Here is a 120,415-nt window from a genome sequence, read left to right as displayed (position 1 = left end):
AATAGCACCTATTTCACTAGCAAATAGGAATATTGTACTGTAAACAGCCATCAAAACAACACTGAACCAATATGAAAATTAAAGTACAATGAACCAGTGTTGGCAGGACAGTGGCATATCTTACATGTTTGCCATCTAGTGCCCTTAATACACAAATGGAAAATCTCCACTTCTCCCAAATTCTTTTTTTTTTCCACATCTTCCCATTCGTTTGTTGTTGAAGGACATTGGACATAGATAGGAGATAGTGCCTTCCATATTGCTAAACATGTCTCTGGGACAATCTTGTTGACTGTAGAATGCCCCAACCGATAACTAAAAGATATGGTTTGATGAGAATCCCAGTTGCAAGATATCTTAGGGTTACTGATAGCCGTTCTTGGCGAAATGGCTTCCCGTTTCTGGTTGGACTTAATAATCAATGGGGCAACTAACTGCAACAATTTCTCAAATACAATCGGTGACATACGAAAATATTTAAAGAAACTTTCGTGGTCTCCTAGTTGCATTTCTCTGACCAGATTGGCATACTCTGCTCTTTTCTTTTTGGAATATGTCGGACCAAAATCGTTTTCTGTATTTTGCCTTCCCTTTTGATACCTTTTCTCGTAATAACAATAATATTAAAGTTTTCTTCTGCAAAAACTGCCATGTTTTTTTATTTAACCAAAATTTGCCATACAAAATAATTTCATTTTATTGGTCAATTAAACAATAGAAAATTGTGCGAACAGCGTTGATGATCGTGATAAGTGTGTATTGAATTCGCATGTGACAGCACGTCATAATCCGCAAATCGCATGCGATTTGCGAATTGCGAATGAAGTGGAAATGGGCCTTAACTCTCACCAATTTATTCAGGTCACGAACCTGACCACCATTATAGCGCTTTCTTAAATAGTAACATAGGGACTTTGTCGTGGGGACAAATTTGAAAATAATTCCAAAGATAGAGAACATCCTAGTGAACGGTAAAAGTATTATAATAAGTTGATAGTTCTTAAAAGAACTGTTTTAAGTAAAGCAATAACCCAATAGTTCTAAATTAAACGACACGATGCATTTCGGCAGACTACTCCTCAGGTGTCAACGTCTGCTGGTAAATTACAATCTACCGATATTTATAATGCCAAGAAAGGGTGTAATCTCCAAAGGGGAGATGACGCTCAAAACACGGATAAATTAAAGACATAAACCTTTTGTCGGCAGAGGACGGGATTGGTTAACAATTAAATCAGCCTCCATGATGCGTAACTGAAAGAATGAACGGCATTTTGTAATTATTCTAAAATTGTCGTCTGAATAAGAATCAGCACAATGGGAGTTATTCAAGAGATGTTTACCTATCGCGGAGTCACATGAAACTAAATTACTTTTCTTAATGACGTGTTGGTTGTTGTCTTGAGGGGACCGTTCCATTTCTGATTGAAGTTGTTACATGCTGTTCGATCCTATCACCCAACCTTATAGACGTTCTACTCTACATAGCGAGCATCACATATTCGTAAATTACATTGCTTAAAAGTGGTGCCGGTAGAGATTCTTTGTGGTAGGTGGTAGAATAGTTCTTTTCGAAAATAGAAAGATAGCATGGCTTGCAAAAAATAAATTCTCCGTAATATTCTTCTTTCCTCTTTCAATATCATCACATCCATAAAAGTTTGATAAACACAGGGCACTTAGCTGGTCCAAAAGGCCTGTTCTGCTCATTTTTTGTGGATGAAAAAAGTTTATCAAGCATTTTTTCCGGATATCCATTTGAGAGAAATATCTTTTTCAATAGTTGAGATCACCCTCAATGAGCTCCTTTGATGACAGTCTAAGCTTTCGCTTTATTAAACACTTTACTAAAGAAGTCTTTTCTCTATGTGAAGAAAAAGAGTTAAAGCGTGTGTACAAACCCGTAAAAGTTGCCTTGCGATGAATGCTTGTAAGGAATTGACCGTTGTGTATATGCACAAGAACATCCATAAACGCTAACTGACAATTTGATTCATGTTCAGACGTTTAATTTAAAGAAGGGTGAAAAGAACAGAGTTTATGTAAAATAATTGGCGATTTTGTTGTTACGAAAAAGGAAAAGGTGTCGTCAACGTAACGTTTGTACCACAGCACATCTGGAGGCCCAGAAGAGGCAAAAATCTTACATTCATAATAGCTTACGAAAATATTAGCAAATACTGGTCCAAGAGGGCAATGCCACCCCATCAATTTGTTTGTACATGATATCACTAAAACTAAATTTTACTCCTTTAGTAGCCGCTATCATTAATTCATTAAAAGCCTCCTTGGACATGTGTGGTATAGCCATGTCCTAGTGAAAAAGATTAGATTTCCATTCTTTTTCATTAATTTATATGCGTAATCTGCAATCTCCAAGTCTGCAATTAAAAAATGTTAATTCTTTAGTTTTACAATGATTTTTTTTTTCTTAGGAACTAATGTGGTGACATATTAAGCAGAACTTTGAACATTAAGACGACAGTGTGTCATAAAGAAAATTGGATAAATCAAGAGTTCAAAAAACAAAACTCAATGGCGGATGATCAATATAAATGCTTAGTCGTTGAAAACCATTCCAATGTTAAAATCACTGTAAACTATTACAAAAGTTGGTCTCCTTTTTGCAAGTTTCCGACTTCTTCAAAACACTCCAACCAAAGAGAATCATTGCTATCGTCATAAGGAATCATACAAGTTTGAAATTTTTGCGCATATAGACAATAAAAATAAAGAAAAGCTTCTTGGACCCGAGAATTGCAACGATATCGAGGGAATAACTATAAGTGAATCGTTAACTTGTCAACGAAATACTATACGAAAATGGCAGAAAAATAATCTGTCGTCACATAAATCGAGAAAACGAATTTCCCGTGAAGTATGGAGCATCTACAAAACCCCTGACACATGACTCTCAAACAGAGAGAAACTTTTCATCAACAGTAGAAATCGATTTCAATCAAAGTAATTCAACCTGCACAAATAATGAACGTTTTGCGTCAAAAACACAGCGACGCTCAATTGCTGATAAAAAAAAGCCAAGAACAATTGACCAAAAAATCTATTCAATATTACTCCGAAGGATCATGGATCTCAAGATGATCGTAACTTATTATTTAAACGAAAGAAAAGTCACAGAAGAAGTAAGTGGTAATGGAGAGAGTGAATATTTCTGCAAGCGCAACAAATGTCGAAGTGAGTTTCAAAGTTATGCGTCCATTTTGGGGTGATGTCATGACGTACGACCGTTTTAACAAGACCTGGTTAAAACCATATACACCCTCATCTTCCGATACCAAAAAGCAAAAAATCGCACATTTACTCTTAGTGGTAATCTTTGTTGGGAGGCAGTCATGGGAGTCAGTAATGAGTATGGAGAAACGAAAGAAATGGGTTTTTTATCAACTGACGAAATTTATTGCCCTCAAAGAAATTCAACCTGCTCAAATAATGAAAATTTTGCGTCAAAGACCCAACAACACTCAATTCTCGACGATATAAGCTAAGAGCAGTTGACCAGAAAAACCATTCAATATTACTCCAAAGGTCCGTGGATCTCAAAGATGATTGTAACCTATTATTTAAACGAAAGAAAAGTTACGGAAGTAGTAAGTGGTGATGGAGAGAGAGAGTGAATATTTCTGCAAGCGCAACAAATGTCGAAGTGAGATTTAAAGTTATGCGTCCATTTTGGGGCGACGTTATGAAGTACGACCGTTTTACAAATACCTGGTCGAAACCGTATACACCTCATATCTTCCGATACGAGAAAGCCACTGGTCGCACATTTACTCTTAATGGTAATCTTTGGTGGGAAGCAGTTATGAGAGTAACTGATGAATACCACGAGGAAACAAATGAAATGGGCGAAGTTTAGAAAGGTGAAGAACTTTCTATAATCGATTACTAATTTACAATACGTAACGTACGTAAGCTTGAAACATGTGTGCTATTGGCGTTTATCATTTGAATTCTAGCTAACAAATTCCCTGCAGATATCACTGAAAATAACATTTGTTGTGTTTTGAAGTATTGTACTTGCAGCCCCTAAATAATGTGGTAACTATATAATATAATATGAGTGTATTCTCCGATTGTGTACTGGCGATAACAATAAACTACTCGATCTTTATTATTTCTATTGCGTATTGTACTCCATTGTACTTGGAATCAATCATAAGCCGTAATGAAAAAGATACGTTCCTACACCTAGATAATCGTAAAGATAACACAGAATATAAAATAAGAATTAACCAAAATAGCTCAAATAGGGTTAACTGCAAAGTATTTTAAAATAGAGATATAACTGTTGTAACTGTTGTAACCGTCCTCTACTGAACGAAACTACATTTATATAGTTGAAATGACCTTGATTTTTCAACAAGTCTCATTAACGTTTTTTGAATTTTGCAGATATCGCCAGCGGAAGCAATGATTGGGAAACGTTCTGTTAACATAGAACAAATAAGTGATTACTGAAGTAAGTGATAATTGACCTCACCTGACATTGAGTATAACTGTAAATACAACGTATAAATCATCATTATTCAAATGATGTAGACAGCAATGACTCTCACATAATGATTTTTAACAAAATAGTTTTCTTTGGACAATTATCTTATACAAGTATTCTTTTGTGTATAATGTAATCATTAAATAGGAATTTTTGATTGCTCTTCGAAATTCTAATTTTTTATTATTCTTAGAAATTGTAATTTTTGATTGTTCTTAGAAATCATATGTTAAGGATATTTTACAGAAAAGCAAAAGTTGGGAAAATTGTATATTGGGCGGTTCATATTCATATATGCATGATTTGTTGTCTTGAATTCTTTTGAAATTCATTGTTTTTAACGAATTATATGACATGAATATGTGAAAATCATACGCACCTTTTGATTATCAATCTCTCTAAGCCCATGTCTTTAGCATGTATCATAATAAAATAATGAGAGTTTTACCCATAAAATTGCTTTGATGCAACCCTTTGTTGCATATTGTTTCCAATTGTAAACTTTATACCTCCCTGCATGCATTATAACCGTAAAAGGAGTAAATTATTTACAATTTGTTCAGGCCTAGTTGTGTTTGCGTTTATTGTGTAGATAGTTAACTTGTGCTAGAGGTATTTTCATCGTCTAAGATTGTCAAACACAAAGTGAGTGTTGGAATTTTCAGTTAGTATTTTGTAGGTGTTTGTAAATGGGAGAGTATTTTTCGAGGGTTGTGGTAGCTGTAGCAGGCTAAAAATGGTAAAAACAAAGGCTAAAAACTTGTATTCTACACTATACTAATTACAGGAACTAGCTATATGATAAATTAGACAATATATTTATGCTATGTTACAAGTGAAAATTTAGTATAGTATTATAAACATAGTTTAGGCATTCGATCTTGCCGAATACGAATGTTTTATCCCACCTGCATGCACCCCCCATCTTTAATCTTACGTCCCCAAACTCATGCGTGAGAAAGATGAAATCCTACAAAAAACAGCTTTAGTTTAAATTGAAACGCTCAGCTCAGCAGGTGTCAAATAAAACCAAGCGTTGACAAAAGATTAAAAAATAAAGTCACCAAAGTGAACGAACGATGTAAAATAAGACATAAATATACAGAAAGAGAAAAAAAAGATTAAATTTCCAATCTTTAATTAGCCTTAGTAAACGAAAAAAAGTTTTGCCGTTCATGCTTATTTTTACAGAATGAAGTTTAATACATAATCAACTTATTAGTGATTATTTCATTGACATTTTCAAATGTTGAACTTTATATGCGCCAAATGCATTAAAGACAAAAGAAAATGAGATAAAATTCCTCTAAAAGACTGCAAAAACCATAATTTGTATACGAACAAGATCATACATTAGTATTGCAATGACTTACATGCTAGCATTGGAGTCAAAGAATGGAATACAATACTTCATTGGTATTCTCCATTTCTCAAAGTAAGTATTTTTTACGTTATTAATTTTTGTCATTAATTTTGCTGGCAGTATATTGTAAGCTGACATTATCTTCTATTATCTTATTGTATAGAAATTCTTATCAAGAATAAATTATGTACTTGAATAAAGTCCTCCGAGCAATTAAAAAGAATGGGAAATAAGTCCTCAGAACAATGCTCAAGGATGGGACAGTATATACTTTAATGACGTTAGACAACACGAGACTTCTTTTGTCCATCAATCCGTCTACATCACATAATACAATCGCAAATAAAACATGTTGCTCTTAAGCAATGCTTCCATCAGCTCAACTTTTATGTCCATAAACAAGTCCCTGTCCTATTGGAATATGACCAAGGTTATTAGACTATTGGACTATGGCAGTTCAAAACGTTTCTATTCTGGGTATTATATCCAACTAAGATACGATTCCCTCTTGTCAATCCGAACCTAAAGACATATAAACTATATACGACGATATATTAATAATATCATAGTACGACCATTTATTTATCTACATTCATTGATTAGAAAATTTTCCAATAAAAACATGGAATTTTTTCAGCATGCAAAATAAAACCAAAAGTCCTAATTTTCGATCAAAAGTCCATCTGTCGATGTTTCCGCTTTCATGCCGTAGACAACATGCACAGTTGTAGAAATGGCCAATCTTGCTTCTGTGCGCCGTCGTCGACACGAAACCGAGGATGTTTGTCAGGTAGCAAGAAAGTTGGATACGATTGATGTACCATCAACGTCAAAAATTGTTTTTGGATTCTGAATGATTTCGCGTGCTCAGCATCCGTTGACTTCATGAAATAAAGGAAAGAAAGATTCATCGTCCTTTCCTTAAACTTGCAACGGATTCCTCCAAAACCATGATTTTACATTATGCTTTGTACGTAGTTTAGCCTGCTAACAGGCCATGTCTTTCTACAGAAAGGGCAAAAGCCACAACAAATCCTGGTGCGCAGTATATTCCACTATAGGGCTATTTTTTCAGTGCAGGTATAAAAGTAAATACACATTTTCATAATAGTTTTCAAAAATAGCCTTCATTAAGAGGTTTAAAAATGATTTGTGTTCGATGCTAATTAGTAAAATTTGTCTCTTAATTAGTAAACGTGAAGTTGCATCAGCGGTTATTAGCCTGTTATTGACATGCATTTGTGTCGGTTTTACTCGATTTATCTTCGTAAACCTCTTTGTGAATATACTGCTTTAGAAGCTACGTATGCTTTAGGTTTTACAGCATAAGCTACTCCCAGGCCCATAACATTCAAGACCAGACTTTTAAGCTGCGTGCTATATCGGATTCACTTTTCCTTTGCTGTAAAGGCTTTATTTGTTTTTTAATTGCCTTTGTTCAGTCTCTTCAGACAATAAATGCTTATTAAATTCAGAGCTTAAGTCTATTTAATTGTGCTTTTGGCATTAACCATTATCACTGCCTTTGAATACTTTGATAAACGGGACCTTGGTAATATTGTAATTCCAGAAATACAATTTACTATCGCATAAGAGTTTTATTATGCATTTTATAAAGTTGACTTTAAATGTCATACGTCTTCAACAAAAGCAATCGAGAATAAAATTTAAATAATCAGATATTATATCATTCAATAATGTAAGCTAGATGCAGAAATGTGATTATACATCATCCAAATACGTTGTGAAAAGTGTTTTGCTACTTTACATCTATAAAATAAATCCTTTAACTACCGTATCGTTGATTTCTTATTTGTTTTCCTGACAGTAAACTTTTCATTGTGGTTCGCTTTCATTAAAAACTGAAAAAGTTTTTAAGTTCTGGAATGTTTTTCAATTCGCCATTTGACCAGACAGCCGCACGTACCCGAACTGGGATTTCAAAAAGAACTCTTTAGGATCATCAACTTTATAAAATGGATGGTTTTAGTGCTGGTCGCAATCAATCGATCTGTCAATGAAAGCCAACAATCAAAATAATGATATACGCAAAAAATTTTTTTGTCTTTTCCAATCTGAGTAAATTTTATTTTACACGGTATATTTCATGTTCACTTGCCTTTTCTTAAACTGTTTTTACTGTTTAAAAACTGTTTATTCTTGATGTGGTTTCTTTTCACTGAAATTGAAAAAGTTCTTGAGATCTGGATTGTTTTTCAATTCTTCATTGGACCTCACAGTAGCATGCACTCGAACAGGGAGATTGGGGAATTTTTTGAGAATATACGCCTTGTGATCGCCAATCTTATAAAATGGTGCTGGTTGTGGTCTTGGCCGTGGTCGATCGTTCCAATGTTGGTTAATATTTCGAATAAGTCTTAAACATTCTGTCCATGAAGACTCATATGTAAAAGTTTTTCCTGTCACCACATCCGTTCTAAAATAATCATAAACATCACTGTCTATTTTACTTTTCCAATCTGAGGATTCACTATTCAATTGTTGAACGACACTACACAGGGGATCATTTTTCTTAATCTGCTGAAGATTTCCAACTTTACATAATAAGTCAAATTTCTCGTCATCCGACAAAAGAAATGGATGTTTTAACGCCACGTTAGCCGATGGTCTGTCTTCTGGTTGTCGATTTAACATCCACGACAGAAGGTCTTTCAATGTTTCATCCTTGATTTCCTCCAAGCCAACAGGTTTTCCGTTCAACATGTTGATCAGTCTATACGGTTTAGTTCCAAACGGGTGTTTTCCTTTTGTTGCAATATAATAAGTTACCATTCCTGCATTCTAAAAAGATTAACAAGGTAATGTTACAAATTGACTGTATACATGCATGTCGTACAAATGGTTATATTCCTACACCTACCATTACATCAGACTCTTTCTTGTACCGTCCTTTATCGACTGTATCTTTATCTTCACAATATGATTCAGGAGCAATCCAATACTCAGTTCCCGTGTTAGGCTTGCTTTCATACGTCGTACAATCATTATTCAATATTCGACTAATGCCAAAATCAGTTATTAGAAATTTGCCTTGTGAATCTCGAAGAACATTGGTGGGCTTTAAATCACGATGAAGAATAGGATTTGGGCCGCTATGAAGATCAGCTAATCCTTGCAAAATTTGTCTAAGAATTTCGGGAAGAGCTTTTTGAAGTATGTGTAAAGTAGAAGATTCTACGAAACTCTCCAATGACTCTTCACATAAGTCTAATATCAAATACACATATTCTGTTCCAGTCTCTTCCTCTAGGAAAGAATAATTCACAACATATTTCGAATTTCTTGCGTTGAATTTATTCAAAATTTTCTTTTCGTGCAGCGCAAGCTGGATGTAGCTATCTCGACGTATTTGTTTCACTGCTTTACCGTAACCATCCTTACCCAGTCCTAGAAAAACACGGGTTGCACCACTTCCTTTGCCAATGCAAAACTCTTCTGAGAAAATTACTCGTACATTGCCCACCACTTTAACCTCAACACTGGAATTGCGCCCATATTCAATCAATTTTAAAAACAATTCTCTATGTTTCGTCGATTCATCAATGTATTTCCACTCTTGCCAAACCAATTCTAAAAAAATTAGATAAAATATTTCATTCAAGGTTGAAGGAAACGAAATGAATACGTCAAAATAGCTTAAACTTTCCCAATCAGGAAAGAATATTATTAGCTACTGTACATTTTTGAAAAAACTTATCATCAACCATTAGACAAATCATAAGTTCTTTAATTGTACAATCAAATCTGGCAACATTTGAGGTTAGCTTATACAAGGTGCCTTTTGCCAAATAGAAAATGGTTTTGCAGTTTTCTTATTTTATATTAAGCTAATGATGATTTAATTACAAGAAACAATTTTTCTGTCATGTGTCTATTGTGTCAGGGTTTTGACGAATATTTTACTCAGGTAGAAAAGGAATCATGCAATTCAATTAATTTTAACACCTAACAAAGTAAGCGATTTAAATTTTATCATATCTTTCATTCTTTTCATAAAATTCTTGTCTTTTTAAAAAATGTGAAAGAAATCATGAGGTTATAGTGCTAAGGTATAATATCTATGACAAGACAAGCAACACGAACGATGCAAGCAAATGGCCGAACTTCCAGCTTCAAACGTTGTAACATCTTTTTTGTATTTTATGTGGGATGCAGAACATTTCAATTTTTTTGGCTACCACAATCACGTTTTATTATGTGGGATGCAGAACATTTCAATTGTTTTTGGCTACCACAATTACGTTTTACATCCAAATGATAGTTTGTTGAGAGGTTTTTATGATTAAACAAGCAGAATACAAATAAATTTACTTTAAAAAAATAGATTGCATGATGTCATTATCACCTCATGTCTCATCTTAATTTCAACTCACTGATAATGTGCTTCAAGTAAAAATTGTGAAGTGACAAGATTTTACTGTCATGGTTAAAACAGATTAAACCAACCTAAATGTTACCATTCAGTGTTGCTTAGACATGTGATGAAAAATTCATATATTTCATAACATTTGTTAATGTAAAAGGTTGATTGAAGACTGCATTTGAAGAAAATTTTTGTTAGAACTTGGACTTGTTAATGTTTTTTAAATGTATCAATACTCGATGCTGTAAACCAGTAGCAAAAAATTAATTTCTATCTGGAAAAAGTTATACTTCTACAATCTCCTGTATTCTAACAAAGAAAATAAAATTAACGTAATGAAACGACACTTTTTAAAACAGCTGGTCTAACCTGAACACTTTTAAAATGCAGGGTCCATGGTCTACATTACGTTAAGATTTATTTTAAAAGGTTTAGTGCAATTATTATAATTCTTTTCTTCAAAAATTATGAAATGTAGTCAATTTGAGCATTTTATAAAAAAAGTTGCCACTTTGCTGCTGCAGTATTTATTGAGATAAACAAATACTTGTCAAGTTGTGCTGAGCACTGCCGTCTGGTACAAAGTACATTTAAATTATTGTCGTTCACAAAGGAAAATTTAACCCATTGACACAGTATTGATCATACGTAATAAACGAACGTTTGGAATCAGAGTGCAACACTGTATACGTACATCATGCATATTATGAAATAATATAAAATCTTCATAAAATACATAAATACCAATCAAATGACTTGAATTGTGATACAATTTAAACAAATATGCTAGGTTATGCAATATATATAAAATAAAATAGAATTGAAAGGCATACCTTGTTTTGTATTTTTCAACACCAGGAGAATTTCCGACATCTTTAGCATTAGCATCATCAACACTTGTGATTCTACGAACAATAGTTTAAAAGCGTTATCCACACAAGCTGTGTATTTCTATTTTGAGAACAAATTACAGCTAGCTCGAAAAGAAATAACACAAATAAATCGAAAGTTGTTTTGGTAGTAGCTTTTAAATATATATTTCATTTCTTTTGCCCATTAGCTCCAAAATCTCATATACATATATTACGCACTGTTTTCAATGACTGACATTTTCAAGTAATAAAATGACCTTACAATTGGAAAGATTGAGGGGGCAGTATACATTTTCACGTAATGAACCAGCTTTCATCAGCCGTAAGTTTACCAATAAATGTAGATAAACAAACTTCATAAATTACGACTGCCAAAGAGTATTTTGGTAAAGTACAAGACAATAAACACTCTAAATATAGTAAACATTATTTATCTATATTAATTAATGTTTACTATATACTGAGTGTCTATTGTCTTGTGCAAAACTTTATGAAACAAACAGCAATGGTTTTGTAAAACGAAAGCAAAAATAAAACAAAACAAAAAACCATGGTATGAATGTAATAAAAGAACACTAGAAATGAGTTTTATCAAGAACACAGTTTCAAACTATATATTCTAATGGCAAAATCTAGGGGTGAAAGCCAGTCCTTGCAAAACAGCAAGAATAAACAAAGAAAAGAAAGCTTTGTTTTACGTGAAATAGTACCATATAGCTAATTGACTTTCTATTAACTTTGCCTGCTCGGTCTTTATTGAGAAATCTTGGACCTCTGATTTTAGCACAAACCTCTCCTAAGGGTCTCGGTCAGTACAAATGCTTCAGTCCGATATTTCTCCTAAAGACCTGCACTCAGTTATTAAGGGCGTTGTAGTGAATTCAGACATTGATTGAAGTGTTAACGAACTGTTTTCGCCAATCTGTCGAGTATCTAAGTACTTATAAGAAAACGTCGTTAAAGTCCGTTGCTGTTGACTGTCTGTTTTGAGGACAAAACTATTACAATTTTATGCAACTCCATGCAACCTGTCAAAGAAAATTGTAAGCAGACACAGACATTAACAACATTTTTAGCATTGTTGTTTAATTACTGATGGATTTAAAAAGTCTGGAATTATTTAAATCATACATTATTATCATATATATATATATATATTCAAAAGTTTCAAAAGAATACGCAAGCACTTGAAAGCAGAAAATCAACGAATTTTGTTCCTAAACAGAGCAAATGAATGGTTGCTTAATTAATAGCTTTTCAGAAGTTCGAATTCATTTCTCGTTGACGATTCTTTCCTTTATTATATGGAATCTTTGCCGAATCACGCAATTGGTTGAAAAGGCTACCTACCCTACAGAGGCAATTAAGACAGATCGGTCAAACATAGCAATTTTATCGCGATATGTGGCTTGTTTACTCCTACCTCGGCGTTATACTTTCATTAAACAATCAACTCGTCTTCGCAAGTTTTTATCAATTATGAAATGAAATTGAACTGTATTCCTGGAAAATAGATGAGCGTGAGGAATAAACAAGGGAAGAAGTAATCGCTATAATATTTTTCAAGTAGTAAACAAGAACTGCAAGGGTTCTAAGGATTGAAAAAATCATCTGCAACACCTTTATAAAGTTAGGGAAACATCCTAGGAAACATAATGACGGAATGGCTATAATAATGTTTGGTATCAATGTCAGTCGCTATGTCAATGTAGTTTCAATATAGTTTATTTGTATAAAATAGCAGTTAAACATTTCATACAGACCACGATTTGATAATATATAGACACATGTTTTGTCAAGCTTTTGCTATCTTTATTGCTCAAATCATTTATTTATGCTTATATTAAGCAACTTAATAAAACTAGATCTCAGCAAACAAATGCATTATAGGTCTAATTTTAACTTATAATAAAATGTCTCCTTTAACTCCTGTAATTTAATATCTGTGACATGTATATATAACATAATATTTTCTTGCTGTAAAAAATAATACACTGAAAATGGCATAAGCATGCTAAAATATGTCTGTTTTGAAATCATCCTGAATTATTTCCAATGTTTGTCAGTCTTTCAGTCTATGATTTTTTGATTACATAATTTTCACAGAGCTGGGTTTATGAAATAATAATTTTTCTAAGATATCAAAGACTCCAAGTGTGTTTAAATTTTGATACTATATATTCTAAGATGATATTTAAGTGTATGCTTTAATTCTATGAGTCACTTGAAATAGACACCAGGTATATGGAATATTATTTTTTCTAAATTGGTGCAATGTTGTATTTAATTCTTACAACTAACAATGAGTTTATAGCTGTTATATATCTTGTTCAATGTTAGTTTGATGAAAATGTTTTGTTTCCATCTCACTGTACTTTAGAGCGGGTTTTATGTATCTGTTTTTAGTTTATAGGAAGATTTTTGAGTTATTCTTTTGGTTGATTAATGTAAATATGAATCCAAACTGCGTTTTAATTATTGCTCTGGCTCATTTGTTTGTCTACAACCAAAATGAATCACCAGGTACTCATATGAAGCAATTTGTATGTTAATGAACCACTTAAATCTAGGACTTTAAATTCATTATGGCCAAATTTTCTTGTATTATACTATTTGTATGTATTCTTGCCGACTGAAACATTTTAAAGCTATTAATGGCTACGGATCTCAAATAGTTGAGTTAGACACAAAAAACATGATTTGTTTGTTGTATTAATAAGTTGACAGATGCAAGACTTTGTGCCAATAAACTTTCCTAAAGAGCTGATTCTTCAGTTCAATGGATATGTTTGTGGCTAAATACGGGCGTGAAATACAACAACACCTATTCGAGACATCAATGCAGAACTTCATGTCGGGGTTACAGAAGCTTATACAATCGAATGTCAACATTTATGCGTTTTGATTACAATTTATGATTCAATTGGCTGTCAGCGTTAACAAACTTCGTTGATGAACTTTATGACACAAATTGCGTCTTCCAAACATTTTATTAACCATTACTTGATAGTTATATTTTGATACTTTTGCCAAATAAACGCATTTTCGACACAAAATTGAACAATATTGATGCTCCAGGCTAGCATTTGTTTATAGTAATATAATAAACTAGCAAAGTGGGAACATCTTATGACGTCACGATCCATTTGTAAAATTGCAAAATGATGGCGAAATTTTACCTTTAAAATTAAACTATTTATACAAAACCAAAAACGCTCAAACATACACCAAAATGTTTTTCAGAATCTATATTTTTCATTTAAAAAAAAAGATGGGGTGAAATTTGGCTGGAATTGCTCTTTAACTAAATATCATTAACGCAATGGAGACCAACATTATGTTGTTCAAATACCTACAAACTTACCAAAATATTGATGATTGAGAAACATAGAGCATGACTTGATCTTGAAATTTAGCCAGAGTTTTTGGACTCATATTTTCGGTTTCTTTGTACACATCGTAGAAACGCCTCAAAGACGCAGTGACGTATGGTCTTACCTGGCACATTCGTTTTCGAACTTCGGAGATTTTGAAAACTTTGTAGCTGTTTCAGTTTTCCTGTATGTTGCAGAAAAACCGAGATTTTATGGAGATTTGGAACCTGGCTTTGATTCTTTTGGATTTCTGAGCTTTTCGTGAAGCTCTGGCTTGTCGTAATTTCCAGTTTTATCATAAATCATACGGTTGTGGACGCAGCTCTAACATGATTTGTACCTAACGATTTTTCGAACGAGACTTTCGGAGTTTCTTTAGCTTTGCCATTACTCCAACTTTTTAAAGACTAAACCAAGATTGTGTAAAGAATCAGCAACATCAACATGACTCGTACCTAACGATTGTTTTCGAATTTTCAGAGCTTTTTCGTGAGCCTCTTTAGCTTCGTCGTACTTTTCAGTTTTTTTCAAGACACACCAAAATTATTTAAAGACGCAGCGACTACAACATGACTTGGACCTAACAATCGTTTCAGATCTCGATTCTCCGTGAACCTTTTTAGCTTTGTTGTAGTTTCCAGTTTCAGTAAACAACAAACCAAGTTGTTTAAAGACTTAGCGACATCAACATGATTATACCTAACGATTGTTTTGAATTTCTAGAGCTTTTTCGTGAACCTCTTGAGCTTTGTCGTAGTTTCAGTTTTTTTCAAACACCAAACCAAGATTGTTTAAAGATCAGCAACATCAATGTGATTTGGACCTAACAATTGCTCGAATTTCCAGAGCTTTTTGAACCTCTTTAGCTTCGCCATACTTTCTAACTTTTTCAAGGACAAAACCAAGATTGTTTAAAGACGCAGCGACATCAACATGATTTGGACCAAACAATTGCTTTCGAATTGCCAGAGCCTTTTTATAAAACTCTAAACTTGTCGTACTTTCCAGTTTTATAATACACCAAACCAAGATTGTATAATAGGCGACATCAACCTGATTGGAAGCCTAACGATAGCTTTCGATTTTTAGAGCGTTTCATAACACGTAGCTTTGATGCACTTTCCATTATCATAATACAAAATACCAAGTTGTTTAAAGACTCAGCGACATCAATGTGTTTGGACCTAACTATCGTTTTCGAATTTCTAGAGCTTTTTCAAAAACATCTTTAGCTCTAAAGTAATTTCAGTTTTTAAACACCACACCAAGATTGTTTAAAGATGTGGCGACATTAACATGATTTGGACCTAACGATTGTTTGAATTTCTAGAGCTTTTTCGTAAAAACTCTATGGCTTAAATCGTACATTCCGGTATCATAATACACAGTACCAAGTTTGTTTAAAGATGTGGCGAAATCTACATGATTTGGACCTAACAATTGTTTTCGAATTTCTAGAGCTTTTTGTAAACCCTCTATAGCTTTGTCGTACTTTCCAATATCATAATGCACACAGTACCAAGATTGTTTAAAAGATGTATGCATGATTTGGACCTAACAATTGTTTCGAATTTCCAGAGCCTTTTCAAGATGATTTTAGCTTCGCTATACTTCCCAGTGTCAGGTATAAAAGACCGAGTATTTTAAAATACAAGCTTTGTCATAACTATATTCTTCTAATTTAAATTTATTCAATAGTTCAAGAGCAAGTTCGTATTTTCCAAAATGTCTTAATGTGTCAACAAAATATTGGAAAACTTGTAAAGTATTCATGTTGATTTTTGTCTTGTTGGTCTTTAATAATTGAACAATTTTTTCAAGATGTGGCCGTAATTTGATTGCGTCCTCTCTTTCTTTAAAAATGTAAAGTGCCTTAGATATTTGATCAACTTTAGTTTCCATTTTATGTTCTTCATTTAAGTATTCAGATTGATAAACAATGGTTGCTTCGTGAACAATGCGATGTAGACTAATGTCATTATTTTCTGAATGCAATAACAATGAGCAGTCCTTTAAACAAAGACATATATCTTCCTTTGAGTGTTTGGGATCAATTTCTTGAACATAAAAAACAAGAATTTCCCGTGGTATAGGATCAAACCATATCACGGAAAAAAAGTTAATAACATATGCCAATATTGAGGATTCTTCAGCATTTTGTCTGACAGCTAAAAATGAAGCTTGTAACATACTTCTAGGATATAGCGAGTTAAATGTAATAAAAGTGGCGTCCATGTTTTCTATTTCTTCTAAAGATATTTTCTTTAAATATTGACTCCAAGTAAATGAACAGTTGGCTTTTTACACTGACTGACATAATTACCAGCAGCAACCAAAGCCAGCGGTTGACGATCTAATGCATGCGATACACTTATTTGAATTGATCATCAGCATTTTCATCTTTGAGTGTAATTCAACAATTGACAACATTCTTTATCATTCATTCCACTTCTGATAGAAATATGTTTGTTAAACTCATCGTCTTGAGGTACGGCATCTGTGTTCTGGATAGTTTACTATGATTTGTCCATTTACCCACATGGGATGACCTACTTGGGGAAGTAATGAAAAACTTTTCTGAGCTGTTCCACGTTGTCAACAATGATCAACCAATTTTGCCAGAATTTTAATAATTATGGATACTAACGATCGCAAATTTTCACTTTGTCTGTGATGGAACAGTTTTCATCTTCAAATTTTTAATCATATTTTCTCACAGTTTAAACGGTATCCAAGTTCACAGTAAGTTTTCAAAGAGATTCCTCATTTTTCCATCGAGTCATTACAAACGAAGTTCTATTTTCCACTCACACGATATTTTTCACAAACCTGTCTTGCAGTTGTGATTTACCACTCCAGGATTACCAGTGATGTAAAATATGTCAGTTTATCATTGTTATCATTCCTTAATTTTTAAGATCTTTTATAATTTATCTCGTAATTCAGTGCGTTGAACGAGAAAATGATTGGGTTTAGAAGGAAGAACATGACACGAATTAAAATTTTTTCGATGATTTTTTATTTCAATGATTTCATCGAGGGAAAATTTCAAATCTTGAAATGATTTTTCAATGATAATGACTATTTTATCAAAATCATCATCTGAGCATTCCCTTTCATACCAATGTGCGTCATTTTTTCTTTCACCACGAAGTGCATGAAGAGCATCCTTTGTTTTTGTGTCAAGATGCTTTCCAATTGAATTTGAAAAAAGTATAGCATTAAATAATATCGTACAGTCCCAATTACTGGTGTCTCCATCCTGAAATTTTTGACGTGTAATTCTTTTTAAGCTTCTTCCTGATTCTAAATTGTAAAATTTATTACCACTTGTTGTGTATCATCCATTCTCCATCAGTTGATTTGTAATAGAGTTCCATTGTTTAATGAAAACTGAGCAAGTTTGTTTTGTACCACAATTATGTATTTGCTGAATGTAAGACAGATTTCTTGTTTCTCTGATTCCATCTGTACAAAAAATTCAACATGATCTACCAACATGATTAAAATCAAGAATTACAAAATTCTATACAACCTTATCAGTTTCTATTGAAGTCCAATTTACATGATGACAAATCAAACTTATTTTTATTTGATTGCTTCGGCAAAACGTACTAAAATTACAAAAGAACCTAAAAACTAATATTGACAGAGAGAATGTATGCTACAGGTTTTACCAACACTACAGGATGCATATCCTCAAACAAACTTTAGAAAATTAAAAACTTGATATTTTACCTTAAAGTTTACGTTACAAAACAGACATAAAATATATATTTCAATAATTTTCATAGTCATTTGTAGAATGTCATGCATCTGTAGCTAAGAATGTGTTATAATGTTGGCTAATGCCCTTTTTTAAATTTACTAAGGTTTATTTTCTTTAATTTCATGAGTCTAACGCATTTATTCAAACTTGACTTTAAATATATTTGTTTTACAACATGTTGTAACACAAGATCTTGTTTTCTTTGGCTATATACGATATTTGATTGGCAATGGTAAAATTTTTATTAATTTTAGACATGAACCACTATAATATTGCTTAAATCAAGTAAATAACTGACTATTTTGAATAAATTTTAATATGAAATAGAATTTAAACTATGTTGACAAAATAATGCGTTTTGAGGATCATTTACGTAAACTCAGATGTATAACGTGATTACAATGTCAAGTTAACCTCAACTCAGTATTTTTCCAGTGATGAGTAGAAACCTCTGTGCAACTTCCTAATTACAAACGCTGATTCCAGCATTAAGCATGTTATCAGTTTCACGATCCATGCCTTTATTCTGATATTTCTGCAGACGGCATCTTGTTTGTCACTCTTAGCAATAAGTTTTGGGTTTAAAATTGCTGGATGTTTGTGTTGATTTTTGTGCAATATATAAACATGAATGAATTATTTCAGTGTTGCAGGACCGTCGACATTTCTGCACATGCACAGTTTTCTAAATTACTGCAAAGTATTGTCGTTTACTAGAAATGCTGTTTAATTACGATTATTTCTAATCAGTTTTTGATTTCATGAATTTTATAAACAAAACTCATATTTCATTACGAGGACACTTTTGGTCAACTACTGTAGATGTGTCGTATCACTTTGTGTGACAACACGTCAAAAATAACAACATTTCTTTCAAGTGTTGCCAAACAGAAGACATGTTTGGTGATATAATGACGAAAACACTCTCAAAAATTTAATATCAAAACTTTACAAAGCTATTGGGAGTAGTTGAAGTCAAAGAATAATGATAAGTTATAAGTTTGTATCATGAAGATTTGTTAGTTTTGTTAATGTGACTATTAAGTGGGAGTGTTAAAAGAAATTATTAATTTGTAATATTCATATCTTAGGACACGTGACAAGAATGACGTCACATATGCATGCTTCCTTTTACACAGATGTGCAGGTTGTTTGATTGCCTAAACTTATAAGGTTATCAAGTTGATAGAAATCAGAGGTCTTCAGTATTTTAAATGTATTGTATTGTAAAATGCAGTTTGCTATATCAACCCTTAGTGTCAACAACAACTTATCGAAAGACAATTGCATGTCAGATAAACCAAAATTCTTTAGCCCCATTTAATGTGGACTTAAAAAAATTGAACAAGCGATACTATAGTTTACGACAAAGATAAACACCTTGCTGATCAATATTTCTACTTCTAAAACGACTTAAATATCTAAACTATTCAATGATGACATGTATGTGTCCATTTGCGATTTAAAGTAAATGTACTTCGTGGCATTCAAATAATTAAATATACTTTAAAAAGCCTTACCTTGTTTAAGATGGCAGTGATTTGTTTTGTTAAACTATTGTTCTTGTTTGGAATGCTTCGTTTGATTTATCTACAATTACAAATTTACAAGCTTCCATAGTCACATTTATACGTCGTAATCAAGCATGAAAATTCTTGTTTTGTAAAGCCTTATACTGGTTAACGGCGTGTAGCCTTGAACAGTTGAACTTTTAGAAAGATTTAAAATTATGAAATAACTTAAGATTCATATATTCTTCTTTCGAGTCGATGAGTGGAAAATTATTTTGTGCCACGAAATTTAAAACATCTTAAGAATAGATTGTTATGTAAAGCAAAGACATGGTTTTATGATTTTTATTGGTTTCTAAGTTTGATTTTAATTTTGGAACAAATTGATCAATAGAATAAAAGTATAAATTTACTAAAATACCTACGTTTTTAAGATATTTTGGAAGTATGACATAAAGTGGGAGTTGTTGTAAAATTGTAAATGTCAATATGTAGAGTGTGAACTTCATGTATAAGATTATAAAATATAACGGATATTAAATTCATGTACAATAAAAGTATAGTCATGTTAAGAGAACACTTCCTCCCCGCAATGCGTCATTTTAGGACGTAAAATCGTACTGGCACTTAAATATCTTAGTGAGTGTTCAAAATACAGTCCATCGTAGAGGTGGGGGTTTTAGAAAATGGAACCAGCACTTTTTAAGATTGTGCGAAACCACCTTTGGGATACCAGACAATGTGCTTTACGGTGGATGCAATTCACCGCGTGAACTGCGGCAGTTCCTGTATAATGGGAGTACCACCGCCTCGCATTCGTTGCATTCCACTTACTCAAATTGCGCTGGGTTGCTGTTTAAACTGTGAAACGTCTCATCACGAACAATGGCAGCCCCACAGCATAAACGCCTTACAGGTAACGAACAAAATATCGTAACACGCCCGATACCGATACTTTCTTCATCACGGCCCCAATGCGTCTTCATTAGACCATTAAAGATTTCATACCAATTTCCTGGTTATAGATACACACAACCTGGAGCAGAAACACTCGATGTCTATTGAAGAGGCTTTGAAACCAACCACCACATTGGAGAGGGGCTGGAACGTTGGTCAAGCACTTGAGAAGATTACCTCCTCTGTCCATTGGACATCACGTGAGAATACAGAACCAAAGAGACAAAGAAGATACACTAAAGAAAATTTCTCCGGCAATTTTACATTTGCAAAGGCAGTTACCCGAATGCTATTACGGACCTACTGCTGATACAAAAGAGTCAATGGAGAACCTTCCAACAAATTAACAGCAATAAAAGAAACCAACATCGTCATTACCACGTGTAGGACCGACAGACACAGACTGTTACCTCGAGACCAGCACCACTACCGAACATAGATACCGCCAGATGGAACCACCAAAGCGCAACCAAGATACCTGGGGATGCCAGAGAACCACACCAGCGACCTGGCCATGGCAAAGCACAACTAGCTCTACATAGATTTACTCGATTCAACAAGACAAGGATGTTAGAAAATTGAGAGGATGAACAAATATCAAAGAACAACTTTAAAGAAAAATATATAATTGCATGCTAGCAAGCAATTTAAATTCCTTAACAAGCAAGCACATTATGATAAACACGACTTCCTTTAGATGACAGTGATTTTTGATAAGCAAATTGTTTGTATTTGTAACTTTGTTTAATTAATTATTACAACTGGATCACAAAGCTGCTACGGGTATCTATGATGTATATTTTATAGTACTAGGTTGAGACTAATATTTATTAAAAGTGTATTAATTATATTTGACGAACAACTTTTATTTAAGATCTCATTTATACATTGTTAACACACGATAATTCTTCTTTTGTCTTACAAACCTTTTACTGGTTGATGGTTGAGGTTTTGAACATTCGATCTTTCAAATCACTTAACGTTCTGAAAAGTTAAGCGTCAAATGGTTCCTTTGAGTTGATACGTGGCAAATTATTTTGTGCAACTTAATTTAAAACATTAAAAGCTTATTGTTATTTAAAGCAAAGATACGGCCTTATGATTTTTATTGTTTTATTAACATGTTTGAATTTTATTTCCGTTTCCTTGGTATTTTGGTTGTTTGTTAAAAAAACCTTAGCTCTATAATTAAGAGTTTGTCTTATACATGAAAATTTACAATATCAGATTGTGGACTTTTGTTTCATTTGATTGTTTAAGTTGAATAAAACAAAATAGGCGTTCGTTGACTTAAATGTAGGGAAAAGTAAATCTCACACGCCTTGATAAGGAAACATTACATTATACTCTGATAAATTAAATGGAGGAAAGCTGATATAGAATTCTTATTGTAGAAACTACAAAGATTTGTTAAGATCATATCCGATGTTTGGTTGTATCATTTAGGTATATTTCAATATGTTTCTGGTAATCAGAATTGTCCGCAAGATGGCAAAAGTTAAGTTTATTAAAAGCACAATTCAAAACGACTTCACACAAGAATATAAAATGTCCATTGCTGTAATTGAATTAACTAATTAGTTTATAACTAGTTGATTGGCATAATTTTAACCCAAAAGCCTCAAACGTGGTCGAACTAAATTAGTCAAGAACTGTAAACTGAATAAATTTTTTTTTATATATAGACATACACCATCCATGTGGTCCAAAAGCTCTGTTTTTATAAACAATGTTATACTCAGATATCTCAAGATTACAAGTATCATGTAAGCTATGTTTCTGCGATGAACACTACATCGGGTTTCTTGGCGGCAGCAAAATCGCGAATTATTTTGAGCTTTGGTTTTTAAATGTGAAGCCTATTTATACATGCATAATGCACTTCCGGTTACCACCAGAGATACAACTTACTTTAAAAATGTATGGCGGATAACGTTTACAAACAAGGATTTTTGAATATTTAAGGCATTTCGCGACGTTTTACTTATCTCAAATATCTGTCATGCATAAATGAAGTTATTTAAATCAATGTGACATCAAAATTATTTCGATACCTGTAAAATATCGGCGTTTGTGTTCATTTGAAAATCGCTCAAAGAATCATGATTTGCCTAATAGTTGTCAAGACAAGATAATGCACAGCTCGCTTTCCAAGTTTAGAGGCAGTTATGATCTAGAATATGTTTCAATGCGTAAAATTGTGGTAAGTACCTTTATTTTATCATTCTTTATAATCTAGAGATTGTCGTATCTTACTTTTGCCGTGACTTTATGAGTCCGGGTATATTGGTGTAGGAACAAACAAATTTACTAAGCTTAGTTTATACTTAGTTTTAATTTCTATTTTTATTTTATAAAGATAATATTATCACTACACCTTGCTACAGCATTTGGATATGGTATTCATCAGTACGTATGTTGTGTTTGCAGGGGCGGATCTAGGGTTGTCAAATCATTCACGCGACTGATGTTTATAGTTCAAAATTACTTATCAAATTTAATGATTACAATTTTTGTGATCATTGAATTCTCGATGTATATCGTATGAATTTCATTGTCAAAATTCTGTTTTATATCTGAAATCTTACGTAAATATCACGTTTTAGCATATCTGGAATTATATTAACTGACTGACTGATAAGCGTGATGATTAATATTTTTAACATGGGGTTATGTGATTATGTGATTTACAAAATGTTTTGATTAAGAATCACGTAGCCTTAAACCTTAAAATAGTTGTACTTTCTATTGCAAATCACAGCAGTTTTAAACAGTGATATAATTTTACAAAGAGGTAATTGAATGTTTATTCATAACAATGCATGGTTGCTTTATAATACTAGTAAGTATCGTTTGTCCAGTTATTGCATTCAAGACAATATGTAGTTTACAACCCACTTTTTTATCTCTTAGATTGGTTTATTAACTTAGCCTATTTCTTTAGTAAGCTTGCAATGTCAGTTAAATTATTTTTATTTAGTTGCTTAGAACATTTTCCATTTGCTGTTTTTAGCAAGTAAACTATAATGTTATACTTAAAATTTTAGGGTTATGTATAAATTAGATATGATACATGCATGTAAAGAAGAGAATAAGTTACAAATGGTTGAGGAGACGTATAAGTTACCATGACCTGTGAATGAGACTTATTATTTTTTTATTCAAACATTTTCCTAAATGTTGTGATCACCAGCACTTAGGGAGAATGAGTTATAACATTAGGATATGTTTAAATCAATCAATAATAAATAGAGTGACAGTTACATTTTATTATTTATTTTAGTTCATATCATAATTAAACGTGACCAGGTGCAATACAGAAAAAACTGAACTGCTGCTAATAGAGCTTTAAGATGCAGTGTTGCAATGCCTAATGATGATGGCTGTAGTAATCTGTTCAATAATGTTTTTTATAATGACCATAAACATTCACAACCTTTACAAAAAATCAACTTGAACCATTGACAGTCCTAATCAAAGTTCTTTCTCTTTAAAAGTTGCTCTTAATGATTGTGATATTGGGGAAAATGACTGTGCTGTTTCTGGTGAAGTTGATATTTTAGATGTTTCTTTTTGCCATGGAAAAGCTGATTTTTTAGTGCATCTGAATGCAGACATTGGGGAAAGGCATTTTTCTGATTCTTCTGATTTTGAAGATGATAGTTTAAATGTTTCTTTTCAAGATAGGTTAGTTGATTGGGGGAATGAGTACTCAATTGAGCAAAATGCTGTTGATGGTTTGCTTGCTTTTCTTAAGGATAATGGTCATTTAAATTTGCCTAGTTGTGCTTGAACTTTGTTGCATACATCAAGATGTATTCCCATTCAGAAAAATTCTGGCATGGCATACGTGTACTTTTCTTTTGGTGAACAATTGTTAAAGCACTTTCACAAGCATCCTTGTGAAACAGTTAAGAACATTAATCATCTTGAAATCTCTTTAAATGTTGATGGGCTTTCTTTGTTTAAAAGTTCTGCAAAAAATGTATGGCCAGTGTTGTGTGCCATTTTGAATATCAAACCTGTTATAGTGTTTCCTATTGTCCTAACATGGTGACTTCAAGCCAAAAGACTTGGAGTTTTGGATGATTTTATAGAAAATTTGAGGGTATTCTAGAGGAGTCCAAGATGGGGAAAGGTTCTGACTGTTACAGTAAGGGCATTGTTTGTGATGCTCCTGCAAGACACTTGTTAAAGGTACAAAATTTTGTACTGGTTGTTTTGGTTGTGACAAGTGTACACAAAAAGGGAAGTTGCTTGGTCAAGTGACTTACTCTCAAAATAATCATATAGAATTGTGCTCTATCATTTCTTTTAGAAAGCAGATAGAAGAAGAACATCATCGCTTTGTTAGCCCTTTCTGTCACTTGCCTGTTGATATGGTAAAACAATTTCCATTTGACTACATGCATCAACTGTGTCTGCATGTTATGGGTAAATTGATTATGGTTTGGATGAGGGGAAATCGCACTGCTAAAATGTCTGTTGCCCATGTAGAGGCTGTTAGTAAAAAATTGGTTGAGCTTAAACCATTTATCCCCTCTACATTTGTGCGAAAACCTAGGAGTTTAATGAAGGTTGACAGATGGAAATCTACAGAATTCAGACAGTTTCTTTTGTATACAGGCAAAATTTCTTTCAGCCGTCAATGTAATCTTATCAACAAATTCTAGAAGTAAGTACTGTAGTTGCAATGCAATAGGCCATTGCTTTATTCAAAGGAGTGCAGTTTTTCACATATTGCTACGTTGCATTTAAATGTAATGAGTGATTTTGCTTTTTAGATTTGCCGGTGTACAGCAAGCTGATCTCCCTTGCAGAAAAAGGTATAAGCGCTATTATAATCCTTGTACAAGTGGACAATTTTTGACAGAAACATGCACGTATAAAATTTCTCTTTTCATACTAATATAATGTTGATCTAGATTTTCTATGACGGTGAACTAGCACCACAAATCCAAAACGCAAAGGATCATGCAATAACTTCCCCATCTACTAGTAGGACACCATTTCAGCGTAGTGTTAAGTTTTCTGTCATCAGAACTGACTAATCACCAACTTTCATCTAATATGTCGACTAAAATGCTGAAATAATTTTGATTGATTCTTTTTAAATAACTTTAACATTCGTATGGTACATTTACTGTTTTTCTACGTCCATCGTTGCATCATAGGGCTTATGTATGTTCTACAGGTGCTGTAGGCGTTGGTCCTTTAAAATGTTGTTGTAATTAGTTGAAAAAATGTTAGTTATAGTTAAAATTTCAGTTGTGTTCACCACGATTTAATCAAAATGCATTCGTTCAAATCTAATTCTCAGCGTTTGCTATGAAACTACCAAATGAAACTTTCTGGAGATTTTTGTTTTAGTCACCTTTCTGTTTCTGATTTTTGAAACTTGTAGTGCTTTAATTTAAATGACGTTCGTGCGTTCAATAAAGATATATGTTAAACCCAGTACGTGTCTTCTCTGTAAATACAAGCAACGTCTCTTCACAAGGAATTCCTACAACTGGCACAACAAGAGAAAGACATTCTCAACGAAACAGTGGTGTCGTAGGCAAGCTTTTCTTACACTTCATTATTGCATGTCTTGTTGTTACGTTTTTATTTACGTTCATTTCGTGTCGCTTGAAATGTTTTTTTCCCTTCACAACTGACTGCAACACGTGATTGCTTTGTAGATGCGCATGACCTTTCATCGCACGAAACGCCTTCGACAAGTTTTATGAACATAACACCTGCAGGAAGACGTTCTCAACCAAACATTAATGGTACCTTTTCTACAGTATATAGTTTTTGAAAAGCTTTTTTACTATGTATGCTTATTCAATTAGCAATTTGATGCGAGTTTTATTTGAATTTTCTTGTTAGCATGTTGTAAGGTTTTATATTTTTAAGATATTACGTAGGTTATACATAAGTTATTCTATTATTTTCTTATCTATCTTGTAGGCTTCCAAAGATCAGTTCTCACCAAACTGGAAGCATTAATTGATAAGCAAGAAGAAGCGTTTTCAATATTGGGTGCTCTGTTAAGCGCTAAGAAAGGTGTAGACGAGCACGAAATTTTGGAAGATATTGTACCTAATGCCTTAGATTCGGTTGAAGAACTTGAGGAGCAATCTTCTAGTCTTGATGAAAAAAAGTCCAAAAGAAAGTTGGTAAGTTTTGGAAAGTTAACCACCCATACGTATTCAGTAATATTTATTGGCACTGCCTATTTTTTATGCCTGACTCTTTCAAGTGTTACGTAAAAAAATGTGACAAAGGAAGGCATAGCCCTTCTCCTTTATTGGTTTGGAAACGTGAAAACGATAGTTTCATTTGCAATTACGTAACATAATATTGACTTTTTTTCTACCATTTGTGTTTGAAGCTTGAAAACAAGCACGTTTGTCAAAGTCTGAAACGTAATTTTAATGAAGATTTTCGTGACGTTAGGGGTCAGATTATCTGGTTAAACTATATGAATCTAGCATCGTGTTTTTCGTGAGAGCATTGTCATGTACTGATTGATTTAAATACGTTACATTACTTCAAACGGCTCTTAGGAGTGTGTCGTTTTATTTGTGCTGAAAAATTTTAACGAAGAAACTGGTCTTTCTAAAAGCTTTCACCATTCAATTTGGATGGTTTTGTTTTGCATTTCGAGATCAAAATGGTTATATATATATGTCTAAATTGAATTTTGCAATATAATTTATCTTTTACTCTCCTTACTAGCTGCAGTTTTTGGTAGCACTGTGTGCAAACACCTGTACAAACAGTGTTAGAAGAATTATGACAAAGCTGGGAACAAATAATCTATGGTCCCAATATAGTTTAAAAGGCAGAAAGTCAAAGCGACCATTTCAGCACATTGCCCTCTGCAAAGTTATAACAAGTAAGCACAATTAGACGATAATGATTGCTGCAGCAGTACCATGTTTTGTCTCTTTTTTTCTCGTTCATGAATTGGAAAATCAGCCATTTATGTTGCTCCTTGTCATAAGGAATATTGTTGCAAGTTTTAAAAGCTAATACATGAAACTGTTTTGCATATGTCACTTTAATGAATTGCTGTTTATCATTCATCTTGCAAAAATGATTGAGTTTTTTATCTATGCAATTTATTTAACGTATGTCTTTTCTGTTTCGTTTCACTTGTTAGAAGCCTGCCTCAGAGCTCATAAAGGATGCAGCGAGGCCAACGTTGAAGAGCAAATTGCCAAATTTTTAAAATACGATCCAGGCAAGCAAGGTGGTTCCAGATTTAAGGTAACATGTCATTATCATCATAGATTGCTGGGTAAAGTATATAGATGCCATTTTTTTGTTTGATTTTCTCAACTTAGACAGGAAGAACTCAACTTATTTTACTCCATAATCTCATAGTTAACTTATTTGTATTTTCTTGTCTGTGTAAGTTGAGAAAAATACACAATAACATTATTGGCATGTGCACTTAAAGAAAGTGAGCATGTGTCTTTCATTGTCCTTTAATGATAAGTGAAGCAAAATGGAATGGACACATATACATAATGCGTACCTTTAAAAACGTTCATTTTAGTGCAGGTATTAGATTTGTGCAAGTTTTAAATTTTGTTAACTCAAACTGCATGATTAGATTTATTGTATACAATTTTCTTAGCGTGATGCTAAACAATTATTGAATGAAATAGTATATGAATTAAGACTTATGAAGGCCAAGGTTTGTTCAATCTACCAACGCTGAGGCAGATAGAACACATTGATGCCTTGATAATTCTTTATATTACGTGAAAACCCAATTTAATAATTTTTTTATTATTTATATAAAAAAGACAGTGTTGGTTAAATGTAAAAAAGGTGTCATAACGATTAAAATTTTGTTCACTTGTTTTGTTTCTCGTGCGTATGAGATGACGTTGTAGAGCGAGATAATTTCTTATATCCGACGTACGTACGTAGTGGCATTCATATAAGTGGATTTATTCGATTGCTTTTAAGTGAATAAAACTAAAAAATACTTTGATCAATATGTTTATATAAATTAAATTAAGAAGATATACATACAGCAGACGATTCAGTTTTCCATTTAAATGACATCTTTACAGACAATATGTCAATGTTGTTGTAGAAGATATAAAAATGATATAGACTCATTTTAATAATCATATATGTTTTTTCTTAAGGTCCAAAAGGCAACATTGGAATCGCTTGAGTTAGCATTTTGTAAATATGTATATTAAACACACAACAAAACAGATGAATTAAAGTTGATTATAAGAAATTTAACTTTAGTTCGTATCATTGGAAAGGCTGTCTTATGATTTCAAATAATGCATCATTAAATGTATGTTAAATGAACGTCGGATAAACGTTGTATGAGCGTTGTATAAACGTCAGGTTTAGGTTGAAACTTCGTTACACCAACGTTCATCCTAACTTCGCCACCACGTTGCTACGAGTTCACAAAACGTTCACTCAACGTTGGTCCCCGACATTGAGTGAACCGACGACGATTTACAACGTTGAGACAACGTAATTTTGCTAGCTTGAAGTCCTCCGAACAATGATCAAGGATGGGACAGTATATATTTTAATGACGTTAGAAAACACGAGGACTTCTTTTGTCCATCAATCCGTCTACATCACATAATACAATCGCAAATAAAACATGTTGCTCTTAAGCAATGCTTCCATCAGCTCAACTTTTATGTCCATAAACAAGTCCCTGTTTTATTGGAATATGACCGAGGTTACTAGACTATTAGACTATGGCAGTTCAAAACGTTACTATCCTGGGTATTATATCTAACTAAGATACGATTCTCACTGGTCAATCTGCTAATCGTAAAGACATGTGAACTATATACGACGATATATCAATAATATTATGGTAAGAATAATATTCTTATTAAACTATTCACAACAGTAAAAAACCCTACAAATCATAAAGCCATAATTAATTATTTAATTAAACTGAATGAGTAATTTAACATAGTTTTTCTTCTTTTGCAGATGAATAAAACCACGCCACCAACGAACGAGCAGCCAGATATCGTGTGTCAGTGTAGGTAGTGATGAATGAACAACAAAGAACGAGAACAGTCTTTACACTACATAAAATATATAACGTCAGGACAAAACGTTTGATATTCTAGAGCAGTTAAGCTTTGTCGATGAATGTTTCATGTCATGAATTTAAAAATAAAATTTTTGAGGTGCAAGTGTAATGCAAAACTTTGCTCTGATGGTGTCATACTAATAAGATGGGTTCCAAAATTCAATAGCGTAGGCACCTTACAGATTTAATACTACTATGTAACCATTATCTATTTCTTCGGTCTCACATTTGTAAAGGAGATGAAAAGGTGGAAATGTACAAAAATCATCTACTTCAGTTCTCAAAGCACCCACTGTCACACAGCTATGGTCAGGACGCCAGAATGCTCAATACATATAAATCTAACTGGGGCTAGTTGCTTCATCTACAGGAATTTACAACGCTTATCAAAAATTATATTTCCTTAAACTATGACTAGCTTTATTCCATTGATTGACAGGTGTAAAGTGCACTTTTTTGCCTTCTCATAGACATAATCAATAAAAACCAACCACAGGTTTTAGTGTTGAACACAAAAATTTTTAACAGGGGTTATTTAATCAAAACATAGTCAAAATTCTTTCAAACATCTACATTGCGAATGAATTATCTAAAGAGTGAATATAAAATAAGGAAACAGAACACACGTAAGATGATTTATTGTAAATATTGTTCGTGCTATGAAATAAGTTGAGAAAGTAAACGCTTTAAATGTAGAAAATTCGATTTTAATGAAACAAAATGACAAAAGTACAAAACTGTACATATGATACAGTGTTGCCAGATAAAATTTCTAATTATTCATGTTCTCTGACGTCAAAAAGTTCAGAAAAATTACCAAAAGTTGATGTATCAACATTTTTAAAGTCGGAATGTGTCGAAATTTGCCGGAATAGCTCGGAGTTTGTGATTGTTGAGCACACTCATACCATAACCAGAAATCACCAAAAACGATAAATAATTGATTGAAATCCAGAACAGCTCTATCAAATCACATTGATTAGCAAATTAAATAAATTTAAAGAGCAAAAGTTACAATAAACAAATATGAAGAGCGAAACGAAATCATGCTTAAAGATATTTTCCCAGCCTAACCAATGAAGATGTGACCTGTATAAACTATATTGTGCTTTTGGGTAAATGCTTCATTCATCGATACTCGGCTCACTTTCAAGCCTTAAGTAAACTGTTAAGAGTCTATGTACCGTTTTTAATTGCTGTCAGTCGAGTACTCGTTGTTCTCGTCAGCATAAAGTCTGCTGCTTGATATCCTTTGTTTAGCTTCAAGTGGGGGTGAGAACTTTACGCAACCACCAGACAACTTGACACCACTTTTTACCTTTATCAACGCCGGACAGTTGCAGTTTGCAATCGATTTTTGCTCTTGGTCTCGATTGAGCTGACTGACGAAAACATTTTTTCCACATCGACATTTACATGAGGTAAGAAAAGCAGACTTTGCATGAAGTAAAACAAAAGATCAAACTTTGCATTTCCAATGCCATCGGTAATCTTTTCAAGGCAACCCTAAAATTCTTATGGTTCCATACCATCACTGTCGTAGAGTAATGTGACATGAGAAAGCATACACCACTGGTCATCAAGTGCTTGTTGTTGAGCCTCGGATATAATATTTGGAAAAGCCATCGCAAGAGGAGCAAGAGAAGAAAACTTTGCACAACTTACGCCAGGGTCTAAAACTTGAAGCATCTCAATGATCGGATCGCCTATTGGAAATTGACTCCTTATTTGAGAAGCAGCTTCAATGTAAAATTCTTGCACACACTTAAGAAAATGTTGCACGTCTGTTGGTCGTTGCTTGTACTCATCTTTTGTCAAACAAAGAGCAATCCGAGCTCCCATATACATTCTTGACAATGGCATGAAATTTAGTTTACTGGCTGGATCGATGTCTTTCAATGCTAACCCTTTCTAGTAGGCTTTGTTTAAGTAGCAGCTTTCTCTGTAAATCGCACTCAAAACATTGTGCAGTCAGTGGACAGAAGATTTCGAACTCTGGAACATGGCATTTAGCTCTGTGAACTTGGGAAGCACCAACTCCATAAAGCTGGATAAAGCTGACCATACGCAAATTAGCTTCCTGAACTTTTCCATCTATTAGGTCTGAACGAAGAGCAAACATGGAATTATTTTAATTATTTTTCTTGTGATGCGTGGTTTTGCCATGTTTTTTAAGGCAGTTATAACTGCTGTGAGCTCTCTTTTAAAAACATTGCAGTACGCTTTGCTCGGATTTTTGGCAACAGGGTGAAGCCAACCCTTAAACAAAGGATCTTTTTCGCAAGCATGACGGTATGTTTGCCCGTATTTAACAGTTTTCTTGCTTGTTGGTCTAGTGTAGACAATCTACAGAAGTAAGAATGTGATCATAAATTTCAACTTTTTTAGGATTTGGAACTTCACGTTTTTCATTATCATTTACGGATGAACAACCATCATCAGCATCGCTATCGCTTTCCAACATGTTCATAGCGACGTTGCTTTTTGATCCTTCGACATTTTTGTTAAATAAAAACTCAAAACAGAACAAAGTAGCGGGAAAAACACAGCAAATCAATTTTAGTTTAACATAATTTATGTAATATGTATAAATAGTTTAACTTTTGACATAATATTATGACATGTTACAAGAAGTAAACAATTTACTATTTTTATTACTGAATCATTGTACTTATTATTTTCTATCTTAAAGCAATGACAACACAAGGTTCATGAAATCCTACAGAGAATTTTGAAAAGTTCACAAAAAGTTCACAAATTTTTCATGTTCATGAAAAGTTCATGAAGAGATCATAAAGTTCACAAATCTATGAACTTTCTTCACAATCTGGCAACACTGATATGATATGACCAAACGTACATTTGAGCCGGTGTTACAAAGTTAACATGGGGACATACTTCATAACAATGCCACGGTATAGAGAACATAGAGCAGGGCCACTCTATTGAGTTTTTTCGTGCCACGCATATCTTACTACGCATGTCATTACCATATTGGCAGCCAGTAAATTGCATTTTATGATCAATAGGATTGACGATATGGCAAACGGCAGCCAGTAAACTAATTAAATATACAGCAGCCAATTGCACAGCGAAGTGGCCCTACTGTTGTATATTCCTTTACTGTGGATATGCTGACCAGAAGCAAACAAAAAGACTTATATAAACACTACTGAGAGCTTTACAACAAATAGCATTTGTATAGACAACTGAAAATTACGTAAAAGAGCTAGGAGAGTTGTTTGCAACATGTTTAGCTCGGTTGCGTTTGCCTAAGTGTAAAGCTAATTTTAGATTGATAAAGAATTGCGATAGTTTCAGTGTCTAAGATAGAGAAGTAGGAGCAAGTGTATTTAGATTTTTTGTTCATTCGACAATTAAATTAATGGACATTGTATCCTCTTTAATGAACAGAAGATTGCTTAAACTCTCTATCGGCCAAATTAGAAGTGGCAATCCAAATGGATTCAAATCAGACTCTGGTCGCTTAAATAAGGAACTTTGAGGATCTGAATGAAAAGCATCAATCATGTGATCACCATTTCCTTGAGCTATAAACATCATTGTGATCTATTTCTGAAATGGCCATGTTTGTAGAGCATCGTAATCACCTAGAAATAATATCATACACAATATAAATTTTTATAATAATATGATATAAGTCTTAATAAATACCAAGGCATACCTTTCCCTTCTATCGTCATTTATTTTCATACATGATAAAAAAAAACTAAATAGTATCGCATCTCACAAACAAACAATTGTAAGCTTTAGTCTGCTTTTTCGGTGAATTGAAAATAAAATCTTGGACGCTCGCATGGCGTCCATATAAATTACTAATAAATGCGCAAAATTAACCTTATACATATTGGCCATTTCTTTCAAAAATATTCTCAAACTCGTCCATTTTAATAGTTGAATTATTATTTGCGATTTTTATACACGTGAGTCCAATTTTGTGGTAATCAAAGCGGAAAGTTAAAGAAAACATTTGTTTTCTTTGAACAACTTGACCGTCGTTTGAGCGATGTTCTTGAGTTCGCAAACACGCACATGTCCACAGCAAAGTCAGCAAGTATCACGAGGAACTATTCGACGGCAAACTCTTATTAGTATTTCCAATTATTTGTAAAGTGACATTGCTATTTTTATTATTATGTATGGCGACTAAACAGCCAAGTATTCAAATACACACTGTTTGTCGATGGCAGGCCGGTGTGAAACCTTACATCATACTCTCTCGTCAACTGTTCAAATTCCAAAGGGACAAGGAAAATAATTTGAGCAAACTAAAGTACCTTGGGCACCAGGCTTTGGGTTAAAGTCATCGGCTCTGCTGTTTGCAATTGTTTTCGCCAAATTTCAGCAAGTGCTTGATCTTTGGGCCACTTATGAAAAACTAAATTTTCTACGTGAGACCTCTTAACTTGATAATAGGGATAGCGTTTATCATTATCGCAATATCCAACTGCACAACGCGCATTTTTTACCATTTCGGCTATGACTGCTCACGGCTACTCGGCCAGTTTAGGGCTTAGTTCGTTTGACTTGGCTTATGAGATCCGCACATTTGCGAACTCAAGAACATCGCTCAAACGACGGTCAAGTTGTTAAAAAAAAAAAATGTTTTCTTTAACTTTCCGCTTTTTGATTACCACAAAATTGGACTCACGTGTATAAAAAATCGCAAATAATAATTCGACTATTAAAATGGACGAGTTTGAGAAATATTTTTGAAAGAAATGGCCAATATGTATAAGGGTAATTTTTGCGCATTTATTAGTAATTTATATGGACGCCATGCGTGACCGCGCGCTCGGCCCAATATTTTTGCACCCCTTGCAATATGGTTGCGATAACCTTGAAAAGGTCTATTATAACGCAATTTTCGACATCATCTTGTACAGCCTATTTTATACCTTCAAAACTCCACTTAAAATTTCAGGCAGCTTAAGTAGAAACTGTTAAAATAGCTTTACCTTTCATGATAACAAAGAACAAAGATAAATGAGTTCCATTTCCCCGACTATCACCATTCATACAGATGTTAGCACACATCTTGTAACCATATTGAGAACTGTAAAATGGTGGACTGTACCAGGCATTCTTAACACCATTAATGGCGTCCTGTCGCTTTCGATTGAAGTTGTCTATTTTCCAAAGTAACGTACCATTGTAGCTTTGTATGGCCTGATTTGATCCCAGTGCGCTCTTCACGTTGTGCTTCGAGGTTCGTAATGTTCACCATGTTTCTCACTATTGATTCGTCTGTTTCTCACTATTGATTCGTCTACTTGATCTAAACGCTCACGAAACCGTTGTATAGTGGAAGAATCGTCTTTCGCTTGTCGCTCAAGTGTTGCAATTCTTTCACGCAACAAGGAAACCTCTGAGGACAACTGGGTGTTATAACTATTGCTACCACCACTACCCTCGAGACATTCAATTCTTCTTTCCAGACCTGTAATTTTGCCATCTAACATCACAAATTTTTCAAAGTAATATGCACGAAAAGCAGTGACTTGGTCAACAAGTCTTCGCAATGGAGTGGTAAACTCTGGACGTAGCACAAAGTTACCAAGCTGTATAACAAATGCCATAACATATCGTAACAAGAGGCTCACGTGATTAATTGGAGTGTCATTCATATGTTGTCTGATCTCCTGTCGTTTTAAAGTCTATGAAGTGAGAAAAAGATAATGCCTGCACATTCTTTTAACAAAATATTTGATGCTAGTTACTGGTTATTTCATTTCAATCTTTATGTATGACTAAGACATTATGTGTCATAATAAATCTTGTTTCTCAACTTATATTTTGTTTATATAAAAAGTAAACGAGAAATTTCTTTTTTTGCCACGTCTCAGCCTTTCCCAGTCCCCCCCAGTCTCCATACACGTGTAGAGTAAGGAGTACAAAGTACGTTAATACGGCAGATTGAATTATATTTACTGCAACCTGCTTATCGGGAAAGCTCTAGCTCATTAGCTTCGGTAAGCCATCAAGTATCTTAATAATTATATGTTCTGAATTTATAAAGTTGCAAATGGGTGAATTTCTCAATGTTTACTTTATCTAAACCTGATGTAGATGCATTTAACTACAAAGTCAACGTTTTTAACATTGTTTGTTTGAAATTTTAAACCTTCTAAGCAATTTTATACCATACTATCATCTCAAGGGTTTTTGACGTAAAATGTTTTTATGCAAAGAACAAATGCAAGATTGTCGGTGGGAGCTACTACGCACCTACTACTGCTGACATGAAATTATAAATCAGTACAAACATTCTTACTTTATCATGGTTGCAACTAATGGCTTGAAATTCACATTTAGTCGGCACTTCATCACAAGTCGTACTTTCATGATGTTCAATATCTTTCCTTGGTATCATTTGCATACAATACTTACAAACCACTCCATAATTTTCACACATTATTTCTTCGTGCTTCTATATGTTAAAAGAAAATAAAAACAACATTTTTGTGCATAAATTTGCGTCAAATGATTAACAAAGGAAAGTTCCATCTGATATATAAAATAGCGTTGGAGACAGATGTTTATGGTTCATAATGTGAGGTGAAAAGATTCAATTATTTTTCCGGTTCTTATGGTAAAAATGTTTTCTAGAAATATTCTGTCTTGAATATTTCTTTGTACTTAACTCAATGTTACTTTGATCAGTAAACGAATATTCCTCGTACCTTAAGTGAAGCATACGGGACATCTTTACCACAATATTCACATTTCACATTTCGATATTCACAATCATTATTCAAATGTTCATCAAGAAGAGAGAGAGGTAGCTGAATGTTACACTGCTTATGTACGCAGCTGATGAGCGCATGCTCACAAACTTGAGAATGACCCTGACAAAAAAGAAACTTTAATTAGTAAGTAGTAAGGTTAGGCTTTTTTGATAAACTTCTCAGCTCATCTCACTTCCAATTCTTCATAGGCACCAAACCATTTGCACTCTTCAGAGAGACAATGTAAACGAATATTTTTCAATTCACGTTCTGCGAAATTCTCCGGGAAAGCCTGCATAGGTTTAATAGAAAGTCAACACAGTTCTAAAAGTAAGTTTTACATTAGTAGATAAAGAGATGTATAGACTGGTTTCTTTCGTAATAAATGAAAGGCAAGTGAATTTTCGTTTAGAACCGTCCGAAGCAAAAATTGATACAGCTGTATGGAAATTTCCCGCGTCATAACTATGGAATATTTTCACCTACGTTTTTTTTCTTAATTTTTCTTGATCTTCGAGACATTTTGGATCAGGAACTCTGCAGATTGAGCAAATATGAAAGCCTTTATCGAATGAAAAGAACAAAAAATTTAGGGAAGGTGAAGAGACCTTAAAGTATGATTTTCGGTTAGCTGATGAACTTCGCCACAATGACGAAACAGAACACAACCCACATCTTTTACACAATAACTGGACTAACTTTTCTTAATGTGCCATAGTCAAAATAATGTGTTATTTGATTCAGATTCTCACGCATGTGCTTCTGTATTGATTTGTGGCAGTCTGTCACCTTGGTAGAAATATCGAGTCTACAGTTCAGCATGTAATCCATACATCTTTAAAAACCGATGTATTCCATGGCTGGACTACTTCCCGCCTCGTTTCTCTAAAATAAAAATTGTGATTTAAACAGAAAAATATTTACATGTGTACTAAATTAGAGTGAACAAAGTGATTCCCTGCCTTCCTGAGCTAGCTTTACACTGCATCTCTCAAAATATAGCAGAGACTATTGCCTCTAGACAATTTGTGTCTAAAAACATAGGTTGAAAATATAAGTAATTTGTATACTTCAGGCATATTTCCCATTACAAAAACCTCTGGAACAAAATCCCACCATCATACATTAGCCATAAAAAGTAAGGGGTGGGGTAAATACAGCCACCCTCAATGTGTCATACAAAGTAGGTGGTGGGGTAAATACAGCCACCCTCAATGTGTCATACAAAGTAGGTCAATAAGGCATACTTTAATTAGTTCAAAATGGAGAATCATGGGCACAGAACAACAAAATCTTGTGTAAGCATAATATTTTGCAGAATGGCCCATGCTGTCATGTCTGCCATCTCCACTGACCACTGTTTTCTTCTGCTTCTTAATTGCTTCCAACATGGCCAGCTTGTATTTCCTCCAATGGATCCTGACCATTGGGAAAAGCAATTCCTGATAAAGAAATAACAAATGAATATAAAAAACACAACTTCAAACCTTGGGAATCAGGAAAATCAAAACAATCCACTTACCCTTTGATGTTTGAAGAATGTGGTCAAAGATATGCCTTGAAGACCCATGTGTGTGAATACTCGAAGTACCTTGCTAGCAGAACCTCCAGACAATAAAATGGCAAATGAGAGGAGAAAGTTTCCCATTGGAATACAGGAACCTGGCAGAAATGATTGTAACTTCCAGTTGTGCTATCTATTTTTACAACTAAGGTTGCCACATGACATGTTTATATCAGCCATAGTACCAACTTTTGATACTTTAACTATTGGCTTATCAGTACCACATGATGGGCATACTTTAAACAGGAGCAACAGCTGTGGCAAGGTGACAATAAACTTTGGTTGCTTCCTGAGGTTGCTTTCTTCTTTGTTCACCTGGATTGTTAGAACAATACATGTATATATTATATTTTGTCTGTCGAGAGACACAAATAAAATGATCGATAACACTGGAAGACTAAATAATTCATATGTACAGCAGAATCATACTTTTTTGACTGGTTTGTCTCATCTTCAGATTCTAGCTCTTTACTTTGGGAAGAATCTGTTTCAATGTCATAGTTGATAGAACCTATGGACCATATTTATATGTTAATAAAATTTGTGGTATATAATTTCAGCTATTAGCATTTTAATCAAACTTCACCTTCATTTTCCATCTCACTACCAATGTCAATATCCATATCCATGTTATCATCATCACTACCATCCTGCTTTTCTTCCTCATTATGATTGTCCACCTTGACACATTTTACCACTGTTCCAACCAGTTTACGTAATTTCTTTTTTTTTCTATGAAATCATGATATACACAGGTGTTACAATACTCATATTTTAGTAATTTAATTGCAGCCATGTATTTATTTAAATGACATAGAGACACAACAAGAATATATGCTCTTGAAGAAACCAAATTGAATGTAATGAAACAATTTACCTTCAGTAAGTTGTTGGATAATAGCATTCTTGCTTTCTATTGTTCTCTTCAATTGCCTTATGTTTTCTTTGTATTGAACACATTGCCTACAATATTCTTCTTCAGTTTAGCAAAACCCATTCTGAACCTACAAAAAAAACATAGAATTTTAGATCTTACAATCTACATCAGTATCACTGTCTTCCAAAGAGGTACCATTTTCAGCTCCAAAAGTGTCTTGACTAGAAGAGCAAGGACCTCTTTCTGTGCTAGACAAAATATCTCTAACAACCTACAACAAAATACAATATGGTATCAACAGCATGCAAAACAAAACCAAAAGTCCTGCTTTTCTGACTAGCTGTCGATAATTCCGCTTTCATGCCGTAGACAACATGCACAGTTGTAAGAAATAGCCAATCTTTCTTCTGTGCTTGCCGTCCTCGGCACGAAACCGGGGATGTTTGTCAGGTAGCCGGAAAGTTGGATACGATGGATGTACCAACAACGACAAAAATTGTTTTTTGATTCTGAATGATTTCACGTGCTCAGCATCCGTTCACTTCATGGTAATAAAGGAAAGAAAGATTCATCGTCCTTTCCTTAAACTTGGCAACGGATTCCAAGAAAACCATGGGTTTACATTATGCTTTGTTCGTAGTTTAGCCTGCTAACAGGCCATGTCTTTTTACAGAAAGGGCAAAAGCCACAACAAATCCTGGTGCATAGTATATTCCACTATAGGGCTATTTTTTCAGTGCAGGTATAAAATGAAATAAACATTTTTATAGTAGTTTTTTCCCTGCAATTCAAAAATATCCTTCATTAAGAGGTTTTGATAGTTTTCAGTTTAACTCGAAAAATTATTTGTGTTCGGTGCTCATTAGTAAAATTTGTGTCTTAATTAGCAAACGTGAAGTTATATCAGTGGTTATTAGCCTGTTGTTGACATGCATTTGTGTCGGTTTTACTCGATTTATCTTCCGAAGCCTCTGTGTAAATATACGGCATTAAGAAGCTACGTATGCTTGCCGCGGACGTTGCCTCGCAGAAGGATAGATAGGACAATATGTAGCTTAGATCGGAAATGCAAGTGAAGTTTGACCAAAGGAAGACAACTTCTACTTGTTGTTAATGGATACAAATTGTACCTTAGCATAGAGGATGCAAATAGCATCTGTAAGAAGACCATAGGAGACTGGATCTAGCGAGCAAGACCTATTGAAGACAAAGGAAAGATGGTGGTTCTGGTGTAAAGAAAAATTATCTCTCCTTTAGTATGGTAAAAGCATGCAGTCCTTGTAGTTGGCCAATTTCATAAACGGTTTTCTACAGTGACTATTAAGGCACTTTTGGATCCGCTATAATGCATGAGTAGTACAACCCACCCCGGTTGGAGGTCACTCGTACTTGCGACGTGCAGTAGGTTAAGTTAAGGGCATGATGGGTTACCTCCTTCAGGAGCATTCTTTTTCAGGGCGGAATTCCAATGTTATGCGCAGGTAGAAAGTTTTGATAGTATAGGCATGCACTGTAGCTACGGCGAGTAGTTGCTACGCTCAGATGACGAACGTGGGACTGGTATCTTGATCAATTTTTAGGACGAGCCCACTTTCGACAGACATCACTAAAATCCCTAAAATACCTAGTGGTTTCTTCCTGTTAAGTATTCTCCAAATTCTCGTGACTTTGTGTTCGGTCTTGATTTATACCATTTAGGTTTTTCCATTAAGGATTTTTTATTTCGGTAAAGTCTAAAAAAAACAGTGTCCTTAGCAAGGGACCAAAGTTGTACTTTATGTTATATACAATCATAAAAACTAAAGACAGAATTCATTTTGTAAAAGAAATTGTTTAGAGTACGTGCTCCCGATAAAGTTAGCGTGAACACGAACCATTTTTGACCGTCTGAAAATCTTCGGAAGATAAATTTCTGAATTATTTAATAAATTTATGATCTGTTTAATTTATTTCAAACAGCTTTGATTTACCAAAATGTCACGCACATCTTTTAGGAGCGGTACAATTTAGTTTTTGGGTTCGATTCCCCAATACACTGTTCTTGTGTTAGAATTGCCCGTATGATAGTTAAAGTTTTTAAATAATTTTTGACGTAAACATCTCAAATTGTACATTGTAATAGGAAAGGGATTTATGGCTATTCGTATGTTCAAGATAAGTATGTCCTCAGTTGTAATTTTTTGAGAAATATATGTGGTCCAGTCTGAAAACGAATTTTTTTAAAAATCATCCATTTGAAAGAAGTCTTAAAAGTAAAGAAGATGATTTTTATGGCGTATAGTTTATGTGTAGAAGAGAATAGCAATTTTTTATGACATAATAGTACACTGTACATACCAATGCTTCAATTTAATTTAATTTAATTTTGCTTTCTGAAAATGTTCATATTTGTTTATTGACACTTCCCTTCGATTTTGGAAGTAAATGTTATTACGATATACGTTCGTTTGCCTCCAGTGAAAGATGGTGCTTTAGTGGATATCAAATTTCAGCAGGTGGTTTGTGTACCGTTGCATGAGTTATAAATCTAACATACTTACTAAGTCCATGCATATAGAGAATATCTCTTACAATTCAGTTTGATGTTATACTTAGATTTCTGTGCGACTACGTATGACATTTAAAAAAGAATGACGTGTGTTATGTAAACGAGTACCAAATAATTCATAGTCTTGTGAAAATTGATGAAGACTTGTTACCATTGCAAACCAATCCTTGCAGCAAAAGTAAAACACGGTTGTGCAATCTAGCTATCTTATGTTACAACTTACAGTAAAACAAGAACATTTCTAAAATCATACTTAAATAAAAGCAGGAGACTCTATATTAAGAGGCAATAATGTCTGCCTTGGTCAATTCATGAAAAATCTCTTGCACTATTATAAATTACATAAATCGTGTTGTTTTTAATGTTAGTAACGTTATGTTTAAAGGGCTGGTGAAAGCTGTAGCTTGTTCTTTATTACTTAGTAGTTTGCTACGTTCCTTTGTTATTATAGTATATGCTGTCTGCAAAGTTAACAAAAGCTAAATGATGCTATTGGTACAAAACTTTAAACTAAAACTGTCACACAATTATTACAGATACCTAGCAGATACCTAGCAAATGATCTGGGGTGTGAGATAATAGAATTTATAAATCTTGCGCATGCAACTTTCAACAACTCTACAACCTTTATCATCTACTAAAAGTAGATGGATGTAAATGACATCGTATGATGTGTTCACGGTAGTTTGAGAAGTTTTGTGTAGATGTTGATCAATTTGTTTGTAAGCCAACGTGGGTAATCATTCCATGAAGGAAACTTTTTGATAAATATCTCTATTCTCTTCAAATTAGACAGCGCAATCATATGTTCTTTTGTTAGAGAAAATTCTATGGAATGAACCTTACACTATGAAAAAATGTCCGCAAGGCTTCATAACCATACAAGTATGACTTAATGGTCTTCAATGCACTTGTGATCTCCATAATATTCATAGTTATACCATACAAGTATGACGTAATATTGTTCAATGAATTTGTGATCTCTATAATATTCAACGTCATACCATACAAGTATGATGTAATGGTCTTCAATGTAATTGTTGATGTCTATAATAATCATAAATATATCGTACAAGAAAAGAATATCACAAGTTGGTAGAACTGAAATGTCAATGACAGGGCCAAGCCTCGATCCCACATCATAGATTGCGTTGTTTTGACTGTTACAGTTACCAAACGGCTACACAAGCGTTCAATTGTCGTTAACGAAAAAAGTCGTAATATTTTATAAAATAGTGATGTTGGAATTGCTGTCTTAAAAACTGATGATTTCAAAAATCCTTAATTTTCTGCATGTTTGGACCCAAATGTTTCTTGAATTTCAAAAAATTTTCCATTGATACTACATCATTTGAATTGTTTTTTTTTCACGCCTTATCTTTGGTGAGAATATTGTAATTGCTCATATAAACTTTAATGACTGCCGTGTTAGGATGGCCCAATATTATTTTAATAGATGGCCTAATTCAAATACGTTGGAGTTGTTGCACTTATGAAATTTTACGAATGAAAATGTTTTATGCCCGAAATTTACAATTACAGGTTATATTTTGCCTCAGGAATAGACAAAGTTGAAACAGATGTCAAATAAGTGCTGAAACGCCGTGGCCTTCCTTAAACCTTAGGCAACAAGTTATTCTTTCAATTGACCATCCACTGCATGTTCGTGAAGTTGTCGAGAAAGTTATACACCAGTATTCTCGAAACTCACAAAAACTCTAACCCTTAATGTGTGCAACACAACAGTCTTGATCTTACTAATCAATGCAAACTCTTTATGTTAATACAAAGTGTTACATGTAAACGACACTGTCATCTTTATTCTTGCAAATTGTGAGACTCAAACATACTTTTCCTTTAAAGTATTTGATTGAGAAACTTATGTTTGTCCTAACCCTAATATTTAGATTTTATTACTTCCCTGACAAAAGCAAATAATTACCACACAGTGACCATATGTTGATGTTTTGTATTTACAATGATAGTGGAATTGTGTGACTAAAGAAGGTGGATATATAAAGAGTACCCGCAATTTTGGCTTCTTTTGTAAACGTTTATGATATGATTGCTAGATTTTTACAAGCACACCAATTTTTCAAATCAATGAATAGACATGAACACTGGCAAAAGTAGAAAGCTAATTGAGGGGAAGAGGGTAGAGCAGCGGTGTATGACCAAAGTTTTTACAAGGGAGCTTTGTGGCATAAAAAGCAGACGAACAAAAAACTTATGTTTGTTACTGCTTGTAATAAAAAAATTCTTCACAATTTGAAATTATAAAGTGTTGAAGAATTATAAAGAGGGGCTGAGCCTTCCTCCCGATACACCTCTCGGGTAGAGTGAGTGAATAATTCATACAATCAGCTTTGGCCAGCCGATTTCTGTTGAAATTAAAATTGCTTTCAGAAGATATCAATAGGCAGAGCTGAATATATGAATATTTTCACCCCTCTCCCCATTTTTGCGTTCTACTTTCGTTCATTGACATGATCCAGGAAAAAAATTAATAAAAGTATCTCGTGTCCAGGGTCGTCTCTACAATGTTAATCAAGATGGGCTTTACTCATACACTCAGTTGCGCCCATATCGTCAATTCACATTTAAAAAACTCAGAAGGGCACGTATACAGGGTGAACCCACAATATAATTATATATAAAAATGAAATTTGCATGAAATAACATGAAATACATATTTGCTCCGTCTGGTTAAATGCTAGTTTTTTCATATTCAATGCAACTTCTGGAAAATATGTTTACGTTTTATGGCAGTTATAACTCAGTTAATAACGCTTTATTGTTACAAAGCTTTTTCGAAATAAATTTGAGATGAAAATCAGTGTAGGACAGTACATTTAACTTGTTTTGCTTGAGTTAATACTGTACAAAGCACTAGGAAATCCCACAGGTGCAGAATTGTAAAGTACATAAACTGTCGCTGAATGTTGGTTACCTTATTATGCATAATAATTTTAGTGAATACTTAATTATTTTTATGCAGGCTCCGTTTTTCTTGAAACACCACTTACATCAATAAACACTACACTACTACCCCCTTTACGTTCTAGGAATGGCTTAATTCTCCTTCCAAGAGAACCAGTTGGATGATTATTCGATCTATTAACAATCATTCTAATGAAAAATTACCATGTATGTAAATGTAGATCGTCCAGGTTGGTAAAGTCCTGAGAAGAACTGTTTTTGTTGTTGTTGACTGACGTTTCGACAACCTTAGCGGTAGTCATCTTCAGAGTCAAATGAGGAGTAAACGTCGGGTTAGCCGTATTTGTTATCTGGTTCTTACTTCATTGTATTGTGTGTACAGGAAATGTGTGGGTGTCAATTGTGTATTGTCATTGTGAATTAGTGTGAAGTGAAATGTATTAGTTGATCGTTTGTTTGTATTGTGAATAAGTCGTTTGTAAAGTGCCGGTAATTGCTGTGATCTGTTCAAGGGGGTTTGTTCCAAGTTGGTATACCAACTTTCTAATGTAAGCTGTTACATTAGAAAGTTCGTATACCAACTTGGCTTACATTATTATAATTTCTGAAACACCATTTACTTTTATAAAAGAGTTTATACTGTTTGAAGGGCGAAGTGTACGTTTGGCAGTGAAATCAAACATATTTATATGAAAGTCATACGTCTTTAACCAAAGTAATTGAGAGTAAAAATCAAATAATCAGAAGTTGTATCAATGATAAATATAAGCTAGATTCACCATGCACAAATGTGTTTAGGTATGACCAAATGCGTCGTGAAAAGTGTTTTTACTTTACATCTATAAAATAACATCTTTAACTACAGTATCGTTGATTTCTAATTTGTTTTCCTGCCTATAAATTTTTCATTGATGTGGTCCGCTTTCAAAAAAGTTCTTAAGTTCTGGGTTGTTTTTCAATTCGTCATTTGACCTGACGGGGATTTCAGAAACAACTCCTTAGAATCATCCACTTTATACAATGGATGGTTTTAGTGTTGGTGGCAATCCATTTATCTAGCTGTTAAGGAAAGCCATCATTTAAATAATGATATACGTCAAAATGTGTTTGTCTTTTCCAATCTGAGGAAAGTATAATTTACAACGGTATCTCAAATTCTTCGTGGACGCTTGCCTTTTCACAAACTGTTCTTACTATTTAAAAACTGTTTATTTTTGATGTGATTTCTTTTCACTGAAATAGAAAAAGTTCTTGAGTTCTGAATTGTTTTTCAGTTCTTCATTGGACCTCACCGCAGCGTGCACCATAACAGGTAGAGTGGGAAATGTTTTCAGAAAATACGACTTGTGATCACCAATCTTATATAATGGTTCTGGTTGTGGTAGAGGTCGTTGTTCATCATACCAATGTTCACCAGTATTTCGAATAAGTCTCAAGCACTCTGTCTTTGAAGATCCATACCTAAAAATCCTTCCAGTCCTCACGTTCGTTCTAAAATAATCATATACATCACTATCCATTTGGCTTCTCCAATCTAAAGTTTCGCTATTCAGATGTTGAACGACCAGTGACTTGGAATCATTTGTCTTAATCTGTTGAAGATTTCCAACTTTCCATAATAAATCAAATTTCTCGTCATCCGACATAAGAAATGGGTGTTTAAACGCCTCAGTAGCTGATGGTCTATCTTCGGGTTGTCGATTTAACATCCACGACAGAAAGTCTTTTAATGTTTCATTCTTGATTTCTTTCAAACCAACAGGGTCTCCCTTCAGCATGTTGTCCAGTCTATACCGTTGAATTCCAAAAGGATGTTTTCCTTTTGTTGCAACATAATAAGCTACCATTCCTGCATTCTAAAAAGATTAGCAATGTAATGTCACAACTTGACTGTATGTATGCCTGAAGTAAAAATGGTTATATTCCTATATTGCTATAATAATGTAGTATATTGCTTGTAAAACCCTCAGGGACCTTAGGTTTCTAGAGCACCGCAGACAGCGGGCTCAACACACGTGTACTTATTATATTTAACGGACCACTATTAAATAGTTCACAAATCAAGAACCGTATTGCAACATACACTTACATATACATCAGACTCTTTCTTGTACCGTCCTTTATCAATAGAATCTACATCTTCACAATATGATTCAGGAGCAATCCAATACTCCGTTCCTGTGTTAGGACTGCTTTCATGTGTCGTAGAATCATTATTCAATATTCGACTAATGCCAAAGTCAGCTATCAGAAAGTTGTCTTGTGAGTCTCGGAGAACATTGGTAGGTTTTAAGTCCCGATGAATAATAGGATTTTCGCCACTATGAAGATCAGCTAATCCATTTAAAATTTGTCTAATAATTTTGGGAAGAGCGTTTTGAAGATCACTTAGAGAAGAAGATTTCACATAACTCTTCAACGATTCTTCACATAGGTCTAATATTAAATAGACTTACTCCGTTCCAGTATCTTCTTCTAAGAAGGAATAATTCACAACATATTTCGATTTCTTTGCGTTGAATTGATTTAAAATTTCTTTTTCTTTCTGTGCAAGCTTCATGCCGTTGTCTCGACGTATTCGTTTCACTGCTTTGCCGTAACCATCCTTTCTCAGTCCAAGAAAAACACGGGTCTCGTTATTTCCTTTACCGATGCAAAAATCGTCCGAAAAAATCACACGTACATCATTCACTTGTTCAACCTTGACACTGGGATTGCGTGCACGTTTAATCAGATTTGAAAACATTTCTTTATGCTTCTTTGATTTATCATTGTATTTCCACTCTTGCAACTTTGATTCTAAAAAAATTCGATAAAAGAATTAAATTCATGCATGGGAAAAAGAAACGCATATTAATATCAAACATTTTGAAAATACTTATCAACAACTACATATGATAGACATATCATAAATTTCTTAATTGTGCAATCAAATCTGTTAAGATTGAGGTTAGTTTATACCTAAAAATTAATTACAAAAAGTTCTTTTTCGAACTATGTTGTTGATTTTCGTCGAAAAATAACCTTATATTTTTCGAACATATTAAATTAAAATTTTGACAGCATGTTTTTTACATTTGTCTTTTAGGGGCTGATAGCATGAGCCGGTAGCCGAGATTCAGCAAAGTTTTAAATAACTCTGTCAAATGGAAATGATTCAATACTCATCAACAGATAAATCTTCTCGAGAATTTTCATAATATTCTGATTTAACAAATTTAATAATCACGCAAAACTTTTAAAATGAAAACAACTAAATTGGCTTAATTGGAAAATGTTAACGACAATGACTTGTGAAATGATTTCGAGGCATTGAAAGGGGGAAAAACTTCAAGCTTAAAAATTACAACTGTTTGTTAAAGGCCACAAGTCATTCCTGTTCAAATTCTTAAATTAGGCCAAACTGGTAGTTTCAATTTTAAATTTTTTGCTCACTTATTAAATCATAATGTTGTGAAATTCCTTGAGAAGATTTATCTGATGGTAAGAACTGACTTGTTTCCCTTTAGTCCAGTCAATCTACGACCAAAAACACTCTAAGCTTGAACAAATTTCCACAAAGAAATTCCAACTGATTTTGGTATATTTGATATCCCTTTACAACATATCGAAAGTCCCACAAAATCCTAGCACGGCAACATCGTGTAAATTACATTTTATTTGAGGCATTTCGATTGAAAATCTGAGCGACATGGAAACGAGGCTCAAAAATTAATGTTTTAGATTTTATCCTTTTAGAACACTTAGTAAAGCACAAATATAAATATTATAGATTAAAAACAAGTGGATAATGATATTTTGTAAATTAATTAATGTTTTGTCCTTTATTTACGTCAAAAATGCTCATATTGCTGTTTTGGGTACTAATTTTCGCTGACTTGGTAGTTTTTTAGACAAACGCATGTTTGAAGTACGTTTGTTTACGTATATTTTGCACGTGCTTAGATGGATGTTTATTATATTTAATGTGACTTCCCTTTCAATACTTCAAATTGAAGCTTTGGCTCATTATTGGCATCAAAATGTGACGTTTCTTTGTTCTCCTCAAGGTAAGCAAAATAGATAACTTGAAGACAATGAGTTAATGAATGTATTATTTAATTGCTATTACATTTTACAATGAATACGTCAATATTGTGGGTCACAATAATTTAAGTTAAAACTAACAAGAAGGGCTATAATTAGCGACCTAATTACCAAATACAATGTTTGCATTATAATACCGCGTTCAAAGCCATAGATACATTAGGGCTGTAAAATATCGCATAAACCAGTAAATAAAACCAGGCTTTTTTGTGTTGTCGAACACTATTTTGCTTGTGAATCATTATAGGATAGATCAAATTCTGCGTCAGTACTGTGCAATATGTAAAGAATCAATTGTGAACAACGGGATGGCTCTAACATCCAAAGGGATAGATGGTATAAACCGAGCTAGTAAAGAAAGAGGCGATACAGTTGACGTCCGTGAAAGTGACAGCGTTCACATAGCATGTAGGAAACGATACACAAATCCATCATATATTTCTAAATCGCTACGCTCAGCTATGCAAGACCTCATTGGCTTCATTTGTGAACACAGCGAACAAAACAAAGATATGTCCCAAAGTCGACAGAAAAGAGATATGGATGATACCATGCTCATACTTAAAACGCTTGCATCAGAAGGAAAGAATCCATTTATTCAAGAATCAGTTCTCAAGAATATAATGACAGGTGTAAACGCACATGATTCCGTTGATGTTGATGAAGCTCGAAGTAAAGGAGAAAACATATTGTCAAAGATGGCTGGTACAAAAGTATGCGACTACACATTTACACGTAAAGATCAGCCCATTACTCTTGCTGCAGGCTCATCAGTAAAGATAAACGGAGTAAAAGTACATGACGATCCACAGCTTCTGTTTCAGAGGTTAGTCTTTGCATGTAATACCGTTGATGATTTAGAAGAAGTATTTCAATACGAGCTTTGTAGTTATCCAGCAGCCTTGTTCGATTCCCCGCTAACGTTGCGACAGCCTCAGAAGTCTAATCTTGCAGACACATTGTGGGAAATGCTGTCAAGTGATGCTAAGGCCGGCCCGGTCGGCGAAACCAAATTCGTCATTGATGGAGGAGCTCTTCTTCATCGCGTACCATGGCCAAAGAAAGCAACCTTTCAAGAATTGTGCCAGAAGTACTGTCACTATGTAAAACAGAAATATGGGGCAGGAAATATTGTTTTTGACGGTTGTGATAACCCATCTACTAAGAACATGGCGCAACAACGAAGATCATCCGGAAAGGTTGGGGGAACAGTGTCATTCGAAGCTGACATGAAGATAACAATGAAAAGAGATGTATTCCTGGCTAATATACACAATAAGAAACGACTTATAACTACTCTTCGAAATTATCTGGATTTGAATGGCTGTACTACACTCCAAGCCGATGGTGACGCTGATCTTCTCATAGTAAAGTCAGCTGTTTCAAGTGCCATGAAATCTCCTACCGTTCTTGTTGGAGATGATACAGATCTTCTTGTTTTAATGTGCTATTACGTCAAAGTGGATGAGGGATGTGGTCTTTATTTTCGTCCAGAACCAAAGAAAACAACTAAACGTAGAACGGAAAGAGTATGGAACATGAGAATAGTGAGATCAGAGCTGGGTGAATCTCTGTGTAAAAACATTTTGTTTCTTCATGCTATTGCTGGTTGTGACACGACATCCCGGCCCTTTGGCCTTGGAAAATCGGCACCTCTTAAGAAATTCACACATTCAAACTATTTCCGTGAACAAGCATCAGCATTTGAAGTTTCAAACGTCAGCATGAATACGGTTATCCAGAGTGGTGAAAATGCCTTGGTCTGCATGTATGGAAGAAAAAAAGGCGAGACTCTAGACAGTTTGCGTCACAAGAAGTACTACGAGGTGTGCACTAAAGGCCGAATGGTAGAGCCCCAAAGTCTTCCCCCAACATCTAGTGCAGTCAAGTATCATTCATTGAGAGTCTTTCTTCAAGTTAAGCAATGGCAGAGTCAAGACGAAGGATTGTTGATTGATGCATTTGGTTGGAAAATGTGTGGTTATGTTATCGTACCTAGAGCAACTGATCTTCCAGCAGCTCCTGAAAACTTGCTTAATATGATACGATGCAACTGTACCACAAATTGTTCAACTGCAAGATGTACCTGTCGTAAAAATGGACTTCACTGCACAATGGCATGTGGTCAATGTAGAGGAACTGGTTGCACTAACAGTGGTGTTGATGTTGAAGATGATTAACAAAAGTATGAAATGACAGAAATGTCTTTGTAAATCAAAGTACACTATATCAACCATATGTAAATTTAGTGACATTCTTGTATTACTATGTAACCTAAAGGATTCCTTTTTTTCGGTCGTTGAAGACTTAACATGATTTTTAATAGCTACGCTGCAGATTTATATAATGAAATATGATATTCGTTAGGTCAAAGCAGTGTTATTTTGTAATTCTTGTTTATAGCCTCGTTTTTATGTCATAATTTCACAGAAAACATTATTTTACGAAGTTGCCGGCCTTAGATCATGTGGGACTTTTAATATGTTGTTCTGTACATGAAAGGAAAGATACTTTTGAAGAGTGAGCTTTTGTGGGAATTAGTTCAAGGTTCAACCATAAATCTACAGGACTAGAGGGGAAGTATATATTTTCACGTAATGAACCAGCTTTCATCAGGCGTAATTTTACAAATAAATGTAGATAAACAAACTTCATGAATTACGACTGCCAAGAGTATTTTGGTATAACACAAGACAATAGATTCTCTGTATATACTAAACATTATTTACCCTGGTTAGGAACGCCTCCAGCCTTCCATGACTGATGTTTAGAAAACCCTATATCCCCTCCTGGTTGTCTGATTTTCTTTTGTTTTAAAGTCTGTGAAGTGAAAAAAGATACTGCCAGCACATTCTTTTAACAAAATATTTGACGCTATTTAATGGTTGTTTCAATTCAATGTTTTCCTATGACTAAGACATTATGTATCATAATAAATCTTGTTTCTCAACTTATATTTCATCTGTATGAAAAGTGAACGAGTAATTTCTTTTTTTGGCACGTCTTAGCTTTTCCCAGTCCCCCCAGTCTCCATATACGTGTAAAGTAAGGAGTACAAAGTACGTTAATACGGCAGATTGAATTATATTTACTGCAACTTGCTTATCGGGAAAGCTCTAGCTCTTTAGCTTGGGTAAACCATCGAGTATCTTAATAATCATATGTTCTGATTTTATAAATTTGTAAATGAGTGAATTTATAAATGTGTACTTCATGTAAACCTGATGCAGCTGCATTTAACTACAAAGTCAACGTTTTTAACATTGCTTGTTTTAATTTTTAAAACTTCTAAGCATTTTTATATCATACTATCATTTCAAAGGTTTTTGACGTAAAGTTTTTTTGTGCAAAGAACAAATGCAAGATTGTCGGTGGGAGCTACTACACATCTACTACTGCTGACATGAAATTATAAATCAGTACAAACATTCTTACTTTATCATGGTTGCATACAATGGCTTGAAATTCACATTTCGTCGGCACTTCATCACAAGTCGTACTTTCATCATGTTCCATTTCTTTCCTTGGTATCAATTGAAAACAATACTTACAAACCACTCGATAATTTTCACACATTATTTCTTCGTGCTTCTATATGTTAAAAGAAAATAAAAGCAACATTTTTGTGCATAGATTTGCGTTAGATGATTTGGAGACAGATGTTTATGCATCATAATGTGAGATGAAAAGGTTCAATTATTTTTCCGGTTCGCATGGTAAAAATGTTTTCTAGAAATATTCTGTCTTGAAAATTGCTTTGTACTTAACTCAATGTTGCTTTGATCAGTGAACGAAAATTCCTCGTACCTTAAGTGAAGCATACGGGATATCTTTACCACAACATTCACATTTAACATTTCGATATTCACAATCATTCTTCAAATTTTCACCAAGGAGAGAGGGAGGTAACTTGTGCATATTCATCATGAGCGCATGCTCACAAACGTGAGAATGATCCTGACGAAAAAGAAACTTAATAAGTAAAAATGCCAAACTTTTTTCGATAAAATTCTCAGCTCAACTCACTTCCAATTTTTCATAGACACCAAACCATTTGCACTGTTCAGAGGGACAATGTAAATGAATCTTTTTCAGCTCACGTTTTATGAAATTGTCCGGGAAAGCCTACATAGGTTTCATAGAAAGTCAACGATTCAAAAAGTAAGTTTTACATTAGTAGATACAGTGATGTATAGAGCGGGTTTTGTCGTAATAAAGACAAGTCAAGTTTCTCGTGTAAAGCCTTCCGAAGCAATAATTGATATTAAAATTTTCCCGCGTCAAAACTATAGAATATTTTCACATACGTTTTTATTGCTTAATTTTTCTTGATCTTTAGGACATTTTGGATCAGGACCTCTACACATCGAGGAAATATGAAAGCATTTATCAAATGTAAAGAATAAAAAATTGAGGGTAGGTGAAGAGACCTCAAAGGATGATTTTCGGTTAGATGCTTGAACTTCGCTACAATGATGAACGGAAGTTTTAAGCTTTAAAATTTTCAGTGTCGCGTAAAATAATACATCCTTCTATTACAAGTCATCAACACGCTCTTATAATTGGTATGATAAGTATGTGAACAATTACAAGAACAATTACAATGACAGCACAACTCAAAGTACATGACATAGAGTTAATTTATATTTTTATCTGTAATACATGAGTTTCATGGGTTTGGTTTGCGATTGATTCCTTTCACAAACAATTTCGACGTTATATACATCATCGAATGGTAAACATATACAAAAGCAGAATTTCCTTGTTAGTTTGATATTTGAGTCTCCAGCATTAACACTGAGTATGTGAACAGAGCCCCTTTAGTAAAAACTTAGAGTGATCTATATATTCTTTATAAGCTCTCCACCATTTTTTTCTAAGTGTCCATCAACTTTGTAATTGTGCAGCAGGACAATAAAAGATGTTGCTTATTTCCGATTTCATTTATGGTTGAAAACCCTAGCTATCATTAAAAGTAGTATTGTTGTAACGCGACCATCAGTATCAAGTATCAACTGGTAATTTACGTAAGCGCTGAAATTTTTTGCTTTTATATTGATACGCCAAGTTGTGGTGCTTTCTAAATGCACTGGGTATATCATTGATAAACATGTTGAACGGCTAGAGACGAAGTCACATTCCAGTTTGACACCTATATGACACTTTAAACAAGGAGTACTTCCTGTTTGCGTTTGGTTGAAAAGTCAATGAGGCGTACATAATTAACATGAGGTGTATGATATGAGTTGACTGATGTTGGCAAAACATTGAATATATGATACCACTCTGAAATTTATCCTACGATATCGGAATATAGGAGACCACATTGGGATACGTGATAAAGCATTGATCGAGATATGTCACTCGGCATTAGGATAAGCAACAATAATGTTTCTGTGATAAGTGCAAATAAGCAGTCACAAAAAAGATTTGACTGGTCTCCAATCCCTATGGGCTTGGTAGCTCAACAGGTAGAGCGGCGGACTAGTATCCCGAAGGTGCGGGTTCAAATCTCGTCCAAGTCACATGTTTTTCATGTGCATATTAAAACCGTGTTAGGATTAATATATTAAAAAGGTTGTAAACTTAAACAATAAAATGTCTTACCCGAGCAGGATGTCAAAACAAGTTTGACAAAACAAGTGTCCACAAGAGGTTTGGATTGGATTCACCATGAGAAGATTACAGTAACCACAAATAAACCTTGAGTCAATTTTCTGTCGGTCCTCCTCACGAATTTTGATTCCTGGCATCTTGGATGAGGGTAAATCTTTTCACACTTTAGAGATAAATGAGTAATTATAGTTAAGAAGATCGTCAGTATTATGATGTCAGTATGTCCTTATTATGTCAGTATTCGATCAACTCATAACTACATCAATTTACCGTAGTTTCGAGAGTAATGTTTACAAACGAACTGTAGTCGCGGGGGATATTTTTTTACGCCTCAGTGCTATTAGATTATAATCATCGCTAGAGGAGTTAATAAACACAAAAAATTTGTTGATGTTATTTTGGACTGCGGTCTGCGTGAGCGAGCGTCATTGTCACAATTAGTTGCCTGTCAAAAGTTGATAACTTTTGAATCACCTAAAAATGCGTCGTATTTTCATCGTTTTATCAATATGATTATATTTGTTAGAAGTGAACCTGTTTTTGTCGGAGAAATTTTTTGACGGTTTAAACACAGAATAGATACATAATTATGTATCTATTCTGTGGTATAAAGCTCGGCAAATACTTGACAAGTTGATGATATTGTGATATTAACCTGATAATATGTGCTACACCAAAAACACGTGTTTGCACTTAGCACTCATTATAAATACAATTGTCGCGAGCAGCATACTTCGGCCTTAGAGGACATTGGCAACGAAAAATTTTTTTTCATACGTTTATCATAGATAGCTATGAAATACTTAATTTCGTGTTTTCGTGTCTCTTTTGAATTTTGCTGTTGAGAAAATTTGACATAAAGTTGAATCCTTATCCGCCATTTTGGAAAAAAGCCTTTGCTAAATGCTAAATTATGCCGGAATACATTACTGACGTCATTGGCTGGTATCCACTGAATGACACAATATAAAATAATAGTATTATAATAATATATAGCACATTTGTTCACTGGAATTTTAAAACAAAAACAACAGTCGGCGGTTGTTAAGATTAACAAAAGTTGTGTAGTTTATCACGCTTATATACTTTTCCAATATTTAGTCGTTATAAGACGTAGAAACGTTTATTTTAGCAGATCTTACAACTAGGCTTTGCCGACATACCAAATGCAAGCCCAGACAACAACAAGCGCGTTTTATAAACTGCACATTTTGTGCAATAGAAGTATTTCATTTTCCCATATTACAAACCTGTGACCAACAAAAGAGTTATACGTTTAATATATTATTTGTATACATAAGAGTCTTTGAAAGATTATGTAGTTTTATATAGGTGATAAGCTCTAAGCCGCTATGTCTTGTTCTTGACTGTAGAGTTTCGTTTATCCGTAATGTTTTACGTGCGTGTTTGCGTGCACAATGTACAAGTACAATTTTCGATTAACTTTATAACTTATGAATGAATACAAGTTTTGGGTGGATCACTCATGCATTTTGCTTTTGCGCAGTTCGTGACAATCCTTTCACAATGATATGGCATCGCAATTGCAGATCATAACAAAGAACATGAAAGAGCGTCTGTCTAAGACTAAATTGACGGTCTTTCTTGATAACATGCGTATTTAAAATGCGTATTAAAATGTGTATAAAGTCCGTCTGGTGACGCGAAGCGTTTTCGTATGCTAGCATAAACACAAGAAGGAAATGGTCTTCGATGTTTCTTCCCCAAAATTTGAAAAATCCACCTAGAACATCTTTGAAGTGCGACTAATCGATACAGCTTGTGTATTCTCTCCAGATCCTCATCAGACAGGGGCCAGTTTTCTTCAAGATGCCGACACACGTCTCTCTTTAACACACTTTCTGAGAGCATATTGTCCCTAAATTCTTGGTGTGTTGTAAAGCAATTTATCCTTGAGTTTCTGTTTGGCCTAGCAAAGCCTCATACTCATCGTATTCAAGTGCTTTTTCGTGGCAACAAAAACACTCGATTGCCTTTTTTGACAAAGTACGATGTCCACACTTACACCAACTAAGAGTTTGAAGGCGCCAAGAATTTGCTTTATCAAATTCAGCATGTATTTCATCCTCCGACGAGGACAAGTCGCTCTGATAACTCTCCTGTTCGGAACCGCTTTCTTCGCTTGTTTCGGCCTTCACTTCAGGTTCATATTGATAGGGCAGAACCTCACCCGGTTGATTTTCGTGTATGTCGTCCATTACAGCCAAAAAATCCCGTAAAATACGTTTTAAATGTGTTGTAACCATAGATATAGTAGGACTAGATTGCTGACGAGTGTGACGTAATATAAGACTTACTAAGACGGCAGCGTGACATTCATGATAAATCCAAGATGGCGCGGGAACCGGGCAAAAAACTGAGGGATACTATTAGGCAATTGTTGTTTTTTGCAGTTTACTTCGTTTCAGTGTTTTCAAACTCCTCCAATCAAGTTTTATTGGAAACAAAGCGCTATTAATAATTTTGAAGTCATATTGGACAATTGTTATTGGAATACGTGCGAAAATATCCCTTGCGAAGTGTTGGGTAAATTGGTCGTTTGGTTGTCTCGAGCCGTTTGTCTATGAAAATAAACGGATTTCGTCTGCTTTAGCTCCCATACTGGTTCGTCCACGTTGAAATACATCATATTGAATACATACAAAAAGATGGGAAAATTAATCTTCATATTTTTTACATAAATTTCACTTCAAGATGCTACTCGTTCTTTCAATCTTCAAATGTGTGTTGACACTTAACAGACAGAGTCTTAATCATTTCCAAAAAGGATGAGTTTTGTCAGCTTTTGCCGCTTAGATGGAGCTCCTTTACGAACGATTCTCTCGGAGTACACTTTGGAAAACTGGTGTACAAATATTTTACTGTACATGTATGCTATTTTTTTGATGAGGATGGTGATATGGTCGTCGCAAAAGCTCTCATCTAGTGCATGAGTTTCCTTAGAATGCTGCAATAGCGATTGAAATGCATTTGGCTTAGTTTCTTGCAGGACATCTCGTTGCATAACTTGGATTATTTTTTCTGACAACTGACTCCACTTGTTGACCATTTTTCGAAGGACGTTATCTGCTGCTTTTACTACTTTTACCAATGAGGAGGATGGACTTGTAAGCTTGCCATAGGTCTTGAAAGATGTTAAGCTTGACTTTAATGAACCTTCATGACAGTATGAGTGGTATTGAACAAAGAAATATCATTAGTTTACTTATCTTTGTACGTAAGTGTCATAAAATGAACCAACTGAGCAGTATGATACAATTTTTGTCAGAAGTCATTAGTTGCATGTTAATTATGTGATGCAATTTAGACATTTGTAGTTATAAAATTGTATTGCCATTGGAAACAACTGGTATCATAGATGGTGCTGTAGCTATAGCATAATAAAAACATATACTATAATTAAGTATGATAAGCATAAAAGTCACATATATTTTATTCACAGCTATATCTTATAATAATCTCAGCCATAGCCAGCATTTTTATTTGGTCATGCTATCCCAAAGTTGCTGTGTTCACTCACTGTAAAACAATAGATTTCTAATGAAATAAGCAATCATGCAGTGAAATTTACATAGCAAGTGTAAAACATTCATTCTGGATATGCCACCGATGACATCCATATCAAATATTTCATAAGATAATATATAAATTTAATGAACACCTTAGCTCTGGTAAAAAAATACTTTATACAGAGCTTTATAACTATCTCAAAAAATAGTATTGTAACAGTATCTTGGGTAATGTGTTTGAATGTTATTATGTCAGATTTTGAAATAACCACTGGTAATATAACAAGCTTCCGAACATAAGTTCCTTCTCTTTCGTTGAACCACTTAGCTGTAAGATCTTGTCAGTAGATAATAGTGCTGCAGTGTTATGTATCTCCTTGCTCCTCTTTTCATTCATTCAAAGTCGGATGGCCTTTCTAAACCGTGTTTGAATCTCACATATCTCACATATCAGTACGAGTACAGTGGGAGTGCTTTCTCGAATAAGTCACTTTTTTCACAGAAATATTCAGATTGATTCCCCAATCTTTCTGTAAATTGTCAATATGACATATTCCGATGCGCAACAAATCAGTATGGGAGTTAAAGCTGAAAAAATCTGTTTCTCTTAGTGGACAAACGACTTGAGACAACCAAACGACCAATTTACACAATATTTCGAATGCGATATTTTCACCCGTATTTCAATTATAACTGTCCAATATGGTTTCAAAACACTTGAAATAAAGATTTGTTTCCAATAAAACTTCATCGGAAGAGTTTGAAAACAATGAGAAGAAGTAAATTGCGAAAAACATCAATTGCCCTATAGTGACTCCATGTTTTTTGCCCGGTTCCCACGCCATCTTGGATTTATCATGGATGTCACGCAATATGGCGGCTCGTTAGCAATCTAGTCCTACTATATCTATGGTTGTAACGCAGTCAATCACAAAGTATATTGTATTGTTGTTTTGACTGCTCACCAGCCAATGACGTCACTACCGCTCGAGATAATTTTTTCAAAATTTTATTCAAGATGGCGCAATTTATAAAACTTTTGCTGCAAATATCTCAGCAACAAAATATTTTTGAGAAAAAATTTTTCTATTTTAGTTGTTAGACATCACAAAGGTTCAAAAATATGCCATAAAAATTTTCGTTGCCAATGTCCTTAAGTATATATAGCTTTACGATATCTTCTCTTGCCGCCATTGTACAAAAGGGAAGGAACAATGGGAATATTTGTACAGAGTGTTTAAAATATCAATGAATTGTTGTATGTTAAATGGTTTACTCAAATTAGTATGTATTAAAAACCATGACCAGAAGACAATTTAAAAAAGTATAGTATAAAACAAATTCCGAAAAAACAAGACTTCTTGAGAGAACAAAATATGATTCAGAACAAGACGAGAAGAGAACTGCAAATTTTTCGGAGTGGAAAATTTACAGTTCACTTCTCGCCTTGTTTTGATTCATATTTTGCAATCTCAAGATGTCTTGTTTTTTTTTCGGAAATTTGTTTTATACTATAATATGTATTATCATTGTAACATATTATCCCTATTATAATCTTGTATTGTACCCAATACATCATACTATGTTTAATTAATAGGGTTTAATAATCAAAATATAGTAATAAGGGCAATATAGCGGTGATAATACAAAGATTTTACCTGTAAATTTTGTATTTTATTATAAATCACACGTGGGCATGTTTCCCATAACAAAGAACTATAATCAAAAGCCACAAAGAACTATAAAAACACAGCATAAATAAAAATATAAATGTTTCAATTTTCAAGTCAACAGTGATAATGAGCTATACCCGCATGCTTTCATGCACTGTGAAAATCTATACAAACATTACTAACAATGTCGCTTTTCAAACGCTACATAAACAATATGAAAGCAGCAGCAAGAAATAAACTCTCACAAAACACAACAACCGGCTGAGTTGGTTTCAAAAGTCCATTTATTTCGTATACACGGTACACATTTCAAGACACAGCAGCAATGATATGTGTCTGTCCTAACATAACATTATATACCTCAAGTGAGTTTGCTAAGTTGTTAAAGGTTGCGTGATAACTTCCTTGATTGTGTGTACTAACTATAGCAATTGATATGGATAATCAACTGTTTTGTGTATATTCTCATTCTGTCCTGTGATTTTAAAAGATTAACAGCTTTCTTGTCTAGACGCTGAAGTTCATTGTTTGTGTTACAGTAGCGAAGCTGACCGCAACTTTTACTCGTACTATCCAAATTTTTTGACAAAATTATCGTTTACATTTTTAGAAAATAAATTCCACGCATTATTTTTCGCTTGAACGAACACAAAGAATTTACTTCGATGCACGCTCAATTCAACTAATTCGATAAGATAATGGTGCTAATCACAATATAGCAGAGATAAATACCGATGTACTTGTTTGTACGTAATTACAATTAACACATTGCCATGCTTTACCACAACAAATAAATAGTTAATCAAGGCCTCAAAAGAACCATTAAACTCAGCTTAGATAAACAATACAAACGTGATAAAGATAAAATCAACATGATTATTATGAGCTAAATCCTAATCCTTTCATTCACAGAACTAATCGATACAAACATTGGTAAAAATATCGCCTTATAAACGAACAACAAATAGTATGAACGCAGCGACAAGCAATATAAACACGCTTACCCTCTCACAAAACAACAGGCGGAGTAGATATCGATATTAATGAGATTTCAAAGTCCTTGTTTACTTCGTACATTTAAAGACGCAGCATGGTAAGTCGGTCGCGTGTAGACTTTTTTGATGCTATTAGTAATTGATACAGTTTAACCTTTCATTAAATGCTGCGGTTTATTTCTGCTGTTTATTGTATAAACATTAAAATATAAAAGCGCTCTCTGTGGGGCAGTCAAAGACTAAGTTGTTGCAATCAGTTGGATCCGCCCCTAAGTGCGCCCAATCACATTAAGTCGTGAATGCACATGATTATTTATGATCTTCCAATTGGTGTTCAGCTGGTTGCCCCTAGCATTTGTGACAATATTATTACGACTTAGGGGCTGTTTACATGAGCCCGGCAAGCCGGGCTAAAATCCGGGCTAAGAGATGTAGCCGAGGCGCCCGGCCTCATAAGAACTTCCTATATAAAATATAATTTAGTTTACATGAGCCCGGTTTGCCGAGATCCCGTTTGAGCTAGCCGGGGAGCCCGGATAAACGGGGTAATTTTTTCCATGTAAACACGTCAGCCCGGCTGACCGGGCTTAAAGTAGAATTACCATAGTAACTAGATACGTTCATTCTTCGTTCTTTTGTGTAATGGCGTCGGACACATGTGCTCAATCAAGGTCAGTAATTACAAAACAAGACCTTTCGATGGTCACATGAAATGATCGAACTTCTTATCAATAACATCGAAACATACAAAACAATGTGCGAGTACGAAGGTAAAGATTTCGATGCAGATCGCACGAAACAATACGAATGGATAAGAGGTAATACTGTACTTCGTAAAGACTGTAAAGCTTTGTTATTTTATGTACTTCTGGTTGAATTTTGCGCACAAGTATGCTTAATAAGCTTTTAAATTTGTAGTTTAATACCACTCTGAATGATTCTTTTATATTTTTTATCTTGACAGTGCAAATGTTAGAGATGTATAGTGATCACTTTGGTCCAGCAGAAGCCGATATACCACATGCCATGGAAATGTCAAAAGATGAAAAAGAAGCTTATGTTAAAGATTTAAAAGTTCAACGTGACTTTATCAAAAAGGGGTATTGTCGAATTCAAGAAAAAGTTAAAGAAATACGTCAAAATTTTAGCACTGCTGTAACCAATGGTAAAAGAAGTGGCAGCGGTAAAATCGTGTTTGAATTCTACGATAGGCTGGCCAAGATATATGGTGGCTCAGCATCAGCTTCACCTCTAAGCATTGGAGTAGACACTGATACATTTAGTACCATAAACCAAGAGCAATATGATGAAATTGGGCTAACTATAACAGATGAAAGCCATGATGGTTCAGATTTATCATCCAATGATTCACTGGATACCAGCTCTGGAGGTGTATCTTTGGGTGATAAGCGGGGTGCAGAAGATGCATGTGTTAAGTTAATCGACAATAAAAGAAAGCATATGGAGCGCACCCTCAGTGCAGCTCAACGAGATCGAATTCTCCTTAAAGAAAGCAAACGGGTCATTCCATGTGAAATCAACAAATGCATGTCACCCACCCATCCCAGATTTCAACCAAAATTGCACCAATTGGAGGTATAAGTGAGATATGAAATCACACCAAATTTGAGCTCAATATCTCTTTTTGTTCCTGAGATATCGGTTTTTCAATTTTCCACCAATATCGGTGTCGGTTATAGCATTCTTTATAAGTGCTACACAAAATGTATGGTATTTCAACTGTCGTTTCCTATCCTTTAACTCTATAGACAAGAAAACTGGTGATATACCATTTTAAGACATGCTGAATCAGAATATGAGGTCAAAATATCATTACTTGAAAAGAGATGCATATTTTCTATGTTAAACAATGGTATATATATATCCCGAAACCATAAAAAGGATCAAATTACAAACCAAAAATTACCCATGTTGGCAATGTAGGACCAAACCCATTTTTGGTGTGGTATATGAATATATAATGAGGATTAATTTCACCAAGTTTTGGCTTGGTGTCTCTTCTACTTGCTGAGAAATTCGCCAAAAAGATAGTGTTGAAATTTCCTGAAAATTCTGCTGGAATATGGCAAAAAATCTGGTTTTTTGTAACATTTCAATGGTTTTTCTTTTAATCTCTGCATGCTTGTACACAATAACTTTCATACATGAAGTACATCGCATAATATAAAACAAATTCCGAAGAAACAAGACATCTTGAGATTGCAAAATATGAATTAAAACAAGACGAGAAGTAAACTGTAAATTTTCGACTTTAATTTAAAGTCATCCTCAGTCTGTCTGTTTTATATTATACTTCTTTAAATTGTCGTCTGGTCATGGTTTTAAGTATATCGCAATTAAATACAAATCACTGACACAAGTGTTCGAAGTTTCACAATCCAAAACTTTATTACACGTGTTTTACTCGTTTGCTGCTCTACAATCACTATTTAGTGTAGCGACGAATCAAACTGAGTCATAGTTGTTGTGCGTCAACGAATATACGATGTGAGTAAGCACAACAACGCGCTACAAGCTAACCACACAAGCCCGACCACAAAGCATGAAAGCACTATAACGCGCTTAGAAGGAACTAAGTCATCCCACTATTACGTGCAGGATATGACGGAGAACACTCCCTTTAGTTACTATATAAATGCACGACAAAATATAGAATAGGAGACAAGAGATGAATAGAGCATAGCGTTCATTCATTGTAAACTCGTATGATTAAATATAGTGCAATAATAATAACGATACGTGGCAAGTGTATGATTTCATGGCGCAAGTGCATATACCGAGGGACATGCTGATCCAAATCTAACCGTTCTACGGCCCAACGTTACATTAGTTTACTCTCAAGTCTCTATTTTCTCTTACAATAAAGAATGTCTTCAACAGAAAAGTTGAAGAAGTGTTCTATCGGAAATCACCTTGAAGAAGAGTGTCACTTAGCTGTTCATACCCGGTCAACTGACCTAAGATCGTTCAGTGATCTAACAGCAGAGCAGGTTAAATTGATATCAATGAGAACAGGAATTTCAACCAGCCCTGATCATGAAATTTGTCTCCATCATGAGCAGTTAATTCTTAAAAGATATTCATCCCATCAAAGAAGCTGCTGCAACCCATTTAATAAGCACCAAAAACCAGTCAAAGGTTCACTGCGGGAGGTGTCTCTGAACATTGCTGAGGATTTTAATAGCATCAACATATCTGTCATTCCTGGGAAGAAGATCTGCCCAACTTGTCGAAAGGAACTTACTAGAAAATTGGAGGCTGCAACAAATAAGATGGATGAGCTCTGTCCAGTTGAACCAGATTCACAGACAGATAGCGAAAGTGATAAAGAAACCATGTCCTGTAGATACAGAGAAGAAATGACTGTCAGCAGACATGAGCTTGACACAAGTTTTAAAGAGGTGGATTTGAGCCCAATAAAGTTACATGGCGTTCCTTCTCATTCCAAAGTTACTTTGGGTAAACGAAAACTCCAACAGTTTCGAGATAAACTTAAAGAACAAGAATCTACTGCTCAAAAACTAGTTGCAAAAGTAATTGGTGTTAGTTCTGAAAATCTAGACCCATCAGAAAGCAGCCAACCTGACAATTACGATCAACTGAAGGAAAAAGCAGACAACTTAGATTGTCTTGTCGATCTAATGAAAAGCAAAATGCAGTCTTGTAACCGACAACAGAAAGTCCAAATACTAACCATTGCACCACCTTCGTGGTCGATTGAAAAAACGAAAAATGAATTTAATGTTTCTGCTTATATGGTCAGGCAATCAAGGAAATTGGTAAAAGAAAAGGGCATTCTGGAGTTACCAGGGCCAAAGAAAGGAAAAAGTTTATCAGAAGAAACAAAAAGATGTGTTGCTGATTTCTACTGTGATGATGAATACAGTAGACTTATGCCGGGTAAAAAGGATTGTGTCAGTATTGCAAGGAATGTCCACAAGCAGAAACGCCTTCTCCTTTGCGACTTGAAAGAATTATATGCTGCATTCAAAGAGAAGTATCCAGATATAAAAGTAGGATTTTCGAAGTTTTGTAGTTTGAGGCCAAAATGGTGTGTTTTGGTTGGTTGTTCAGGAACTCATTCTGTTTGTGTGTGCACAATTCACCAAAATGTTGTTCTGATGCTGAGCGCTGTGAATTTTGACAAGGATCACCATGAGCTCATGAACATGATAGTATGCTGCAGAGATTCTAAGCAGTGTATGATTCACCGTTATCCCAACTGCCCGCCTGACACTCAAGATTTGGAGAACTACCTTTTAGAGCAGCTTCAACCTGAAATTGATGATGAGAATGACCCATGCACCATACAGTTTCAACAGTGGACAAATGTCGATCGCTCGGAGCTGGTCCAGCAGATCATGCCAGTTGAGGATTTTATCTCCCTCCTTGTTGAGAAACTTAACACCCTCACAGCCCATTCCTACATTGCTAAAGCACAGGCAAAATATCTTAAAAAATGTAAGGAAGAACTAAAAAAAAACGAGGTAATTGTTTTGGGAGATTTTGCTGAGAATTACCAATTGTAATTCAAGATGAAATCCAAGGATTTCATTGGAACAAGCAGTCGTGCACCCTCCATCCAATTGTGTTGTATTACATAAAGACAATAAACTTATGGAGAAATCTCTTTGTTTCATCTCAGATGACTTGAATCATGATACATGCTTTGTTTATGAAGTCATGAAACAAACTGTTCATTATATTAAGGATGAGATTTTCACAACACTGAGTATGGTGCATTATTTCAGCGATGGCTGTGCAGGACAATATAAGAACTATAAGAACTTTATCAACTTGTGCCTTCACGAAAAGGACTTCAATGTGAAATGTGAATGGTCATTCTTCGCTACAAGCCATGGCAAATCTCCGTGCGATGGCATTGGAGGTACGTTGAAACGATTGACAGCAAGAGCCAGTCTACAAAGAACTCACTCGCATCCCATTCTGACAGCAAAACAAGTTTTCGAGTACTGTAATGAAGAAGTCAAAGGTGTTCATGTTATCTTTATTTCAGCAGAGGAGATGGTTCCTATCAGGAGCATGTTGGAGACAAGGTATAGCACTGCAACTACTCTTCCTGGCACAAGAGGCTTTCATCACTTACTCCCTCTCTGAAAGTGTTATGGCTGCTAAACGTGTTTCGGAAGATGAATTGTATGTCTTAGAGTTTAATCTAGTGGTGGGGAAGACAAACTTAGTGAAGCTGGCAGATCCAAACATGTCTGACTTTATTGTTTGCTCGTATGATGAGAAACTTTGGGTTGGACTTGTTGATGTAGTAGATAAGGAAAATGATGATGTTCAAGTCAAGTTTATGCATCCAAGCTACCCAGCAAGATCCTTCTCCTGGCCAAGGAAAGATGATGTATGTTTTGTACCAATTATGAATGTGGTGTGCATCATTGAGGCACCAGTAACAGTAACAGGAAGACAATACAAGTTGAGTGACAAAGACATATCCACAATTGAACAAGCACTTGCTGAATAACTCAGATAGCATGTAACATAACTTGAAAAGTACAGTACAGTACTGAACAATATATTAACATTATTGAACATCAAATAACAACTTCTAAAGGTGATGATTGCAAATGCTGGATATGACAGTTCCATAAAATTAAGAATTTACATAGGATCTCAACCATAAATTTGTTGGCATATTTTTCAGCAAGTAGAAGAGACACCAAGCCAAAACTTGGTGAAATTAATCCTCATTATATATTCATATACCACACCAAAAATGGGTTTGGTCCTACATTGCCAACATGGGTAATTTTTGGTTTGTAATTTGATCCTTTTTATGGTTTCGGGATATATATATACCATTGTTTAACATAGAAAATATGCATTTCTTTTCAAGTAATGATATTTTTGACCTCATATTCTGATTCAGCATGTCTTAAAATGGTATATCACCAGTTTTCTTGTCTATAGAGTTAAAGGATAGGAAACGACAGTTGAAATACCATACATTTTTGTGTACCACTTATGAAGAATGCTATAACCGACACCGACATTGGTGGAAAATTGAAAAACCGATATCTCAGGAACAAATAAAGATATTGAGCTCAAATTTGGTGTGATTTCATATCTCACTTATACCTCCAATTGGTGCAATTTTGGTTAAAATCTGGGATGGGTGGGTGACATTTTGAATTTCTATTTGTTGATTTCACATGGAATGACCCAAACATGAAATGAATTTTAGGAAAGAAATGACAGATGTTGTTAGAGAATCCTCGAGGAATGCAACTGCAGCAATTACACACATGAGTACGGCCATTGAAAATATTGGATCAGGATTGACACGATCAATTGAGATGTTAGCTTCGGTGATTGCCAACGAGCAGCAGCAGCAGTATCAACATCCACGATATCAACACCCCCGATATCAACATCCACAATATCAACACTCACAATATCAGCAGCCACAATATCACCAACGATTGTCAATACCTGCACGGCAACAAATGCAAAACAACTCTGCGTCATCATATAATCCAGATGACCCTGCAGTGTAGCTATATAATGTATTCACACTCCAAAAGGTATTTACTTTAGAGTATGAGCAGATGACACTATGGCTGTACTTGGCATTGAAACTTAAGACATTGTTAGCAACAGTAACTTTTGTGTCACTATATTATTAAATTTTTTCAGTTCCTCTTTTTGACATATTATTTCACTCAGAGACCCTGTATGTTCAATAACCCATATAAGCACTTACATCACTTCGTGAAATTTCTAGTTTCTACTCGTAGTATTTGTAGTTTGCAATCACATTTTCTGATAATGTATGTTTAAAAGAGGCTTAATGGGTTCTTGTTGTTTTGTTGAGTTGTTTTAATAGGGACAAAGTATTAACATTTTGTAACGTGCTTGTTTTTTTTGTATATTTCCTATTTGAAACAATTTTGTTTACCTTAACAAACTATATATATCATAAAGTTTTACAATTGCATGAAAGTGTAGACTTCATTTACTTATTAATCTGTTACCAAATGATCAGGAAGATTTAACTTAATGTAAGTAGTCAAAACAGTTCTAACAACTCCTCCTTCCCCTTCATTGCTAGAATACTTTGCCAAAGGATTTCCATTTTCTTGCACCTTCTTTAACGAAATTTGTTTTTCAACTAAGCTGTGGTCAATTCCAGTCTTATTTTGTTCACAATAGTTGTGAAGAACAAAGCATGAGTAAATTATTACTGGTACATTTTCTAATTTTACATCGATCTGCTTACTTAAAACTGACCATCTAGCTTTAAGCCTTCCAAATGAGCATTCAATTGGGTTTCGGGCTGATCGCAACAAATTATTAAATAGAACCTCTTGGTTTGTTGTGCATGTTTGGTATTCTTTCATGCAATACGGCAAAAGAGGATAGGCTGGGTCCCCAATTAAATAGTTTGGGATTTCTGCATGACCTGGCACTAGTCGTTTGTAAGTAACTGGAAGTAGACCATTGCTCAACTTTCTATTTATAGAAGAGTTGGCAAACACTTTCGCATCGTGGACACTTCCTGGCCATCTGCAATCTACATCCATGAAACGACCTTGAAAATCACAAATAGCTTGAACACTCAAGGAATAAAACTGTTTATAATTAAAATATTCTTGAGAGTTACAAACTGGTCTTTTAATTCGTACATGAGTTCCATCAATGCATCCAAATGCTTGGGGCATCCCAAATTTTGCTTCAAATTCAGCAGATTTTTGTCTCATTTCGTCTTTACTCATTGGCAAATGTATGTATTTCGGGCCGAGATGCTTCGCAATTGCATAACTGACTTGTACTACATGTCTAGAAACAGTACACAGCGCCACACCAAAAGTATTTGCTGTCATTGCCATAGAGCCGGTGTCCTTCAAAAAATACAAGGTCATAGCCAACTTTTTTTCTGCGCTCAAAGCCATATAAGTTGGAGAAGAAAGATCTGGGGATATAAAAGGCCGTAGTTCGTCAGCTAGTTTTTTAAATTCTTCCTGGCTCATTCGAAAATTTTTTTTCCACGTATCAAGTGGCATTTCGTTAGATAAAAGCTTTGCCCACCAAGATTCTGTCCTTCCATTTTGCCTCCAAGTTGACCTCCGCTTTTTGTTGTTTCTTTTTGCAAAGCACGCTCGTCTTCTTTTTCGAGCGAAACAACTTCTTGTAGCACACAATAATATAGCCATACATTGTACCATTTGATGATGGTTTAATATATTGATGACCAAAAAGCCGTAAATTTGAATGAAAACGATCAAAAAAACAAAAATAACTAATACAATAATCGTTATAAGTGCAGAAACGTTCGCCATGTTAGGTTTTTTAATTTTCGCGCGAAAAACACCAGCGACTTCTCGCGCGATTATTGCCATGTAAAGTCGGGCTTAAAATTAGCCCGGCTAGCAGGGCTAGCCCGGCTTGCCGGGCTCATGTAAACAGCCCCCCTTTACTGTGTCTGTAAATTACAGACACAGTAAAGGCACGTGAAAACTCGTCAAAAAAGTGCATGTTTTTCTACGTGCCGTAACCGTGTCAAAATTGAATCTCCTATTCTCCGGAAACGGGAAATGGCTCATTGAAATCATATTTTGTATTCGAACGTTTGTACGCCACTAGAGATAAGTGACTAGACGTATACTTCAAGTACTCAATCTACTTATATTATTATTGTATTCAAATCATCACTTATCGAAAATGCAGTAGGTTTCGCTCAATTTTTCACCACGTCGGCAATATAAGCCGAATTCACACAATAGACGGAAAACTTGTCTCAGACGGGAAAATCTATATGAATCCGAAGACAGGCGATTTTCTCATCTAAACTTCCTCGTCCTAAGTAATAGTCAGTAAAGTTAGATGAGAAAATCTTTCAGGAGGGACTCTAGTCATAAATTGGCATCGAAACGGATCATTGAGACGGATATTCCAAGCAAAATGGCGCCGTAAAGGCATATATAAGCAAGTTACCAGACCTCTTGGATTCAGTTTTATTCATAACCTCAATGTTTGCACTGCTCTAGCTCAGCTCTAAACTTATGCGACTCGAAATCGGTGCTCGAAATTCATATAAAGACACGTTTCCCGATGATCAGTAAACAAAATAAAAAAATAAAATAGCACACGCTTTGTTTGTCTACTGCTGCGGTTTTAGTTGAGTTAAGTTAAAGGGATATAAACTCAATAACAAAATGTACTTTCTTTTCCAGAATTAAAGCAGTGAATTATACTATATTATCCAAAAACACTGTTGACTCTTGGTATTACTCTTAAATTTTTATATATACAACGAAATTCAACCACAGACTGCAAATTAAATTTGTTGTTATGAGAATTTTGAAGTATAGATAGTTGACATAGTGCCATAGTCTTCTAAGAAAGAGTAGTCTTACTTGGCTTCCTGTATTGTACAAAAATTAAATATAACGCAAAACTTTTGATTGAGGGAGGAAAGGGGGTGTGTAACATTTGTTGCTATCACACCATTCATAATCATCCAACCCAGTCTCTTCCTTAAATTAACTCTATACGCTAATTGTGAAAATACCTTCAAATTGACTCTATAAGTCAATTTGAAACGTCCATTCAAACAACAGGCCTGGTGACTTGCCTGCCTGGTCGCAACCACGCAACCCATCATTTACCGCAATTTACTATCCCGCGAAGTTTTGGATATCTTCAATCGTTTATTGTAAAGTGTATGCTCTTCTGATTAAATTTTTATTTTAAATTCATTTTAAACTTTAATATTAAGTTGCGTGGTTCGCATTATTGCTGAAATTAAAGAAAACAATGATAGTGGTAAGTAATTTTACACATTATACTTAAGTTAATGTGTATATTTGTAATATGAAGGAACGGACCTTTAACACAAAATACTTACAAACAGAAAATCGTCTCCAGTGACTTTTATATTAACACTATACATGATTCATTGACACTCAGCAAAGAAAATTGCCACTCGACAAATGCAAATCACAAATATCACTAGAAATGACCTGTATGTAAATATTCTGTGGCATTTATGTCCATTTTAAGGATGAACGCATGAAACAACTAAAATATGTAATGGTTTTCACCATGATTTCAGTTAGCCTGGTGTTGAGGTATATTTATATCAAAAAATGAATGATAGATAACTTTGTAAATATATAAATTGTATTGTCAAGTATGAAAAATAATAATAATGTAACAGAATAAAAACACAATAGCATCCAACTTAATGCTATCTCCAAAATTGGGTACATTGTTTTTGTCATGCACTTGCAAATGAATAAATTTCCTGTTTTTTTATTTTGGTATAGAAAACTACTGACTGAGAAGAATTTCCTAATTCGGCTCATATGTTTGTTAACTTTTTTAATTTATGTATTATGCATCCAAACTGATGCATAAAAAAGATTATCAGAAGCACCTAGAAAAAATGCATTTGTCTGCCAAATAGTTTGGTCTTTATGGTAGACAAAATTATTGGAATATAACTATTTTGAAATTAGTAAGGAATTAACTGACCTTAAATTAAATGAGCCTTGAAACAAAAATGCCTTCATAGTTTTTTTTTGTATTTCATTTTTCTATAACCACTTCTGTTTTTCCGCCCATGCAAGAATAATTTATGTTAATCACTTCAATCCTATTTTGCCAAATTGTGTTGTCTTTATGTATGACTATAAATCAACATCTATACTCAATAGATCAAATTTTGGAATCAGACAATTCATTTAAAATAAAACCATCAGCCAATATTTCAAAACTACTTCCAAAATATGTTATTATATAAAATGTCAAAAGGTCTTGCGATATTTCTGAGGGCTCAGTATCCTTTCTGTTGGGTTTTATAAGCAAGCTCATTGGAAAACAGGTTAACCAACATAATATGTGTAACGACAGGAATAGCCTTAATATCTTCAAAGTTTCGTCAGGAAATCTGGTTAGAAATGGTAACTACTTATCAACATTTCTGTCATGGACGTGAAAAGGACTCAATTTTGACAAACCAATGCCATCAAACTTGATCAAACCAGAGGTAATTGCTCAAAAGCAATCACCAAGATGCAAGCTGTTTTTTAACTCTTTACAACTGAACTGATATAAAAGAGCAGTTTTGCTGTACTGACACGAAAAGCAGAAATTATACTTATCTCAATAATTTTTTACAATAAAATATCATGCAGTTGCTATAAAAGCTTTTCAAATTTTGTGGGTGTTCAATGCTCACTATGTGATCACATAAAATAGTCAATTAATGAAACTGCTTGAGTTTTCAGTTTTCTTGTTTTATATACATCATGTTAGAGTGAAAGGTTTCCATTGATATGAAAAGTTTGCTAACCTGTAAATATATGGCATTCAAACATCATTAACTTTAAAGCAAGAAGCTAAAATTGCAGGTGTTTTTCCTATAATGGATGGATACCCACATTTCAAATGAACATGTTCTCTCAACAGACACCCTGATACCATGGTCATGAATAAAATTATGTTGCTCACAAATTTAGCCAAGCCAGCATATATTACGTATGTAGACTTATGTATGATAGTGGTAACGGTGCCTAGTCATGCATTCAATTTCTTACAATCTGGGTGATGTTTTATCCCTTCTATTGCAAGATTAACTTGACTTAATAGTATGCATAGAATAGAAAAGGTAACTTACCCACTTGAGTCTTGGCCCTGTTTCTTACAAGTTTAGTGATTGAGTTAGAACACAGAAGGAATCAATCTTTCTTTGCACCTAAATAAAAAACACAAAATGTGAAATGTGAAGCTGGGGATAAATTTAGTGCATTTACTTCAAGACAGGGATGGATCAAGAATGATTTTAAGGGGGTACATGGAGTGCTTTGGTTTGGATTAGAAGTTTTTGGATGTCATTGTGTCATGATGGGCTTTTATGTTAAATTCTGTTACTCATAGCATAGGTAGCCTAGTGGGAAATATTTTTGAAGTGTGCTCCACAGAACACAAATCATAATTGCTTTTTTCTCAATTCCCTTGTATATTAATAATTTAAAGGAAAATTCATACAACTTGTAGCCAACGCTAGGAAGAGTGCCTAGCCCACAGTAAATTCATCTCTGCTCCAAGATTGACTTAAAACTTTTAGAGGGCTTTGGTTGTGGCTTTTATAAGTTAGAAAGCCTCTCTGCCTCAATTAGTTCTCACCCATCAACCCATTCAGAAATTACCCCCTCTAAATCTCTTAATGTAATCAAATCAAAACTGGCAAAAAACTATTTTCACCGGCATTTACACATTTCAACAATTAAAGCATAATACTTTACCTACATAAAAACAAAAACTTGATGAGAAAAGGGATTTCAACGTGTATGTTTACAGTCTTTTTAAGATAGCTATCAAGTTCAAAATCCATCACACGTTCTTATTTCAGGCGAAACCCAAACACATTTACAAACAAAAGAATTTATTGACATTCGTAATCTTCACCCAAATCATTTGGAAAGCTTATTCTGAACGTTTAGAATCATTCCTTGAACTCGAACATCTAGAAGACCAACGTACTTCAAGTTGCCAATACTCAAGTGAACAGGTAGCACATATTTTACTTTTTAAGCTTTTCAAAGAATGAAATATGAATTAGAACGCCATAACCGACTCTGCCAAATGTTTGAATTCAAACAGTACATACGAAGAACAAGGAGTTTAAACAAGGAGTTCAGTTTCGAAGTGTTCAAGCAATGCGTGATATATCGCAATCACAAAATTATTCATCTTTTATAAGTAGATTTAATTATAAAAGCAGTGATAAATACGGTTAATTGATAACAGTTGTATCAACAAAGCAGTGATAAATACGGATATTCAAGTGTAACATGTGAGATATTGTATTACCAGCTCGCGATGGCATGTTTGCCTATACAAGTAGCTAGTAAATTGAAAGCGAGAAACTTTTTGATTCAACAAACAATCAACAAAGCTCATAAGTTTTAACCTAAACAATACAAATTGCATGCTCAATCTGTTTTATAAACGCTAAATGAATGGGTTTATTGAAAAAGATGATTGCAAACTTACCTAGCGTGTCCTTGTCGACAGCGTTTGGCAACGTCACACGGATATGTACGGTGGCCTATAAGTGTCACGGCAACATTTGAATACAAAAATCTCACGGCAACATTTAAAAACTCACGGCAACATTTGAATACTAAAATCTCACGGCAACATTTGAATACAAAAATCTCACGGCAACATTTGAAAACTCACGGCAACATTTGAAATCTCACGGCAACATTTGAAATCTCACGGCAACATTTGAAAACTCACGGCAACATTTGAATACGAAAATCTCACGGCAACATTTGAATACAAAAATTTAACGGCAACATTTAAAAACTCACGGCAACATTTGAATACGAAAATCTTACGACAACATTTAAAATTCTTACGGCGGAAGCAAAGTGAAGGAAGTTAAATCATTGACTTATAGTCTAAAAAATATAAAATGGCGGAAAACAATGAAGAATACGATGTCGATGACCATGAAAATCTTGAACAAAGCAGTGAGGAAGAGATCATACGTTACTATTTCCTAAAAGGATTTCAATACAAAGAAATTCTTAACTTCATAAGAAAATATCACGGTAAGCAGATTAGCATGAGTACTTTAAAGCGAAGAATAAAACATTTTGGTCTTCGACGAAAAAACAACCATTATGGTATGGACGTTGTACGTGATGCAATTCGTGCGGAATTAGACGGCCCAGGAGGTTGCCGAGGTTATCGTTTAATATGGCATGCCCTTCAAATGAAGGGAATAACTGTACCTAGAGACGTTGTGGCAGGATTGTTAAGAGAGCTTGATCCAGAAGGAGTGCAAGAAAGATCTAGACGCAGATTGAAGAGAAGGATTTACTGGAATCCTGCACCAAATTTTTCCTGGCATTGTGACGGATATGACAAGTTAAAACCATATGGCTTTCCAATCCATGGATGTATAGACGGATGGAGCCGTAAAGTCCTTTGGTTATATGTTACTAAGTCAAATAATCTACCAAGTAATATTGGAACGTATTATTTGGAGGCTGTGGAACAATTTAATGGCTGTCCTGTAGATTTTATTACAGACCTTGGTACGGAAAATGGCTTTGCCGCTGCCATTCACTCATTTTTTCGTAATGACCCAAGTAGTCATAAGTATGTGTCTTCACCCAGAAACCAAAGGATAGAAGGGTGGTGGTCATTCCTGAGAAAAGATCATGCAAATTGGTGGATCAATTTTTTTAAAGATCTGGCTGAAGAAGGAACTGTAGACCTCACCATTCCTCTTCATGTGGAATGCCTTTGGTTTTCTTTTGCAGATTTGCTCCAAAAAAATTTAAATGAAGTAAAAGAGCTTTGGAATTCACATTACATCCGAAAATCAAGGTATGACACTCTACAAGGAAGGCCAGATTCTCTGTACTATTTTCCCGAACTTCAGAATGGTGAATGTAATTTGCTTTTGCCTGTTCTTGAGTCTGAAAGACTATATGCTAGAGAGCATATCATATGTGAACATGATGCACCAAACAACTATCAGAGATATTTTTTGTATGTGATGGAAAATTGCTCATTACAGAAACCCCATCACTGGAGGCAAGCTCTAGAATTGTTTGTTACACTAATACGGCATGCAAACATTGTGGACTGAGAATAGCATAGATTTTTATCAATAACAAATTCTGACTGATTTACTAAGCTTATTGTTGTTAAAATGAAAACAAAACTTTAACATAAGTGACAAGATTAGTTTCATTAGAGGGCTCTAATTTTAAGTTCTCCAGCTTATTAATAGTTCATGTAAAACAGTTCATTAAAAAATTTAACCAAATGTGAACATATTTCTTTCTCGATTTTAAAATGTCAATCTTCTTTTGATTCATGGTTTAGCAAATGATTGACCTTTACAATATGCCATGACAAAAATTTCTTTAAACTTCCCTGACTCGCACATATGTACAACTGGTATGGTTAGCTCTCTCCCACAAGCTCCAACTAACGGAAAACACATCGTGTGGTTTGGATTTCTTACCAGGCAATCATGGTCAAAATTTAGAGTAATCGAAGGTTTCTCTTTAGGTAGAATATGTTTATGTCTTTGGCCAGTGAGCCATCCCATAACACCTTTTACAGACATTTCTGGCATTTCAAATAATTCTTCTGTGTTTATGTTAACCTTCTCTTCTTCATCATATTTCCAAGCAACTGCTGTTGAATACCCCGGTACTAATGTGTCCTCTAGTGAAATAAAAAAATCTTGAAGGTTGTCCACTATAGTGTGTTCTAAGGCTCGCCTTGAAGATCCTTCCTCTGAAAACACAGGTTCAACCAAAGAAAAAAGATAATCTGCATCAGGAACCATATCAGCACAAAATTTTTTCACAAAAAGAGAACAGCAAGCATCTGGATTTTTCATAATCATATCTCCAAGTCCATAAACATCCAGACCTTTTTTAAACTCATTCATGTATAGTATGCGATTGCTAACAAACTTTACTTTCAGGGAATTTATAATATCTTCAACATGACTTCTGTCAACAACTCCAGTGTAGCCATTATCCAAAATGAAATCACAGTATTTGGTACAATCAAGTCTAATGTCATAAAGTTTTTCTTTTTCTTTTTCAGTTAAATATTTATCATCAACTTTGGTCAAATCAATTTCAGCAAAGATGCAATTGTAGGCACATTCTTCCAAGAAGCATGGTGGTGGCCCACCTTGTGCAAGAGATGCAGCAGCTATCTCGCCACTTGTGCGAAAGTCTCCATTTTGGACATGAAATGTGGAGTTAATAGGAACACCATTTTCAAATAGCTTTGTCGATATGTTTGCAACTGTATCTGAAAGGAATTCTTTTGCAATGGCTCCAGAATCGACTCCAGCTTCTCCACAGTACTTTACTATTATTCTATTGGTCGGTAATTTTTTCTTTGATTGACGCTGCCAAAGTGAAAAAATTCTTGCGAGATCTGCCTTTCTTTGTGTAGTTATGAAAAACTGGTCACTATCATTCACTTTTGAAGAGAGAGCATTTATGACATCTTGCTTATCATGTATCAAGGAACAGTCTGCATTTGCAATGATTTTTAAGTTTTCTGAATCAAGAGACTTGGATGTTGAAGCAAACTCACTTTCTTTATTCCATTGCAGTTGCAAATGCCTAGCTATTTCTTCATCTTTACTAGTGCATGTAGCAGATTCAACTACACTTGCCTTTGTCTTGCAAATTGTGGATTCATTATCTTCTGAAATTGATTCTGTATGCAAATGGAAGTGCTGATGATTTTCCTCATCAGTTGATTCATCCGATTCATTTGAGGTATGAGTTATGCTTTCATTCAGATCAATGTCAAACTGAGTGCACAAATATAAAGTTATGCGTTTATAATCTCTTCCAATTTCAAATTTGTACTTTTCCAGTTCAAAGAAATTTTTTGAACCAGGCATGAAAAGTGCACAGCTTCCGTCTTCAAACAATAACTCATATCTTTCCTTTCCATCAAAAGATCTATCAAATGCTGTCATTTTTTCAATGGCTTTTTGCAATATTATCTTGTATGGAGCTGATTTTGGAACACGAATTGGGAGCCTTTTCCCTTTAACCGTTTTGAGGGAACCATCTTTAAACCTCTTTAGTCCAATAAATAATGTTACTTCTTCATTTGGGTCAGATTTAGCTTTCTTAGTTGATCGAAAATGTGCACAGTTCTCTTTGCTTGTTTTCTTTTTCAAAAACTGCTCAAATGTGAGTACTTTACTCGCATTCTTAGGCCTGCCAAATGACAGCTGGGTTAGACCATCTGCAGGTGATTTCCGTTTATCTCCACAAACAATACTCGTTGAGGGCTCACAACTTGAAGGTGGACAAATTTTTGTTTGGTCAGCTCGACACTTCCAACAGTATTTTATTCCATCTTTCAGTTCTGCAGAACAGACCCCACAAAAACTAAATCAAATTAATTTGTTGTATTATTTTGAAAGTTTAGCTATGCTAAGACATAACGTTAAAAAAGCATGTTGTAAAAAGAAGCAAGTGCATGATTCAATAGTAATTCTTTCATAAAAATATTGTAACTAGACCGTAGCTCGAAATAATAGACATATAAACTTACAAAACATTCTTGCTTTCATGTTCGTCAGCCATATTGGTTTGAAGATTTCATCAATATTCATCCAAGTTAATATACAGGTCAGTGTGGCTAACGCAAAGCTCAAATGTCGCCGTGAGATTGCTGTTTTCAAATGTTGCCGTGAGATTTTTGTATTCAAATGTTGCCGTGAGTTTTCAAATGTTGCCGTGAGATTTTTGTATTCAAATGTTGCCGTGAGTTTTCAAATGTTGCCGTGAGATTTTGTATTCAAATGTTGCCGTGAGTTTTCAAATGTTGCCGTGAGATTTCAAATGTTGCCGTGAGATTTCAAATGTTGCCGTGAGTTTTCAAATGTTGCCGTGAGTTTTCAAATGTTGCCGTGAGATTTTTGTATTCAAATGTTGCCGTGAGATTTTTGTATTCAAATGTTGCCGTGACACTTATAGGCCACCGTAGATATGAGCAATATTAATTGCTTGTTTTATTTGTAGCGATCGTTCATTTATTGTGGAAGAGAGCGAGTGACCAATGGGGAATGCTATAACCCGGGCGATGATCGGGGACGCGCCTATTAAATTCCTGGTCAGCGGCAAAAGCCTTGACATAATAATCGCTATAAGTACAATATGTTTCTTGTATAAAATTTCATAACACAAATCAACACAAAGTATACAGCACAGCGCCCACATTGGCTTTTACAAAATATGCGGTCTTTTTTATAACGAATGTTACTGCAAACGCGCATTGTGAAGTATATTATTCTTTGTTATTGAGCTTGCTTGTAATATGTTCTAAAAGATATTGATGATGCTCAAGAGTATTCTAATCGGTAAGTCTTTTTTATTCGGCACTTTTAAATCTTACAATTTATGTTTTGTATTATTATACAATTGTCATGTCTGATTATGGGCAAGCAAAGTACTCTGTCAGAGTTTGTCCAAAGTCAACATTCAGACAACTTGCATGAAAGTACTGCCCACATGAATCACATCCCAACCAGTCTTCACCATCATCTATCTTGCTAATCTTGCATACCAAACTATTTCTCCTAATAAAATACATTTTACACATTTCACTTATGGTATAGTAAACAAGCACACAATTTATAACATTACAAATGTCAGATTGATTTTATGGATAATTCCAACAAATAAATCACGACTTTAATGTTTTTGTCTAGTTAAATGTTTTTGTCAATTAAATAAAATCTATAATTTGCCCCTTTTATTAAAATATTTAAAAAAATATAATTTTTTTGTTATTACTCATAAATGTCATCATAGCAAGAACCCATAATCGTTGAAGTCACGTGCTGCCTCACTTTTCTCATGTCAAACTTTGCATTTATGTCAAGATTTTGACTCAGATATTCAACAAACTGAAATGATAAAAATAAAAGAGATTTTTAAATTGTTATTTCTTAGAACACAATGTCAAAACAACTACCAGGCAAATAATTATTCCACAGTTAAACCCATCCTCTTGCACATAGTGTGAAGGCTGAATAATAGACCAAGTTGATGTGTTCCACCCACTTTTTAGATCAACAAGGGCACTTTATAAACAAAGGGATTATATTATCAACTGCACTATATCAATGTTGCTGTGTGTATTCAAGACATTGAAGTGATTCATTGAATTGGAATTTCAAATACTGGTATTTGTCAAGGAAGTAATGTATGTATACTTACCAAATGCTTTTGATAAACTGTGAAAGTTCAACTCCTGTTGCTTCGCTGATAACTTCTTCTACATGACCTTCCATAGGATCAAGGTAGTATACCATCTCTTTTTTTTGTCGATTACCTTTAAAAGTGACAATATTGAAAATAATAAAAATTTGTTGCCTTGTCTTAGCTATGTTGTATCCATATTGTATTTACCAAAAGTGTTCAATGGCTCCCAGACATATTGAGAGGAAATATTATTTTGTCAATTGCCATGAAATTTTGATCTGCCCACAGTCGACATGTACTAGATCCTCGTTGCACCAACTGACATACATATGATTCTGCTGGTAGGACACCAGGATATTCACATGAAAGTTTCCATAAGAAAGCGTTGATAACCTATAACAATCAGGCTCATTTACCATTTCAACATTTGTCTCTGATGCATGATAATCATATGCAAGCTGTAGAGTGTTTAATCACTTGACTTACTGTATCACTAAGCCATCCAGGTGCCACAGTTTTATTTTCAATTAGTGTGGCAGCATATTTAGTCATCCCATTTGGTGGAATGAGGGTCCATAAATCCTAAAGAGTCACTTTGTTTGGTCCAAATTCTAGCATTTGATCACCTAACTTAATTCCATTTAGAGAGGCATTCAGTAAGCGATCCAGTGGATTTGCCTTGTGCTCAGCTGAGACGTCAACACTACAGTTGCCATTTAGGAAAAGAAAAGTGGACTATGTGTAATGGTATACTCCTCACTCATATTAAATAATTACTACATAGTAAATATAAATGCTACACTGAAATGTTACTACCCCCCTCTCATCATTGCACAAATATTTTTGGAAAATTTTTCTCCATTCAATATTTCTCTATTGCTACATGTTTGTACCTGCTTGAATTTCTTTTTTCATTCTCCTGGTTTTGCACATTAGTGGACACCTATGAAAATAAAAAGACTACTTTCAGAAAATACTCGTGACGAGATGTAATCTAAAGAATTACGAACAACTTTTTCAAACGTTGTTTTCGAGTATGGCAAAAATGAGTGCGATTTAGAAGACAAAAACCCACAATTTGGTGATGCCCTTCGTATCGTATATCTAATGGCTGGTGAAAATTACTTTTGAAACAATACTTTAATAAGATATTGGAAAGTAAGATAAGTGCTTTTGTCTTTTTACTCTTTTCGGACGGATAAGAAATTTTTTAAACATAAAAGTAATCATTTGAGAGAAGCTTTTTTAAGAAATGACAAGAAAGCAATTCAATAACTTGTCTTACTTGTGCCATTTCATCGCCCACATTAGTAAGATCTATTGTAAATGGTGTAGACTTTTTTGTCTTGCGTCGTCTGGGAGGTAGAGCCTTATGAAAGATTTTATGGTATTTTGTCTCGGTAACCTTTAATTTTTTTTTCACAGGACTCAATCGAAGAGGCAAACCATTTTCTGTGGGAAAGTTTTGTTCAAGAAACTGTTTCAAGCTTTCAGCTTTTTGCACTGCTTCTTGTAGAGTGGTCTCGTTGTCGATCAGGAAGGTCATACTGTGTATTTGGCCCAGTTGTTCTTGCAAGATCTTTCTCAGCCTTTTGGAACTTTTGTTTGAAGTAGTTTCAAACTTAACTGTTTCTTCGTGGGGTATGTCGTGGATATATTTTTTGTTATCAGAAGACAACGATTCTTGCAAAACAACGTCTCTTTTGATGGTGCTCCATGATGACGTATTGGCTTCCTCTAGTTCTTCTGGCGTAGTATCTTGTGGCAATCCAAGAGGTTCATTGTCAAGAGTGATGAAAACGCTATTTCGGTAGTCTTCTGGAAGACTTTCGAAATCCCACTCGTCATAGAAGGAAAAAACTGCGAAAAAATGTTTGCAAGGCAAATGGGTAGTGTGCCATATGTTGCAGGTACAACTTGGTTCTCGGAAGTCTATGAAATGTTTCTTTCCAACATTGCTCTCGCTCTTGATATTGAACGTGCCCTTCTTTAAATTAACCGGAGTTATGTCGTCCTGTTTGAAAATGGCTGAAGCGTATCGATTTTTAAGGCAACATTTCAAAAAGTGCGGAGGTCTGTTGTGCAAGTATTCTGGGATTGATGGGTTGTACTTGCAGTAGGCGCTGCTCAGTCGCAGGTTTGCATCCAAATAGTGCTGAAGAACATCGGGAATGAAAGATTCAACCAACATCACCGCAATACCATACACAGATTTGTCAATACTTTGGTGTAAGTATTCGTATTTAAAGACTCTGTTTTGAGCCTCAACGCCATTGTTAGTATTAACAATGTTGGTGACTTGCTGTTTTCGAAAAGCGTGTGCCCATCTGACAGCGCAAGAAAACCACGTACGGTCAACATATTCTCTCATCTTGCTGCATTCTTTATACACTTTGGACTCTCGAAAATCTTTTACTGCCTTGTCGTACTCCTGTTTGGTACTGACATTAGCAAACTTTTTCATTTGCAGAAGGAAGTGTTGTTGCTGTTCATATGACAATCCATTCTTGCTTGCTGAAGCCCACCGTTTTAGCGCTTGCAGCCTGTGAAAGTCGCAAACATAAAACTGTACATCGTGAAAACTTTTTTCTATCGCGCCTATTTCTGCTAATGAGTAATCCACCATAAAATATTTTGGGTTCCATACTGGATTCCATCCTTTTATAATAGTCGGTCTCCGTCTGGCACATAAATTCAGCCACAACTTTGTAGCCAACGTTTGAATGAACGCACACAAAGAAAAGCGGTATTGCGTACTTTGTTGTTTTGTATGTGGCGTCCATGAGACACAATTGTTCGCCATAACGAATCAACATTCGTTGTTGCCAATGCTCTTGATGCACAAACAAAAACTTTTTATCCTCCTTTGGAGGAATATCGTTTCTGGAAGCGTTATCTCTTGTGCGGTAGAAAAACTTGCTGCTTGGAGAATTCTGTTTCCAGGTTTCTACCTTCCTGCGCAGGGACTCTTGATCGTCTTTGCAGTCCTTAAGGGACTCTATTGCTTTTGCTACGTGGTTTCGAATATCCTTTTTATTTGGATAGTACCGTTTATTTGTCTTGTGTGGTGTAGCCTTTTGTCCGTCTTGTGGAAATAAAGTCTCTTCAACGTATTGATCAAGACATCTTTTGACTTCTGAGATTTTAATTACATTGCGTTTTACCAAACTATAAACTTTCGTGACCAGTCGGTAATCCATTCGCTGCCCAACTGTTGCCGTGGCACCAATGGCGTGACTTGAATGAGCACTACTAAGAGGTATTTTTAGGTAAAATCGACTGCTGGCGCGAAGTTGTGAGGAGGAATCGTTATCCATTTTTTCCTTAAGGCTGCTTTCCACTGTTGCGTTTTTCAACGCGCGTACACTTACGTTTCCGTACGTATCCTCCAAGCGCGTAAACGCACAAGTTGAGCACAACTTAACTTTTACGCAGCAAAATTGAAAAACGCGAGCAATTATCCAATGAAAATGAATTTACAGATCACGTGCTTTACAGTGAAGTATGCTTTTGCCAATCGATTTACAAGTTGAAAGAAGATGGGAAAATATACAAAAGTTGAGGAGAAACTTATTGAAGAAATTGAAAAATACCCAGCGCTTTGGAATACACAAGACACTAACTATAAGAACAAAAATATTAAGGAAAATGCGTGGCAAATAGTGACTGATGCTGTGAATGGAGCCTGTGAATCAACGTATTCAGGTAATATAAATGCATATGTTGTGTTGTGTTGTAATAAACGCTAAGTGTATTCTAAAATATTTTTTGACCCAGTAAACGACTACAAAGACAGAATTTGGAAAAACCTACGCGATTCATATGTCCGTGTGTTAAGTGGAAATGGGAAAAAAAGTGGAGCAGGTGTGGATGAAATTCCACATTATCCATACCTTTTGGCACTGTCATTTCTAAAACCTTTTGTTAATATTCGAACAAAGAATTCGGACAGCAATTTCCAACCAGTTGTTCAGCAAGCTCTTTCAAGTCCATGCCAAGATCCACTTACCACAACATCTGAACCTCCTACTGATGATTTAACAGTTGGTGTTGAGGCATTTTCTCAAGAAGAATCTTTCCCTTCATTTGAGACTATTGAAAACGTTCAAAATGTTGCTTCAAAAAAACCAAGTAAGAAAAGGTCTTATGCAGCAATGTCACAAAAGCAACTTGATCGGGCCTTGGATGTAAAAATCATGGAATATATATCTGGTGGTGAGAAATCCTTGCAAAATCAATCAGCTGTGGTAACTTTAGAAGATGCATTTGGTAAAAGTGTTGCTGCTCAGCTACATTTGTTGGATAAAGAAGCAAAAAGTAAGGCAATGAGTAAAATTCAAATTGTTTTAAGTGAAGCAATCTCTTCAATGTCAACAAACAGCTAGCATGAGAAGGATGTAAAGTGAAATGAAGTGTCCTTATGAAGAACTTAGAAAAGTCCTTGATGTTTGTAAGAAACAGATTTATTTTTTGTTCAGTTGAAACTTACATTTGATAATTAAATTAATATAACTTATTAATAAGATGATGTTATAAATATAAAATTGTTTTACAGAAACAGGTTTATTTTTCTTGTCTACCATTATTTTGCACATAGGCATATTGCCAAGGCACTTCCCCTTCTGGTGAGCAGAAATAATTCGTCAGTAAATTTTGCACAGATTTGGCATTTCGTGAATAATTATTGCTTCCTTGTCGTGAAATTTGTTGCAGACCCGTGTCTCCTGTCAAAGATCGCCATCCTCCTGGCAGGTTCATACCTATAAAAATTTCTTTAGTTATAACATTTTAGGTTGTCGAACACTGTGGCAATTTCATTTAGTTGTATTATCATGCACATGTCATATAATGACTAGTGGTAGATGCTTAAGATGATAAGACCATAACCAACTGACTTAAAATTAGATACAGGCATTCAAAACTTGCATATACTATAGTAACTATAAGATAAAATATACTAAGAGAAAAAAAATATCATTTTATAAGCTCAAGATTTAAGTTATTTTAACAGGAGAAAATAGCAATTATACCTGTCTTCTGTGTCAACAAATCCAGCTGGGCAATACCTTTTTGATGAATTAGGAATACCGAATTCTTCTAACATTAGGTAATTGTGAAGTGCACAGACTGCTTTAGTTATACTTGCCACCTTTTTAGCTGAAGCCATTATAGGTCTTCTTAGCACTCTCCACCTAGCTGCAGTGATTCTGAATGCATTCTCAACAAATCTCCTTGCTCGTGACAGACGGTAATTGAATATTTTGAGCTTTTTATCAAGAAATTTTCCTGGGTAGGGTTTCATCATCCATGGTTTAAGGGGGAATGCATCATCAGCAGTGAATAAATATGGGCAAACTTCTGTTGATATATTTGGAAGGGGATCTGCAAATGGTAACTTTAAACTGCCATCTTCAATGGCTCTTCCAACTTTAGACTCGCCAAAAATACCTCCATCACTATTTCTGCCTGAGCTGCCAATTTCCACTAGAGTAAACAAGTACCTAGCATCACAAACTGCTAACAGAACAATGCTATGTGTTCCTACATGAAATAAAAAATTGTTAAAAAATCATACTCGCTTAATTACAATATTCACAAACATGCAGTTTCACTTGACCTGTCCAACATGTAAGCAGCAAATTTACAATGTATATCGTTATCTAAGAACTCTTATTTACCTTTATAGTTAAAAATGACGAACCAGCCCGAGGGGGACATTGCATGACTACATGTTTGCCATCAATGGCACCGCAACACATTGGGAAGTTCCACAACTGCCAAAAATCTGTTGCGATTTTTTTCCATTCGCTTGTTGTCGTTGGAGGCTTGATAAACGGCTGCAACGCAGACCACAAAGCTTCGGAAGACTCCTCTACGATTTTGGTCACAGTACCATGGCCAAGTCGAAAACTGAATGCTATGCTTTGTTGAGAGTCGCCTGTTGCTAAAAAGCGAAGAGTAACAGCGAGGCGTTCTTCAGGACTCACAGGCTCGCGGTATAAAGAATTCTTTTTCAAGTATGGCCCAACCAGACCAAGAAGTAAATCAAACCGCGAAGGGGTCATCCGAAAGTATTGATAAAATGATTCAGGATCATTTAACCGCATTTCTTGAATGAGCCGATGGTATTCCCCCAGTTCTTTTCGCCGCTTTAAAATATCTTCAATCCAAAATCTTTTTTTGTATTTATTCCTTCGTTTTCGTCTTTGGCGAAGCAAAAGTAGAATTGCTAATTTTCGCTCCTCTTTCGACGCCATTTTGAATTGCAGCACGCATTAAATTTATGCACAACGCAAAACGCAGCACTGGAGATTAAAAATCCGTGCGTTTTTATCTATGGATGTACAGTACCGCTCGCGTATTTGTTAACATAATTTTGCGTATGATACGCGTATCATACGCGTATCGTTCTCGTATCATACGCGTATCTTTCTCGTATCATACGCGTATCATTCTCGTATCATACGCGTATCGTTCTCGTATCATACGCGTATCTTTCTCGTATCATACGCGTATCCTTCTCGTATCATACGCGTATCATTCTCGTATCATACGCGTATCCTTCTCGTATCATACGCGTATCGTTTCATTTTATATGCATGTCTTTCTCGTGTCATACCCGTATTACTTTCTTAATATTCTCGTATATGGTTTCAATGGTTTTTATTTCCTCCACACCGTCGGGGCGAGAAAACGTTTCTTCGTTTTTTCGAACCTCTGACAACGGCTGAAATAGTCTGTCTGCTTACAGGACAACTGCTCGATGCTAATTCGCGGCTAATTTCAGTGTATTTCTTTCCTTCCTTACTTAATATTAGTATTCTTTCCTGGGCATAAGGTGATAAACGTGTCCCCGCAGACATGACAAATTAGTTTTAACACGTGCGTATCTACGTCTGCAATCTCTGATAGTGTCCGTATTGAATGAATAGTGGTTTCATGCGACAAAACATTTTTTTGCCGTACGATACGCGTATCGCGTATATCGAATTTTACTCCTTTGAGCGCTGAATCTAAATCTCTAAAATTTACAGAGCACCGCGCTCAAACGATTTATTATGATATGGCTTTTTGCCAATTGCCTATAAAGTCTATCAAGTGACAGTTGGCTATTCTGTATTTCTCGAGTAGACGAGGAACTTTGTTGTGAATGTGAATTTACAACGTAGTTGGATTCGATTGTTGATGTTGCAAGATGCACATCCATATAAGCATGTTATTAATAAACGTGCATTCTATTCGTATGAATCGAATCGTATTTTAATAAAAGGCACGTTTCGTCGTGATATAATAAACGCCTTAAATAAAACATTAAAGTCGATAAGAAAATATTACACAGATTTCTGAAAGTACATAAAACATTAGCTTTAAATGTTGACCAAAATTTATCCTGAAAAAATAGTGAAATAACATAGAATTCCATACCAGGTATACTACGTAAGCAATATCAAAACCAACGAAATCGTTAACAATTTGAAAGCAAAATTGCTGCTCATTACGATGAACAAAGTTCTATCAAGTATCACAGCGTTTCATCCTCGTATCATACGTACGCTTATCCTTCACGCATTATACGCTCATCATACGCGTATCCCTTTCGTATCATACGCGTATGGTTCTCGTATCATACGCGTATCCTTTTCGTATCATACGCGTATCGTTCTCGTATCATACGCGTATGTTTTTCGTATGATACGCGTATGATACGCGTAGCGTATGTTAACAAATACGCGAGCGGTACTGTACGCACGGAAAAAAAACGCAACAGTGGAAAGCAGCCTTTAATCTCTCTAAATACTCTCCGTTTTGCCATAACCAAGCTGTTTTCTGATGTAAATTGTTCTCGATCGATGTAGTAGTCGAGAAATACTCTGACTTGTCTTATTTGCACTTGTGCTGGACAATCCAGTTTTCTACTGTTCTGTAATCGAATCCGTCCCTTTTCTTCATAATCATGGTCACTTTTTACGTCGTGTCTGCGTGTGCCTCTGCTGTCCTGAGAAGTTTGTTAAAATAAAACAGTGTGGTGTCAAGATAAATTGTGCACAAATAAATCTTAAATATCATAACGAAGAATACATACTTTCGCGCTCCCATGTAAACAATGTCTTGTTTCGTTGCTCACAATGAAAAACGGATTTCCAAAAAACTCAATTGGAATATTTCCCTTCTTGCTTTCAAACACTGGCGGTGCTAGAAAAAATAAATGATATGTTTTTTCAGCATTTTGTTTGTCTTCAAGTAAAACATTCTTATTATGCTAAGCTATGCGGATGTGTTAGATAATAAAATGTATTTAAAAGAGATAGCAAAATAATTGGCGAGTCATTGAACGGTTTTTTCCTAATGAGTTTTTTGCTAATATAGATAGAAATGACTGTTAGATTCGATTCTTCTAACTCCATAATGGAATGTCTTTGCGACTATAAAATGTTAATTGGTCATGCAATATTGAAGAAGGGGGATGTAGCCGGCTAGGCTGCCCAATTTATGCGTTGGTTGAAAATTTCTTGGTGTTTTCTCGCTTTAATTTGGGGTAAGATGCTTGATGCGGTTAAGTTGATTACCTGTAAGTGAAAAACGTTTATTGCCCCTTGTTTTTGAGTGGTTGTCAGCTTTCACAAACGAGATAGAATCAATTACCTAAATTCAAAAACCTCTTTCACTTTTCAAATATATTAACACGTGAAATCAATTTATCAAGGTTTACGTATTACGGCCTTTGAAAGTTAACTGTTCAACAATTACAAAAACCTTTTCACGCCGACAATTTGAAGAAATAAATTATAAAACATACTTCAAAAAACATGATCTTGTAAACTTAGCTATATTAGCTTTATAATGACTATGAAATAATGTCAAATTATGGCTTTTAGATTTTGTTTCTTGCTATTATAACTGAAATTTTGAGTTTACATGATGATGTTTTTCGGAATATGTTACAAATTGTTTGCAGTATGGTGTAACAATTGAAAACAAACTACGAGACCTGAAACAGTTCAAGAAGTTCTTCCATTTGCTCCACCGTTCCATCAATGTATCCTGTGCAGTAATTTTCCAGAATTTGCACACTTGCGAGTTTTTCTCTAAGGAAGTTTACTTGTTTATTTGAGCATTCTGCAGATTCACGCTGAAGAATTGTCTGCGCCATATACTGAGTATGAAACACGAAATTTGTTCCTTAATATACTTTAGTCTGTTGAAATGTTTAATAATGAGCCACAGCAAACACTCGAACGCTTATACGTCTTTATATGAATTTCTTTCCACGAGCCAGTAATGTGCCCACTATTTTTTTCACTTTTGATGCGAGGTTTTTATATTTTTTCTTAACTTGGTGGAGTTAAGGCGAGACCTATAAAGCACTTGAAAATCGCAAGTACCTATACGTAAGAATGAAAAGTGCGCGAATATTGAACATATAAATTAAAGATAGGCTATCTAGGTGCAGTTAAGGCGAGACCGATAAAGCACTTGAAAAACGCAAGTACATATACGTAAGAATGAAAAGTGCGCGAATATTCAGCATAATGAGTATAGGCATTGAGGATAGGCCATTTCCTATGATCTAAGTAGTAGCTTCTAGATTTAATCTCATACGTAAATTTAACGTCACAATGCGCGTTTGAAGCAACATTTGTTATAAAAATGACGACAGGTTTTGAGCAGAATAATTAGGATTAGAATACTTTTGAGCATCATCAATATCTTATAGAACATATTACAAGCAAGCACAATAACAAAGAATAATATACTTCACAATGCGCGTTTGCAGTAACATTCGTTATAAAAAAGACCGCATATTTTGTAAAAGCCAATGTGGGCGCTGTGCTGTATACTTTGTGTTGATTTGTGTTATGAAATTTTATACAAGAAACATATTGTACTTATAGCGATTATTATGTCAAGGCTTTTGCCGCTGACCAGGAATTTAATAGGCGCGTCCCCGATCATCGCCCGGGTTATAGCATTCCCCGAATATGTGGTAGTATGTAAGACTAGACGAAACGTTTCGAATAAATGTTTACTTTATATGAAGTGTAAAATACTTTTTTGTAGTGGTAATACTGATGCTATTCCAAGTCTATCGGATTTGAGATGGTAATCATTGTATAATTCATGCAAAGTAAGCATAACTGAAGATAAAAAACATTTCTTACCTTCAGGGCAAGTGGTTTATATATTGTTTATGTTTTGACGTCGTTTAAATAATGTTAATATCCTCGTTTGTTCAGTCGACCACTTTGTAATGACACGAGATCATTTAACTGACTGTAAAAGATCGTTGAGAGAAGCCTTTAAAAAAACAAACGCAATCCTTGCTGCTCTCATTTGTATTTTCATACACACCGACAACGCTCCCACTACGAGCGTATTAATGAATGATGTAAAGGTATGAACGAATGATATATTAAATGTCATATGATTTCCGGCACGTGAACAAGCATATGAGCAACCATGTGAAGAACACGTGAACAACGCATGGTTTTTGACATACCTAATACATTAGATTAGAACAACTTTATATAAGAGTAAATTTAGTGAATAATAAGGTCTAATTTCAAAAATTGATACCATACGGGCAATTTCTTGGCAAAAAATATTATATCTATATGGTAAATTCAAATATTTCTGTGAAGAATTAAGAAAGCCTGAAGATTTATCACAATTTTTAATGATATTTTGATAAACGTCTAAGCTTACATCGGCAAGATATTTATCAGAGACGAGTTTATTCTTATCCAAATAAAATAATTCTGACTGAATACAAACAATGGTGTGGGTATATTGATACATTTATGTACATCGCGAAGGCAGTGAATGAGTTTTACAGACTCAACTGTCTTGCCAGATCACCATTTTCCTCAAAAAGTCGTCATCTATAAAATGTCGATATTAGCATCGCGGTTTATAAGATTATCATTGACATCTAAGTTTTCTATACATCGACTAGAAGTTCAGATAAATCATTGGGAGTTTCGTATCGAACTTTCACGCGCACTTTAATCGTCAGGATTTGTTAGCTGAGAGTAAGCCAGATTCCCCTTGTTTGGGTTTTGCACCATCCCCATATTTTCTACTTACCATTTCCATAGTTTTGCCCGCGAGAAGCAGATGATATAAAAGTGTCACTTGAATAACATAACTTGATCGTAGTCCAGGACTGTAGTCAGTTTTGCCCGACTGACTTTTTTTGAAAGTGATTTGTCAAGGATTTTCTCTTCATCTTCACGTCAAGTGGTACCGCTTCGTCTATCACTCTCAGTCTGCATTCTGGTAAATCATGAGTCTCAGGATTACGTAACGTTATTCCTGGCATCTCTTAGACACGACGCACTTCCGTATAATCTCTTTTATTCTCTTCCTACCTTTACCAGCCAATATCTTGCAGGTAAAATTAACAAATGTAAACTCAACACCGTGATGTCCTTGTCTTCAAACAGTTTAACGAGGTGTGAAGGTTACCGAATTTTGACTCTTTCCGTCGTAGACTTTGTTTATGCTTTACCCATACGTCAATGCAACTCGTATTTGTCGACCGTCAAGATCTCATTCAAAATTACGTCATATATTCTTCTTGATCTCTTTCGTAGATTTACTAGATTACCTACTGATCTCATAACATAACCAGCGATCATTATAAGTTTTTTCATTGAAATGTACTTGATGTAGTCTATGATAGCGCTAAGATGTTGCTTGAGATGATATTCATTAGAATGTAGGCAATAGAGAGCGCCGTAGTTAACCTTACGTGTATTTAGGTGTATATTCAATCTTCATTTAAGAGATCTTAAATACACAGCACTTGCATTTTAGTTGTATGGATTTAGGCACGAAATAATTGTCAGGGTTAGAGTGCATGAAATAAGCAAAATATCAGCAAATAATGACAACTATGAATATTTTTATGTAAAACTAATTCAAATATATTGAGTTCATACACAAAACATTAGACGAAATGCTGTCACTTATTCAATTTCATGAAAATGTTATATAATTCAACTATTTTATATTGACAGCTACGCAATTAATGTGAGATAGTAAAACACAAAAGATTCTACTTATGGAATTATGCACAACTTCTAATGGTCAGTTTCATACGATAAGGTGCTCCCAAGAGTCAAAAACATCAAGGCCAGACTTTTAGTAATTATAATGATTTCAGAAAAACAATTATTTATCGTATACGAGTTTATTATGTTTAAAAGTTAACTTTTATGCTTGGCTGCACTGATATGTGGTGAAATATCATCTAAATACGTCGTGGAAACTGTTTTTCTTTATATCTATAAAATAAGATCTCAACAGTATCAATGATTTCTTAATTGCTACTTTTTACTCCCAGCAGGTTCTGTTGTATCTAAATTTTTTTTTGTTGTAGTTTGCATTCATCAAAAGGAAAAAAGTTCTTGAGTTCTGGCTCGTTCTTCAATTCTTCATTTGACCTAACAGCAGCATGTACCCGAACAGGAAGATTAGGAAATGCTTGGAGAAAATACGCCCTATAATCGCCAATCTTATAAAATGGTTCTGGTTTTCGTTTTCGCTTTGTTAGATCCTTCCAATGCTGGTCAATATTTTGAATAAGTCTTAAACATTCTGTCCATGAAGAGTCATATGTAAAAATCTTTCCAGTCACCACGTCCGTTCTAAAATAATCATAAACATCACTGTCTATTTTACTTTTCCAATCTGAGGACTCACTATTCAAATGTTGAACGACACTACACAGGGGATCGTTTGTCTTAATCTGCTGAAGATTTCCAACTTTACATAATAAGTCAAATTTCTCGTCATCCGACATAAGGAATGGATGTTTTAACGCCACGGTAGCTGATGGCCTGTCTTCGGGTTCTCGGTTTAACAGCCACGACAGAAGGTCTTTTAGTGCTTCATCCTTGATTTCGTCCAAGCCAACAGGGTGTCCTTTTAACATTTTGTCCAATCTATGCCGTTTAGTTCCAAACGGGTGATTTCCTTTTGTTGCAATATAATAACTTACCAATCCTGCATTCTAGAAAGATTAACAATGTGATGTTACAAATTGACTTTGTACATGCATGTAGTGCAAATGGTCATATTCCTACACTTACATATACGTCAGACTCTTTCTTGTACCGTCCTTTGTCGACTGTATCTTTATCTTCACAATATGATTCAGGAGCAATCCAATACTCAGTTCCCATGTTAGGCTTGCTTTCATAAGTAGTAGAACCCTCCTTCAATATTCGACTAATGCCAAAGTCAGCTATCAGAAAGTTGTCTTGTGAGTCTCGGAGAACATTGGAGGGCTTTAAATCACGATGAAGAATAGGATTTGGGCCGCTATGAAGATCAGCTAATCCTTGCAAAATTTGTCTAAGAATTTTGGGAAGAGCTTTTTGAAGATCATATAAAGTAGAAGATTCTACGAAACTCTCCAATGATTCTTCACATAAGTCTAATGTCAAATATACATATTCTGTTCCAGTCTCTTCCTCTAGGAAAGAATAATTCACAACATATTTCGACTTTCTTGCGTTGAATTTATTCAAAATTTCTTTTTCGTGCAGCGCAATCTGGATGTAGCTATCTCGATGTATTCGTTTCACTGCTTTACCGTAACCATCCTTACCCAGTCCAAGATAAACACGGGTTGCATCACTTCCTTTGCCAATGCAAAACTCGTTTGAGAAAATTACACGCACATTGCCCACCACTTTAACCTCAACACTGGAATTGCGTCCATATCTAATCAATTTTGAAAACAATTCTCTATGTTTCGTTGATTTATCAATGCATTTCCACTCTAGTTCCACCAATTCTAAAAATATTAGATACAATATTACATTCAAGGGTGAAAGAAACGAAATTAATACGTCAAAATAGTTTAAACCTTCCCAATCAGGAAAGGATATTATAAGCTACCGCACATTTTTGAAAAAACGTATCAACAACCATTGGACAAATCATAAGTTCTTTAATTGTGCAATTAAAACTGGCAACATTTGAGGTTAGCTTATACCATACAATTAATCACAAAAACTTCTATCTGCAGTAATTTCATATATTTTTTTCAGGAAATAACCTTACGTTTTTCGAAAATATTAAATTTAAATTTTGAGAGCATATTTTTTAGAGTCTAAAAATTTGTTTACAGCAGAAGATAACTAAATAGCTTTATTTAATTTTTCTTTCCATTCTCGACACTCCTGTTTTAGATACACTATCTTATGTTTCATGCCAAATATGAATGCTGAAGTTCGATCAGCAGCGAAAACTCAACAATTATTCTCTCAAACATTGTTTGAACACCATTAAAGTGCCAATGAAACGAAAACTTTGCTAGTTAAATTATATTTGCATTGACCAGAACTTTTGCAAATGTACCGAATAATTCTTATTCTCACAATGTGACGTTACAAGTTAGATGAATCGAACATAATAAAACTTTCAAAATCTTGAGAACGAAAAGAGATACGCATAAGCTAGTACAGAAACTTCGTTGTCATAATAAAATTTCTGCTCAATTAAAGAATATAACAGGCTGCCAACTTTTCGTTTTATAGACATTTTGTGCTTTAACTCTAATATACAGGTACTGTTTTACTTATTCACCTTGGTAAAGTAAACCTCGTTATCTATATTTCTGCAAACTCAAGCCCTACCTTCTGTTTTTCTTATTCTCGTGCAACATTGCTTGTATTGTTTTACCTTTGCCAAATTAAAGATGGTTTTTGCAGTTTTCAATTATTTTATACTAAGCTTATGATGATTTATTTACAAGAAACAATTTGTCTGTCATGTGTCTATTGTGTCAGCGTTTTGGTTATCGAGAAAATTTCCATTTTGATAAAACTTTTTCCTCAGGTAGAAAAGAACCATGCAATTCAATAAATTTTTAACACCACAAAAAAAGTAAGCGATTTGAATTCTTATCATAACTTTTAGTCCTTTTGATAAAATTCTTGTGAGTTTGAGAAGAGTGTGAAAGAAATCGTGATGTTGTAGTGCTATGGTATAATAGAATTGTCAAGATAAACAACAAGAAAGATGCAAGCAAATGATCGAACTTCGGCTTCAAATGTTGTAACATCTTTTTTGTATTTTATGTGTGATGCAGAACATTTCAATTGTCTTTGGCTACCACAATCACGTTTTAGTAATTTGAAAAATTTTCTCGCATAAAAGAACTCTCCTTCGGAGATCTCTTATAAATAAAATTAAAGAGAGCAATTGACAAAATCTTTTGCATAGTTTCACATAAAATTTTCAGATCAATTTTACATCTAGCCTTCTTCCTGTCTATTTATTGATTTATTTGTTTATTTATATTTGCATTGCATTTAATTTAGACTACGTAGGCTTTCACAAGAAATCAGTCGAGCACAATTGAAGAAATGAATACACCTCTCTCGCACCCATTAAACGTTCTAGTCTCGGTCCTCTATAGAGCGGGTCTGTGCTACATTATCTGAGAAAACATAATACAGCCATTGTGTTCTGTAAGCTTTATTTCAGCAGAAGCGTTAGTAAACACCCCCATCACCCACCACACTAAGATTTATAGTTTTATCTCTAAATAGTAGTCCGTGCTACAATATCTGAGAAAACATGATATAGCCGTTGAGTTCTCTAAGCGATATTTCAGCAGCAGCGTTATTAAACACACCCCCTTCCCCACCCCACTAAACGTTATAGTTTCGGTCCTCTTTACAGTGGTCGGTCCTACAATATCTGAGAAAACCTGATACAGCCGTTGAGTTCTGTAAGCGATATTTCAGTAGCAGCATTATTCTTGCTTAATCGGGAGGCTTAAGTCGTAAGTGGCTTGAACTGATTCACGTGCACTTTTTAATGGAGGACATGATCATGCCATTTGACAATCATCAATTAAGAAACAGTTTGAATCATAAATGAGATTTTTGGACTCACTTACTCTTTTAATATAGTCGAAATAATTATATTTATTTATGTTGAGATCAGTGGGAGTAATTTATTGAAATCAATGAATGAAATCGCCGTTTTTATGTTTTGTAATTAGTAACGTTATTTGTTTATTTATTTTGGGAAATTTTCTAGTAGAAAAAACTGATACAACAACTTTAATGCTCTATGCAACTTTCAAAATGCAATTCTAAGCTAGAAAATGACCTTTGTGGACATTTGAATGATGTTCACACTGAAGATGTAATCTCCAGTATACTTAGCAAAGAGAGAGCTCAAAAAAACTTGTAATTTTCTGTAAATTTAGCATTTAGATGTTCGTTCAATAAATGTCCAATTTAATGCCACATTTGTCATAGGAAAATTTTATATAGCCTTCTTTTGGTCGTGGAACTTTGAGAATTCACATCGTCAAATTGGCTCATTTTCCATATGATTTTGAGGTATTTTAGTTACAATGAACAGGAATTCTTATTTATTGAAATATATTGAGCAATTCGATTTGTTGGTGGTCGTTTTTTGTATAATTTTAAATGTTATTAGCTAGGTAATGTATGCATGGTGGTGCAAACGTGAAGTATGACCGTATATCCAAAGGATAGTTTGTTGAGAAGTTTTTACGATTAAACAAGCAGAATACAAATAAACGTTACTTTGAAAAAATAAATTGCATGATGTCATTATAACCTCATGTCTCATCTTAATTTCAACTGACTGATAATGTACTTCAAGTACAAATTGTGAAGTGACAAAATTTTACTGCCATGGTTAAAACAGATTAAAGCACTTTAAAACAGATTGTCTAACCTGAACACTTCTAAAATGCAGAGTCCGATCTCTATGGTGTGCATTACATCAAGATTTATTTTAAGACGTTTTAGTCTATTTATTATAATACTTTTTCTTCAATGCAACTGATGAAATGTAGTCAATTTAAGCACTTTATAAAAAGAGTCGCGCCACTTTGCTGCTACGCAATATTTATTGAGATAAACAAAGACTTATCAAGTTGTGCTAAGCACTGAAGTCTGGTACACAGTTCATCGAAATTATTTGTCGTTAGCAAAAGCAAAATTTAAGTCTTTGATAAAGTATTGGACATACGTAATAAGCGATCGTTTGGAGTTCGAAAATTCAACATGTATACATCATGGGCCAGTTGTTCAAAAGCCGATTAACTTAACCTAGAGTTAGCAACTAAACTAGCTTCAATTCGTTAACCTAAAGTCGGCTAACCCTGAGTTAAAATTGGGTTGTTCAAAGCAGGATGAAGCGCTGGGTTAACTAACCTTTGGTTAAAACATTTAACCTTGGGTTGAAAAGCAGGCAAATCCAAATAAGGTCAATTAACTATGTGAGTTCAATCAGCACAATCAATAGCAAAGCCAGCTTGCAAAAAAGTTATTTTGACTTTATCGATTACGTAGTTTTTCATCTATTGAAAGTGGCCAGTTTTAAAGTGATTCCTAGGTCTATTCAATGCAGTTGTAACGTTAGGACCGTTGCAGATTTATCAACAATTCGATTATAATGTCCATCTTATACATCTTATACGAAACTGTCCGAAGCAAAGAACCTCAAAGCAATTACGACTTGTTGTAGATGAATTGCACAGCTTTGATGCTTATCTAAATAAAGCTTGAAGAATTAGATTTGTTATATAATTTATTTCGTTACAATTTATTTTGTTATATAATTTAGATGGGAATGAAGAGCAAATTCCGTCATGAATTTTAATTACGAAAATAATATGTCAACCTAGGTTTAAGTAATTTAACCCACCTAGCGAGGAGGATTAAAGTTACCCCTTGTTTTAACCGAAGGTTTAAGATAACCTAGTTTCGAGCAATGCAAACTAACCAGAGTTAAAAATTAACCCTGGGTTAGGCATGTTTAACCCTGGGTTTACTTTAACAAGCTTTTGAAAAACCAGCCCCAGATTATTAAAAATAAATCTTCATAAAAACACATATATACCAATCAAATGACTTGATTTGTCATACAATACGAAACAAATATGATTAGGTTATGCAATACATATAAAATAAAATAGAATTGAAAGACGTACCTTGTTTTGTCTTTTCAACACCATGAGAAATTACAACATCTTCGGCAATAAAATCATCACCACTTGTGGTTTCTAAGAAAAATATATTAAAAAATTTTATCCACACAATCTGCATGTGTATTTCTATTCTGCCATTTAATACAAAAATTACAGCTAGCTCTCAAAACGAAATAAGACAAGTAAATTGAAAAGTTTCGGTTAGTAGCTTTTAAAAACTATATCTTTTATCTCACTTTGCTCATTATAGTATAGTAGCGCGCCGAACAGATTTAATTGGGAGAGCAAAATCTTGCACCTCCAAAATTTCATATACATATATTACACACAGTTTTATATAACTGATATTTATCAAGTCTACGGAAATATTGAGAGGTGGTTTCCCCCCTTGTAAGTGCCCATTATTTTCATGTAACGGACCAGCTTTCATCAGGCGTAATATTACAAATAAATGTATCTAAACAAACTTCATGAAGGAAACACCAAACGTTTTTTAAAACGAAAAAAAAACAAAACAGAAAACCATGGTACAAATGTAGGTCAAAAAAAGAACACTGGGTTTTCTATTATGTAGACGACACGATTTCATGTTATATATTTTCAGCTGGCAAAAACTACAGTAGTGAAAGCCAGTCCATGCAAAGAAGCAAAGACAAGAAAAGAAAAAACTTTCAGTTTAAATAAAGCCATATAATAAACCTTTTATTAACCTCGCCTGCTCGTTCTTTACTGAGAAATCTCGGACCTCTGTTTTTAGTACAAACCTTGCCTTAAGGGGCTCAGTTTGCACGAAAAACTTCAATCACACACTCGGTTATTAAGAGCTTATTAATGAATTCAGACATTGATAAATGTTACATAACCGTTGACGTTAATCCCTGTGGAGAAGGTACCTAAGTAACTATAGGGAAAAGTTGTACAATTGTACGCAGGATTTATTGAGGTGAACAAAAACTTCTCAAGTTAAGCTGAGCACTGCCGTCTAGTAGACATTAATATTTAAATTATTTGAACGTCGTTAGCAAAAGCAAAATTTATATCCTTGTTACCGTATTGAATATACGTATTAAACGAACGTTTAGACTGTATATATCATATTTTAAATAAAATAAATCTTCATAAAAACACATAAATACCAATCAAATGCCTTGAATTGTGATACAATTCAAAACAAATATTCTTAGGTTACGCAATATATAAAAAAATTAGAATTGAAAGGCATACCTTGTATTGTATTTTCGACACACGGAGAAGTTCCGACATCTTTAGCTTTAGCATCATCACCACTTGTGATTTCTACGAACAATATTTTAAAAAGCGTTATCCACACAAACTGTGTATTTCTATTTTGACAACAAGTAAAAAAATAAATTTACAGCTAGCGCTCGTAAAGAAATAACCAAATAAATTGAAAAGTTTTGAATAGAAGTTTTTTAAAACTATATATTTCGTTTTGTTTTGCCATTAGCTCCAAAATCTCATATAGATAAATATTACGTTTTACATGACAACATTTTCAAGTAATAAAATGACCTTACAATTGGAATTATTGAGAGGGCAATATATATTTTCACGTAATGAGCCAGATTTCATCCGGCGTAATTTTACAAATAAATGTAGATAAACCAACTTCATGAATTACGACTGCCAAAGAGTATTTTGGTAAAACACAAGACAATAGATACTCTGTACATAGTAAACATTATTTATCTAGATTAAATAATGTTTATCGAGATTAAATATTGTTTACAATATACGGAGTGTCTATTGTAATGTGTTTTCCAAAACTTCATGAAGCAAACAGTAAATGTTTTGTAAAACGAAAATAAAAACAAAATTAAAAACCATGGTATGAATGTAAGTCAAAAAAGAGCATTGGAAAAGTGGGTCTTATTGTCTAGGCGACACTATTTCAAACTATGTATTTTCTGTTGGCAAAACTAGAAGAGTGACAGTCTGTCCTTGTAAAACAACAAGAATGGAAAAAGAAAAGAAAGCTTCGTCTCAGGTCAAATAATATCATATAGCCAATTTTCTTTTTATTAACATCACCTGCTCGGTCTTTCTTGAGAAATCTCTGACCTCTGTTTTTAGCACAAAAAAATTCAGTCCGATATTTCTCCGTAAAGACCTCACACTCGGCTATTAAGGACGTTGTAATGAATTCAGATATTGATAAATGTTAACGAGCTGTTGTCGCCAAAATCTGTCGAGTATCTTAGTAATTTTAAGAAAAGGTTGCTAAAACCCGTTGCTGTTGGCTATCTTTTTGAGGACAAGGAAACTACTGCAAAGTAATATGAATTTATGCAACCTGTCAAAGAACGAAAATTGTAAGCTGACACAGACATTAACACATTTTTTAGCGTTGTTGTTTAATTACTGATGGAGTTAAAAGAAAAGTCCGGAATTACTTAAATCATACATTATCGTCATACACAGTATATATGTATATATATTCAAAAGTTTCCTAAAGAATATGGAAGCACCCAAAAGCGTAGAAATTCGACGAATTTTGTTCCTAAACAGAGAAAATGAATGGTTGCTTAATTAATAGCTACTTCGAAGTTCGAATTCATTTCTCGTTGACGATTCTTTCCTTTAATGTATATGGAATCCTTGCCGAATCACTCAATTTGTTGAGAAGGCTGCCTTTCCTTACGGAGTCGAGGCAATTAAGAGAGATCGGTCAAACATAGAAATTTTATCGCAATATGTGTCTTGTTTACTCCTACCTCGGCGCTATACTTTCATTAATCAATCAACTCGCCGCCGCAAGTTTTTCTCAGTTATGAAATGAAACTGAACTGTATTCCTGGAAAACAGATGAGTGAGAAGAAGTGATCGCTATAATATTTTTGAATTAGTAAACAAGAACTGCAAGGGATCTAAGAGTTAAAAAAATCATCTGCAACACCTTTATAAGGGAAACATCCCGCAGGAAACATAATTACTGGAATTGCTATAATAATGTTTGGTATCAATGTCAGTCACGCTATGTCTAAGTAGTTTCAATAATTTATTAGGAGCAAAATAGCAGTTAAACATTTCATAAAGACCACAATTTGATAATTTTAGATACATGTTTTGTCAAGCTTTTGCTATTTTTATTGCTGAAATCATTAATTTATGTTTTATATTATGCAATTGATAAAACTAGATCTCAGCAAACAAATATATTATAGGTCTAATTTTAACTTGTAATAAAATTTCTACTTTCACTCCTGTAATTTAATATCTAAGACATGTATAAATGACATAATATTTTCTTGCTGTAAAAGTAATACACTGAAAGTAGCATAGGCATGCTGAAATATGTCTTTTTCAAAATCATCCTGATTTATTTCCAATGTTTGTCAATCTTTCAGTCTATGATTTTTTGAATACATAATTTTCACAAAGCTGGGTTTGGAGAGTCTTACAACTAACAATGAGTTTATAGCTGTTATACATCTTCAGCAATGTTTGTTTGATTAAAATGTTTTGTTTCCATCTCACTGTTCTTTAGAGCGGGTTTTATGTATATGTTTTTAGTTTATAGGTAGATTTTTGAATAATTGTTTTTGTTGAATAATGTAAATATGAATCCAACCTGCGTTTTAATTATTTGGCTTGTTTGAAAAATGTATCTCAATGAACCACTTATCAGGACTTTAGATTCAATTGCCATAAATTTTTTGTATTATACTATGAAATTTTTATGTATTCTTAGCCGACTGAAACATATCAAAAACCATGAATAAGCTAGGGTACTTAAATAGTTGGAGTTAGACACAAAAAACATGAATTAAATTTCACATTCATATTATAGCCGTAGCAATTATGGACCTATTGATTTGACGGATGCAAACTCTGTGCCAGTATATTTTCCCTGATGAGCTGATTCTCCAGTTCAGTAATGTCCATATATAGAATATGGTTAATAGTTACGGAATTCTTAGCACTTCTGTGACAATTACAAGTTACAACAACACCTGTGGTCGAGACATCAATGCAGAAAGCTTTATCATTTAGAGTTACACATTTTCAAGCTTATTTCAATAATCTAAGTGTCCAACATTTAGTACAAGAACGGCAGAATACGTTTGATTACTATTTATATTTATTATGGCTGTCAGCATTAACAAACTTCGTTGATGAACTTTGTGACAAATTTGCGTTCTCCAAAGATTTATTAACCAATATTTGTATTAATAGTTATCTTTTTGATACTTTTGCCAAACTTTGCGGAATAAAACGCATTTTTGACTAAGAATTTAATATTATTGATTCTCCATGCTGGCATTTGTTTATAGTAATATAATAAACTAGCGAGGTGGGAACATCTTATGACGTCACGATCCATTTGTAAAAACTTGCATCCGGTGGCGAAATTTAGCGTTAAAAATAAACAACTTGTACCAAACCAAAAATGCTCAAACATACACCAAAATGTTTCTAAAAAAATATATTCTTCTTTGTCGAAAGAAAGATGGAGTGAAAATTGGCCGGAGTTGCACTTTAACAAAATATCATTAACGCAAATGAGCCACCAACATTATGTTGTATATAATACCTACAAACTCACCAAAATATTTTGATGACAGGGAAACATGAGCATGACTTGGAACTAGAAATTTACTCTGAGTTTTTTGAGACTCATATTTTTCAGTTTCTTTGTACATCGTACGAAATTTCCTGAAAGACGAAGTGACGTGAGTATGGTCTTCACCTGGCACATTCAGTTTTCGAACTTCTAGAGGTTTTTCAAAATACTTTATAGCTTTGTCTTGATTTCCTGTTTTATCATAAACCAAACCGAGATGGCTTAAAGATGCAGCGACATCATTATGATTTGGACCTAAAGAATTTTTTCGAATTTCCAGTACTTTTTTGTGAAACTCTTTAGCTTTGTCGTACTTTCCAATATCATAATACACCAAACCAAGATTGTGTAAAGACGCAGCGACTCTAACATGATTTGGACCTAACGATTGTTTTCGAATTTCTAGAGCTTTTTCGTGAACCTCTATAGCTTTGTCGTAGTTTCCAGTTTTTTCAAACACCGCACCAAGATTGTTTAAAGAAACAGCAACATCAACGTGATTTGGACCTAACGATTGTTTTCGAATTTCTAGAGCTTTTTCGTGAACCTCTTTAGCTTTGTCGTAGTTTCCAGTTTTATAAAACACCATACCAAGATTGTTTAAAGAATTAGCAACATCAACATGATTTGGACCTAAAGATTGTTTTCGAATTTCTAGAGATTTTTCGTGAACCTCCATAGCTTTGTCGTAGTTTCCAGTTCTTTCAAACACCACACCAAGATTGTTTAAAGAATTAGCAACATCAACATGATTTGGACCTAACGATTGTTTTCGAATTTCTAGAGCTTTTTCGTGAACCTCTTTTGCTTTGTCGTAGTTTCCAGTTCCTACAAACACCGTACCAAGATTGTTTAAAGACTGAGCAACATCAACATGATTTGGACCTAACGATTGTTTTCGAATTTCTAGAGCTTTTTCGTGAACCTCTATAGCTTTGTCGTAGTTTCCAGTTCCTACAAACACCGTACCAAGATTGTTTAAAGACTGAGCAACATCAACATGATTTGGACCTAACGATTGTTTTCGAATTTCTAGAGCTTTTTCGTGAACCTCTCTTGCTATGTCGTAGTTTCCAGTTTTTTCAAACACCAAACCAAGATTGTTTAAAGAAACAGCAACATAAACATGATTTGAACCTAACGATTGTTTTCGAATTTCCAGTGCTTTTTTGTGAAACTCTTTAGCTTTGTCGTATTTTACAGTTTTATAAAACACCATACCAAGATTGTTTAAAGAATTAGCAACATCAACATGATTTGGACCTAACGATTGTTTTCGAATTTCTAGAGCTTTTTCGTGAACATCTATAGCTTTGTCGTAGTTTCCAGTTCTTTCAAACACCACACCAAGATTGTTTAACGAATTAGCAACATTAAAATGATTTGGACCTAACGATTGTTTTCGAATTTCTAGAGCTTTTTCGTGAACCTCTTTTGCTTTTTCGTAGTTTCCAGTTTTTTCAAACACCAAACCAAGATTGTTTAAAGAATCAGCAACATCAACATGATTTGGACCTAACGATTGTTTTCGAATTTCCAGTGCTTTTTTGTGAAACTCTTTAGCTTTGTCGTAGTTTCCAGTTTTTTCAAACACCTTACCAAGATTGTTTAAAGACTGAGCAATATCAACATGATTTGGACCTAACGATTGTTTTCGAATTTCTAGAGCTTTTTCGTGAGCCTCTTTAGCTTTGTCGTAGTTTCCAGTTTTACGAAACACCAGACCAAGATTGTTTAAAGACAGAGCAACATCAATATGATTTGGACCTAACAATTTTTTTTGAATTTCCAGAGCTTTTTCGTAAAACTCTATAGCTTTTTCGTAATTTCCACTTTCATAATACAAATTACCAAAATTGTTCAAAGACTGAGCACCATCAACATGATTTGGACCTGACGATTGTTTTTGAATTTCCATATTTTTTTCGTGAAACTCTATAGCTTTTTCGTAATTTCCAGATTGCCTAGCTTGTATTATTTAATGCGATGAATTTGCATACAACAACTTAGCATCGAGGAAAGACAATTGCAACGTCACGAAGATAAGCAAAATTCTTTAGCTCCATAAAAATGTGGACTTACTAAATTGAACAAGCGATACTATAGTTTATGACAAAGATAAACACACTTGTTGATTAATATTTCTACTTTTAAAACGACTTAAATATCTAAACTATTCAATGATGACATGTATGTGTCCATTTGCGATTTTAAAGAAAATGTACTTCGTGGTGAATCATAAATAATTAAATATACTTTAGAAAAAGCCTTACCTTGTTTAAGATGGCAGTGATTTGTTTATGATAAGCATATTGTTCTTGTTTGGAATTGTAACTTCGTTTGATTTATCTACAATTACAAAATTTACAAGCTTCCATAGGTCACATTTATACGTCGTAATCAAGCATGAAAATTCTTTGTTTTTTTTTCTTACAAACCTTCTACTGGTTAACGGCGTGTAGCATTGAACAGTTGAACTTTTAGAAAGATTTAAAGTTCTGACAACTTAAGCATCATATATTCTTCCTTGGAGTCGATATGTGGAAAATTATTTTGTGCCACAGAATTTAAAACATCTTAAGAATAGATTGTTATGTAAAGCAAAGGTACGGTTTTATGATTTTTATTGTTTATGTTTATAAAATTGAATATACTTTGGATGAAATTGATCAATAGAAATGAGAAGTATAAATTTTACTAAATTTTACGGTTTTCAAGATATTTGGGAGTAAGTGGTGAAAACTTCAGCTCCATCCTCAGAAATTGGTCTTATACGGATGAGATGGTATAAAAATTCACAATATCAGATTGTGGAACTTTTGCTTGTTTAAGTTGAATAAGAAAAAACATGCGTTTGTTACTCTAATGTTAAGAAAAGTAAATCTCAACGTTGGATAACGTGACATTTCATTATCTTCTAGATGCAATAAATCAAATGAAGGGAATATGATAGAGAATTCTTGTTGTAGTCTTGTAGAAATTATAAAGATTTGTTAGCATCAAGTTCAATGTTTGGTTGTATCTTAAGGTACATTTAACTGCAAGCTGTTTCTGGTAATCTGAATTGATTCGTATGGTGGCAAAAGTTAAGTTTATCAAATCACAAGTCAAGGACTAAATATTTAAAATATTTCATGATGGCATGCATGAGTCCATTTGCAATTTCAAACTAAATTTCCTTCCTGATTCATAAATGTCATTTCATACTATTACAAGTATAATGAAACAACACATATTTTATAAATATACCGTCTGGACCCAAAGATAAATATAATTGCATGCTAGCAAGCAATTTGAATTCCTTAGCAAGCAAGCACATCATGATAAACACAACTTCCTTTAGATGACAGTGATTTTTTGGTAAGCAAATTGTTTGTATTTGTAACTTTGCTTATTTGGTGTACAACTACAGGATCACAAGTTGCTACGGGTATCTATGATGTATATTTTATAGTAACAGGTTGAGACTAATATTTATTAAAATTGTATTAATTATATTTGACGAACAACTTTTATTTAAGATCTCATTTATACATCGTTAACACACACGATAATTCTTTGTCTTTAGTCTTACAAACCTTTTACTAGTTGATGGCTCAAAACTTTGAACATTCGATCTTTCAAATCACTTAACGTTCTCAAAAGTTAAGCGTCAAATGATTGCGTCCTTTGAATTGATACGTGGTAAATTGTTTTGTGCAATTTATATTGAAACATTAAAAGTTTATTGTTATGTAAAGCAAAGATACGGCGTTATGATTTTTATTGTTTTTATTAACATGTCTGAATTTTATTACCGTTTCCTTGGTATTTTGGGTGTTTGTTAAAATAAACCTTAGCTCCATAATTAAGAGTTGGTCTTATACATGAAAATTCACAATATCAGATTGTAGAAGTTTTGTTTCATTTGATTGTTTAAGTTGAATAAGACTAAACAGGCCTTCGTTGGCTTAAATGTTGGGAAAAGTAAATTTCACGCCTTGATAAGATAACATTACATTTTATTTTGATAAATTAAATGAAGGAAAGCTGATATAGAATTTTTATTGTAGAAACTATATAGATTTGTTAACATCATGTCCGATGTTTGGTTGTGTCATTTAGGTATATTTCAAGCTGTTTCTGGTAATCAGAATTGATCCGTAAGATGGCAAAAGTTAAGTTTATTAAAAGCACAATTCAAAGCGACTTCACACCAAGAATATAAAAATATCCATTGCTGTAATTGAATTATTTGACTAGTTTATAACTAGTTCATTGGCATAATTTAAACCCAAAAAGCCTTAAACGTCAGGGGCGGATTTAAGGGTCATCAAATCCATCACGCGACGAACGTATGAAATGGTGATTAATTATTCATGCAACATACTAAAATTAATAAACATTAAGTCAACTATCACATATCGTAAGCCAAACGAAAGCATAACGATCAGAATTAATTAATGGCCTGAGTGTACAGCCGTTTTTTTAAGGAAAGCTATGTAATTAGCCTCAAATATGATCTCAAGCCCACAGATCCATCAAAAAGTCAAATCTTAGTCTTCTCATTGGTCAATTCGCCTATTGCCATGGAAACTTGCAGTTTTGATGTATCTGTGGGGAGGCCTGATGGATTGACGACTTTCAAGGGCTCTAACAATAATATTTTATATTATCGACTAGTATTTTTACTTTGTTATTTTACGCTATTTGATACTTTGACTGATTCACAGCGGGGTCATTTATTTTGAAGGTCTTATCTTTCGCTACATCGCAAAATTGCAATCACGCTTTGTTTAAAAAAGTTTCAGTTGTATCTGATATGGATTACGGTGTTGTTCAAGCTGCCTTTGCGGCAGATGATTGTAAAATTTTGGCAGGTTTTTATGTTGATCTTGCCAGGCAACTAAATGAGCAAGATGAGATATCGCTTGAGCAACTATTGGGTGCCATAAGTAGCTCGTCAAACAGCATTAGCAGAAATTATTGCGCGGAAACTTATATTCCTTTGGCTGTTCGAAATCAAAAGGAAAAATCGTGCATAGCTTTGAGGTAAACTATATATTTTGTACAATTTTTCTCATATTTCACTAACAATATGTAAGAATGTAAATATGCATACAAACGGTATTGATGACTTGCCTTGTTTACGTTCGCACGGTTTGCTGGCAGGCAGATAAATCTCAAGGGAAGTTAAGCATTTTGCTTAATTGTGCTGTGTTTCCAAAACGAAAGCACTATACAAAGTCTGCTTGCTATAAGTTGCCAGCAAAACGTCTGGTTGTATATTACAGGTCACTTGTGTTGTGTAAATCTCATCAACCTTTCAACTTGCTGATTTTGTGGTTTTAGACTCGCATTTTAAAACTTTATGAATGTACAGTGAGATAAACTTGTCAAATTTTCAGTTCAACCTGCTTGTTGATTATTCCTTGATTCTTTATAATTCTACTATTAACTATCCTATTTGAATTACTTATATTCATTCCCTGCTTATAGTTGTCAGCACTATTACACATTTCATATAGAGAATGTAGATTTTGTCAATATAAAAACATAAAGTAAATATCATATTTACGCGAGATTTTATTGTCAGTTAGCTATTTTATTACTCAATAAAACTAAATAAGATTATAACATGATTATATAATACATTTATCAAATAATGTCATATATAGAACATTTTGGAACCAAACCCAAAAATTCTTTCATCATCAGCTTCATGTATTTTCTTAGATCAGAAGCTTCAGGGAATTGCTTGTACAGTTCCGTGTCTTTGTCTCTGCTTGGTGATGATAGATTGGTTCCAACTTTAAGAATCTTAACCTCACTTGAGCTTTTCCTGAATGCTCATTTTACTGTGAGCATCCCTGCTTTTGTCTGCCATTGAAGAGCATCCTGATTTTTTAAGGAAGTATAAAAATCTTTTACCTTTATCTGTCTCTGTTGAGTCCTTAGATACCGGTGCTAGTAAGGAAAATTTAGTGAAGAAGGAGGCTGTTTTTAATTGCAATGATGGTAAATGGTCATCATTTCTTTGTATTTTGGGTCTGTCTTCAGTTTTGAAAAGATGTATTGTTACATATTATCCGGATTGTGGACAACACAGGCTCAAACTTTTATTTAATCGTGTTATTCAACCCCGCTTGCATACTACTAGGGTTGAAAAAGAAATTCATATTCTATTCTGCCATGAAGGTGACATAAGAACTGGAGAATCATTTCAGCCTAACCATTTTTTCCCTCTTCTTTTTCATGCAAGTGCACACAAGCGAAAGTCTGCTGACATTACACAAGCCACAACGTCAGCAAAAAAACGTAAGGTGCCTTCCTTATTTTCCAAGAAGGTGGCAAAATTTCCTTCTGGTAATATTCCAATTATTTCTAACTTTTTTACTGCATCAGAAAAACAGCCATCCAAGTTATTTGAAAAAAAGCCCAATGAAACTTTTTCTTCTGCCAAACAAGTTCCTTCTTATATCACGTTGAAACAACCAATTAAGTCCTCCGCTTAAGTATCATTCTGCGCATAATTTTGATGTTGCAACTTACCAGGATAAAGTTAAAGGCTTAGATACTTCTGGTGTTCTTCAATTGATTAAAAATGTTTTCAGGCCTGATGAGAATTTTTCCTTTCCTAAGACCGGTGGTAAGAGCTTTAGATATGACTGGCTAAAAAATATGACTGGCTATGCTACTCCCCATCAAAAGATGGTGCATTTTGTTTGTCATGCGTGCTTTTGGTCATCGCTTCCTGGTAAAGCTTCTAAGATTACAAATTTGTTTTCTAAACCGGTTTCACGCTGGAATGATGCTGCATTTACTTTTAAACGCCATGATGAAGAAGGGGTTGCATGCCCAAACAAATCCAATTTTATTTGCCTTACGTGCTCAAATGTCAGGGTCTGCGCAACCAATAGAGCTCATGTTAGAAAGAAATCTTAAAAAGGAAATCGTTCAGAACAAATGTAAGCTGTCTTCTATTGCTGATTGCATTCTTTTTTGTGGTCGCTTAGGTTTGCCTTTGCGTGGCCACCGTGATGATGCTAAATATCATCCAGAGGTTGGTCAGTATTCTACCGGGGGTGTTGGAAATTTTGTGGAGACACTAAATTTTAAAGTTCGTTCAGGCGATGGTGTTTTAAGAGATCACTTAACATCTTGTGGGAAAAATAGAAGTTACATCTCTAAGACCAGCCAGAATAAAATGATCAAGTGCTTTGGAGAGGTTATTACTGAACAGATTGTCAACGACATTAAGGTTAATAGGTTCTTTTCTATTATAGCTGATGAGGCTGCAGATTCTTCCCATAGAGAGCAAATGGCTCTAATTTTACGTTTTATTGATAAGAATATGGACATAAGAGAGGAGTTCATTGCCTTTCTTCAATGTAAGTGGGGATTGAGTGGAGAGAACCTTGCTAAATTAATTCTAGATAAACTTAAAGACCTTGGCTTGCCAATTGAAGACTGTCGCGGACAAGGTTATGATGGTGCGGGTGCTGTTGCAGGTTGTGTTAAAGGTTTGGCTGCCCAAATTTTGAAGCTCAACTCGAAAGCATTATATACCCACTGTTATAGTCATAGGCTTAATTTGTCAGTTTGTGATTCTTTGTCAGATATTGAGGTTAAGAAAGTACTTAACAAAATAAAAGATGTGACAAATTTTATCAATATTTCTCAAACACGCAATATACCGTTTGAGGAGACTGTACGCAATAGTTTAGAAACGGACTCAAAAAAGACTAGATTGCCAGATGTTTGTAGAACCAGATGGGTAGAACGAGTTAAAGGTTTAGACACTTTCGAAGAATTGTTTGTTCAAATTTTGACACACTGGATAACATGGCAAAAGGTGGCAGTCCCTCTCTCTCTGCTGATGCATCCTCTTTGCTTGAAGGTCTTTCTGAGTTTCATTTTATCGCCCTCTTGGTTATTACCAGAAATGTTTTGATCTAACGCTTCCTGTTACTCAGCTTTTGCAAGGAAAGAGTATTGATGTTATGGACGGGATTGAGTTGATCTCTTCTTTGAAAAGCAGTGTTGCACATGTGAGGAATTCTATTGATTCATATCATGATCAATGGTACGACATTGCTTTGACGTTAGCGGCAAAGGTTGGGGTAGAAGAATGTAAACGTAGGACAATTGGAAGGCAAACTACAAGGCCTAACGCTCCTTATCGTTCTATCTCGAGTATTACAAACGAATCTATACGATTCCTTTAATTGACCATCTTCTCTCGTCTTTGGATGCGCGATTTGACACGGAAAGTGTAAATGTTTATCAAGGACTAAGTATTGTTCCAACAAAAATGTTTTCTCTTATAAAAAATGGGATTGACTGGAGACATAAATTTAAGATTGTTTCAAAATTTTATGTTGCTGATTTACCCAATCAGTTAGGTTTAGATGCAGAGTTGTTATTATGGCAATCCTTCTGGGAACATCGTAAAGGTCCTTATCCATGTAATGTAGCTACAACTTTAAAAGCTATAAATTTTGATGGTTTTCAAAACATAAAGGTCATACTTCAAATATTAGGAACCCTTCCCATAACTTCATGCGAATGTGAACGTTCGATTTCAGCGCTGCGAATTCTTAAAGATTATAAGCGGAGTACTATGGTTGAGGAACGGTTAAATGGTCTTGCTCTAATGAAAATTCATCAGGAAATTCTTCCAGATGTGCAACGCGTAATTGATAAATTTTCTGTTGGCAACACTAGATTTAAATTTAATTGAAATCATGAGAATTTTTTAAATTTTGTCTTTCTACATCTAAATTCTTTTTAGTTTATAGATAAAATTGTTGATGTACCTATGTATAAAGGACATGCATTTAATTCTATGCAATAACCAGATTGCTGGCTTCGGCTCTTTAAAGGGCTGTCCATGTCGGATGATGCTTTGAAATTTGGGGCATCATCCTAGGCATGCTGAAGAGCCCTGATATTGGGCGAAACAGTCTGTCATCATCTGATTAAAGGGAATTCATCTTAGTTTTCGCAATTTTATGATCGCTAAAGTTTTATAAATCGCTGCATAAGATACAATGTATGATGTCATCTATGACGTCATATTTGAGGCCACATATGACGTCATAAATTTTTGACTAACATATGAAAAATCCTAGATCCGCCCCTGATTAAACGTGGTCGAACTAAATTAGTCAAGAACTGTAAACTGAATAAGTTTCTTTTATATAGACATATACAACACCTCCATGTGGTCCAAAAGCTTTGTTTTTATAAACAATGTTATACTCAGATATCTCAAGATTACAAGTATCATGTAAGCTATGTTTCTGCGATGAACATCGGGTTTCTTGCTTGGCAGCGAAATCGCGAATTATTTTGAGCTTTGCTTTTTATATGTGAAGCGTAATTGTATATGCAAAATATACTTCCGGTTACCCACTAGAGGTACAAATTACTATAGAAATGTTTGGCAGATAACGTTTACAAACAAGGATTTTCGAATATTTAAAGCATTTGGCGACGTTTTACTTATCTCAAATATCTGTCATGGATGAGTAAAGTTATTTAAATCAATTTGTAATCAAAATTATTTCGATACCTGTAAAATATCGGCGTTCGTGTTCATTTGAAAATTGCTCGTGCAAGAATCGAATTTGCCTCATAGTTGTCGAGACAAGATAATTCACAGCTCGCTTTCCATGTTTAGAGGCAGTTATGATCTAGAATATGTTTCAATGCGCAAAAACTGTGGTAAGTACCTTTATTTTATCATTTTTTATAATCTAGAGATTGTCATATGTTACTTTAGCCGTGACTTTATGAGTCTGGGTATATTGGTGTAGGAACAAACAAATTTACTAAGCTTAGTTTATTCTTAGTTTTAATTTCTATTTTTATTTTATAAAGATAATATTATCACTACACCTTGCTACAGCATTTGGATATATATGGTATTCATCTGTACGTATGGTTGTTATTGTCATAACATGCAGGGGCGGATATAGGGTATGTCAAATCATTCACGCGACTGATGTTTATAGTTCAAAAATTACTTATCAAATTTAATGATTACAATTTTTTGTGATCATTGAATTCCCGATGTATAATCGTATGAATTTAATAGTCAAAATTCTGTTTTCTTTCTGAAATCTTACGTAAATATCACGTTTTAGCATATCTGGAATTATATTAACTGACTGACTGATAAGCGGTGATGATTTATATTTTTTAACATGGTGTTTTGTGATTATGTGATTTACAAAATGTTTTTGATTAATAATCACGTAGCCTTAAACCTTAAAATAGCTGTAGTTTCTATTGCAAATCACAGCAGTTTTTAAACAGTGATATAATTTTACAAAGAGGTAATTGAATGTTTATTCATAACAATGCATTGTTGCTTTATAATACTAGTAAGTATCGTTTGTCCAATTATTGCATTCAAGACAATATGTAGTTTACAACCCACTTTTTTATCTCTTAGATTGGTTTATTAACTTCGCCTATTTCTTTAGTAAGCTTGCAATGTCAGTTAAATTATTTTTATTTAGTTGCTTAGAACATTTTCCATTTGCTGTTATTAGCAAGTAAACTATAATGTAATACTTAAAATTTTGGGGTTATGTATAAATTATGTATGATACATGCATGTAAAGAAGAGAATAAGTTACAAATGGTTGAGGAGACATGTAAGTTACCATGACCTGTGAATGAGAATTATCATTTTTTTATTAAAACATTTTGCTAAATGTTGTGATCACCAGCACTTAGGGGGAATGGGTTGTAACATTAGGATATGTTTAAATCAATCAAAAATAAATAAAGTGACAGTTACATTTTATTATTTACTTTAGTTCATATAGTAATAAAACGTGACCAGGTGCAATACAAAAATTACTGGATTGCTGCTAATAGAGTTTTAAGATGCATTAGAACATTAATCATCTTAAAATCTCTTTAAATGTTGATGTGCTTCTTTTGTTTAAAAGTTCTGCAAAAATGTATGGCCAGTGTTTTGTGCCTTTTTGAATATCAAACCTGTTTTAGTGTTTCCTATTGTCCTAACATGTGGTGACTCCAAGCCAAAAGACTTGGAGTTTTTGGATGAGTTTAATGAAGATTTGAAGGGTATTCTAGAGAGGGGAGTCCAAGATGGTGAAAAGGTTCTGACTGTTACAATAAGGGGCATTGTTTGTGATGCTCCTGCAAGAGCACTTGTTAAAGGTACAAAACTTTGTACTGGTTATTTTGGTTGTGACAAGTGTACACAAAAAGGGAAGTGGCTTGGTCAAGTGACTTACTCTCAAAATAATAATATAGAATTGCACACTAATATTTCTTTAAGAAAGCAGATACAAGAAGAACATCATCGCTTTTTTAGCCCTTTTGGTCACTTGCCTGTTGATATGGTAAAACAATTTCCAATTTACTACATGCATCAACTGTGTCTGCATGTTATGGGTAAATTGATTATGGTTTGGATGAGGGGAAATCGCACTGCTAAAATGTCTGTTGCCCATGTAGAGGATGTTAGTAATAAATTAGTGGAGCTTAAACCATTTATCCCCTCTACATTTGTGCGAAAAGCTAGGAGTTTAATGGAGGTTGATAGATGGAAAGTTACAGAATTCAGACAGTTTCTTTTGTATACAGGCTTTTCAACCGTCAATGAAATCTTATCAACAAATTCTAGAAGTAAGTACTGTAGTTGCAATGCAATAGGCCATTGCTTTATTCAAAGGAGTGCAGTTTTTCACACATTGTTACATTGCCTTTAAATGTAATGAGTGATTTTGCTTTTTAGATTTGCCGGAGTACAGCGAGCTGATCTCCCTTGCAGAAAAAGGTATAAGTGCTATTATAATCCTAGTACAAGTGGACAATTTTTTGACAGAAACATACATGTATAAAATTTTTCTTATAATACTAATATAATGTTGATCTAGATTTATATGACGGTGAACTAGCACCAGAAATCCTAAACACAAAGGATCATGCAATAACTTCCACATCTACTAGAAGGACACCATCTCAGCGTAGTGGTAAGTTTTCTGTCATCAGAACTGACTAATCAGCAACTTTCTTATAATATGTCGACTAAAATGTTGAAATAATTTTGATTGATTATTTTTAAATAACTTTTACATTCGTATTGTACATTTACTGTTTCTCTACGTCCATCGTTGCATTATAGGGCTTATATATGTTCTACAGGTGCTGTAGGCGTTGGTCCCGAAAAATGTTGTAATTAGTTGAAAAAATGTTAGTTATAGTTAAAATTGCAGTTGTATTCACCAAGATTTAATCAAAATACATTCGTTCAAATCTAATTCTCAGCATTTGCTATCAAACTACCAAATGAAACTTTCTCGAGATTTTATTTTCGTCACCTTTTTTTTCTGATTTTTGAAACTTGTAGTACCTTAATTTAAATGACGTTCGTGCGTTCATAAAGATATGTTAAACCCAGTACGTGTCTTCTCTGTAGATATAAGCAACCTCTCTAAACAAGAAATTCCTACAACTGGCACAATAAGAGAAAGACATTCTCAACGAAACAGTGGTGTCTTAGGCAAGCTTTTCTTACAATTCATTATTGCATGTCTTGTTGTTACATTTTCATTTACGTTCATTTCATGTCGTTTGAAATGGTTTTTTTTTCTTCAAAACTAATTACATCACGTGATTGCTTTGCAGATGCGTATGACCTTTCATCGCACGAAACGCCTTCGACAAGTTTTATGAGCATAACACCTGCAGGAAGACGTTCTCAACCAAACAATGGTACCTTTTCTACAGTATATAGTTTTTGAAAAGCGTTGTTATTATGTATGTGTATTCAATTAGCAATTTGATGCGATTTTTTTTTGAATTTTCTTGTTAGCATGTTGTAAGGTTTTATATTTTTAAGATATTACGTAGGTTATACATAAGTTATTCTATTATTTTCTTATTTATCTTGTAGGCTTCCAAAGATCAGTTCTCACCAAACTGGAAACATTAATTGATAAGCTAGAAGAAACGTAGTCAATATTGCGTGCTCTGTTAAGCAATAAGAAAGGTGTAGACGAGCACGAAATTTTGAAAGATGTTGTACCTAATCCCTTAGATTCGGTGTATCCCTTTATAAGTGAAAATGCCACACTTTTTTGATAAATTTCAGTGCCCAACTCACCTCCAATTCTTCGTGTGTACCAAACCATTTACACTCTTCAGATGGACAGTGTAATTAAATCCTTTTTAACTCACGCTTCGTAAAAGCATCCGGGAAAACCTAGATGGATCCATGGAAACTGATCTTTTATGAAACAAGAATAAATGTAGCAAAAGACAGAGTCACTTCACTCAAATGCAAGTTTGCACTAGACGTTAAATGAAACAGTAACGTAAATTTCTTACAAGAACTGTTGGCAAACTTTTTTGAAGTAGAATTCACCGACGCACTAACGCTAGATGCAAAGGCTCTCAGCATGTAGACTCAACAACGAGCTCAACATGTTCAACACCGTGTTTAGGAGAGTTGAGTAGTAGCTATTAAGCGGGGTTGAGCGTTGTTGAGTGAAGTTTAAACTTGCTCAAAATTTCCACTCAACATCACTTAACATTTACTTTGTTCCATGGTCACCAAACCGCACCTCAATTTTGTTTATAGTGCAATGAAACTTCTGGTTTTTAAAACAGCACACTCAACATTTTGAGCGAAAGCATGCACACTACCTGTGCAGCTGATACTGTTGTAATTTACCTGGTCACTGAACCGTTAATGTACCTGTATATACGCTGTTGCTAGGCATGGTGGAGTATTTTATCTCATGATCCTAGGCGATACCATTTCAAGTACAAAATACGTACATCGATGTATAATTTTTTAGAACTCAAAGAGTAATTATAATTACAGTTGTTAAGCCAACATGCTTATTTAGTCGTCCTATGCTAATTTTTCTTTGCTCATTAACTGACATACCCTGTAATATGGAAAACATTATGTACTACAATTTACAAAGCAGGACTAAACTAGCAGGATGGCTACGCTAATGATCGATAGCAACAAAACTGTAATTGAATTTTCTGTCAAATCTTTGCAATATATTCACCTACATTTTCCTTGGTCAAATTTTCTTTATCTTCAGGACATTTAAAATCAGGATTTCTACAGATTGAAAAAAGAGAAAAACTACTAACAAGAATGATCAATTTCGTAGAGTGGATGGCGTAGCCAGTTCGACAGTTAAATAGAGGGGTCAATATTTGTACATGCATGTTCTGATAAATTACGTTCCTAGGAAAGCAGCTGTTATTTAGGATTATAAAAATATGAGTATGATGAGCTCTCCCTAGTCGCCTACGCAACAGTTTTTAACCGAAGTCGTACCATATGATCTAATAAACAATTTTGACGCCCTACCAGCAAGCACCGACTTAATTGAACAAGATGATACGCAGGAATACTTTGGGATATGTGATACGATATTGGGATGCATAATCAGGGTGTCTATTGAAAGATCATGTATGACAACTACTATAACTTTCTATAAATGATTTGCTACATAAAAAATGACGTTACCCAAGAATGTCCATACAAGATTTACAAAACAAATGTCCACACGAGGTCTGCATTGGATTGATAAAACGTGATGACAGTAAGTACATATATACTTCGCAGGGATTTTTTCTCGATCTTCATCACGGATCTTGATTCCAGGCATCGTTAACAAATTCAAAATCTGTTTTCAAAGAAAAAAAGTTTAAAACACGTAACTAGCATACCGAAAAATAAACACAAACACCACGTTTCTTTAAATACCGAAGAAAAGGGAAAACCACCTGCAGTTTATTGAAAAATAAGAAAGACGTTTGGGCAAATGCACCTTACGTGATCAGGATTTTAAAATATGTTTAGATGCCTTGATTTTTTTTGCTTTTTCCACTTTCTTAACGCTGTTGTACCAACAATAAGAGCTTTTCCTATCACAGACAGTGACAGCGAAAGACGTTTTGTATAGAGCGGTGTAGCAAATAACAAGAAACGTCGTAGCAGGCGCTTGGCATTCAGACTATTAAGCAAAGTTTCAGCTTCATTAGGTCATTCTGTATGAGAGAGACAGACAGTATGAGAGACCATTTATATGTCAATTGTTTTCCATTATTGAACAGGAACTTATTTCAGAAAAAAACATTGAAAAGCTCTTTGTAACAATGAATAATTGAATAATGGGAGGGGGGTCTTAGCACCTCAATCTTAATCGAGTCGGGGGCTGCAACCTCCTTAGCCACCCATCCCCCTGCCTTTGGTCACAGTTTAAATGGAAAGTCATGGTTTGTTTGATTGTTGGTTGACTGGTTAATACTGACTATCTTCTGCTATAGTTACATTCAATTATCTCAATTTAACTTTGAGTGACTTTTATGTTAACACTGTACATGATTCATTGACACTCAGCAAAGAAAATTTCCCTTGACAAATGCAAATCACAAAAATCACTAGAAATGACCTGTATGTAAATATTCTGTGGCATTAATGCCCATTTTAAGGATGAACACACAAAACAAATAAATTATGTAATGGTTTTCACCATGATGCCTGTAAATACATGGCATTCAAACATCATTAACTTAAAGCAAGAAGCTAAAAGTGTAGGTGTTTTTCCTATAATGGATGGACACCCACATTTCAAATGAACATGTTCTCTGTACAGACACCCTGATACCATGGTCATGAATAAAATTTTGTTGCTCACAAATCTAGCCAATGCCAGCATATTTTACGTATGTAGACTTATGTATGATAGTGGTATGGTGCCTAATCATGCATACAATTTTTTACAATCTGGGTGATGTTTTATCCCTTCTATTGGAAGATTAACTTGACTTAACAGTATGCATAGAATAGAAAAGGTAACTTACCACTTGAGTCCTGGCCCTGTATCTTACAAGTTTAGTGATTGAGTTAGAACACAGAAGGAATCAATCTTTCTTTGCACCTTAACAAATACACAAAATGTGAAATGTAAAACTGGGGATAAATTTAGTGCATTCACTTCAAGACAGGGATGGATCAAGAATGATTTTAAGGGGGGACATGAGGTGCTTTGGTTTGGATTAGAGGTTTTCGGATGTCATTGTGTCATTGTGGCTTTTATGTTAAATTCTGTTACTTATAGCATAGGTAGCCTAGTGGAAAATATTTTTGAAGTGTGCTCCACAGAACACAAATCATAATTGCTTTTTTCTCAATTCATTTGTGTATTAACACTTTAAAGGGCAATTCATACAACTAGTAGCCAATGCAAGGAAGAGTGAAAATTTTTGAATTTCAAAGCCTTGGGAATGCCATTTTCAGCATTTTAGAGCAATACAAAATGCTTTATGTGGACATTGTTTTTTTCAAAAAAAACTGTAAAGTGAACAATACTTGAATGTTTTGCCAAATGTTAAGGCTCATTAGCATGCTTAGGAGCATAAAATTTACTTTACAACAATGCTATTTCAAAACAGAGATAGTCTTTAAAATTTCTACCAAATTGTCAGGCATAGACCCCCTAGTAACCCCCATTCACACCTCGTAATGATTTAAGTTAGAAGTGAGGTACTACAAGGGTCAGTCCATGAATGTAAAAAGCTCAGACTTCAAACCATGCAAGTTTATTGAACCCTTAACCCATTTCCACTTACAGTGGCAGAAAATTCACCTTTTGAGAAAAATTCAAAATTTTTTCTGCCAAAGATTAAACAATAAGTATCAGAGAGGAAATTTTGCAATTAAGGACAGCTTAATGCCATTAAAGTTTATGAAGCCTTTCAGTAGACTATTATCTTCTGTAAGTCCATGCAAGTTGTGCTATATAGCAATTACCAGTAGCATTGTACTTGCAAAAAAACAGAATGTAACCAGCATGTCTTTAATCATGTAATTACATGAATGTTAAAATTGGTTCATGTGTCAAGCTTACTGGCTATGATAAATATCTTTTCATAGAATCAAAACTAGTTAAAATGTAAATCTAAAATAATTTAGTTTAAAATTATAATGATAATCAGAAAAATTACCTAGTGATCATGAAAAATACTTTGCTGTTTTGCCAAATTTCAAGGTTTATCTGCATACATAGAAAGACATTTTTACTTTATAGACAATGCTTTTCATACATCAATAGCCTTTTGGCAAACAATCTGGTATGAGCCGTAGATCAACACACCTCGACATCTCTACATGAGGTGTTCAGTTAGAAAAGGGGACAATATGTGACATGGGACAACATTTCATGTATGTGAAATAGCTCAGGTTTAATACTATCCCAGTCAAATTGTCAAAATAAAAAGCTTCATGGATCAGAAAGAGTCATAATCACAAGTTATAGTAAACAGTCTATCATGTAATCAATATTAGTTTTCTCAAATCTTAAACAATGTGTAGTATAATTGTCCAATGATTGAATGATCAATGATCATAAACTGAAAAGCCCAAAACATTTGTTTATAATAAGGTATATAATAACATGGCACCTTATAGCTACAGATTTTTTCCATTGAAATACTTGGCCATATAACGGCCAAGATTCCCCAAGCACTAAAGAAATCATAGCTAAAAGTCCTTCGGCAACAACAATTTTAGAAGCATCAATCTGCTTACCATACGCCATATTGACATAAATCGCATCACACACTCGCATAAATTGACTTTGATATTTTACATTCATGCATACACTTCAGTTGTCCTTTACTTACGATTTTGGATGTAAATTTCTGCTGAGAAATCTCTAACAAAATGGTGGCTTGCTTTTGAACATCAATGACTGAAATGTCTCTCGCGTCTTTGCCCGAACATTTACAATTCATTCATAAATTTTTCACCCTCTTGAAAAAAATGGCAATCTGGACAGCAGCATTCATGTCAATATGTGAATTTGTAAAAGATTTTCCCAAATTTCTGCGGTGGGGCTGATTATAGTTTCTATCGTGCTTTAGCAAATTACTATGAAACGATCAAACATTCAATTCACATCAGTGTTGCCAGATGAAATTTTAAAATATTTATACTCGCTTGCGTCAAAAGTTCACAAAAATTGCAAAAAGTTCATATTACATCTAATTTTTAAGATCGGAAGTTAACGGATTAACTCGGACATTTTCGGAAAACCTCGGACATTTTCGAAAACCCTCGGAAATATTCGAAAAACATCGGATTATCTTAAAATCGTCGTTATTTTGAAAGAACTGTCGAGCTATGAAGACTTTTTTTTCATTGAACTATAATTTATCTATACATTCTTTATGAAAATGATGAAAATACAAAAATACGTAATATTTAGAAAAGTTCACAAAAAGTTTACAAACTTTTAACATTCATAAAATGTTCATGAAGAGAGCAAAAAGTTCACAAATCTGTGAACAGTGTTCACGATTTGGCAACACTAATTCAGACAGTAAGCATGACAATGTTACCTCAGTTGGCTATCAGTCCAAATCGGTCAAACCAATTACACAGTAAGATAAAACCTTAAACGAACCAATTACACGAGAGCAATTAGACACTCTTATCGGTCCGGCCGCTCCTCTTATCGATCGATATTATTCCAGATCGTCTACTGATCTGGCTATTGACCAATGGAATGGCTTAAATTAGCCGTTCTTGAACTCCATTATCGGTCGAACCAGTCGAGCCACCACGCTTATCGGTCAGTTAATATAAT

At 34.3% G+C, this 120,415-nt stretch overlaps 11 protein-coding genes and 7 long non-coding RNA genes across 21 annotated transcripts; 6 read left to right on the top strand and 12 right to left on the bottom strand.

The window, feature by feature from the left end:
• The first annotated feature begins 3,585 nt into the window (after window positions 1-3,585).
• On the top strand, window positions 3,586-4,784 carry LOC124456508. Its single transcript, XR_006952319.1, has 2 exons — window positions 3,586-3,881; window positions 4,414-4,784. It is a non-coding gene; the product is annotated as an uncharacterized LOC124456508 (long non-coding RNA).
• A 2,670-nt stretch (window positions 4,785-7,454) lies between these two features.
• Window positions 7,455-11,133, bottom strand: LOC124456455 (serine/threonine-protein kinase/endoribonuclease IRE1-like). The gene is made up of 3 exons (XM_047006900.1): window positions 11,094-11,133; window positions 8,758-9,467; window positions 7,455-8,678 (listed from the first exon to the last, which is right to left on the bottom strand). Exons 1-3 carry the CDS (start codon window positions 11,131-11,133, stop codon window positions 8,031-8,033), a joined length of 1,398 nt encoding a protein of 465 aa, XP_046862856.1. The 3' UTR covers window positions 7,455-8,030.
• A 13,737-nt stretch (window positions 11,134-24,870) lies between these two features.
• Window positions 24,871-28,956, top strand: LOC124456454. Its single transcript, XM_047006899.1, has 9 exons — window positions 24,871-25,125; window positions 25,370-25,418; window positions 25,528-25,569; window positions 26,244-26,303; window positions 26,428-26,517; window positions 26,699-26,907; window positions 27,470-27,629; window positions 27,897-28,003; window positions 28,900-28,956. The coding sequence occupies exons 1-9, from the start codon at window positions 25,123-25,125 to the stop codon at window positions 28,954-28,956; spliced, it is 777 nt and encodes a 258-aa protein (XP_046862855.1). The 5' UTR covers window positions 24,871-25,122.
• Window positions 28,957-33,241: 4,285 nt separating this feature from the next.
• Window positions 33,242-37,088, bottom strand: LOC124456453 (TNF receptor-associated factor 2-like). The gene is made up of 6 exons (XM_047006898.1): window positions 36,777-37,088; window positions 36,539-36,703; window positions 36,130-36,285; window positions 35,114-35,512; window positions 34,814-35,057; window positions 33,242-33,445 (listed from the first exon to the last, which is right to left on the bottom strand). Exons 1-6 carry the CDS (start codon window positions 36,879-36,881, stop codon window positions 33,405-33,407), a joined length of 1,110 nt encoding a protein of 369 aa, XP_046862854.1. The 5' UTR covers window positions 36,882-37,088; the 3' UTR covers window positions 33,242-33,404.
• An 863-nt stretch (window positions 37,089-37,951) lies between these two features.
• LOC124456484 lies at window positions 37,952-38,457 on the bottom strand. Its single transcript, XR_006952303.1, has 2 exons — window positions 38,106-38,457; window positions 37,952-38,025 (listed from the first exon to the last, which is right to left on the bottom strand). It is a non-coding gene; the product is annotated as an uncharacterized LOC124456484 (long non-coding RNA).
• A 567-nt stretch (window positions 38,458-39,024) lies between these two features.
• On the bottom strand, window positions 39,025-40,517 carry LOC124456488. Its single transcript, XR_006952308.1, has 4 exons — window positions 40,456-40,517; window positions 40,155-40,221; window positions 39,220-39,295; window positions 39,025-39,151 (listed from the first exon to the last, which is right to left on the bottom strand). It is a non-coding gene; the product is annotated as an uncharacterized LOC124456488 (long non-coding RNA).
• A 5,203-nt stretch (window positions 40,518-45,720) lies between these two features.
• LOC124456452 (serine/threonine-protein kinase/endoribonuclease IRE1-like) lies at window positions 45,721-47,200 on the bottom strand. The gene is made up of 4 exons (XM_047006897.1): window positions 47,196-47,200; window positions 47,075-47,121; window positions 46,602-46,963; window positions 45,721-46,368 (listed from the first exon to the last, which is right to left on the bottom strand). Exons 1-4 carry the CDS (start codon window positions 47,198-47,200, stop codon window positions 45,721-45,723), a joined length of 1,062 nt encoding a protein of 353 aa, XP_046862853.1.
• Window positions 47,201-61,124: 13,924 nt separating this feature from the next.
• LOC124456451 lies at window positions 61,125-62,014 on the top strand. The gene is made up of 2 exons (XM_047006896.1): window positions 61,125-61,230; window positions 61,377-62,014. The coding sequence occupies exons 1-2, from the start codon at window positions 61,125-61,127 to the stop codon at window positions 62,012-62,014; spliced, it is 744 nt and encodes a 247-aa protein (XP_046862852.1).
• Window positions 62,015-67,318: 5,304 nt separating this feature from the next.
• Window positions 67,319-68,463, bottom strand: LOC124456450 (protein ALP1-like). The gene has a single exon (XM_047006895.1). It carries the CDS (start codon window positions 68,461-68,463, stop codon window positions 67,423-67,425), a length of 1,041 nt encoding a protein of 346 aa, XP_046862851.1. The 3' UTR covers window positions 67,319-67,422.
• A 9,872-nt stretch (window positions 68,464-78,335) lies between these two features.
• On the bottom strand, window positions 78,336-82,681 carry LOC124456458. Its single transcript, XM_047006902.1, is given in 9 exon segments — window positions 78,336-78,563; window positions 78,781-78,851; window positions 78,962-79,070; window positions 79,207-79,321; window positions 79,399-79,584; window positions 79,678-79,894; window positions 80,085-80,134; window positions 80,477-81,863; window positions 81,865-82,681. Coding segments are annotated over 4 exon segments (2,202 nt in total). The 5' UTR covers window positions 82,509-82,681; the 3' UTR covers window positions 78,336-78,563; window positions 78,781-78,851; window positions 78,962-79,070; window positions 79,207-79,321; window positions 79,399-79,584; window positions 79,678-79,773.
• LOC124456475 lies at window positions 79,059-80,891 on the top strand. 2 transcript variants are annotated; one of them, XR_006952291.1, is made up of 3 exons: window positions 79,059-79,192; window positions 79,837-79,938; window positions 80,617-80,891. It is a non-coding gene; the product is annotated as an uncharacterized LOC124456475 (long non-coding RNA). The 2 variants fall into 2 exon arrangements; XR_006952292.1 differs by having other exon boundaries at window positions 79,059-79,289.
• A 49-nt stretch (window positions 82,682-82,730) lies between the features above and the next one.
• Window positions 82,731-83,576, top strand: LOC124456449. Its single transcript, XM_047006894.1, has 2 exons — window positions 82,731-82,896; window positions 82,969-83,576. Exons 1-2 carry the CDS (start codon window positions 82,731-82,733, stop codon window positions 83,574-83,576), a joined length of 774 nt encoding a protein of 257 aa, XP_046862850.1.
• A 60-nt stretch (window positions 83,577-83,636) lies between these two features.
• On the bottom strand, window positions 83,637-85,610 carry LOC124456463 (protein ANTAGONIST OF LIKE HETEROCHROMATIN PROTEIN 1-like). Of its 2 annotated transcripts, none has more exons than XM_047006910.1 (3): window positions 84,870-85,610; window positions 84,222-84,732; window positions 83,637-83,951 (listed from the first exon to the last, which is right to left on the bottom strand). In XM_047006910.1, the coding sequence occupies exons 1-2, from the start codon at window positions 85,446-85,448 to the stop codon at window positions 84,709-84,711; spliced, it is 603 nt and encodes a 200-aa protein (XP_046862866.1). In that variant the 5' UTR covers window positions 85,449-85,610; the 3' UTR covers window positions 83,637-83,951; window positions 84,222-84,708. The 2 variants fall into 2 exon arrangements, with proteins under 2 accessions (XP_046862866.1, XP_046862865.1); XM_047006909.1 differs by having other exon boundaries at window positions 84,222-84,675.
• A 4,087-nt stretch (window positions 85,611-89,697) lies between these two features.
• On the bottom strand, window positions 89,698-90,368 carry LOC124456491. Its single transcript, XR_006952311.1, has 2 exons — window positions 90,277-90,368; window positions 89,698-90,071 (listed from the first exon to the last, which is right to left on the bottom strand). It is a non-coding gene; the product is annotated as an uncharacterized LOC124456491 (long non-coding RNA).
• A 711-nt stretch (window positions 90,369-91,079) lies between these two features.
• On the bottom strand, window positions 91,080-102,074 carry LOC124456459 (serine/threonine-protein kinase/endoribonuclease IRE1-like). The gene is made up of 5 exons (XM_047006904.1): window positions 101,751-102,074; window positions 98,408-98,479; window positions 97,187-97,258; window positions 92,286-92,995; window positions 91,080-92,206 (listed from the first exon to the last, which is right to left on the bottom strand). Exons 1-5 carry the CDS (start codon window positions 101,845-101,847, stop codon window positions 91,553-91,555), a joined length of 1,605 nt encoding a protein of 534 aa, XP_046862860.1. The 5' UTR covers window positions 101,848-102,074; the 3' UTR covers window positions 91,080-91,552.
• A 1,510-nt stretch (window positions 102,075-103,584) lies between these two features.
• Window positions 103,585-105,449, bottom strand: LOC124456479. Its single transcript, XR_006952298.1, has 3 exons — window positions 105,347-105,449; window positions 104,042-104,117; window positions 103,585-103,849 (listed from the first exon to the last, which is right to left on the bottom strand). It is a non-coding gene; the product is annotated as an uncharacterized LOC124456479 (long non-coding RNA).
• Window positions 105,450-112,369: 6,920 nt separating this feature from the next.
• Window positions 112,370-115,829, top strand: LOC124456448. The gene is made up of 8 exons (XM_047006893.1): window positions 112,370-112,414; window positions 112,715-112,949; window positions 113,379-113,420; window positions 113,530-113,571; window positions 113,672-113,767; window positions 114,214-114,297; window positions 114,423-114,509; window positions 114,691-115,829. The coding sequence occupies exons 1-8, from the start codon at window positions 112,370-112,372 to the stop codon at window positions 114,750-114,752; spliced, it is 693 nt and encodes a 230-aa protein (XP_046862849.1). The 3' UTR covers window positions 114,753-115,829.
• A 529-nt stretch (window positions 115,830-116,358) lies between these two features.
• Window positions 116,359-119,486, bottom strand: LOC124456476. Of its 2 annotated transcripts, none has more exons than XR_006952295.1 (3): window positions 119,451-119,486; window positions 117,630-117,706; window positions 116,359-116,449 (listed from the first exon to the last, which is right to left on the bottom strand). It is a non-coding gene; the product is annotated as an uncharacterized LOC124456476 (long non-coding RNA). The 2 variants fall into 2 exon arrangements; XR_006952294.1 differs by lacking the exon at window positions 119,451-119,486 and adding an exon at window positions 119,229-119,293.
• Window positions 119,487-120,415: the final 929 nt, after the last annotated feature.

Source organism: Xenia sp. Carnegie-2017, unplaced genomic scaffold, assembly GCF_021976095.1.
Source record: "Xenia sp. Carnegie-2017 unplaced genomic scaffold, XeniaSp_v1 HiC_scaffold_5, whole genome shotgun sequence".
Taxonomy (NCBI): Eukaryota; Metazoa; Cnidaria; class Anthozoa; order Malacalcyonacea; family Xeniidae; genus Xenia; species Xenia sp. Carnegie-2017.
The sequence above is the reverse complement of the archived record's forward strand: the minus strand, read 5'-3'. Positions and strand labels throughout refer to the sequence as shown.

What these genes read in the sequence shown, in the direction of transcription:
- LOC124456463 (XM_047006909.1), bottom strand. Translation starts at nt 85,448, where the DNA reads ATGGCGTCGAAAGAGGAGCGAAAATTAGCAATTCTACTTTTGCTTCGC. An exon ending in CGTCATTTTTAACTATAAAG is followed by an intron (nt 84,676 to 84,869) that starts GTAAATAAGAGT and finishes TGTTTACTCTAG; the next exon opens with TGGAAATTGGCAGCTCAGGC.
- LOC124456450 (XM_047006895.1), bottom strand. Translation starts at nt 68,463, where the DNA reads ATGCCACTTGATACGTGGAAAAAAAATTTTCGAATGAGCCAGGAAGAA.
- LOC124456459 (XM_047006904.1), bottom strand. Translation starts at nt 101,847, where the DNA reads ATGTACAAAGAAACTGAAAAATATGAGTCTCAAAAAACTCAGAGTAAA. An exon ending in CCTGTCATCAAAATATTTTG is followed by an intron (nt 98,480 to 101,750) that starts GTGAGTTTGTAG and finishes TATTGTTCGTAG; the next exon opens with AAATCACAAGTGGTGATGAT. An exon ending in AGAAAGAGTCTGACGTATAT is followed by an intron (nt 92,207 to 92,285) that starts GTAAGTGTAGGA and finishes TAATCTTTCTAG; the next exon opens with AATGCAGGATTGGTAAGTTA.
- LOC124456449 (XM_047006894.1), top strand. Translation starts at nt 82,731, where the DNA reads ATGGGAAAATATACAAAAGTTGAGGAGAAACTTATTGAAGAAATTGAA. An exon ending in CTGTGAATCAACGTATTCAG is followed by an intron (nt 82,897 to 82,968) that starts GTAATATAAATG and finishes TTTTTGACCCAG; the next exon opens with TAAACGACTACAAAGACAGA.
- LOC124456454 (XM_047006899.1), top strand. An exon ending in CTTATCAACAAATTCTAGAA is followed by an intron (nt 25,419 to 25,527) that starts GTAAGTACTGTA and finishes TTTGCTTTTTAG; the next exon opens with ATTTGCCGGTGTACAGCAAG. An exon ending in AAGGTGGTTCCAGATTTAAG is followed by an intron (nt 28,004 to 28,899) that starts GTAACATGTCAT and finishes TTTTTTCTTAAG; the next exon opens with GTCCAAAAGGCAACATTGGA.
- LOC124456453 (XM_047006898.1), bottom strand. Translation starts at nt 36,881, where the DNA reads ATGCAGGCTTTCCCGGAGAATTTCGCAGAACGTGAATTGAAAAATATT. An exon ending in GTGCCTATGAAGAATTGGAA is followed by an intron (nt 36,704 to 36,776) that starts GTGAGATGAGCT and finishes CTTTTTTGTCAG; the next exon opens with GGTCATTCTCAAGTTTGTGA. An exon ending in GTTCTTTGTTATCATGAAAG is followed by an intron (nt 33,446 to 34,813) that starts GTAAAGCTATTT and finishes TATTATTTCTAG; the next exon opens with GTGATTACGATGCTCTACAA.
- LOC124456455 (XM_047006900.1), bottom strand. Translation starts at nt 11,133, where the DNA reads ATGTCGGAAATTCTCCTGGTGTTGAAAAATACAAAACAAG. An exon ending in GTTGAAAAATACAAAACAAG is followed by an intron (nt 9,468 to 11,093) that starts GTATGCCTTTCA and finishes TAATTTTTTTAG; the next exon opens with AATTGGTTTGGCAAGAGTGG. An exon ending in AGAAAGAGTCTGATGTAATG is followed by an intron (nt 8,679 to 8,757) that starts GTAGGTGTAGGA and finishes TAATCTTTTTAG; the next exon opens with AATGCAGGAATGGTAACTTA.
- LOC124456452 (XM_047006897.1), bottom strand. An exon ending in ACGAATACGTCGAGACAACG is followed by an intron (nt 46,964 to 47,074) that starts GCATGAAGCTTG and finishes GAACGGAGTAAG; the next exon opens with TCTATTTAATATTAGACCTA. An exon ending in AGAAAGAGTCTGATGTATAT is followed by an intron (nt 46,369 to 46,601) that starts GTAAGTGTATGT and finishes TAATCTTTTTAG; the next exon opens with AATGCAGGAATGGTAGCTTA.
- LOC124456448 (XM_047006893.1), top strand. Translation starts at nt 112,370, where the DNA reads ATGCATGTAAAGAAGAGAATAAGTTACAAATGGTTGAGGAGACAT. An exon ending in TGCAAGAGCACTTGTTAAAG is followed by an intron (nt 112,950 to 113,378) that starts GTACAAAACTTT and finishes TTTTGTATACAG; the next exon opens with GCTTTTCAACCGTCAATGAA. An exon ending in ACGAAACAGTGGTGTCTTAG is followed by an intron (nt 114,298 to 114,422) that starts GCAAGCTTTTCT and finishes ATTGCTTTGCAG; the next exon opens with ATGCGTATGACCTTTCATCG.
- LOC124456451 (XM_047006896.1), top strand. Translation starts at nt 61,125, where the DNA reads ATGATCGAACTTCTTATCAATAACATCGAAACATACAAAACAATGTGC. An exon ending in ACAATACGAATGGATAAGAG is followed by an intron (nt 61,231 to 61,376) that starts GTAATACTGTAC and finishes TTATCTTGACAG; the next exon opens with TGCAAATGTTAGAGATGTAT.